A 118,812-nucleotide genomic window follows, 5' to 3' on the forward strand; every position below is an offset into this window, starting at 1 on the left:
AGATAACAACCAGGGGCTTATCACGTCACAGGAATTCTTTTTTGGTCACCCAACCCTCCCCCTTTCTCTGGTAGAAAAAAAGAGAGAGAGAGAGAGAGAGAGAGAGAGAGAGAGAGAGAAAGTTAGAAGTTCTGCCCAAGAGAGGGGGGAGAATGGGGAATATCAGCGTTTTTCAGAAGCACATTAGCTCTGGCATGGGCTAAAATAACCTATGGTCTTCATGGGTTTAAATATAAGTTTTGATTAAGTGAAAGCTGAGCATGATATAAATGGGAGCAAATGAAACTGTTATCTAAAGGTTTTTAAGTCTTCACCCTATGAGAACTCTTTTAGACTGAAATCTTTTAATGTAATGCTTTTTAAATAAATGCTTAAAACAGGGACTTTATTTGTATAAGCCTCCATCTTCCTCTGACATTTTAAACTGGACATTACCCTGTTGTGAGAAAGTTGTGGGAAAATGGCAGAGGAAATTTGGAAATACCTGGAAAATGTCTAAATGCTGTTAAAATGATGATGGGTCTTGATATTGGTTGAAGGGTTTATAACTGAGTGATATTGGTTGAAGGGTTTATAAAGCTGGAAAACAGGCAGAGGGAAAATGGAATGAGGTTTGTGGGAGTAAAGATGTTAATATTGAGGGTTGGAGGCAATCCTGGACTGTGTAGATTTCTGGGAGAATGAAATAAATTGTACATTCTTGCTGATACCTGACTGTTCTTTGGTGCTGATTGGAAGAGATTTATTGAGTTAATTACATGCTTATGTATTTTTACTAAAGGGGGTAACTCTGAAAAGGATAGATGGGTTATTGTATGTAGATAAGAAAGTTTGAGAAGAAGTCAAGGAAGGCCAGGGAGAGAAAAGGAAAATGGTTAGAATTGTATGATATTGAAGAGAGGATTGGGCTTGTTACCGGGTATATAGGAGCTTGGGCTCATAACATTTGGATAGAAAAAGCCTCGTAATTTTATTTTATAATGTTCCAATATTGATCATTGTATAAAAGAAATACAGGTAATGTATAGACTGGTGTAGAATCTCAGAGCTAAGCTAATATTAATTTGTCAGATCCATATATTTTTCAAACCACCTGCCTGGAAACCAAAATTCCAGGAGGGCGTTTTTCTCACTCTCTCTTACACAATCTTGTTTCAAGAAACTGTTTGCTTTCAGATGGAAATACCTAATGAACAGGTATCAAGATTTACAACAGGTAGACCGTGTTGTCCCAAGGATTTGTTGATTTTCAATTTATTTTTGAGCAGATGTTTAGAGAAACAGGACCCATGGAAAAAGGTTTTGTCTACAAAATATGTGATTCCAGCATTCAAGCAACTGTAAGTTTGTTTAAAAAATTGTGAAACAAAAGAGATTTTGCGATTTTAAAGGAAAGGCCAGACTGCTTTATGTTAAGTGTGTTACAGAAACACAAGAAAACCTTGTGAGGAATCCAGAAGAAATCAAAACCTTAAAAAAACCGAAACAAGAGATTTATAACAAGCACCAACCCGGGGCCCGCCAGATTTTCTTATTGTTTGTCTATAAACATCAAAGCAAAGCTGCAGGACTCTGGACTCACCCATGGAAAGGTAAGGCGCAACCTATTGCTTGCTTTTCCAAGCAGATGGATGCACTAGACCTGCTGTTCCTCGTGGTGCAAGAGGTCAGGCTGGTGTGATGGGATTGCCTGGACCAGCTGGCAAACATTATGTTCACAGAGGCTGTGGTTTCCCTGGCTCAGATGTCATTGCTGGCCTCAAGGATCCCCCTGGTGAACATGGATCTCTTGGCCCTGCTGGATCCAAAGGATCTCCCGGTGAAGCTGGATGCCCAGGTGAACCTGGTCTCCCTGGAGCCAAGGATCTGGCTGGTAATCCTGGCAACCCTGGTCTGATGGTAAGACTGGACCTGCTAGTCAAGATAAACCTCATGGCTAGAGGATGGCCTCAAGATTCAAGGGCCATTGCAGTTACTTTGATGGAGAAGGCTCAGAAGTATCTTGGAACAGCCCCTCCATGTCTACTGTCCATATGGCAGTGATTAATCAATTCGAGACTGTTGGTGTATGAAAGTATCTTGCTGTAACAACTGGCTAAACCCAGCCACACTGTTTTCCTTGGAGACAGAACTGACCCCTGATTAAGATGATTGATGTGAACACCAAGGTCAGGCTGGATCTAAAGAAATGGAGAGTGGATCACAGACTATGATGTTGTCACAAGCAATGACATTCTGGAAGTCAGCCCTATCCCACCTGCATAATCAGCTGAGACCGCAGAGGTTTAGGCTCTCATATAAGCCTTAAACCTGAGAAAAAGGTAAGAAGAAAAATATTTATATAGACTCAAAGTATGGACATGGGTTAATAAGTTCAAATGAAAACTTATAGCAAAAGGGGTCCCTCACATCAAATGAGGCTGAATTAATGTATCAAGATTTTGTTAAAAGTTATTCCAGGCTATGGAACACCTTGAAGAAGTGGCCATGATCTGAGTAAGGGCCAACACCAGGCACCAGACCGAAAAAGGCCAAAAGAAACCAGAATGCAAGGCAACAAAATGATTTTTAAGTGCCTTAAATTAGGCATAAAGTGTACCTCACTAATTATAAAGAAAGATTAATAAAACAGGAGGAGAGAGAAAATGGATGGTGTTTGGATCTAGACACTGGCTGGTAAAAATTATACCTATAAGGTATGTGTTTGTTTTGTTTTATTCTGCTCTGAGTTCTTCAAGTCTATACATAAAAAGAAACAGTAATTTAGGATCTGGTTAGATATATTATATTGGAACAGAGGTGAGATAATAGATAAATAGTATAAAATGTTTTAGGTGTTAATAAATCTGCTGAAAGACCAACTCTGTTAAAAATGTAAACTTTAATAATTTCTTGACTTGTTTTGTCAATAGCTTCATTTCCCAGAAAGCAGAGTGGGCCGAACTATTCCTCAGTCATCTCTTGTGAGGGGATGTTTGGATTGAAGCTAAATGTTTGGATTGAAGTTAAATGTGGCAAAAACATTCTAACAAGGGAGTTGGACTGGATGATCCAGGAGGCCCCATCTAATTATGTGATTTTATGGTTTTATTGTTTTGTGATTTTATGATTCTATGTTAATAACTCAAAGGGAAAATGGGTAATATTTCCCTTAGAGAAAATAATACGAGCTTTCCATAGCTCTTGTCAGCTTAGGTGTGTGAGCATGAAAAACAATTGGAAATTACTAGGGGATTTTTCAAGAATTCTTTAAAGATCTAGGACACAGTTAATTATAAATTGACTTTTGCTCTATGACTTTCCAGTTTATTTCTTAACCAGGTAACCAAGTATGGATGAAGTCCTGAGAAACAAGATTACTAAAACTGATGATGAAGTGGAAATTCCTTTCCAAATATTGTTGACTGGTGATAATGAGTGTCAAAATAGATTCCAGAGACAATGGGTCCATTTTACTGTATGTGAGCTGCTGCAATATCTTTTGAGGCTGAAGAACAAATTGCTGCCTAATAAAAACTTTAACGCACGTGCAAGTGCAAACTTGGGATGGCAGGAATTATAAACAACAGAAACCACCCATCTCCAGAACTACCTTTCAGTCGAGTAACACAGAACTCATGAGAAGTCATCAAGGGGATGACCCAGAGACTCATTATGTTATCTTTGCAGGAGCTTTTAAAAATTGTTTATTATTTCTTTATGGGCTATAATTGATTTAGGAGGGTACCTTCTGTTCTTTCTATTTTGGGAAAATGTAGAAAGACTACAAGAGAGACCCAGCTATTTATGCTTATTGGGGAAGGGTTGTTTTTCTTTCTTTAAACACTAATCTTCACCAGAAGTGGAAGGTAAGATTTTATGTTTACAGGAACATACACAATGAAAGCAAACAAATTAGAAATTTGTTTTACCCTGAGTGGTACTTTTTGGGATATCTGATACTATTTTCCATAAGATTACAAGCGAATCAACCAGATCATTTTGTATATAACACTATCAGTGTACCTCCCCCTTTAGTGAATAATAGAACACTATATTCTAGATTCCAGGGAAATTTCCATATTTTCTGTTTACAACCCAGACATCAAGCCCCAAAAGGTATTGGCTTGAGAAATGCAAAACTCATCAATGGGGAACACTGATTAACAGAACTATAATTACCTGGATGCCCCTGTTTCTAACTTGAATGGAGGTGGATGAATATGTAAAGAATTAACACGGGAATTGACATACATACATAATGATAAATATATGGGAGATGCAAAAGGTTGGGTAAAACATACAAAGAGATATGTATATAAAAGCAATTATTTTGTACTTTCTTGGGATACACCTCTCTGGTGGGACAGATGATCTGGGGCCAAGGGACCAATTTATCAAAATCGCTTAGCTTTAAATTATTTGCTTGCTGCAAATAATGTGTGTGGTGGTGGTATGTGTAGAATAATCTCCAGACAAACAGAGGCCAAAATATTAGCCCTGTAAGAATACAAACCACTCTCTAACACAGATTCAACTGAAGGAGAAACCATGATAGAAGGAAAAAATGTTAATGTGTTCCACAAAGAAGAGTTAAAAAAAAATAAAAGGGGGGAATTGATATAGATTATATAGATTTGTGGAACACAATTGAGAACACAAATACAGATTTGTGGAACACACTTTAGACACAGTCTGTCTATGGTTTATTTTTAGGTCAGGCAGAATGTATCTTGAGTTCATTGTGGCACTATGTGTATAGTTATTTCTTTGTCTCTCAAAACCTTGAGTTTGTCAAAAGCAGATAGCTCCTGAATGTAGCATCCCTCCATATAAAGGAATGTATTATTTGAAACAAAGAGCGAGAAAATTGTAATAAGATATATAGCCATCCGTGATAGGTCAGATTGTACACCCTTCGTCGTCGACCTGATTGGTCAAAGGGACAGTGAGGGACTGAGCGTCAGGATACCTCATGATGACGTATCAAGGTCTTAAAAATGAGCTGCACTGATGCAGACTTCAGAGAATGCACCAATTAGCTTTCTCTCCATGCTTGCAAACATGTATCCTAAATAAATCCTCTTGCTGCTTAGCTGTCTTTGTTGTGGTCTTGTAAATTTTACACTGTATGATCCATAACATTCTTCTGATGGGCCTCTGCTCCAGGTGTTTGTCCAGCCCCCTCTCACACAGGGGACTAGGTGCATAGGTGCCACCACTACCTGTGGCAGGGAATGACACCTGCTAATTCTTCTTGGGGAGTGATTTGTCATCCCTTCTCTAAAGAAGCAGGAAAACTGCGTTTCCTGAGACTGCTGCAAATCCTGCTTTAGAGGCTGCCCCAAAACTACGGATCCCAGGATCCTCTAGGTCAGGGTGCCCACCCCAGCTGTGGAAATGCCTGGGGATTTGGGCAGGGCAGAAAGCCATAAAGCCCACTCTCCAGTGCCGCCATTTTCTCCAGGGGAAGTGATCTTGGGCATCCTGGAGATCAGTTACAATTCCGGGAGATCTCCAGACCACACCTGGAGTTGGCAAGCAAACCCCCTCATGCCCGTCTGTCGCTTTATATATGCACACACAGAGGTTGTAAGGCGTTGATTTATTTTGCAAGGGGAGGGAGAATCAAGGGAACTTTCCCTCCCTTTCCCCCGATGAACTGGGTGTTCTTTTGGACGCGCTTCCTCGGGAGTAAATCCCACTGAACAGAATGGAAAGAGGAACAGCGCTTGAAGTGCGCATGCGCAAGGGCGGCCGGTTGCGATTTTTTTCCCGCCAAAAATTCAGAGCCGGCTTGGGCGAAGGCGGGGAAGGAGCAGGGCGGGGCCTGCTGCTCTGATTTCCGGGAAAGAAGGCGGGGCCCTGCGAAGCTGAGAGAACCAACCGTTGCCTCAACCTCGTCGCCTTGGCAATAACTCCCGCCTCCACCGGTCTTCCAATGGCACTTCCTTTCGTCGGTTGTTTTTTTTAAAAACAACAATCCGGTGCGCAAGCGCAGTACGTGAAGCGAGCGCAAGGAGCCGGTTGGTGCTTGCCCCAGATCAAGGTACGCACGCGCGCGCATGCGCGCGGAGGGTTGTGGGTCCCGTGAGCAGCAGGTCAAGAGGAGGAGGATCAACACGTGTACCAAAGGTCGTGTGGACGCATCCAAGGGAAAGGAGAGACGGGAAGGGGCGGGCGCTCTCTGGCTGGCCCTTTGGGGGCCGAGGGAGGTAGGCTTGCCAACCTCCAGGTGGGCCCTGGAAATCCTACGGAATTGCCATTTTTCTCCAGGCTGCAGAAATCCGTTCCTCGGGAGAAAGGGGCCGCTGTGGAGGAGAGACCCTGTGCTCAAGCCCTGCTCCCAGCTCCGTGGGGAAGTGATGCGACAGACTCCAGCCCCCAGAGTGCAGGGTTTTCCCCAGGAGAGGGGATCTGTGCAGTCTGGAGTCTAGATGTTTTTCTGGGAGATTTCCAGGCCCTGCCTGGAGGTTGGCAGCCCCACAGCCTCACCTGCCATTCCAGGTGGTTGTAAGGATCAAATGGAGGCAGGCAGAACTGTATCTCTCTCCCCTGAAGGGTGGGCAGAACAAAAATAGGGTACATTTATTTATGTATTTATTTTATTACTTGAATTTATTCCCCACCACTCTCGGCAAAGCCAGCTCATGGTGGGTTACAAGGCAAAAAGATAAAAATACAAATTCCCCTAAAAAACGGCTAAAACACAGCAATTACCAAAAATAACAGAAACTAACAACAGCTTGGTGGCAAACCAGCCCCCCACCTACCCCTGCTGGGGACTAGGGGAGAACTGCTGACCACCACTGTTAAACTGTGGTGGGATACCTTCCTTTGGGGGCCCCACGGATCTTTCTCACTGTCCCGGCCTCAACCATAGACCTGGCGGAAGAGCTCCGTCTTACAGGCCCTGCAAGTGCCCCTTAGGGTCCCTAACTCCTGGAGGTGTTGGGTACTGCCTGTGGAGGGGGGGATTTGAGGAAGAATGTTGCTTAAGGCCTGGGATCACCTTGGCATTTCCCGTCTGAAGCTGATGTTTTCTCCAAGGGAACTCTGTTCTGGGAGACCTGCTAGAATTCTGGGAGAGCCACAGACTCCACCTGGCGGGCTGGCAACCCTAGATCCCAAAATCCCTTCTGTTGGGGAGGGGTTATGTCTCTCCCTAGGTGGGTGTGAGTCTAAATCCATTTGCACGGCAGCTGTAGGCAGAAGTAGCAGGCTGCATGGATCAGCAGGCTGCCTGGGCCGTTTCACATGGACCCATCCTGTCCCTATGAAGGTCAATCAAGATGTGTAGCTGCAGTAGTCTGTCTATAGCAGGGGTAGTCAAACTGCGGCCCTCCAGATGTCCATGGACTACAATTCCTGGGAATTGTAGTCCATGGACATCTGGAGGGCCGCAGTTTGACTACCCCTGGTCTATAGCATTGGTAGATTCAAATGAGTAGCTGTGTTGGTCTGAAGTAGCACAATAAAATCAGAGTCCAGTAGCGCCATTAAGACCAACAAAGATTTATTCAAGGTGTGAGCTTTCGAGTGTCTGACAAAGACTCGAAAGCTCACGCCTTGAATAAATCTTTGCTGGTCTTAAAGGTGCCACTGGACCCTGATTTTATTGTAGCATTGGTAGAGAAGAGGTAAGAGGCCAGAGACACCTTCAAGACTCCCAGCATTTGTGACGCAGGAGGAGCTTCTGTGAGTCGCTGCTCACGTCCTCAGGTACCCTGGATTCTTGCTCTTTTCTAAGACCCCCCATTAGACAGGTGAGGCAGAGAGGTAGCCAGAGTCAAGGCCTGTTGCTGTTTAGAGATAAACAAGATTTTTTGGGGGGGGGGTGAGCTTTCAAGAGTCAAAACCAGGGGTAGTCACTGTGGCCCTCCAGATGTCCATGGACAACAATTCCCAGGAGCCTGGGAATTGTAGTCCACGGACATCTGGAGGGCCGCAGTTTGACAACCCCTGGTCAAAACTCTCTTATCAAATATGGAGGTTTGTCAGGTATGGCTGCCATGTCACCCTGGGGCTCAGACACTGAATGGGAATTTAGGTGCCCGTGCCCGCCTCTTCGTCGCGACCCTGGAATTTTTTAGCCATTCCCATCCCACGTTCTGACCAGGGCTGGCCTTCCTGAGGTCTGACACAATCCGGCTAGCCTGGCCTACCCAAGTGTTGTTGTTAGGTGCGAAGTCGTGTCCGACCCATCGCGACCCCCTGGACAATGATCCTCCAGGCCTTCCTGTCCTCTACCATTCCCCGGAGTCCATTTAAGTTTGCAGGCCTACCCAAGTAAGAACTCATTTTTTTAGCATCTATAACCAAACAACCCAGGAGGCGAATGGTTGTAACTTCCATTGTTTTGCATGCTGCATTGCTTTCCTTGCAGTGAGTCCTACTGAATAATGTGTGACTTGCTGCTGAGTAGACCCCTCGAGGAATGCTTAAAAGTACGGTTGCAACTCTTACTGAGAAAGGAAGCATCGGGATGAAGCTTGATGTTTGATCTAGCGATAGAAGATTGAAAGGGGGCGGGAGTTTCTGAACATAAAAGGAATTATATCATCCTCCCCTCCCGTTTTGTTCTCTTCCCAGACCATGCAGGGGGAACAAAGCCCGGCCGCTACGCTCATCGACCGGACCATCAAGATGAGAAAGGAAAGCGAAGCTAAGAAAGTGGTCTTGGCGTGGGGTCTCCTCAACCTGTCAGTGGCTGGCATGATTTACACGGAAATGTAAGACTACCAAATTCTCCCCCCCCCCGGGTGTGAGCCTTCAATGAAGCTGGGGAAGTGCAGAGGATAAATGGGTGATTTGGAAAGGGTCCCGTTCAAAACTCATCTGCACCCAGGTGCTCTTTGGACCCCAACCCCCCTCTGCACTCCTGATCTGCAACACAGATGGTAGGAATTCTGACCTGCCTTAACGGAGCATTGTGCAAGCTATTGCATGCACTGGCTTCTTTCGAACACGTGTGCTATTAAAGGTAAAGGTATCCCCTGTGCAAGCACTGGGTCATGTCTGACCCTTGAGGTGACGCCCTCCAGCGTTTTCATGGCAGACTCAATACGGGGTGGTTTGCCAGTGCCTTCCCCAGTCATTACCATTTACCCCCCAGCAAGCAAGCTGGGTCCTCATTTTACCGACGGAAGGATGGAAGGCTGAGTCAACCTTGAGCCGGCTGCTGGGATTGAACTCCCAGCGTCATGGGCAAAGCTTTCAGATGGCTGCCTTACCACTCTGCACCACAAGAGGCTATTAATTATTATGAATAAAGGGGCTAAGCGTTCGCTTAGAGCAGGGATTCCCAACTAGGCTTCCCTGGAAGCTCCCCAGGGGCTCCCCGGCCTTTCCCCCATATTCTATCTTAATGGACTTCTCCCATTGACCTGGGGATGTTTTTGTCACATGGTTACTGTGCCTGGGAAAGGGGGCAGAGCTTGGATGCCTACATCTGCCTCATTGCCTCCTTTCTCCGTCACCTCCTCCCTCTGTAGGTGTTGAAGGGAGACTCGTGGCCCTGTTTCATGTTTTTTTAAAGTTTGAAAAACTTTTTAGGGGATCTTTGACTGTCGAAAGGTTGAAAAAGCCTGGCTTAGAAGGTTGCGGTTAGGAGAGGAGGGAGCCGAATGGGAGGTGGATTGTGCAGGGGAGGTGTGAGGAGAGGACTTGGACACCACAAATATAGGAGACCGGGATTCAAAATCTGCTCTGCTGCAGTGCAAAGTTCATCTTGGGGAAATCGGTTATATCTCAAGAGAACCTAAGACACAGGGCAGTGTGGAGTGCAGAAGAACTGTAAAACGCTGAGAAAAGGTTTTCCATTTGCTTAGCATTGTCCCAGATTATGGTGAGGCTGCAGATGTCTTTGGCTTCCTCCTTTCTTTCTTTCTAGGTCTGGGAAGCTGATCAGTTCGTATTATAACGTTTCGTGCTGGTTGCTGTGGTATATTGGTAAGTGCTACAGATACCAACAAGCTGGCGATATTGAAGCTCCATCTCAACAAATGGAAGTTGACGGAATGGGTTGGGGAGAGAGGGTGACCTTGGCCGCAGTACGAATGGTCACGTGGTGGCTGGCGAGGGTGAACGCTGAGTCTGGGTGGCCATCACTGCTGCCATTTGTACTGTCATGCTCCCTGGGGCGGGACGTCTATGGACGTTTCCATCCCAGGCAGCGCACCAGTGGACGTTCCCACATCAAAAAAGGAAGCAGAAGAAGATGTTGACAAAGAACAAGGTGGATGGATGGAATGAAGGACATAAGGGCTTACAAAAACGTGAAAGACATTACTGCAGGCTCTTGAGCGGCTTGGCACGTCATCCTCTTTGCATATCTAAGCTCTGCCCACAGAAGAATGGCCTAGCCTGGGCTATCCCGGTGAGGGCATGTTGATCTCTAGATTGTTTGATATCTCAGCCTGTCTTTTACTGGCCTGTCTTGTACGGCCAGTAGAATCTCAGAGTTGCCGTGCATGTAATTTGCCTGGGGTATGGAATCATGACGAGGTTTTCTATTCTTGCCCATTGCTCCAGAGCTGGCCTTGGCATCGCTGTTCAGCCTCAACGCCTTGTTCGATTTCTGGCAGTACTTCAAGTACACGGTGGCCCCAACCAGCCTGGTCGTAAGTCCCGGGCAGCAGTCCCTGCTCGGGCTGAGGAACGCAGGTAAGCACGCTTCGACGGCATGCCTAATGCATCCAGTTGTTTGGGGCAGCCGCGTATATCCTGATTAAGGGATGGCAACGAGGTGGGAGCACCCGTGACTCTGCGGATACTTTCCAGGGCACGGTGTTGGCGGCAGAGAGCCAAAGGGAAGGGCCCCACAAGGAATTAGCTTCGGATGTCTTAATGTACGCCAGCCTTTCTCAACTTTTTGACCATTGAGAAACCGCTGAAATACTTTTCAGGCGTCGAGAAACCCTATAAGTGGCACAATTGTGCAGAATGTGGTTGGGAAGCAGAACTGTGGACACGCCCCTCCCCTCCCCACCCCCTCCAGGCCCCTCATTGGCCATTTGGGGAGGGGGGAGGCAGGTTGACTTGACCATATATGATCTTATCACCCGATAAACGTTCAATACATTTTTAAAAACATAAAAAGTTGATCATGTCCTGCCCGTATGGGAAACCCTCCCAGGGCCATCAAGAAACTCCAGGCTTTCACAAAACCCTGGTGCCGGAATGTCTGCCTCAAATGCTCAGCGGCAGCCAAGGGGAGTCAGTGCTTTACATGTAACAGATGTCTGTAGGCTGCCAGAACTCACGCTCGGTATCCGAGGAAGTGAGCCATGAGCCTCCAAAGCAGGGGTAGTCAAACTGCGGCCCTCCAGATGTCCATGGACTACAATTCCCAGGAGCCCCTGCCAGCGAATGCTGGCAGGGGCTCCTGGGAATTGTAGTCCATGGACATCTGGAGGGCCGCAGTTTGACTACCCCTGCTCCAAAGCCTCCTCCTAACCACCATTTTTGTTAGTCTTCAAGGTGCTTCTGGATTCTTGCTCTTGTTCTGCTCACTTGGCCACCATCTTGATCCCTCTCCGAGGGAGGGACTGCATTCAGCCGTACAGAATGGAAACCCATCAGCCTTCTGGTGTAAGGAGCGATGGACTCAGGTTCATTACCTGAAGGAGTCCCTGAGTAGCTTACAAACACCTGTCCCTGCTTCGCCCCACAGCAGACACCCTGCAAGACAGGTGGGGCCAGGAGAGCTCTGAAAGAATGGCTCTGCGAGAACAGCCCTAAGAGAACTGGGGCTGGCCCAAGATCACCTGGGGGGGGGAGAGTGGAGAATCAAGCCCAGATGAGAGACTGTTGATCTTTAACCACTGCACTGTGCTGACTCCCAAAAACTTGCACCCTGCTACCAACTCAGTTATTCTTGAATGGGCTCCTGGATGCTGGTTCTTTTCTGTGTCTACCAAGACCGCCTAACGCAGCTACCTGGCTTGGTCTATCTCCCGTTGAAAGGATTTGTAGATTGTGTGAGCAGGCATGGTGTAGAGGTTAAGAAGAAGGGGCCTCTAATCTGGAGAACCAGGTTTGATTCCCCTCTCCTCCCTCCACAGGCAGGCAGCTGGGAGACCTTGGGCCAGTCACAGTTCTCTCAGAGCTTCCTCAGCCCCACCTACCTCACAGGGTGTCTGTTGAGGACAGATAGATTGTAAGCCGCTTTGAGACTCCTTCGGGTAGTGAAAAGCAGGGTATAAAGCCCAACTCTTCTTTGGAGACCCTGGATAGGCAGCCTAAGATGACGGTCTCCTTGGTAGCCTGGTGCAGTCAAAGAAGGCTTCATATGTTTCGAAGCAACCAACTGGCATGGAAGTCACTGGGCATGTCAGGGCTTTTGCCTCCCAGCCAACATCTGCCGATGTCCCCTGCTGGACGAATCCCCCCAGGTCTTTTCAGCTGCCGTGTGCCCGTGCTTTCATTTCAGAGGTCCAAGCGACTCCGCCGCACGACCTGGCGCCGAAGAAGACACCCCCTTCCACGGCCTCGTCTCCCATCCAGGGCCAGAGTGTACTGAGCTACAGCCCCTCCCGCTCCCCCGGCACCAGCCCCAAGTTCCCCGCCAGCTGCCTGTCCAGCTACAGCCCCCAGCTCCAGGGCCTGTCCGGCGGGGGCACCTCCTTCGGCCCCTCCGTGTCCTACTCGCCGGGCAGCGGCTACAGTAAGGTAAGGCGTTTTCCTCGGCTTGCGGTTTCTTAGAAGAAGAGGAAGAATTGGTTTTGTGTACCCACTTTTTACCATAGAGTTGGAAGGGACCTCTGGCGTCATCTATTCCAACCCCTTGCAGAATTTTGGAAACTCATAACTACCTCCCCACCCAGGGGTTGTCAACCTGTGGTCCTCCAGATGTCCATGGACTACAATTCCCATGAGCTGCCAGCGTTTGCTGGTAGGGGCTCATGGGAATTGTAGTCCGTGAACATCTGGAGGACCACAGGTTGGCTACCCCTGTGCCCACCCGTAGTGACCCCAATTCCGTGTCCAGATGATGCCTCTCCCAAAGGACCCTGGAGGTCCCTTTCAGCTGTACGATTCTATGAAAACCAGAATCCCTGGCCAATCTGTTTCTTCCTGTGGCCATCACTACAGCCTCCGGTAGCAGATTCCACATTGTAATCGCTTTCTGTGTAAAGTAGTGCTTCCTTTCGTCCCTTCTGAAACTACTGCCCGTCATCTTCAAGACCTAGTCTTTTGAGAGAGGGAGAAAAATGTCTCCTTGTCCGCTCTCTCCACCCCATGCATCATTTTTAAACCCCCCATCACATTCCCTCCCCCCAGTCGTCTCTTTTCTGTCAGAATGCAAGAAAACCCAGCGTTTTGCAGCTGCTATTCTTTCTGTCCTTCCCAAGGGGCCGCCTTTCAGCCCGTCTCCAGGTTCGTCTCCGTATCCCACCAGCATTGGCCCGATGGATACCAGCGCCATAAGGTCTCGCTACCGCGCCTCCCCGACTGTGTACAACTCACCGACGGGCAAGGAAGACTACATGACGGACCTCAAGTCGCTCGAGAGCTTCCTTCGAAGTGAGGAAGAGAAACAGCACAGAGTTCAACTGGGTAAGCAGCCGCACTCTGCATAACACTGCCTGCTCAGTGGTAGACATGCAGAAGGTCACAGGTGCAATCCCCGGCAGCTCCAGTCAAAACAACCGGGAAGTAGGTGATATAAATCTGCTCCATCTTCTCCAGGACAGCCCTTCAAATACTTGAAGATGGTTCTCAGATCCCCTCTCAGTCGTCTCCTCTCCAGGCTAAACAGACCAAGCTCCCCCAACCTTTCCTCCTACGTCTTGGTCTCCAAACCCCTCACCAGCTTTGTTGCCCTCCTCTGGACACGCTCCAGTTTGTCTACATCTCTCTTCAACTGGGGTGCCCTAAACTGAACACAGGACTCCAAGGGAGGCCGAACCAGAGCAGAGTAAAGCGGTACCATCACCTCCCGTGATCTGGACACGATACTCCGTTTGATACAGCCCAAAATCCCATTTCCCTTTTTAGCCATTGAGTCACCCTGCTGGCTCATGTTCCGTGTCTGGTCTGCTAAGACCCCCAAATCCTTTTCACACGTCCTACTGCCAAGGCAAATCTCCCCCATCCTATAGTGATGCGATTGATTTTCCTACAGTGATCCTAGGCCACAGCTCCTCTCCCTCATCACATAAAATGATTTTGCCACTTTGAGTACAATTCCTCTCGTAAGAGAAGACTGAAGAGAAGTAGGAATTGAGCAGTTCAGCCTTCTCTTCATCACTTGTTACAATGTCACTTTCTGGTCCCTGCCATGTCCCTCTTCTTTTTCTTACTTTGAATATAGCTAAAGAACCCTTTTCTGTTGTTTTAGCATTTCTTGCTAGCCTAAGCCCATACTGAGCTTTAGTTTTTCTAACACTACCCCTCCTTGCATTGCTAGCATCTATGGCTATATTGTTGGCCTCACGTACATAGTAGAATTTTGTTTTGGCTTGGGCGTTGCAGGCAGCTCGGATTCCAGTTCCCCCTCCAGCAGCCCCACCTTCTGGAGCTACAGCCGGTCCATGGCAGACTATGCCCAGATGCTGCGGAAGTTCCAGTACCAGCCTGCCTGCCGCTCCCAGGCGCCCTCGGCCCACAAAGACGAAGCCGACCTCAGTTCCAAGCAGGCCGCTGAAGAGGTGAGCGGAACGCCAAGCAGGGAGAGACGCTGCTTTTGGGGGGGCTGTCCTTTATGAGCCAACACAGCTTAGTGGTGCAGTCTTGGGTGAGCAGAGGAGGAAGGTGGGGGCTTACTCTGGAGTAAGTATGAAGGCTGCGCCTTCCTTCCTCCCTCCCTCCCTCCCTCCCTCTAGTCCAGCCTTCTGCACAATGCAGGAAATGCACAGCTACCACCACCATTTGCCCAATGACCTCTGCTGTACGCCCAGCCGAAGGTCAGAAACCTCCAGCACTCCAAGGCCAATTTGGCTTGGAGGCAAATTCCCTCCTGACTTCAAAGTATTGGTCAGCATTACCCAAAACATATAAGAAAGAAGAAGAAAAGGAGCTGGCTTTCTCTACCCCACTTTTTACCACTCGAGGTACTCCCGAAGTGACTTAGATTCGTCTTCCTCTCCCTCCAAGAGACTTAACCTGTGAAGTAGATGGGGCTGAGAGAGCCAGTTTGGTGTAGTGGTTAGGAGTGCGGACTTCTAATCTGGCATGCCGGGTTCGATTCTGTGCTCCCCCACATGCATCCAGCTGGGTGACCTTGGGCTCGCCACGGCACTGATAAAATTGTTCTGACCGAGCAGTGATATCAGGGCTCTCTCAGCCTCACCCACCCCACAGGGTGTCTGTTGTGGGGAGAGGAATGTGAAGGCGACTGTAAGCCGCTTTGAGCCTCCTTCGGGTAGGGAAAAGTGGCATATAAGAACCAACTCTTCTTCTTCTTCTTCTTCTTTGAGAGAACTGCTATGTGAGAACTGTGACTAGCCCAGGGTCCCCCAGCTGGCTGCGTGTGGAGGAGGAGTGGGGAACCAAACCTGGCTCTCCAGATTAGAGGCTGCAGCTCTTAACCACAACTTGAAGCTGGCTGCCAAGGGCTATGAGAGCAAATGATGGCTCCCCCCTCCGTGCCCCCCCTTCCCTCCCACCCTGTGCCTAATTTAAAAGTCAAACCAGGCTGATTGACGAGCCCTGAGCGAGAGGAAGCAGCCTTGACTTAAACCAGTCCCAGGACTCTCTGTCCTGCTAAACCGCAGTTCTAGTAAATGGGGGGGGGGGGGTTGGAGATTTGTAAAAGAAAAAGAAGAGTTGGTTCTTATGTGCCGCTTTTCCCTACCCGAAGGAGGCTCAAAGCGGCTTACAGTCGCCTTCCCTTCCTCTCCCCGCAAGAGACACCCTGTGAGGTGGGTGAGGCTGAGAGAACGCTGATATCACTGCTCAGTCAGAACAGTTTTATCAGTGCCGTGGCGAGCCCAAGGTCACCCAGCTGGTTGCATGTGGGGGAGTGCAGAATTGAACCTGGCATGCCAGATTAGAAGTCCACACTCCTCACCACTACACCAAACTGGAGGTAGGATGGAGGATGCGCCATGCGTCCACCAACCACTGCATTCATCTGCATTGCAGCATTCTGTCCTTTTCCATTTTCTCCTCACAGCAGCCCTGTTAGGTCAGGCTGAGAGCATGGGACTGGCCCAAGTTTCCATGGGAGTCACACCTGGGTCTGCCCGACACTAACCAGCAACTGTCCCTCTAACAAGCCACCTGGGATCCACACATTGTGAAGGTGGCCTGGCGGGATGTGACCTCCCCCCCCTCCCTGACTCCCGCTTTGACCCCTCTTGTTTTTCACACAGGTTTGGGCAAGAATGTCCATGAGCCGGCAGCTGCTGGATCACATGGACTCCTGGACGGCCAAGTTCCGAAACGTGAGTTCTTTCCCTTTCCCTTCGTCCCCGGCCTGCAGGGATGGACCAGGAGGCCCAATTGGGTCTTGGAAAGAGCCCTGTTTCTGGGCTGCGGGGTGGGTCGGAAAGGAGGGAGAGCGGGATCTTGGCAGCGTATCTAGGACCATCGATTCTAATGGTCAACGGAGGATCCCAAGAAGCAACAGTCTCTGTGTTTTGTGGAAAGACACATGGTGCATACTAATGTGGAAGGATGCATTATCAGCCATAAATGTATTGATTAGAAATAAGTGTGGGGAGCTACTGAGGAAAGTGGTGCCCCCCCACCCCGGGCAGCCCACCCCCCTTCCCCAAAAAGGCCTGTCATGGCGTCTCCAAGTCTTGGTGGGCGTTTGGAGGCCAGGGAATTCCCTTCTTCCCCCAGTCCCACCAACCTCTCCCAGTGGCGGTCTCACCGGGTTCGTAGGGGTCCAGTCCGGCCTCTGCTTCTGGTCCACGGGCTAATCAGTGTCCCGATTGGCCTGTGGACCGGAAACAGAGACTGGATCCGCCCAGGAGGCCACTGCTCAAATATTATAAGAGCAGCTAAGATTTATTGTATTTATATACCGCCCTCCCCTGAGGCTCAGGGTGGCTTACATAAAATTTAGCAGAACAGGGAACAGTGCAGATAACTCCATAGTTATAAACAGTAATAACAATACAGTGGTGACCAATAGAACAGTAGGATCATGGTGAGAACATCAATTCAACTACAGTGCTGGGATAGTAATTTCGAGTCCAGGTCTGCCCACTCTGACTTCTTGTGGTTTTCCTTCTCCTTTTCTCCACCCCCGACCACTCCTGCCTGGCCACAGTGGATCAATGAGACCATTTTAGTGCCTCTCGTTCAGGAAATTGAGGGCGTGAGCACTCAGCTGAGGAGAATGGGCTGTCCAGAGCTGCAAATCGGAGGTAGGTCTCTTGTTCTGGGTTGAGTTTGCGCATTAAGTGCTGTCAACTGGCTTTCGAGTTATGGCGACCTTCTGGATCAGCAGCATCCTCCGAAATGTCCTCTTGTGAACAGCCTTGCTCAGGTCTGGCAGTGGCTTCCTAGATGGAGCCCTCTATCTCTTGTTGGACCTCTTTTCCTGTTGCCTCCAACTTTTCCTAGCATTATTGTCTTTGCCGATGAACTAATATCCTCCAAAGGTCCTGTGATCATTAACGGCCTTGCTCTGGTCTTGTAAAGAGGGGTTCATGGCTTCCTTAATGGAGCCCCTCCATCTCCTGTCCATCCATATTTTTTTTCTATTCATTCATTCAATTTTTCTGCCGCCTTCAGCTTTCCCTGGTATTATTGGCTTTCCCAGTGACCCTTGCCTTCTCATGAGGTGGCCAGAGCACAACTGTTGAGTCATTTTAGCTTTGAGGGAACATTCAGGCTTCCTTTGATCGAGACCCTGCTCAATTCCAGGTTTGGTACTCAGAGTTCAACCAGTGGTGTTTTGAGATGATTTTAGAAGAAGAGTCCAGGGAACTGATCTCTTATTCCTACCCGGTGGGGATATATTCCGGAGTGCCAAGTTCTTCGTGGCCGTCTCACCTTGATAGAATGCTCCATCTCCTCCCCTGCAGCCCACCTTCTCTTTATGATTGGCCAATGGCTTCTGATCCCATGGTGCCTTGGGCCCAGTTCCCTTGAGGATTCTGTTGAATCCTGCTGGTACTAAAAAGATGCTTTGCATTTGGAGTTTACTGGTGATTTCCTGTATGGTTTTCAAGCAGTAAAGCATCATTATGGTTGGCTGATTTGGGTCTCTGTCCTTTGGAGTCTGTTCGAAGAGATCCAGGGTGATGCAGTGTGGATTAAATTTATGTAATGAATAGCCAAAGGCTTTCTTAGCCAGAGTCAACTGTTTATGGAGAGCCAGTAAAAAGGAAGTGCTTTTTGTGTGTCTGGGTGTTCATTAGAAAGTCTATTAGGAAGTGTGTTTTTTTCTTGTGTCTGAGTGTTCACTAGAAAGTTCATTGGGAAGTGCTTTTCCTGTGTCTTTCTCACTTCAATGCTAGAGTTTTGAAACCCCAGGGAATGGAGGCACCTTTAGTAGGTTTTCTTCTCATTTTTTTTCCTTTAATGCCCATGGGAAGGGGTTCTTTCCTTCTCCCTGCAGACGCCAGCATCAGCAGTCTGAAGCAAGCGGCCCTGGTGAAGGCCCCGCTCATCCCCACCCTGAACACCATCGTGCAGTACCTGGACCTGACGCCAAACCAGGAGTACCTGGTTGAAAGGATCAAAGGTTAAAGGATTTTTTCCTCCGGCAAAGGCCCCTGCGGGGCCACATTGACTTCTACTGCATGGAGCTCTGCTCATGGGGCTCATTTGGCCCCTGCTCATGGGGGAAAGCTTCAAACAGCGGAGCACAGACAGATCGTGTTTGAAAGTTGCTGGCATATTTGTCTCTGCTGTTGACAGCTTGCCAGAGAATAGTCCCTGTCCCTGAAATGAGATAATGTGCTCTCACATCCAGGGAGAGAATCTGGACCACTGAACTCCTTGAGAAATCCTTCAGTCATTTAGCCCCAGATCTATCAGATTATCATCTCAAACTGTCTTTCTGAATTTCCCTTTAAGCCCAAGACACACACGCACATAACCCCAAATCTCACCCAATACTTTTAGTGAGCTCCATGGAGAGGAGATCTGATTCCCTCGCCCTCTCGGGATTTTGATAGAGGAGAACGGCCAATCTTACCTTCTGCTAGCTCTTCCTGACTCAGACGTGGGCTGGCCGCCTAGATAAACGGGTCAGTTGTTGGCCAACGGTGAGGTCACCGAACAGCTGCCTCGAAGAGGACATCTGATAAGGAGTCATCGTCCTTTTTCGAGCCAGAGCAGAAGACCCAGCGTGGCGAAAGACCCAACATGTGAAAAGGCAATCATTTTCCATAAGCGTTTTCATCAGTGCCAAAAATAAAAGGAAATCTTTGTGCGGTTTGATTGACCCACAGAGGAGCCTGAGCTGAGCTCACGATGATGCCCAAGTTCACCCAGGCCTCAAAAAATGGGTGATGCCGTCCAAATCCCTCCCCATTGATCAGATTTTTATCCTGCCTTCCAAGAAGGTATGCTTCGTATAGGAAAGGGGCCTCTGCTTCTTGGTAGGGCCTCTAGAACAGAACAGTCCAGGAGCACCTTAAAGACTAACCAGATTTGTGCCAGAATATGAGCTCTCTCAGTTCTTCAGATATGTACACTCCTTCCTGGCCACATTTTGTTAGTCCTTTAAGGCAGGGGTAGTCAACCTGTGGTCCTCCAGATGTCCATGGACTACAATTCCCATGAGCCCCTGCCAGCAAACGCTGGCAGGGGCTCATGGGAATTGTAGTCCATGGACATCTGGAGGACCACAGGTTGACTACCCCTGCTTTAAGGTGCTGCCGGACTGATCTTTCATGCTGTTGCAGACAGGCTAACACAGCCCCCCCCATTTCGTAGAGCCTCTGCTTGGCCTGCAGAAGGTCCCCGGTTCAATCCCCGGCCTCTCCAGTTTAAAGGACCAGGAGGAAGGCGATTATTATTATTTTATTATTATTTAATTTCTTACCCGCCACTCCCAGCATGCTGGCTCGTGGCGGGTTGCAGCATAAAGCCCCCAATAAAATCTCATTAACCTCCCCCCCCCCATTAAAAATACAAAACAATAAGAACAACCTGGCAGGGGAAAAAAAAACCCTGAAAAAATAATAGAGCCTCTGCTTGGCCTGCAGAAGGTCCCCGGTTCAATCTGGCTCCTTTATGTTTTGCTCGTGGGTCTTTCCTCCGGGCGAAGCACCGTCGACAGGGCGCCCTGTTGGAGAGAACGGCTCCCTTCTGGCCACAAAACTAATAGGCTGTCCTGTTCTGGCGACCCCTCAGAGCTGTCCCAAGGCGGCTGCATGAGCTCCTTCACGTGGAACCGAGGCGGAGACTTCAAGGCGCGCAAATGGGACACCGACTTGCCCACCGATTCCGCGGTAAGTTCTGCGTTTTGGCGTGTTTTTTCCTGGAGGCCTCGGGGCAGGCAAAGAAGTTTGTGGCACTCAGAAGCTGTGGTCGCCCCGATCCCTTTGAGCCTGAATTAGGCTCTGTTCTCTCTGGTGGGGCTGATGCAGCTGCTCTGCTGACATCTGAATTGATTGTCAAGTTGGCTGTTCCAGCCTTCTTGTTTGTTTAAGTTGTTCTTTTGCTGAATTACTTGGAAGAAGCTTAATTCCAAGTGATGCAAATGTGTTTTGGGTATTTGCAAACATTATGAAGAGTCGTCTTAAAAAGTCATCCTTTTTATCTATCCATCTATCCCCCCATCTCTCCCTCCCTCCCTCTCCCCCCCACTTCCGAGGCTGGCTCGTGGCGGGTTACATGTCTCATAGAAACCCCGTTAGACCCCCATTATTAAAAAACATAAAGACCCCAAATGGCGGAAGAATCCCCACCCATCCCCCACTAACCAGAGGAGCAAGGAAGGAGGTCAGAAATCGATACACTGCTCATATACGGGGGGAGGGGGGGGCGCCTAAGCCAGCCTAGGGTCCCCAACATGGGGGCCCTGGGCACGGAGGGGAGGGCTTTTGCTCAGCAGGGCTTCTGATTGGCCACTGGAGATCTGATTGGCAGATTTTTTTTAAGGTGGCTTTGACAGGCCGAACAAGCACCGTCCCCTTGTGGCTGAAGTCATGCTGTGACAGCTGTTTTGCGGCTGGCTCTTTCCCCTGGAGTAGCCATTTTGTGGCAGCACCCACAATTCCCAAGGTGACCACAGGCAAACCCTGAGCCAAACCCAAGAAGACGACACGTGATGATGAAAGAGAGTCAGTCTTATAATTCTGGCTCTTTCCAAATGGCTATTTTTTGCTAAGGGGGGGGGGAAGGTGGACAGGTCGAGTCCTTGCACCAAACCATTCCAAGGGCAGGGATGGCATCTTCAGAACCAGGCGGGGCTAGGGAAATTGGGGCTCTCGTTCCAGGGTGGCGTCCCTCCCCCCAAAACCTGCCAGTTACGGTATTCAGCATTCTCATCTGAGTCAACAATCAAAACCCATCCCCGGATTCAAGAAGGGAACTCGGAGGCAGGCAGAATTGTCCCAGATCCTTAATTTTTATATAAATATATCTGCTCCCTCCCAAGAGGTCCATCTCAACAGAGATAGCAGTCCATGGAGTGAAGGGGAGACTACCTCTCCGGATTTCCCTCCCCAGTGCAGGCCTCGATTGGCCCATATCCATTCCGCAAACAACTGCGTTGATGAGATTTCTGTTCCGGAAGGCATGTGGGTTTGGGGGCAGGTGTTATTTAGGGCAGCTGTCTCTCCGGCTTCTCCAACTAACGCTCAGCTGCCTCGTCGGTCTGTTCCTTCAGATAGTCATGCACGTCTTCTGCACTTACCTGGACTCTCGGCTGCCCCCACATCCCAAATACCCCGATGGGAAGACTTTCACCTCCCAGCATTTCATTCAAACACCCGACAAGCCAGGTAATGATGTTTTTGTTAGCAAGGGGCAGTGTTTTCCCCCTGTTCAAGGGCTCCGGGGCACGCTGTGGTTTGAACTAGTGTATAAGAACAGAAGTCATGTTGGATCATGCCCATGACCCCTCCAGTCCAATAATCTGTGGCCAAAGCCCAGGGGTCACCAAGAGGTCCACCAGCAGGGGCAGAACTCCAGAAGCCCTCCCACTGTGGCTCCCCAGGCACCAAGAAGAGAGAGCGTCATTGCCACAGACATGAGAACATCAGAGAAGCCACGTTGGATCAGGCCAGTGGCCCCTCCAGTCCAGCATTCTATCACGCAGTGGCCAAAGCCCTGGGGCTACCCAGAGGTCCACCAGTGGGGCTAGAATCTCCCCAAGCACCAAGAAGAGATAGCTTCACTGCCCCAGACTTAAGAACAGAAGAGAAGCCATGCTGGATCAAGTCAACGGCTACTCAAGTCTTAACACTCTGTGTCACACTGGCCCATACCCAGGTGTCCTCAGGAGGTCTACTGGTGGGGCCAGAACTCCAGAAGCCCCTGTGGCCCCCCAAGCATCAAGGACATAGAGCATCACCGCCCCAGACAGAGCATTCTATCTCTACCTTGTGCCTAATAGCCATCGATGGACCTCTGGAGCAGTGAGCCAAGCATCACCCTACCCTTAGAATCCTAGAGTTGGAAGGGACCTCCTGGGCCATCTAGTCCAACCCCCTGCACTGTGCAGGACACTCACAACCCTCTCGCTCATCCACTGTCACCTGCCACCCCCTTGAGCCTTCACAGAATCAGCCTCTCCATCAGATGGCTCTCCAGCCTCTGCTTAAAAATCTCCAAAGATGGAGAACCCACCACCTCCCGAGGAAGCCTGTTCCACTGAGAAACCGCCCTAACTGTCAGGAACTTCTTCCGGAGGTTTAGATGGAATTTCTTTTGAATTAGAATCCTAGAATCCTAGAGTTGGAAGGGACCTCCTGGGTCATCCAGTCCAACCCCCTGCACTGTGCAGGACACTCACAAACCTATTATTCTGATTCTAACTTGGACCTTTGTCGTTTTCAGATGTTTCCAATGAGAACTTGTTTTGCATCTATCAGAGCAGCATCAATCCGCCCCACTACGAACTCATTTACCAAAGACACGTCTACAGCCTGCCCAAGGTAGGAATGCGGTACAGATCTCTCCCGGCCGCCCCCTCCCTCACATGCTTGAACATTTCTTTCTTTTATTAGTTTGGTGTGTACACCGCCCCTCTCAGAGCAGCAAAGAGCAAAAAATGTATAACGTTTGAACAATGAAATAAAGGCAACTGATAATTAATTTTAAAGTTACGAGTTTTGCCTGCAGCCGATCTTCGAGAACACAATTAAACAACCCTGAACCAGGCTGGAGGGGTCAGGAAGGGGGAGGGACAGGACAAGAGGAGGGTGGTCCAGTAAATGCGGTCAGCCTCAACCAAAGGCCTGGCGGAAGATCTCCGTCTTGCAGGCCCTGCGGGATTTGCACCAGGGGGAGGATCTACCCACAATCTCCCCATGCAGGCTTCCCTCCCCCTTCCCTTTTTCCAACCACGCTGCCTAGCGTTGCAACACAGCTTGGTGCTTCTCTTCCTCCCCCCTCTCCCGCCACTCCACAGCTTCCCTTTTAAATCAAAGCAAGTGAGTTTTGCGTTTTTGCTGTAGTCAAGGCCAAGGTTTGGTGTAGTGGTTAGGAGTGCGGACTTCTAATCTGGCATGCCGGGTTCGATTCTGCGCTCCCCCACATGCAGCCAGCTGGGTGACCTTGGGCTAGTCACAGCACTGATAAAACTGTTCTGACCGAGCAGTGATATCAGGGCTCTCTCAGCCTCACCCACCCCACAGGGTGTCTGTTGTGGGGAGAGGAAAGGGAAGGCGACTGTAAGCCCCATTGAGCCTTCTTCGGGTAGGAAAAAGCGGCATATAAGAACCAACTCTTCTTCTTCTTCTTCCGTAATCTCAGGGCTCTCTCAGCCTCCCCTCCCTCACAGGGTGTCTGTTGTGGGGAGAGGAAGGAAAGGCGATTGGAAGCCGCTTTGAGCTTCCTCCGGGTAGAGAAAAGCGGCATAGAAGAACCAACTCTTCTCCTTCTCCTCCCCTGTGGGGAAGCGACCTTTATAACCTCAGTTCCTTAATGCAGATTTACTTTTGAGTCCTTCTCTGAGGCTTTTTTCCTAATTGTCGGGGAGCTCACCCACGATCTGCTGCAAAGCTTGGAATCTCCACTCAGATCTGCACATCCACACACACTGAATTGTGCGCTTCCGATCCACTTTTGATGCTCTAGGCAGCTGGGTTTTTACTGGCAAACGGCAAACCCCACCAGCACACAGGGATGCAGGACTCTAGGTGTTGCCTGGGGATCCCCTGGAGTTATGACTCCTCTCTGCTGCATCCGACCCAAAGCCCATTGAGTCCAGTATTCTGTCTTCACAGCCGTCTCCTAGCTGCTTGTAGGAAGGAGAGGGGAAAGCCGCCAGCTGGGGAGAAGGGTTGGGGTGGGGCACATGAAACCAAATGAAACCCACATCTCCTGGGGCGCAGAAGCAGGAGTAGCCGGGAAGAGAGGAGTTTGGTGCGGTAGAGTTTGTCCATCTGTATTCCTGCCATGAGGCTCCTGGTCTCACAGAATCTCATGTCTCCTCTCCACACCCAGGGCAGGAACAACATGTTCCATACCTTGCTGATGTTCCTGTACGTCATCAAGACGAAAGAGTCCGGGATGCTCGGGTAGGTGCGAAGCGATGCGTTGCTGGATCCGGTCCACGTCAGCAGCTGTCTGCTTGGGGTGCGAGGAGGAACCGGGGCGGGACGATCGTGGCATCTCCCTGCATCCAGGCGATGTCTGGTCCCTAGCTCCTCCTTGGGCAGGTCGTCTCTGCTTCCTGGTTCTTGGTTTTGGCACTGCCACGTGGGGGCTAAGTGCCGTCAGCTTGGCCTTGTGGTTAAGAGCGGCAGCTTCTCATCTGGCAAGTCGGGTGTGATTCCCCGCTCCTCCACATGCAGCCAGCTGGGGGACCTTGGGCCAGGCCAAGCCCCAAATGGAGGGTTGGTTTGTAAAAAGGTAGATTTCTAAGGAGGTTTTACAGTCTTAACTGGGTGGAACATTTCTGGATCCAGAACACCTGGCCACAGCGATCCAGGTGACGGTCACCTCTAGGTTGGATTTCTGCAACTTGCTCTAGTGCAGGGGTAGTCAACCTGTGTTCCTCCAGATGTCCATGGACTACAATTCCCATGAACCCCTGCCAGCAAATGCCAGCAGGGGCTCATGGGAATTGTAGTCCATGGACATCTGGAGGACCACAGGTTGACTACCCCTGCTCTAATGGGCCTACCCGTATCCCTGACCCAGAAGTTACAGCAGCCAGGGTTCTCACGAGAACACCTTGGAGGGCTCACATCCGGCCTACACTCCGACAGCTACACTGGCTACCAGTTGAATACCGGATCTGGCTTAAGGTTCTGGTAATCACCTTCAAGGCCATACGCGGTCTGGGCCCTGACTACTTGAGGGACTGCCTCCTATGCTCCCAAAGAGCACCACGCACTACAGGTACCAGCAAGCTGGCAGTTCCTGGCCCCACGGAGGCTCGTCTGGCCTCAACCAGGGCCAGGTTTTTCTCCATCCTGGCCCCCACCTGGTGGAATGAGCTCCTAGAAGAGATCAGGGCCCTGCCGGAACTAAAACAGTTCTGCCTGCAAAATGGAGCTCTTCCGCCAGGCTTTCGGTCAGGCCAATGAAGCAGTCCCACCTATCAGAGCCCCAGTCACATCTCAAAGATAGCTGTGATATCTGAAACATCAGGTAGCGAATCTGTGAAATCAGAGTACCAGAGCTAGTTGAATAGGATATCGAATGCTGAATGCTTTGGTTATGGACTCTACCACTACAGGTTTTACGTGCTCTCAGTTGGTTGTATGTTCAGAAGCGTTATACGTTTCCAACTAGTATATGCTCAAAAATTATGACGCTCTTTGTGCCATACCGCAAGTTGTCATGTAAACCACCCTGAGCCACAGGGGAAGGTGGTATATAAATAAATTAAATTGTAGAAGGAAGGAAGGGGAGACAAAGAGAAGGATGGAGGGAGGGAGGAAGAAAGAGAAGTAGGAAGGAAAGAAGGGGACAAGGAAGGGACAGAGGGATGAGGGGTGAGAAGGAGGGAGGGAGGGAGGAAGGAAGAAAGAAAGGAATAAAAATAACGTTCGTTCCACTCTTTGCAGACGTGTTAACCTGGGCTTATCTGGCATGAACGTTCTGTGGATCTTTGGTGACTAAGGTACCTGTCAGCTGGCAGGAGAGAAATCTTGGCAAGCACCAACTGCCTGATGGAGAAGAAGACTTGGCAGCCCTTAAAACGCGGCTCGGATGTTGCAAGAGATTCCCCCAACAGCGTTTGGACTCCCGTGAAATATTTTTAGCAACCCAGAGACGCTGTTTCCACACACTCCTCCTGGCTGACGCTCAGGGGCCCTCAGACTTTGAGAAGACGAGCTTCCCTTTTGGAGTCTCGCTTCCGACGGGCAGAACTTCCTCTTCCAGCTGGCAGAGCAAAATCTGAATTTATTTGACACTTTGCCACAGCCCAGATCCTCCCTGCTGCCCGGTGCTCCATCTCAGAAGAGGCACTGCTGGGCACCAAAATTCCCTTCGAAGCAGACACATCAGCAGTAACGTTTTAAAGTGACCTGTTCACTGGAGAAGACACAGGTTATGTTTTTAAGCAAAAGTTATACATTTTAGCATCCTTTTTTTGCCTTTAGAAAGTGGTTTCTCTTCTGGCTTGGTCTCTGGAGATTTCAAAGTCATATTTCTGTTTTCAAATTCTGCGCTCTTTGGGACTTCAGGACAGGAACAGCGACTGGGTCCCATCTCTGCATCTTCGGGTGCTGCGCATCACCCTGCTTGGAGGGTGTGACCCGATCCCTTCCCCTTCTGGCAAACCTGGCAGGGAGAGCTATGAGGACTGGACTTGATATCTAGAACTGCGCATCATGCTGTTACTTCAGCAGGGCTGCCTCAAAGAGTCCTGCTCCCAGTCAGCCGGTTTCTTTTTTCCGTTCCGGTAAAATCGTGAGAGAAGCCAAAGTCACGGGGGGAGAAGGGCGATTTCTCAGCAAACTCCAGCCTTTCTTTCTTTCACCCGAGCAGGAGATCCCTCCAAGAACTCCCCATTGAGGCAACGGGCTCTGCTCCCATTCATACCAAGGGTACCCCAAGACGGCCTTCCCCCCCACGGTTGCAAGCCCTTTGAGTTACTGCCGGGCATTAATTTTGTTGGGGACGCCTTGCTGTGTCAAGATCACGAGTACCTCCTTGGTGTTTCCGTCGATGGGGTCACTCACTCTTTCTAAGGCAGGGGTAGTCAAACTGCGGCCCTCCAGATGTCCATGGACTACAATTCCCAGAAGCCCCAGAAGGGGCTTCTGGGAATTGTAGTCCATGGACATCTGGAGGGCCGCAGTTTGACTACCCCTGTTCTAAGGTGTTGGCGACCCCTCGCTACCAAATACGCTCCAATAGGCCAAAGAGCATTTATTTTTTAAAGGGCAGCTTCCCTAACCCCGGGAATCCAGAGACAAGTTATCCGCCTGCAGTTCTGTTGTTGGTGGGTCTCAGTGAGTTTCGGCACAGTTTGCTGAGCCCAGAAACATTTCTTAACCTCTTTTTGGCACCGTTCCTCCCCCCAAGGCCCGGATCCAGTTCTTGGACGTCCTTGCCTAAAGTTTCCCCCCACTGTTCAGGCCGTGATCCAACCTGCAGTTTTTTCCCAACCCCATTTTTGGCTTGACACTCTTGTCTTTGGACTGTATTTTATAGGAACAAGGAGGGTGGAAGGGACGGGGGGGGGGGGTTAGGTAGCTGCAAGTCATATCTGGGAGCCCAGTGACAGAAGGCTATTTGTCATCCCTGCACTTTGTCCCGAGGGGGGTGGGAGGGTTTTGTGACTCCCCTGGTGCTCTCATTAAACAGGTTTAGCCCGATGAGTGTCCGGTGTGGACGTGCTTGCCTTTCTTCGGGGGGTGGGTCCCAAATGTGCCCCTCGCCTTTGCCGCCTGATAACAGCACGAATCAGAGAGTCTGCATATCAAGGCAGGCAATTGTTCCGTGGCCTTCAGGCAGCCACAAAGAAATCCGCTGGTGTGCAAGAGCCAAGGCAGATTGGACGTCTGCTGATAACTGGCCGGGAAGGAGTCGTCCAACGAGGGGCCTGTTGGGGCGTGATCCGGGGCCTGCTTGTGGCGGTTGAGAGCAGCGGCTTCTAATCTCGCCAGCCGGATTTGATTCCCCACTCCTCCCCGTGCAGCCAGCTTGGAGACCCTGGGCTACTCACAGCCCTGATAGGGCAATCGCCTTCCCTTTCCTCTCCCCACAAACAGACACCCTGTGAGGGAGCTGAGGCTGAGATAGCCCTGAGATCACTGAAGAAGAAGAAGAGTTGGATCTTATATGCCACTTTTCTCTACCTGAAGGAGTCTCAAAGGGGCTTCCAGTCGCCTTCCCTTTCCTCTCCCCACAACAGACACCCTGTGAGGGAGGAGAGGCTAAGAGAGCCCTGAGATTACTGAAGAAGAAGAAGAGCTGGTTCTTATATGCCACTTTTCTGTACCCAAAGGAGTCTCAAAGCGGCTTCCAGTCGCCTTCCCTTTCCTCTCCCCACAACAGACACCCTGTGAGGGAGGGGAGGCTGAGAAGAAGAGTTGGTCCTTATATGCCACTTTTACTTGGAGTCTCAAAGCAGCTCACAATCACCTTCCCTTTCCTCTCCCTGAGAGGTAGGTGAGGCTGAGAGCCCTGAGATTACTTAAGGAGTTAGTTCTTATATGCCGCTTTTGTCTACCTGAAAGAGGTTCAAAGTGGCTTCCAATCGTCTTCCCTTTCCTCTCCCCTCAACAGACACTCTGTGAGGTGGGTGAGGCTGAGAGCCCTGATATTACTGCTGGGTCAGAACAGCTCTATCAGGGCTGTGACTAGCCCAAGGCCACCCAGCTGGCCACAGGTGGAGGAGGAGTGGGGAATCAAACCCAGCTTGCCAACGAGTACACCAGAAAGCCTGGCCGACCGAGGAGGGCGAGAGGACTCTTGAAAATGGCTTCAAATGCCAGCTAGAAAGATACTGACTGGATATCTGGGGGGGGGGGGAGGATTTCAGGAAGAATAGTTTTAACAGTGGGGTCTGCTTCCTATCGAGGTGGGGGGGGGCTCCTTCTCCCTGGTGGTCTCCAAGCAGTGGCTGGACTGCTGGACTCCTGGATGCTTCAGGCCAGGGCTGGCCACAATGGATGTCCGAGGACTACAATTCCCATGATCCCCTGCCGTCGCTGGGACGGCAGTTCAGGCACCCCGGGAGAGCCCTGTTTTCAAGGGGGGCTCGGACGGTAGCTGCCCGTGAGGGCTGTGCCACGGGGGGGGGGAGGAGAGGAGAGGGGGCGCCGGAGCCTTCGGGAAGGACTCCTGTGCCTCTGGGCATGGGCAGAGCGCCAGGCCCGGCTCGCGCCCTCCGCGCTGCTCCTCCTTGGCGCGCGCCTGGCCAGGGCACCCCGGGGGCGACTCGACACGCGTCTTCTGGCGGGGCGGAAAGGCAGAGGCCGCCTCGGGAGTGCAAAGTCCCGTCACGTGTGAAGGGCGCCAAGCCGAGCCAAGGGCGGGGGGGGGGGCGAAGGCGGCGCCGGGGGGCGTCTCCGGGCGGGGACCCCCTGCCTCCTCCTCCTCCTCCTCCTCCCTGCGCGGGGCTCGCCCTTTAAGGCGGCCGGCCCCGGCCCGAGTGGGGCTGGCTGGCTCTCTTGCTCGCTCTCTCGCTCGCCGCGGGTCTCGCAGCTGCTGCTGCTGCTCCTCCTCCTCGCAGGCGGCCGGCGCCGGGGATGGCGCAGGAGTGGGATCAGGGCCGGCGACGGCGGACCACGCACGACAGCCTCGGTGAGCTCGCCCGGGAGACTCGGCTCCGGCCGCCGGGAGGCACAGGGCAGGGAGGGAGGGCGGCCTGGAGGGCGCTTTTCGGGCATGGGGCTCCGGCATGGGGCCCGCAGGGGGTGGACTAGATGGCCCCGGGGTGCCCCTTCCTGCCCCGTGCTTCTGCGTGCACCGCCTGCACAAGGGGGGTTGCTTCCCGGGAGGGGGCGCCGGAGGGGGCCGCCTTTGTCAGTTCTCTCCCCCATCCCCTTTGAAAACGTCTTTGGCCCCTCGTCATCTGCTTGGCGGGTCCGGGAAGCAGGGTTGTCATCTCCAGACGGGGGAATTCTGTTGTTGTTGTTTTGGGTTTTTTTTGGGTGGGGGTACCGCCATTGGGAAGGGTGGGATTTGGGGAGGAGAGCCGCCCCAGGGGTGAGGATGGCATGCGAAGTTGATTTCACGGGCGGACAGCAGTTGTCACTCAGGGAGACCTCCAGACCCCAGCAGAGGTGTGGGCGAGGGAGGGAAGAAAAAAGTTTTGACCCCGAGGCACTCATGTTGGTCCCCGAGGCGATGCTGGAAACCCACCCTTCGAAGGAGACCCTTCAGCAAACAACCTTCTGGACTGGCCATGCCCAAACCAGGACCTGTGGGGTGGGCCAGGGCTGGCCTCGGAGGGCAGGGAGGGGGCAAAACCCAGCTGGGAATCAGGATCCAGCCCCACCACTCTTGGGCCCATGCACTCTGTACTTACTTGAGTTCTCCCGCTGTTTGGAATGACAGCCAGAAATGTCAGCATGGGGAACACATGAATGCTTCGTTTGCCTGTGCCTCTTGGCGTGCCAGGACTTGAGCCTCCATGCTCAGAGACAGTGTATCTGCAAAGATTCTGTGCTGGGGGGTGGGGCATCTTGGGGAGGGCCATTTCTTTCTCAGCCTCCCCATAGCATAAAGGTGGTGAAGGCTGGCCCCACATCTCACCCTAACAGTAAAATCTCCCCCCCCCCCTCACCACCATGCTTAAAGTTGCAAAGAAAATCATTGCTTTTACTTGAAAGCAAATCCCATCTGTATCTTGTGCTGTACTGGGAAATTTGGGGGGGGGCATGGACTAACCTAATCTCAGAAGCTGAGCAGGGTGGGTACTTGGAGGAGAGCCCACCAAGAAAGGCTCTTCAGGGGAAGGCCATGGGCAACCATCTCTGCTTCCTTCTTGCCCTGAGAGCCCCTCCCTGGGGGTCCCTATAAGCCAGCTTTGATTTGACAGCAAATTTGGTGGAGGTTCACGTGCTCATGTTCAGACTTACTTTGCCGTGCAGAAAAGACCACGAGGGGCTTGGGCGTGACCGGGTAAGGTCCATATTTTGGCCAAGCCTGGCGCTTGGGATGTAAACACATCCTGGGCCTGCAAGCAAATTTTGTTCTGCTGGAGGGCTCCCCCTCCCCCCCCCCCCGTCCTCCCAGCTCTGTCCAGTGTCGCTCCGAATTGGTGTGGAACACCATAAAGAGTCAGGTGACCCGAGCTTATATGGCCTGAGAAAGTCTTTGTCAGATGCATGGAAGAGTTCTGCCAGGGGAGGGGCTGTGGGTCAGTGGTGGGGGTCTTTGCTTGGCATGTAGAAGACCCAAGATTCAATCCCCAGCAGCTCCAGTTAGCAGGACCAGGCAGGAGGGGAGGGGAAAGGCCTTGGCCTGAGACCCTGGCTCAGTGGCAGAGCCTCTGCTTGGCAGGCAGAAGGTCCCAGGTTCAATCCCCAGCAGCTCCAGTTAGAAGGACCAGGCAGGAGGGGATGGGAGAGACCTTGACATGAGACCCTGGCTCAGTCGCAGAGCCTCTGCTTGGCAGGCAGAAGGTCTCAGGTTCAATCCCTGGCTTCTCCAGTTAGAAGGACCAGGCAGGAGGGGAGGGGAAAGGCCTTGGCCTGAGACCCTGGCTAAGTGGCAGAGCCCCTGCTTGGCAGGCAGAAGGTCCCCGGTTCAATCCCCGGCATCTCCAGTTAGAAGGACCAGGCAGGAGGGGATGGAAAGGCCTTGGCCTGAGACCCTGGCTCAGGGGCAGAGCCTCTGCTTGACCGTTTATGCACTGGAGGTTTCATGGCGGGCTGCAGGCTGGAGTTTTAGTCATGGCAGGTTGCCCCACCTCTTCCTGCACTCACATGGGGAAGCATTTGGCCTGGTGTACCTCATCCACCCCCAATTTGTGTTCCTGCATGGAAGCTGGGGAAATGAAGTTCCCAGTGCATAAACGGTCCTTGGCAGGCAGAAGATCCCAGGTTCAATCCTGGCATCCCCAGTGAAAAGGGACCAGGTAGGAGGGGATGGGAAAGATCTCTCTGCCTGAGACTGTGGAGAGACCCTGCCAGTCGAGTTAAAAACACCAACCGCTATGCAATTATGGTGTCTTAAGCTGGTCCTGCGTTGAGCAGGGGGTTGGACTAGATGGCCTGCACAGCCCCTTCCAACTCTATGATTCTATGGCCCATTCTGCACGCATTGGATAAGTCACTTTCAATGCATTTTTGCCGCTGAATTTTCCTGCGTGTGAAATTCTGCTTCTAAAGTGCAATGAAAGTGAATTATCTGACGTATGCCGGATGGGCCTTGGTTTAGAAGTGGTGAGCGATCGGACTAGGGTTCCTACTTTGCAGGGTGGTTGTGAAAATACTACAAGGAAGGGAGAACCGAGTGCAACACCCTGACCTCTGGGGTGGGGGGGGAGGGAGGGAGGGAGATAAAAAATGTGACACTTTGGCTCCAATGTTGATTCCTAAGAGGTGTTTGCCTTCCTCACGGCCATGGGAAAACCCCAGGGGCCGGTATGCGGAGACACACTGGAATTTGAGTTTTTCTCCACTGGGGAAGAGACGATTCATAACCATTATAAGCTACAGCTGAGGGACCGGAGACCTCTTTGCTCATCCTGGCTGGAGGCATCTCTTATCTCCCAGCAGGGCAGCTCTGGTTTTGTTTTTATGTATTTCATTGATATCCCTAACCTGCCTGGCCCCGGCTACTTGGATCTCAGAAGGAGGGTCAGCCCTGCTCACTGCTTGGCTGGGAAGCCACCAGGGAAGCCCAGCGTCCCTACCCGGAGGCAGGTCAATGGCCTTGGGATAACCGTCATTCATTCATTCATTCATTCATTCATTCATTCATTCATTCATTCATTCATTCATTCATTCATTCATTCATTCATTCATTCATTCATTCATTCATTCATTCATTTATATACCACTCTCACAGGGCAGTTCACATGAAACAGAAACGATACAGTTTAACAATAATGAAGGGGTGACAACAAGCAACATAGAACAGCAGAAAAATATGGAGAAGATTAAATTAACGCTTACCGATAGCCCAGTGGGTTGGGCGGAATTGTAGGAGGGGGGCTCAGGGGGAGGGCCCTTAGGAAGAGATGGTTCCGGTCGACCTCAACCAAGTGCCTGGTGGAGGAGCTCCCTTTTGCAGGCCCTGCAGAACTGTTCAAGTTCTGCCAGGGCCCTGATCTCCTCTGGGAGCTCGTTCCACCAGGTGGGGGCCAAGATGGAGAAAGCTCTGGCCCTAGTTGAGGTCAAGCGGGCTTCTTTGGGGCCAGGGACCACCAGGAGATTGGAAGTGGTGGCACGCAAGGCTCTTAGAGGGGTGTAGACAGAGAGGCGATCCCCCAGGTACACTGGGCATATGGCCTTGAAGGTGATAACCAGAACCTTAAGTCTGATCCGCAATTTGCCTTGACTTGGGGGTCCAGGCTCCGAAGTTAAGCAGGGTCAGCCCTGGTGAGTTCTTGGATGGGAGACCCCCGAGGAAGACCTCTTGCTCTGCAGAGGGAGGCAAGGGCAGACCACCTGTTTATCTCTGCTCTGACCTGGGCAGCTGAGACTGAGGCTGAGCTGACCCCATTGGACCGCAGAAGCAGGCTCTGAGCAGGTTAGTGCTTGGATGGGAGACCATCAATGATGGCCTGACCTCATGAGATCTGTGAAGCTGAGCTGGGTCAGCCCTGATCAGAACTTGGATGGGGGGGGATGTCCATTGTTCACAACTTCTGGATTCAAGTTCAGGGCTCTTGCGTTGTAATTTCCCTTTGAAATTTCCTCATTTGAGGACTACCATTCTAAGAAAATGAAGCCTGGAAAATGAAGGAATACAGAACTACAGATGCCAGGAGGTTTGACCCTCAAACGCTCATAGCCCCAGTAAACTGGTTGGTCTTTAAGGTGCTACTGGATTCAAATCCAGCTCTTTGGCTGCAAATCAACATGGGCGTCTTCTAAAGCTATCTAGAATTGCTCCTTTTATTGGTTACTCCTCAGGCTACAGTGGCCTATTGATGAATCCCTCCCCACTTGTAAAGAGATGGACTATCAGTTTAAGGACCTATCTAGACTGGGACTTGTTCAGTTGGTTTATCTCCTCTTCTCTTCTTCCCACTCCCCGACCGAGCAGGCTCTTATCAGTCCTAACGAGTAAATCAAAAAGACAAAAAGAAATAGGTAGACCCCAAAGCCTGTCTGTGAATCGCTGAGAATGCATTTGGTTGCCCAAGTTTCAGTGGGCATTGGCTAGCATCTGTGCCCTTGTTCAGACTAACCTGTTTTCATAGGGTTTAATATTCTACCGGGTTTGATTCCCCGCTCCCCCACATGCAGCCAGCTGGGTGACCTTGGGCTCACCAGAGCACTGATAAAGCTGTTCTGACCAAGCAGGAATATCAGCCTCACCCACCTCACAGGGTGTCTGTTGTGGGGAGAGGAAGGGAAGGGGATTGGAAGCCACTTTGAGACTCCCTCGGGTAGAGAAAAGCGGCATATAAGAACCAACTCTTCTTCTTCTTCAGTAATCTCAGGGCTCTCTCAGCCTCCCCTCCCTCACAGGGTGTCTGTTGTGGGGAGAGGAAAGGGAAGGCGACTGTAAGCCGCTTTGAGCCTCCTTCGGGTAGGGAAAAGCAGCATATAAGAACCAACTCTTCTTCTCCTTCAGTAATCTCAGGGCTCTCTCAGCCTCCCCTCCCTCACAGGGTGTCTGTTGTGGGGAGAGGAAAGGGAAGGCGACTGTAAGCCACTTCGAGACTCCTTCTGCCCAACAAAAATAGAGTCCAGTAGCACCTTTAAGACCAACCAAGATTCAAACCCTGCTTTGCACTGTTCAGTGACGAGAGAGCCAGGTCTGGCCCAACTGTGACTCTCCTGACGTCCACGGACTACAATTCCCATGAGCCCCTGCCAGGCATGGCCATTTGGAGAGCCATTGTTTGGCCACTGTTCCTTCTTGGCTTTCAAGGAAATGTGCAGAGATGTCAAGACCATTGGAAGCAGCGATGTTAAGGTCCTCCTAATCCTGGATTTTGGGGAGGGGGGCTTCTGCTGCTGGGGGGGGGGGGAGAGGGCAAGTTTCCAGCAGTTGAACAGCCCAGAGTCCAGCAGTGCCTCAGTCTAATTGACGGAGACATGGTGGTTTCATAGTGCATCACTGGATTATCTTGGTTTGTCTCATGTGAGCAGTGCATGTTTGGACCTCTTTGGGTTCATTTTCCCTTTCTGATTCACTTCATTCCTCCCCCACCTTTCACCCAGTGGGGACCCAAAGGGGCTTCGGTCATTTGCAAGCCACCCCATTCATTTGTAGGACAGCATTCCTGTCTTCTCTGTTGCAGCCTCACAACGACCCTTCGGGGTAGTTTAGGCTGAGAGGGTGAATGGCCCAAGGTCGACCAACAACTTCCCATGGCAGGACGGGGATTTGAACCCAGGACTCTCAGGCCATAATCCAACACTCTGTGCCAAGCTGCTCTCTGGTCCCACTGGGTTGGACCAAAATTCCTTTGGCTTTTGAGGGACTGCATTTAATGTGGTGGGAGGGAGAGCCAAAGTTCCCTGTGCAGAGAGATGAACTTTGACTTGGCTGGGTCTTTTTAAAAAATAGAATAAGAAAGATGCAGGTGGGGAAATGGTTATGTATGGCAAATCATATCTTTCAAAAATGACCATGCCTGGTAAAATATATTTATTTATTTAGATTTTTATGCCACCCTTCCATACGGCTCTGGGCAGTTTACATAGAACATCATGGGGTAATTACACAGGACGCTGCAACAAATATAACATAAAACAATCATAACACAATACGTCAACTAGAACAATATTTAAAGAGGGACAGGAATATTGATACAGCTTTGGGTAGGTCAGATCCTTTAGCCATCTGGGGGGTGGGCAGGGGGTGTTTTTGGGCTGGTCGGCCTCAACCAAATGCCTGGCGGAAGAGCTCCCTTCTGCAGGCCCTGCAGAATTGTGGAAATTCAGACAAGGCTCTGATCTCTTCCGAGGGCTCGTTCCACCAGGTGGGGGCCAGGACGGAGAAAGCCCTGGCCCTTGTTGAGGTCCAACGTGCCTCTTTAGGGCCAGGGATCCGTAGCCAGTTGGAGGTGGTGGAGCATAGGGCTCTTTTGGGGGTATAGGCAGGGAAGCGGTCTCTCAGATACAACGGGCCCAGGCCGTGTATGGTCTTGAAGGTGATTACCAGAACCTTAAGCTTAATCCGGAATTCTCCAAAGACTGGGACGAGAAGCCACCAAAGAAGTTCACGGTTGCTACGCAGAGGCAAGCAGTGGAGAAACCACTCCTGTTTGCCTTTCGCCCTGCCCTGGGAGGCCCAGGCTAGCTGATTCCACTGGATCTCGGAAGCTAAGCAGAGTCGTTGGTCCGCAGAGGGGAGACGGCCAAGGCAGGCCAGGGTTGCTCTGCAGAGGCAGCCAAGGGCCAACCCCCTCTGAATGTCTCTTCGCTTGACCTGGATGGTTTGGGCTAGTCTGATTTCATCAGACCTCAGAGGACTGGAATGTGGAGGACATCAGCAGTAACGTGACCTTGGAAACATGAGCTATAAAATCTCAAAGCCTAAGTAAGCATTTCGGGGCAAATCGGCTGTCATGTCCTCTCTTGCTGTGGGATTCCTTGCCCCGATGTTCTGTGACTCGTTCGGGATACTTTCCTCTTCCGGACTGACAATGGATCTCCAAACCACAGAGGTAATTTCCCCTGGAGAAAAGTCCCTCCCTTCCTCTGGAGAGGGGGACTCTGGCATTAGACCTTGCTGAGGTCCCTTCCTTCTGCAGCACTCTGCCCCCCACCCCAAGCTCCAGGAAATTCCCGACCTGGAGTTGGCAACCTTATGGCTGCCTGAGGAGCCCTGTGAGAAGGCAGGCACTGTGCGCATCTGCGCAGTTTGTTTATGCAGTGCTCAATGGATCTATTCTGCTCTCTGTTGGCAGCGATCCATTGAGCCTTTGGTGTCTCTGAAGATGACTCTTCCGGGCTTTTATCGTTCATAACCACAAGTGGTTGTTTCTTCTGCCTAAATTTGTCGTGTTAGTTGCATACTTAAAAAAAAAAAAAACTAACGCCCCCCCCCCCATTAAAGTGGAGAGACGGGATGTAATCTAGAACAGGGGTCACCAACCTGGCCCCCTCCGAGGCACCCACCAACATCTTTTCTGGCACCCGCTGAGTGTTCTTGATGTGGAACACATCTTATGGCGTGCCCCCAGAAACGGATGTGATTACGGAGGCCCAAGGGAACGTGCCAGAAGAGGCGGGGGGTGGGAGACTGGTGGAGGAGGCCAACGCTGTGGTCGAGGCTGTGGCCATGAAGCCACCGGGGGCCAGGAAGGTGGCCATGGAGTCACTGGGGGTTGGGGTGGCGTCCACGCAGCCTCTATGGGCCAGGGCAGCTCTGTGATGCTGCCAGGGGTTGGGTCGCTAATGTGAGGTTCTTCATTAGCCCAAGAAAGCTATGCAAACACACTCGTTGCAGGCATGGATAGAACTAACTTGCAATCTACAGAGCAAAGTGTATGTTCCCCTTGGCCGTGCCCTCCCACGGGAACCCTCACCAAATGGTGGATTGTTACAAACATAACATCTGATAAGAACCCAAAGTGAGCCCCAGGGAAACTTAGAGGAACAACAAAAGGCAGAGGAAGGATGGAAAGGCCTGGGGTGTGGAGGAATAGGAGACGGCAATAAAGTAGACCTCCACAGGTCGGGCGAAGCACGGGGGAGGGGGTGCTGCCCACACAGCCTGTCTAAGGGTTCCTCCTGCCTTGAAGTTAGGGAGAAGGGGGGGGAAGGAGTCTGAGTTTGTGTGTGTGTGTCTGAGAGAGAGGGAGGGACCAGGGGGGGAGGTCAGGGAAGCAAGAGGGGTGGAGGAAGAAGGGCGGGGGGAGTGGGGGAGAAGTGGGCCAGTAGATCTGGCCACCCTGGAAGGGAGGGATATCAGGACGGAAGGGATACCATCTTCCGAAGGAGCTCTTTTCTCCTGTTGTCCGGAGAGGAGCTGCAATTCCAGGGGATCTCCCCTCCCCTCCCCTCCCAGCGGCTGGGAGCCCTAAACTTGGATGCCACAGCGGGCGTGGGCTGGCCCAGTAACAGCCGTCCTTGGTTAGCTCTGAGGACAACAGAAGCAACCTAATAACGTTTCCCAACCATCCCGGGAGTCCCCAGCCTTCCCGGTCCCTCACGCTCTACCTTGCCTTGCAGACTTCCTGCGGGATTTGGAGCACCGTTCAGAACATTACCGGAGAGGGTCTCTCTGCGACCGGCACTGCTCAGCCCTGAACAACGCCCAGGGGGACGTGGGGGACTTCCACTCCTTGTCCCACCAGCATGGCATCCTCACTCCCAGGATCCCGCCAGGTAAGGGGCAGGCGAAAGAGGCTTGTGTCCGGGCCTGGGCAGTGCAAAAAAGGCCCTGGCCGAGGCCAGCTGGATATCCCGGAGGCCTGGCAGATTCCTATCCACAGAGCAAAGAGCCCTGCGGGGGCATAAGGAGATACTCGGTCCCTCAGATAGGCAGCACCCAAGCCATATATAGCCTTAGAGCAGGGGTAGTCAAACTGCGGCCCTCCAGATGTCCATGGACTACAATTCCCAGAAGCCCCTGCCAGCGAATGCTGGCAGGGGCTTCTGGGAATTGTAGTCCATGGACATCTGGAGGGCCGCAGTTTGACTACCCTTGCCTTAGAGTAAGGTGACCAGATTTTAACATTGGTAAAGCATGACCCCGTTGACCGGGGGGGGGAGTTCTTGATTAAAATTGAGTCTATATGGAGCAACAAAAAATTTCATAGAACGCATAGAACGCAAAAATAGTATTGTAACTTGCAACATAAGTACAGTTTGCCAGGTGCCCTCAGATGTCCCTCCAAAAGTGGGACAATCTGGTCACCGTACCTTAGAGGTCAAAACCAAGATCATGAACTTGATCCGGAAGCAGACATTTAACCAGTGACAATATACCCTACTGAAGCCCCACCCCCTCACCAAACCCTTCCCTCTGCAGGCTCCACCCCCCAAAACCTCCATGTTTTTCCCAAGTGGGAGTGGTCAGCAGCCCTCCCAGCAGGGCGGGGCGGCCTGGGGCCCAGTGCTGGAGTGCCTGGATTTGACCCAGAATGTCCCTGTTGGGTCTCCCTTTTGAAAGGTCGCCGTGTTGGTTGGAAGCAGCACAATAAAACCAGAGTCCAGTCGGGCACTTTTAAGACCAACCAAGATTTATTCAAGGGGGGGAGCCTTTGAGTGCAATCCCTCTTCCTCAGAACTCGAAAGCTCCCACCTTGAATAAATCTTTGTTGGTCTTAAAGGTGCCCGACTGGACTCTGATTTTATTGAACTCTGGGTTGGGAATTTTTTGGGAGATTTGGGAGTAGAACCTGGGGAGGGCAGGGCTTGGGAAGAGGTGAGGGCAGCAGGTCATGGATTCTGCCTTCCAGAGCAGCTGTTTCCTCTGGGGAAATGGATCTCTGGAGTCCGAAGAGCAGTTGATCTTCCAGGAGATCTCCAGGCAGGCAGAAGGGGGCAGCCCCCGATGCCGTCCTCACTGCCGGTTCCTTCCTTCCTCCCCCTGCCTCTGCAGTGATCTCCAGCCCTTCCTTCTGCCCCTTGCACTCCGAGGAAGTGCACGCGTGCGACACCTGCCGGAGGAGATCCACCATCACGGCCGAAAACGAAGTGGAGGCCCACAAGCTCTCCAACAACTACAAGGTAGGAAGGAGCCCCCTGGTTGGCAGGCCAAGACTTCCAGCTGGCAAACCAAGAGAGATTTTTCCTCTTCCTTCAAGCGTGAACCAGGGGCCCCCAACGCGGTGCCCGTGGGCGCTCAGGTGCCTCCCACAGCTACCCTGGTGCCTGCCAGGTCTTTTTTGAAAGTGGGTGTGGCCAGAAAGAGGGTGTGGCCAGAGGGAAAGCATCTCGGTCCCCCACCAACTCCTTGGTGGGAGTGAGCAGGGGGGGGGGTCTTTCCTGCCCCCACTCCTGGGGCCCTTCTGCAGCTGTGGCTTCCTTCTTGGGCAGTTTGCTGCGAAATGCCCAGCAGCCCGGCATCCCAGGCACGGATCTTGTGGCTGACGTTGCTCCCATTCTGCTGCCAAGACCCTCATCATGCTTTTGGGGGGGTGCCAGGCTCACCAATCCGGGTGGCAACCCCTGCTGTTGGCTCCAAAGCTCCAACGCATGGGGCTGGTTCTCCGCCCGACCCGCTGGCCACCCCCATTCGTTCAGGACGATGCGAGAAATGGTTTGGGAAGCAAGAAAGGTTTTTGGGGGGGGCGGGGGCATTTTATAAAACAAGCTGCTGAAGTTTTAAAAAGAGGCGAGGAAAATTGCAAAGGGTTTTAGACGAGATGAAGAGAAAAGTGGAGAATTTAAGACATCCGCCTGAAAAATTCTAATATCTCTTGCCAAATACTTTCTTTGCTCCAACAACCCTCTTTCGTGTCTCTCTGCACAGTTTGGGTTCAAGAAATGGAAGAGTCACGTGACCGCCAGGCCCTGGGCCAACCGCTCCGAAATCGTGAAGGAGCTCTACTCGGATCTGACCGTCATTAAGAGCTCTGCGGGTGAGAAGCCGTTCTTTTTGGGCAAGCCGGGAGGGCTCAGCTTTGCGCTGAACGGACCTTCTTTGGCCTCTGGCCGGAGATGCACAACTGGAAGACTTTGGGCTCCTCTGGGCCTCTTCGGGAAGTGTGCTCCCTCCTGGCCACTGGCAGGGGTTGGGGTTACCACCTCCAGGTTGGGGAGCTTCTGGAGATTTGGGGGCGTGAAGCTTGGGGATGTGAGAGACCCATGGTGTGTGTGTCTGTGCGTGTGTGCGATAATGCTAGAGTCCTCCCTCCGAAGCAGGGGTAGGCAAACTGTGGCCCTCCAGATGTCCATGGACTACAATTCCCATGAGCCCCCGCCAGCATTCGCTGGCAGGGGCTCATGGGAATTGTAGTCCATGGACATCTGGAGGGCCACAGTTTGCCTACCTGTGCTCCAAAGCATTTGTTTGCTCCAGAGAAATTGTTTGCCAGAGATATTGAGGGTGGAGCTGCAGGAGGGTGGAGTTGGGAGCACAGTGCTATAGAGTCCCCCTTCCCTGGGCAATCGGTTGTAATGGCAGGAAGTCTCCAGCCGCCACCTGGAGGTCGGCAACCCAATGGGGAACGAATCTTCATAGAGCTGTAATTTCTAGGGGGATCACCAGGTCCTGTCTGTAAGGCTAGGCCCCCGAGCCCAGAGTTCCACTGCAGAACAAAATAATCCCAATACATTATACCAATGTTTTCCTAACTTGCGAAGCCTTGTGTCCTGTGTGCGAATGCTGGCCCCGTTTACATGCGAGAAGGAGTGGGGGGTAGGATGGAGTGGAGGAGTCTTGTTCTGCCCATGACGCTAGGGGTGGGACTGGGATTGCACTGGGGTAGGGCCTTTACAGCGTGGCACCGTGTGGGCCATGAGCCGCTTGAGGCCTCTGCTGTAGCTGCCGTTGGTCTGAGGGGGGCGTCCTGGCTGAGGCCGGCTTTCTCTTTCCCCCCAGGACACACCGTGTCATTCAGCAACCTTTGCTACGTGCTGTTCTTCGGGTGGTGGCTCTCCTTGGTCTACGTCCTGGTCGCTCTCCTGATGTTCCTCACTGTGGTGGGTGCGCCGTACGGTAAGCAGAGCAAACAGCTCTCTCGGTCGTCTTTGTGTCCTGGTGCCTGGACAGAAAACATTGCAACAAGACTCCAAATATTGGTTATTTCGTGCCCACCAAGAAGATCGGAAACAGCTTTAGAATATGAAAGCATCTGTGCAGAATGGCCCGTACCATCTTAATGTGGTTGCACATGGCATGATCGTAGAGCAAGCGCATTTCATCAGGGGTCAAATAAATTATAGCATAGGCACACCTATAATATTATAATATTACAAGAAGACATGGTGGGCGGCGTGAGAATCCTGAAATAAATAAAAATATTCGATGAGGTTTTTCAGATTAAAAAAAATGTTTTCTATTGTTAATCGTTTACACTTGTTAAATCGGTTTTAAATGGTCGGGAAACGTTGGTTCTGTACCCAAAATGTGAAATTCCCAGTAATATATAATAGCGATTCACGATAAAGAATCAAAATTGTAAAAAAAACCCCCCAAAACCCCACTCTTTCCGAGGCCCTGATTCAGTCCTGTGTGAGGATCCTCATGTGTCAACCAAAGTTTGGGTTGGGTTTTTGTTCCTTTTTTGTTTTACATTTTGTGTCTTGGCGGGCCCTTTTTTTAGCAAAATTATAGGGTGGGGGGACTCTGGCTCTTTTAAACTGAAGCTGTCATACTTTGGTCCCCTTATTGAGAAGACGAGAGTCACTAGAAAGGACAATAATGCTAGGAAAAGCGGAAGGCGGCAGGAGAAGGGGAAGAAACTGTGCACTCAAGCGGCAACTCATGAACCCAGGAAGTCCTGCTCAGCAGCTGCCGCCTTGTGCTGCCTTTGTGCTGCTCCTGGCTCGTTGGAAGATGACAGCAGTTACATATTCTGCTCATATTCTGGGAGAGATGATGCCCTTGCGGGAGGAGCCAATAGCCTGGGGTTTCTACTTCCCCACTCCAGCTCCTGAGGACACCCTGCAGCTCTTATGCCAGCCTCTCAGGAACTGCTGACGGGTCCACAAAGCTGCTCGCATGCCCCCTGCCCTGCTCAGTAGAAGGGGAAATTTGAAGGGAAATGTGCACCCGACAGGAGACAGATGGACTCCCTCAAGGGAGCTGCAGCCCTCCAGCTGCAAGACCTGAGCAAACCTGTTCGGGAGAAGATGTTTTGGAGGACTATGATTCTTAGGGTCACCCCAAGTCAGAATCAACCTGACAACGCTTAAAACACACCTGTGCAACTGAAAGCCCCTGGCACTCAAGATGTTTGCGAGACGGTTTTTAGCCTCATGGCAGCAATTTTGTTGCCGAGACGAAGAGTTTGATTTTGGACAACAGCTAAGAAAAGGAACCAGCAGAGACGACCCGTCAGCCGAAGATCAATAAACAGAAAGAAATTTCCAAGCTGGCGATGGCAAAAAGCTTTATTCAGAACGAGTTCCTAGGTATGAAACCTCGTTTTCGTATTTTACTTCCTCAGTAAACTTATTTCTGAATTTTTTTTTTCCAGGGATACAAACAAAGTATACACACTTTTCTTGGATGCTTTAGGATGCTTAGGGCTGATCCTGCGTAGAGCAGGGGGTTGGACTAGATGGCCTCTATGGCCCCTTCCAACTCTATGATTCTAGGATTCTATGAAACCCTGATCCAGGCAGAAAGGCGGCTTAATGATGTCTTAAGGTCAATCAATCAGTCCTGCCCTTCGGGACTTTTCTCAGAAAATGTTTGATTCTTACACCTGTGTAGACAATAATAGTGTCTATCTTTACCATTATTATTCCATTTATTGCCCATCACTCCAGGATCAGGCTCATGGCAGATTACAAATGTCCAGTAAAACCCCAATAAAACCTCATTAAAACGAACAGCAAAAATGACAATAAAAACAGAACAACGTGACAGTAAAACTTCCCCAACCTCCTCCCCCATCTTGCCTGCTCTTTAATGCGTCGTTCTTTTCTCTTCCTCCAGGAAAGCTATGTTGGAAACTAGCGGGTTACTTCCTCTGGCCTTTTGGGATAGCAATTCAGAAGGTAGGGAGGGCCAGAGAGGGGTGGGATCCTGGCAAGGGGGAGGGCTGGCCGTTGTGAGCGGTCTTTTCCCCGCCTCTGTTTCCCGCAGGCCAGAGAGCCCAATCAGAACTGCCACGTGCGGTTCAGCAAGTACGACACCATCCCCGAAGTGAACGAGAGCAAGGAAGCAGCGCCCCTCCTCATCCGGCAGGAGCCGGCCCACAAGGACTACTCCAGCTCTCACTGGGTAAGGAGCAGCTGGATTGGGGCCGTGTTTTTTGACCCCTCTGTGGGCCACGTTCAGAGCCTAGGAGGTCCCTCCGGAGGTGGGTTTTTCGTAGTTTCCTTCCAAGGTGGCATTTCTTTCCTCATCTGAGTTCCTAGCCATGGAGGTGAAATCAGGAGTCCTGAGTTCAGATCTCTCCTCACTCCAAATGCTTAGCTGGTCTGAAAAGGTTTCTCTATACCAGTGGTCCCCAACCTTTTTATCACCGGGGACCACTCAACGCTTGACAATTTTACTGAGGCCCGGTGGGGGGGGGGTAGTATACTTCTCTACTCTCAACCACTGCCCTAGCGCTCTCTGATCGCTATGGTAATGTTTAAACATCCCTTCAGAATAAGATACAGACACACCACAACAATGAACATAAGGAACATTTTATTTTCTTGGAAATTTTAACTCATGACAATGACAAATCAGTGGGAACCCTGAGCTTGTTTCTCTGCAACGAGATGGTCCCATCTGGGAGTGATGGGAGACAAGGACACCCAAAGTGTGTTGTAAAGGGCCGGGGGGGATGAAGTAAAGGGCCGGGGGGGGGGAGAAGGCATCCTTCAGGGCCCACCTCCAATTAGTCGAAGGACCACATGTCATGCGCGGCCCACAGATTGGGGATCGCTACTCTATACTACAGGGGTCTCCAGTTAGGTAAGTGCATTCCGTGAACTGAACCAGAAAAAAATATCGAAAAAGTTCCCTAATGGACCACTGCTCTGCTGGGGCAGAGCCTCTGCTAGACGGGCAGAAGGTCTCTGGTTCAATCCCCAGCATTTCCTGCTAAAGGGATCAGGAAACAGGTGATGTGAAAGACTCATGATCACTTGGAAGCTGCTGTCTACTGAATGAGACCACTGGTCCATTGAAATCAGTATTGTCGACTCAGACTGGTAGTTGCTCTCCAAGGTCTTAGATGGAGATCTATTTAAAAGACAAATGGGATTTTGGGCCGTATCAAATGGAGTTTCATGTCCGGATCATGGGAGGTGATGGTACCGCTTTACTCTGCTCTGGTTCGGCCTCACTTGGAGTCCTGTGTTCAGTTTTGGACACCCCAGTTGAAGAGGGATGTAGACAAACTGGAGCGTGTCCAGAGGAGGGCAACAAAGATGGTGAGGGGTTTGGAGACCAAGACGTATGAAGAAAGGTTGGGGGAGCTTGGTCTGTTTAGCTCAAAGAGGAGACGACTGAGAGGGGATCTGATAACCATCTTCAAGTATTTAAAAGGGTGCTATATAGAGGATGGAGCAGAGTTGTTCTCTCTTGCCCCGGAGGGACGGACCAGAACCAATGGGATGAAATTAATGCAAAAGAAATTCCGTCTCAACATCCGGAAGAAGTCCCTGACAGTCAGAGCGGTTCCTCAGTGGAACAGGCTTCCTCGGGAGGTGGTGGGTTCTCCATCTTTGGAGATTTTCAAACAGAGGCTGGAGAGCCATCTGACGGAGAGGCTGATTCTGGGAAGGTTCAAGGGGGTGGCAGGTGACAGTGGAGGAGCGTTTGGTTGTGAGTGTCCTGCATAGTTCAGGGGGTTGGACTAGATGACCCAGAAGGTCACTTCCAACTGTATAATTCTAACTGGAGATGCCGGGGTCTGAACCTGGGTCCTTCTGCTTGCCGTATAAGGACGTGTACATGTATACATCATGCTGCCTAATAATGAGCCAGACTTTTGATCCATCCAGGTCAGTCTTGTCTACTTGGTCTGGTAGCCGCTCTCCAGGGGCAAGGTCTCTCCCATCCCCTCCTGCCTGGTCCTCCTAACTGGGGATGCTGCCGGGGATTGAACCTGGGACCTTCTGCAGGCCAAGCAGAGGCTCTGCCACTGGGCCAGGGTCTCAGGCCAAGGTCTTTTCCATCCCCTCCTGCCTGGTCCTTTCAACTGGAGATGCTGCCGGGGATTGAACCTGGGACCTTCTGCATGCCCAGCAGAGGCTGTGCCACTGAGCCAGGGTCTCAGGCCAAGGTCTTTCCCATCCCCTCCTGCCTGATCTTTTCTAACTGGAGATGCTGCCAGGGATTGAACCTGGGACCTTCTGCCTGCCAAGCAGAGGCTCTGCCACTGAGCCAGGGTCTCAGGCCAAGGTCTTTCCCATCCCCTCCTGCCTGGTCCTTCTAACTGTAGATGCCGGGTATTGAACCTGGGACCTTCTGCCTGCCAAGCAGAGGCTCTGCCACTGAGCCAGGGTCTCAGGCCAAGGTCTTTCCCATCCCCTCCTTCTGGTCCTTCTAACTGGAGATGCTCCTGGGGATTGAACCTGGGGCCTTGGACTGGGGACCTTGGGCATGGCAGGCAGAGGCTCTCTTACCAAGCGATGTGGCTGCTGGGTCAGCTGCTGCCTGCCTGAGTAGACATCACTGACCTGGGTGGGCTGATGGCCGGAATCAGTAGAAGGCAATTTCACGTCTGCCCCCTGCTGCCCTCTCCCTGCAGTGCCGCCTGAGCACCTACCTCTGGCTCCTCCTGGGCTACCCCTTCCTCTGCGTGGCCCACGGGCTCATCTGCTGCATCTCCTGGGCTTTGATCTTCACCATCCCGCTGTCCAGGATGAACGCCCGCATGATCACCAAGGTCTTGCTGCTGCCCCCGGAGCGGGTCCTTGTGCAGCACCTGCGGAAGGTAAGGGAGGTCTCCTCACCCCCAGGGAAGGGCACTGCGTGGGCTGTGGTTTAGGCAAAGTGTGGCTCAGTCTGTGCAGAACTGCATCTGCCACTGCAAAGCCACTTTATAAATCTATCCATGGGGTGGAGAAAGTGGACTGGGAGACCTTTCCCTCTCTCTGCTAGAATTTGGCAGCATCCGGTGAAGCTGATAGGCAGGAAGTTCAGGATGGGCAGAACGGAGAACTACTTTACACAGAGAGCGATTGATATTGTAATTTGCTCCAGAGGAGGAGACAGATTCATGGGGGAGAGGACGATGGTAACAAAAGGAACCTCCACATTCATAAAGAGTCAACCTCTAAAATACAGAGTCAAAAGGCAACATCAGGGGAAGGCCTCAGCCTCTCTGCCCAGTGGCTGGCCCTGCAGAGGAACTGGCTGGCCCCTGGGTGAGACGGGAGGCTGGACTGGAGGGACCCTCCCTGGCCTGACCCAGCAGGGCTCTTCTGAGGCTCTTCTCAGGGGAAGGCCTCGGCCTCTCTGCCCTGTGGCTGGCCCTGCAGAGGAACTGGCTGGCCCCTGGGTGAGACGGGAGGCTGGACTGGAGGGACCCTCCCTGGCCTGACCCAGCAGGGCTCTTCTGAGGGTCTTCTCAGGGGAAGGCCTCGGCCTCCCTGCCCTGTGGCTGGCCCTGCAGAGGAACTGGCTGGCCCCTGGGTGAGACGGGAGGCTGGACTGGAGGGACCCTCCCTGGCCTGACCCAGCAGGGCTCTTCTGAGGGTCTTCTCAGGGGACGGCCTTGGCCTCTCTGCCCTGTGGCTGGCCCTGCAGAGGAACCGGCTGGCCCCTGGGTGAGACGGGAGGCTGGACTGGAGGGACCCTCCCTGGCTTGACCCAGCAGGGCTCTTCTGAGGGTCTTCTCAGGGGAAGGCCTCGGCCTCTCTGCCCTGTGGCTGGCCCTGCAGAGGAACTGGCTGGCCCCTGGGTCAGACGGGAGGCTGGACTGGAGGGACCCTCCCTGGCCTGACCCAGCAGGGCTCTTCTGAGGGTCTTCTCAGGGGAAGGCCTCGGCCTCTCTGCCCTGTGGCTGGCCCTGCAGAGGAACTGGCTGGCCCCTGGGTGAGATGGAAGGCTGGACTGGAGGGACCCTCCCTGGCCTGACCCAGCAGGGCTCTTCTGAGGGTCTTCTCAGGGGAAGGCCTCAGCCTCTCTGCCCTGTGGCTGGCCCTGCAGAGGAACTGGCTGGCCCCTGGGTGAGACGGGAGGCTGGACTGGAGGGACCCTCCCTGGCCTGACCCAGCAGGGCTCTTCTGAGGGTCTTCTCAGGGGAAGGCCTCGGCCTCCCTGCCCTGTGGCTGGCCCTGCAGAGGAACTGGTTGGCCCCTGGGTGAGATGGAAGGCTGGACTGGAGGGACCCTCCCTGGCCTGACCCAGCAGGGCTCTTCTGAGGGTCTTCTCAGGGGAAGGCCTCGGCCTCCCTGCCCTGTTGCTGGCCCTGCAGAGGAGCTGGCTGGCCCCTGGGTGAGACGGGAGGCTGGACTGGAGGGACCCTCCCTGGTCTGACCCAGCAGGGCTCTTCTGAGGGTCTTCTCAGGGGAAGGCCTCGGCCTCTCTGCCCTGTGGCTGGCCCTGCAGAGGAGCTGGCTGGCCCCTGGGTGAGACGGGAGGCTGGACTGGAGGGACCCTCCCTGGTCTGACCCAGCAGGGCTCTTCTGAGGGTCTTCTCAGGGGAAGGCCTCGGCCTCTCTGCCCTGTGGCTGGCCCTGCAGAGGAACTGGCTGGCCCCTGGGTGAGACGGGAGGCTGGACTGGAGGGACCCTCCCTGGCCTGACCCAGCAGGGCTCTTCTGAGGGTCTTCTCAGGGAAAGGCCTCGGCCTCTCTGCCCTGTGGCTGGCCCTGCAGAGGAACTGGCTGGCCCCTGGGTGAGACGGGAGGCTGGACTGGAGGGACCCTCCCTGGCCTGACCCAGCAGGGCTCTTCTGAGGGTCTTCTCAGGGGAAGGCCTCGGCCTCTCTGCCCTGTGGCTGGCCCTGCAGAGGAGCTGGCTGGCCCCTGGGTGAGACGGGAGGCTGGACTGGAGGGACCCTCCCTGGTCTGACCCAGCAGGGCTCTTCTGAGGGTCTTCTCAGGGGAAGGCCTCGGCCTCTCTGCCCTGTGGCTGGCCCTGCAGAGGAACTGGCTGGCCCCTGGGTGAGGCGGGAGGCTGGACTGGAGGGACCCTCCCTGGCCTGACCCAGCAGGGCTCTTCTGAGGGTCTTCTCAGGGAAAGGCCTCGGCCTCTCTGCCCTGTGGCTGGCCCTGCAGAGGAACTGGCTGGCCCCTGGGTGAGACGGGAGGCTGGACTGGAGGGACCCTCCCTGGCCTGACCCAGCAGGGCTCTTCTGAGGGTCTTCTCAGGGGAAGGCCTCAGCCTCTCTGCCCTGTGGCTGGCCCTGCAGAGGAACTGGCTGGCCCCTGGGGGAGACGGGAGGCTGGACTGGAGGGACCCTCCCTGGCCTCTTCTGGTGTTCTCGAGCAGACCTGAGGAGTGCAGGATGTTTCTTGCAAAATCATCCCCTTTAAGTGCTCCCTTTGGAAGGCGTATCTCGAGGCCGGTTTCAGATCCATTGGCAGGGAAGCGTAGCTCTTGGCCGTGGAGTCCGGTGGGCGTTGGGGGCCTTCTGAGAGTTGGTTTTCTTCTCTCCCCCGGCAGACACAGGTTCCCCTGGAGGGCGACGTGGTGCTCTGCTGTTACCGTTCGTTTAACCCGTACTATTACAAATACGCTGTCGGGGGAATCAACGTCTTTGCCCTCAGTATCCTTTCAGATTACAGCTGGTCTCCAGACCTTGGGGGAAATGGCCATCCGGGACTCTGTTCTGCCCCACTGCGGTCCCTCCCTCCCCTCATCTCCCCCTTCCGGCGTCTCCCTGGTCTTGAGTTCCCTTTCTGGGCTCTTTTGGGATGGGTTCCCTGGTCTCCCTCCAGGGCCATGCTCACGGGTGGAGCTTTGCCAAGAATAACAGACCGAGGAGTTAGGGTTGCCAAGCTACAGGTGGCACCTGGAGACCTCCTGGAATTGCAATGGCTCTCCTGGCCATCAAAACCAGTCCCCCAGGAGGACATGGCTGCTTTGGAGGGGCGGACTCCGTCCACTGCATTGAGCTCGCATCCTTCCAAAAATCTTGTCCTCCTGTCAAATCTCCTGGAATTTCCCAGCTCAGAGTTGGCCACTTGGCTCCGGATGTTGTGTGGTGGCTAAAAGTGTCAATCTAGGATCTGGGAGAGCCGGGTTCGAATCGTGCCATGGAAGTTTGCTGGGTGCTCTTGGGCCAGTCATGTTCTCTCAACTTAGCCTACCTCGCAGGGTGGTTGTAAGGAGAAGAAAGGACGCGAGGAGAATGATGGAAGTTATTTTGCGTCCTGCACTTGGGTGCAGACGGTTGAGTGGATGTAATAAATGGGAAGTAGCTTCTTTGGTTAGGTACGAGGCAGTGACTTCGTTCATTGCTAGGTGGAAAACCCCTTGTTGACTTCTGGCATGGAAAGGAGGGGAAAAAAAGATTTGATGATTTGTGGCTTTGAGGACTAAGGGACAGTAAAAGAAAGAAAATATTCTCTTAGGTTGGATTGGAAGATGGATTGTTGGAGGTTTAAAAAGAAATATTTGTTTTGTTCCAGCCTTCTGGTATAACTGCGATCATTTTAGAAGCATTAAGTGTTAGAAGTTAATTCATTTGGACAGGTATTTGTTGCTGAGAAACTCAAAAGTGTAACGGATGCCTTTCCCCTTTATTTTTTTAATTCCTTTTTCTTCCGGGTCTTTTTTCCCCTGAACCTTTATTTTTTTTAAATTCAACCCAAAATCAGTGCAATAAACAAATGATTTGCCATCCTGCTACTCGTGCAGATTTCCTAGCAGCAGCCGGAAAGGGGGGGGGGGCAAGATCATGACCCTCTGTAGACCTCAAGGCAAGAAGCAGCCACAGCACTCATAGGTCCCCCCCTTGAGTCCTTTTACATGTCTGGACTGCAGAGGGGGAAAGGTTGGTTTGGTTTAGAAAACAGATGTGGGTATCAAATTTTATCCCCCCCCCCCATTGTCTGCTGCTTTCTGTGCTGGCGGACAAAAAGCAGGGCTCGTCCGGGATTTGAACCCGGGACCTCTCGCACCCTAAGCGAGAATCATACCCCTAGACCAACGAGCCAGCTGTGACAGATGCCTTCCAGATGTGCTCTTCCTGCTCGCCTGATGCCTTCTGCTTCTGGCAGGCCAAGGGGAGGCGGGGTGTCCCTCCGGCCGGGGGCTCTGCCGGGCCCACAGCCAAGCGCTTAACCCTCTCTTGGCTTGTCCTGCCACGTCCGAGGAAGAGCTCTGGGGTTCGGGAGCCAGTTCGACCAGCCGCTCACGGGGTGGAGCCCGGAGAACGTTCAGCCTGCCTCTCCTCCGTGGACACGGCTGGGAACAAATTGTACACTGAATTGAATCATAGAATCACAGAATCCTAGAGTTGGAAGGGGCCATCCAGGCCATCTAGTCCAACCCCCTGCTCAACGCAGGATCAGCCCAGAGCATCCTAAAGCAGGATGCTTGCTGCATTGCCCTGCAGCCCACTTACTTGGGAGTAGGGCCCCTGAACTCCAAGACAGATTTGTTTTTAGTAAGTAAAAATGCAGGAGATTGCACAGTGACTAGCAATTTAGGGTCGCCAACTTCCATCATTCTTTTCTGCTGCTGTGCAACTCCTAAGATTTCTTTATCAAGGAGAAGAAGAGAGAGAAGAACTCGAACTCATGCCCCCCCCCCCGGCTATTTTCTCACTGGACCATAGATTTTCCCGAGGGGTGTGCGTTTCTTGCGAGAAGCTAACATTAGATTTTCCCTTTTCCCACCAGAACAGTGGTCGCCAAACTCTGGCTCTCCAGATGTCCATGGACTACAATTCCCATGAGCCCCTGCCGGTGCTGGCAGGGGCTCATGGGCATTGTAGTCCACGGACATGTGGAGAGCTACAGTTTGGCCACCCCTGCACTGCACCATCCTACTCTTGGATAAAAAGCAAACTGGGCCGCAAAATTTGAAAGAAAAAGCTTTGAAAGGAACACGAAGGAAACCTTGAGCCCCGACAGAACTCAGTGGGTCTCGCGTCTAACCAAGCAATAGTTCATATCAGACTGCTGCAGGGTTGCCACCTTCCAGCTGAGGTCTGGAGGTCTCCCTGAATTGCATCCGATCTGTAGACTACAGAGATCGGTTCTCCTGGAGAGATGGGTGATGCCAGACCCACTGAAGAAGTCCTTCTGCTCCGCAAACCCCACCTTCCTCAGGCCCCCCTCCCCCCAAAAGAACTTCAGGAATTTCTCATCCTGGACTTGGCAACCCTAATTCTGGGCCGCTGGTCATCCGTAGCTGGGTGACTCTTAGAGGCACCAGAGCTGTTATCCCCTCCTCCTTTGGTAGCCTGGATCCACGCCACAGATGCTTGCCAGCTTAAAATTCAGATCGATAATAATTATTTTGATTCACTCCATGCAGCAGTGGGGTGGGGTGGGGTGGGGGGCCAAGGCGAGGTGCTCAGAATGAAGTCCTCCTTCTCAGTTCCTGGGCTGTGTCTTCCAGAGGCCCATTCCTCTGTGGAAGCCGTATATCCCCTCGTCCCTGGAATACAGGGGGAGGCATAGATGGGTCTTGATTTATCGCGTGGCCTGTGTTGTGTAGCCGGGAGATCTGAGCCACCAAGCAAGAGACGGTGGGAGTTGGTTTGCTGTTTCCGTCCTCCTTGGAGGAACGACTGGTATCTGATGAAGGAAATGTATTGATTCCCTTCGTTTCTACCCCAGTGGGGAAATCCTTGGAGGTCTCCCACCCAAATACTAGTCAGGGGGGTCCCTGCTTAGCTTCTGAGATTTTGCAGGATCGGGCCATCCAGGAACCATTCCGCACACATTAGAGCAGGGGTAGTCAAACTGCGGCCCTCCAGATGTCCATGAACTACAATTCCCAGGAGCCCCCTGCCAGCATTCGCTGGCAGGGGGCTGCTGGGAATTGTAGTCCATGGACATCTGGAGGGCCGCAGTTTGACTGCCCCTGCATTAGAGAATGCACTTTCAATACACTTTAGAAGCAGATTTCCCTGTTCTGCACAGGAAAGTCCCGCTGCAAAAGGACACTGAAAGTGCATTATCCTACACATGCGGAATGGGCCACGGCCAGGGTGGCATTAATTGGTGAGAGGGAGACACTCTGCCGATGCTCAGAGGACGCTTCCGCCAAATGAAACGGGCTGTCAAATGAGATTTCCCCAGGGAACTTTGGCTCAGATTAAGCCACGAGTACTGAAAGTTCTCTGGGCACGTCTTCCAGGCTAGTTTCCTGCTTCGGTCAGCCTGGATTGCTTGAGCCGCCCGACACTGAATCCGGCTGTCGGTCCATCTTGATATGTCTGGTCCTCTCAGGCTGGCAGCCGCTGTCCGGGGTCCCCAGCCAAGGTCTGTCCCATCGCTGCAGGCCTGGTCCTTTGAACCGGAGAGGCCGGGGATCAAACCGGGGACCTTCTGCGTGCCTAACAGGGGCTCTGACACAGAGCCGATGCCCCTCCCCAAAGCAGCGGGGGAGCAGGGGGAGGGGCAACCCCTCGTTGTGCTGCAGCCCCCCTCCCACCGGTTCAGCTTAGCTTGTCTGAAGGGGGAAGAGCAGAACCAGGAGGGATTGGACTGGCAATTTCCTTAATCCGCTCGCCTGCAGACCTGTTTGGCCTCGTGGTCGTGACGCTGGTCCTGGGCTACGCCGACAAGCACAACCATTACACCAGCTCTATGACGAAGTTCACCTTAGCGCTGGTCTCCATCATGCCCCTCTCCTACTACATCGGCATGGCTATTGCGAGGTAAGGGGGACCAGGAGCATGGCTCTTCAGCCTGGCCTGCAGTCCGTCCCCTTCCCTATTTATTTACCTTTTTTATACCCGTCTTTTCCCGCTGTGGACCCGAGGGGCCCAACGTCACTCCTCTCTCCTGTTTGAGCCCCACAACAGCCCTGTGAGGTAGGTTAGGTGGAAAGGGAGTGACTGGCTATGATGGTTGTCTTGGAACTTGATTCTAAACATTGGGCAGTTTTAGACTTTGGTTAGAGAAAAGACAATAAATTCATTTATTGCTGATTGGAAACCTCTTACTGGCATTTAGCATGAAAGGGGGAAATACTTTGATTATTTAGAATCATAGAATCAGAGTTGGAAGGGACCGCTCTGACTGTCAGGAACTTCTTCCGGATGTTTAGATGGAATTTCTTTTGAATTAATTTCATCCCTTTGGTTCTGGTCCATCCCTCCCTCTGGGGCAAGAGAGAACAACTCTGCTCCATCTTCCATAAGGCACCCTTTTAAATACTTGAAGATTGTTATCAGATCCCCTCTCAGTCATTTTATCTCCAGACTAAAAGCTGATTTGATTTGGACTAAAGAAAATAAAAGGGAGAGGAAGAAATTTTTCATCCTCGCCTGGATAAAACCGGCCTTTACAGAAGCAATTACTTCTGGGTATCCCACGTGGCTTCAGTAACAATTCGAATCCAGTACTACCCTACACCTCTGATTCCCCCAAAGCAAAAGCTCAAAGGGAAGATGAGTAACTTTCTCAAAACGTGAAATGCAGTTCTGTCAGGCAGCAAAGACGGCCAGTGAGCAATGCAGGAGGACAGAATTGGGGAATGTCGAGCAGGAGAAATGGGAGCGATCGGAATGGGGCGTATTTTCAGGCTTCAGCCAGGCCGAGGTTCGGCCTGTTGGTGGTGGGTATGTGGGGTGGGCCCACGCCGGACCTGCAAGGCGGTGTAAATGGTACAAATGGAATGGCATCATGTGCTCTGAAAGCCCGCCATGTGGACTTTGCACAGACAGAAAGGAACACCATGGGAGTCCCTTGGCACCTTTGAGACCGGCAAGATTTTTCGGGGGGGGGGGGGGGGAAAGCTTTTGCAAGTCAAAGTTCCTTTCGTCGGGTGTGAGCAGAAACGGAGATCTGCAAGTTCTTCCATCCCAACCAAAGTGGGAGAGGGTAGCTCTCTAGCCTGACTTTTTGCAACGCCTGTCCCACCTTCAGATTGGGATAGAAGGGCTCTGGGATCTCCCTTCCAACTAGTATCTGACAAAGAGAGCTTTGACTCTCAGAATCTTACACCCCAAATAACTTGTTGGTCTCTGAGGTGTTGATGAAGGAAGCTTCGACTTTCAGAATCTAACATGTACAGCTTGGGAAGAGGTTTAGGATGGACAAATAGAGAGATCCTTCTGGCAGTTTTTTAAAATCCTGCTTTTCCTCTGAGGCGGTGAGGATCTCTCATTTCCCATTTCACCCTCACACCAACCCTGCGAGGTAGGTGCAGTTGGGCTTGCTCCATGGCTGAGGAGTGATTCGAACTCAGGTTTGCCCCTTTTCCAGTTCGCCTCTTAAAAGCCTCCGCTGCTTCCTCTTCCAGCATCTCCGCCCAGAGTAACTTTGCCGTGGGAGCCGTGGTGAACGCCACGTTCGGCTCCATCACCGAGTTAACGTTCTACATCTCGGCGCTCATCAAAGGCACCCGCGAGAAGAACAAGTGCTACGAGGAAATCGTCAAGTCTGCTCTGACAGGGACCCTCCTGGGCTGCGTCCTTTTCATCCCGGTGAGCCTCCCCTTCGCTCTCGCCTCTCTCTGGGCCTGGCTCCGATCAGGATTCACTCACTCACTTCATTCATTCGTTCATTCACTCCATTCATTCACTCATTCATTCACTCATTCATTCATTCAATCACACTCACTCCATTCATTCACTCAGTCATTCATTTGATCACTCACTCATTCATTCGCTCCATTCATTCACTCATTCATTCATTCGATCACTCACTTCATTCATTCATTCATTCATTCATTCATTCATTCATTCATTCATTCATTCAGCAGGGAGGCCAGCATAGTTCAGTGATATTCTTAGGCCTCAACCTTTGGAAGCAGATTCAAATGAGTAGCTGTGTTCGTCTGAAGTAGCACAACAAAATCAGAGTCCAGAAGCACCTTTAAGACCAACAAAGATTGATTCAAGGCGGGAGTTTTCCAGTGCAAGAACTCTTCGTCAGACCCCCGAAAGCAGGCACTCGAAAGCTCACGCCTTGAATCAATCTTTGTTGGTCTTAAAGGTGCCACTGGATTTTACTTTGGAAGCAGAGAAAGTGAATGGGTGTCCTAAATTAGCTTGCAGACATTTTTAGGCGGCCGAACCCCTAAACTGAAACAGGGAGCACAACCTGGGGCACTTTGGTGGGAAAATTCGGTTCATGCCCCAGTTTGCGCCCATCCCTTCTTCTGAATGCTTGTCTTGCCTTGAAAACCCTACGGCAGGGGTGGCCAAAGGCAGCTCTCCCCTGGGGGCTTGTGGGAATTGTAGTCCAGGGACATCTGGAGAGCCACCGTTGGGCCACCCCTACCCTATGGGGTTGCTTTGGGTCAGCTGCGATTAGACAGCACACATGAACATGTGCAACCTCAAATCATGCAAAACAGCATGCATGAAACAAGGATACACCCCCGGGAGTGCAGAGGAGCCAGTGAGAAGAAAAAAAACCCACCCTGCAGGATCTGCACCTCCCTTGCTGGGGGGCCGGTCTTATCTGCCGTCCTGCCTCTTCCCTTCCAGGGCCTGTGCATGGTCATTGGCGGCACCCGGCACCAAGAGCAGACATTCAACAGCCGCTCTGCCGGGGTCAGCTCTGCCCTTCTCTTCCTGTCGGTGGGAGGTAAGTGGGCTGTGCGTGTGGGTGGGTGCGGGGGGGGGGAGCACGAGTGGGCGACCCCTGGGCACCCTAGCCTACGTCTCACCTTCTGCAACCACCAACCTTGGTCCAGTTCTCCCCTGTGGCTGCATCCAGTGCACTACAGCTAACTGTAACGTGGTGAAGCATGCTGGGTGACTTACTATTTTTTTTAATTTCAGTTTTAGTTTACTTCACTTAATTCCCCTCCTGCTTGGATCTGGCTGGCCCCTGTGGGAGACGGGAGGCTGGACTGGAGGGACCCTCCCTGGTCTGGCCCAGCTGGACTCTTCTGAGATTTTTCTTAGAGGAAGGTCTCTTCCCCCTCTAGAGAAACTGGTTGGCCACTAAGAGAGACAGGATTTCATTGTGTTTTTCTTATGTATTTTTTATATATCATTATATATTATAGTTTTATATGTTATTGTAAGCTGCCTCTGATTCCGCAAGAGAACGGCGGCTGGTAAATGTTTTTAAATACAAGACGTCCCCGTACCTGTGGCGTATCAGGCAGCCCTGCTGGTTTCTCGGCCGGTGACTCTTCTGTGCTCTCCTTGGCCAGGGGTCTTCGCGCCCACCCTCTTCTCCAAAGTCTACGGCCTGCTGGTCTGTGCGGATTGCCAGAATGTTACCCACGAGTCAGCGGGGCACTACCTCTGCCAGAACTGCCACTATGATTCGGTGAGCAGAAGCGTGGCCATGGCAAGGGGTGGGGAAGAGCATTTTTGCTGGCCTGAGGGCTGTTGAACTTGGAGTACACAGAATTTGGCAGAGTTTGATTGTGCAGAGAGAACTGAGCACCAGGCTGCATAAAGCAATTAAGTAATTTTATTTAAGAGAGAAGAGAACTAACTGTCAGCTGTTGTCTGCAGTCATAGAATCATCGAATCATAGAGTTGGAGGGGTACCTTTGGGGGTCATCTAGTCCAGCCCCCTGCAGAATGCAGGAAATTCATAACTACCTGCCCACCACAGTGACCCTAATTCCATGCCCAGATGATGCCCCCCCCCAAGCCAGAATCACTGGCTAGTCTGGCCTGGAAGAAATTTGCAGTCATTCTTCCGTGGTTCAGCTGCTGTTCTGGGGGCAAGCAGGGAGAAAGTGGGCTCCAAAAATCAAGAAGTCCCCTATTGAGCCAGCCAGGACTATTGAGCCAGCCAGGACACTCTGCCCTTAACCACAACACCATACTGGCAGAAGATCTGCCAGTTCAATCCCCAGGCTCTCCAGTTAAAACAGGACCATAGAATTATAGAGTTGGGACCTCCTGGGTCATCTAGTCCAACCCCCTGCACTATGCAGGACACTCACAACCCTCTCGCTCCTCCACTGTCACCTGCCAGTCCCTTGAACCCTCACAGAATCAGCCTCTCCCTCAGCTAGCTACCCAGCCTCTGTTTAAAAATCTCCAAAGATGGAGAATCCACCACCTCCTGAGGAAGCCTTTTCCACTGAGGAACCAATCTAACTGTCAGGAACGTCTTCCGGATGTTTAGGCGGAATTTCTTTTGAATTAATTGCATCCCCTTGGTTCTGGTCCGTCCCTCCGGGGCAAGAGAGAACAAGGTAGTAAGTGCTGTGAAAGATCTACACCTTGACACCCTGGAGAGCTGCTGCCAGTCTGGTTAAACAGAACTCACTTTGATAGACCCATAATCTGACTCAGTATAAACTGCTTCATGGGCCTCTGCTTGGCCTGCAGAAGGTCCCAGGTTCAATCCCCAACATCTCCAGTTAAAAAGGACCAGGCAGGAGATGATGGGAAAGACCTTGACCTGAGACCCTGGAGAGTAGCTGCCAGTCTGAGCAGACAATACTGACCTGTGAAAAAAAATTTCACAGTCAGAGTAGTTCAGCAGTGGAATAGGCTGCCTAAGGAGGTGGGGAGCTCCCCCTCACTGGAAGTCTTCAAGCAAAGGTTGGATACACACTGTTCTTGGATGCTTTAGGATGCTTAGGGCTGATCCTGTGTTGAGCAGGGGGTTGGACTAGATGGCCTCTATGGCCCCTTCCAACTCTTATGATTCTGTGATTCTATGAGCTTGAGGGACAGATTCGGATTCGGTCCCAGGCAGCTTCTTGTGTTCATATCTTGAGATGGGTGGATTTCCCAAGTCCAACTGAAAAGCCCTGGACTGCCCGGATGTTTTCCTCTTACCGTGGCTGTTCCTGTGCTCTGTGTTCAAATCCTGCCCCGGACACCTCTCTCTGACGACAGCTGAGGCAGGCCCCCCTTGGCAGAAGGTTCAGCACTGACTCCCAGCAGGCGTCTTGGGCACAGGGCTTGCAACTCCAGGCCCAGCAGGATCTGACCCTGAACTTGTTTCTTGGCAGATGGAGAACAACGGCACCCTGTACTACAGTCACGTCCAGTAAGTTCCTCTTGGCTGTGGCTTTGGGGGGGGGGATGTAGCCCCACATTTCTTGGGAGGGGCTGCTCTTCGATCTCCTTCTCTCCATTTTTTTGGGGATCATGGGAAGCTTCCGGCAGTGAGAAGGGCCAAAGGTCTCTTTGGGTGCCTTTGAGGCTCCGGCTGGGGGCCTTCCACGTGGAACGGGCTGTCGGTCAGTTCAGGATCGAAAAGGGAGTGCTGATAAACACAGCAGCGAGGTCCACACGGCCCCGGCTGGCTTGATCTCATCAGAACTCAGGAGTTAAGCAAGAGACTACTCGGAAGGGGGGCAGCCAAGGGGTCCAGGGGAAAACCACCTGTACTTTTCTCTTGCCTCGGCCTTGGGTGTGTATCCTGACCTCACCAGAGCTTGGAAGCTAAGCAGGGTCTGCCCTGGTTAGGACTTGGATGGGAGACCCCCAAGGAAGTTCCCAGGCTGCTACGCAGAGGTGATGACCCCCTTTATGAGGGACTTGTACGTTTGCACCCGTTGCAGGATGGAGATCTCTATGATCTTCACACCAGGCCAGAGAATTCGTCCAAGATATAATTTTAATGGGTGCAGTAATTAACCAGCGACACTGGGGCTCTGCTCAAATCCGGTGGGTCCAGAGCTGACCCTGGGCACAGATTTTGGTACAGTTAGCAGAACACCCCCCAAATTGGGCCCCTCTTGCACAATCACTGACAAGCAGTCAGCTTGCTGGCCGGGAGCCAGACCTGGTGTGATGGCACCCCCTTGCTTCATGTCTCCCGTGTCAAGAACGTGCCACCCCCTTTCCCCTCTACGATGCTACGGAAGGCTCCCAAGACCCCGGCAGGCCTCTCCCTCGGGGCAGACCACCTCTCTGGGTCTCTTGCCTGGAAAATCCGATGGGATTTCCAGAAGTCGGCTGCACCTTGACGGCACTATCTGCCATCACAGAATCAAAGAGTGGGAAGGGGCCATAGAGGCCATCTAGTCCAACCCCCTGCTCAACGCAGGATCAGCCCTAAGCATCCTAAAGCATCCAAGAAAAGTGTGCATCCAGCCTTTGCTTGAAGTCTGCCAGTGAGGGGGAGCTCACCACCTCCTTAGGCAGCCTATTCACGTCACACCGTTAACCCTTGGAACTCTCCGCCCCAAGGTGGGGGCCGGATTAGACTGCTGGGAGGGCTGCCGGCTCTGATGAATCGAAAAGGGGGCTGGAGAGAGTGACGGGGGAGAGGCCGGTTGCCGGCTGGGGGTCACGATAGACGGACTTGGAGGCAAGAACCCGTCTGATTAGCAGGCGCTTGGGGAGGGTCCTGCCAGGATGGGGCAGCTGTGGTCTTCAGGTTCTTATCGTGGGCTGTCCCGTGGCATCCAACCGGCAGGCCGTTTGTCTTGTCCAGCATGCCGTGGATGGACACGCGTGTCATTTTTTCCCTGTGCACGGCAGGCCCCTGGTGTACACAGTGTCGATCCTGCTCCCCGTGGCGTATTTCATCGGTCTGATGTTCACCCTCAAAACGCACTGCCACATCTATGACATCCTCATCAGCGACTGCCACAGTAAGGCCCTGGGCAGGGTGGGCAGGGGAGGGGAGGGGACGGAGTGGGGATTCGGGCGAAGTCCACGGACGGCTGGAGGGCCACGGTTTGGCCACCCCTGTCCTAGACTCTGCAATTACACTGCCGGGAGTAGGGATGGGCTTCCGGGTGGCCACATGCTCTCCTTGCCTGGCAACGGTGCCTCCCTGCTCTCCGCAGTGCCCAGCCGTGGCCACGGCCACCACCCCGTGGTCCACTGGTCCCGCTTCAGAGCCCTGGTCATTCTCCTGGTCTCCACCGTGTGTATGTCAGCCTGCGCTGACCTGGCCACGGAGCACATCAGCCCCATCCTGAGCAGCTCGACCGTGTCCCAGGTGAGCAGAGAGTGGATTTGGGGGGGGGGGTGATGATGTGGGCCCCAGGAGGGGAGAGAACAGTGCTGCTCTCTGCATAGGAATGCCAGATATACCCCCCCTCAATTAGCTGGGCAGCAGGGAGGACTTGCCCAGAAGGAGAGCAAGGCCCAGGGGACGGTGCAGGGACTTATCCATGTCAGACCCAGATGTGACGTCATCATTCTGGTGACGCCAAATTTAGAAGAAGACAAAGAGTTGGTTTTTATCCCCCCACCACTTTTGACTGGCCGAAGGAGTCCCAGAATGGCTTCCAATCACCTTCCCTTCCTCACCCTGAGAGCGAGGTGGGGGTGAGAGAGCTCTGAGAGAACTGGGACTGGCCCAAGGTCACCCAGCTGGCTGTACATGGAGGAGAAGTGGGGAATTGAACCCGGCACGCCAGATTAGAGGCCACCCCTCTTCACCATATCACCACGCTGGCTCTCGATTGTCCATAATTTCGTTGCCCAAATAACAGTGCCACTGGACAACGGCAGCGTGATGACATCACGTCCAGGTTATATCGGAAATGATGTCGCTATGTCATCCACAACATGAATTGGCCAACCCTCTTGCTCCCGGGAAGCCCTCCCCCCTTCAGCCGCCAGAGGGGACCCGGGGACCCTCTCTCTGCATGACCCGGCTAGTCCTGTCCGGCCACAAGGGACCCAGCTCACCAGCAGAGGGTGCTGTCTGCTTGCAGAGGGTCAAGGGCCCCCCAGCATCTCCACGCAAGAGCCGTGGGGTGCAGAGCTGGGAGCCAGTTGTGGACCAGGGCAGAGCGGGGTCCCTGACTGTTGGGCACCTTTGGAATCTGACACAGAGTGGCGTTTCCAGCCACAAAACGGCTGCCTCAGTTTCCCTTGCGTGACACAGTGTGCTGTGGGGGCAGCTGTTGGCAAAGCAACATTAACAAAAAAGAAAGAAATCTGAACAGCTTTGTTTGGCAAAAGCCCTGCCCACTTTCTAGAAACCCTTGGTGGGCAACAGGGAATGCCATGAAACCCACAGGGCCCATGCTGGGAGTCCCTGGGCCAGAGGGAACAGGACCTGACGCAGGCTAAGATGGCCTCCCGTGAGTCCCCATGTCAGGTAGTGCTTAGGATTTCACCCTGAGGTGTGGGAGGTAGCCTAGGGGTGATTGTACCTTCCACCCAGCTGTGGGGGGTGGGCGAGTCTTGGTGTGGGGGGTGGGCAGTGGCCAGCCGTGAGCTCAGTCGCCCTCCTTCCTCTTTCCTCAGTATTTCATTGGGGTGACGGTGCTCGCCATGGTGCCGGAGATTCCCGAGATCGTCAATGGGATCCAGTTTGCCTTGCAGAACAATATCAGCTTGAGGTGGGTGTCCTGCCCCCTTCCCCCCCATACACACACTTCCCTGCTGGGGAGACGTAAACGCTGCCCTCTCCCAGGCGTTCTCGCCGGCCCTCCTGCGTAAGGAACAAAGAAAAGGAGGAGGAAACGCTTAATCCCAAGAAGTGAATTAAGAACTGGAAGGTTAAATAATTCCAAATCGAAGTTCCTAGTAATGCTGTGTCTTTATTTAACAAATGTTCTATCAAGTACAGGAAAAGAGGAAGAAGAGTTGGTTTTTATACCCTGCTTTTCACTGCCCGAAGGAGTCTCCAAGCGGCTTACAATCACCTTCCCTCCCTCTCTCCACAACAGACACCCTGTGAGGGAGGTGAGGCTGAGAGAGCTCTGACAGAACTGCTCTGCAAGAACAGCTCTAACAGGACTGTGACTGGCCCAGGGTTACCAAGTTGGCTTCATGGGGAGGAACAAGGAATCATATCCAGTTCTCCAGATTAGAGGCCGCTGCTGTTGACCATGATCCCAAGCTGGCTCTAAATAAAAGGATCTGCAGGCACTGGGGCATGCATGGGGCCCCTGTGGCGCTGGGCGTGCTCAGGCCAGATGCTGGGCCTTTATTCACTGCTTTGAGTCCTGCAAGAACAAGCCAGTCTCACCACGCCCTGAAGAAGTCAGGAGCATTCCCATGTTGCAGACGAGGTGGGGATGAGGGTGGAGTTTGGGCTGTGTGCAGAGTTTGTGGGAGGCGCGAGATTTGAACTGGGGGTCTCCTGACCTGTAGTCTCGTGGCCACTAAGGCTGTACCACCAGCTCTCTAGAATTCACGTGGTCCCCTTAACTGCTGCTCCTTTCTTTGAAAAACGTGGGCAGCAAATTACTCGTTTGTTCTCGCAGAGCTGTTCTCACAGAGCAGTTCTGTTTGAGCTCTCATTTTCCAAATGCCCCTTTTTATTTTCCAGCATTGAAATCGGGAGCTGCATTGCGGTCCAGGTGTGCATGTTGCAGATACCCATCGTGGTGCTTTTTACAGTCTTCTACGTAAGTCCTGAGAGTTGGGCCAGAGACGACTCTCTCTGCAAAGGATCACTCCTTTCCCCTAATCCTCACTGGTGTCCTTTGTTATGTTAAGAGCATTAGAAAAGCCCTGCTGGATCAGACTGGGTGGTCCACCATGTCCAGCCTCCCATCTCACACTCAGTCCCTTTAAGTGCCTGAATTGTGGCTCTCTGGTGGTCCTGAAAAATCCAGCATATTTTGGGGATTTTTCAAACTTAGGTTTCCCCCCAATTCTGCTCTGACAAGTTTAACCACACCCTGCTGGGTGCTTTTAAATTCTCATTTCCTCCTTTACAGCCAACGGATTTCATCCTAGTCTTCAGCGACCTCCACGTCTATGCCAGCATATTCAGCGTCATCCTGATGAACTACATCTTCATGGACGGGAAGTGTGACTACTTCCAAGGTAAAAGATGCATCCTGGAAGGGTTTCTGCAACGCACAGCAGATGGGGCATGGAAGAACCTGGCTGGTCTGACCCTGCAGGGCTCGTCTGGGGTTCTTCTGAGGGCCGCGGCCTCCCTGCCCTGCTGTTGGCCCTCAAGAGGAACTGGTTGGCCAGTCTGTGGGATGGGACACTGGACTAGAGGGACCCCTGGTCTGACCCAGCAGGGCTCTTCTGAGGGTCTTACATTTTTAAGGGCCAGGGGAAATGTGAGCTGGTTTCTGTTTAGGAACCCTGCATCGGGGAGGGAAAGGAGGAAGTTAATTGAGGATGTGATGCCACTCTAGGACATCCAGTTGCTCATGTTCTTTATGTCAGGGGTAGTCAACCTGTGGTCCTCCAGATGCCCATGGACTACAATTCCCATGAGCCCCTGCCAGCGTTTGCTGGCAGGGGCTCATGGGAATTGTAGTCCATGGGCATCTGGAGGACCACAGGTTGACTACCCCTGCTTTATGGTACACCCCAGCCTGCCATCCTAGGCTGGTTTACCCTTCAGGGGGAACTGCTCTCTGTAGTCAGGAAATGAGCTGCAATTGGAGGTGGGATCCAGGCCCCACCTTTCGTGCCTCACCATTTCCCGTATTCCTAACCCACTTCCCACCGTAAGGGAACGAGGCTCAGCCCCACAGCGGCCCTCCTGACGCCTGCATGTTCTCTGTTCTCTCCGGGCAGGGACGGTGCTGGTCATGGTCTACTTCATCCTTCTGGCCGTGTACTTCTTCTCTCCTTCGCCTACGGGATGCTGACCTGGAGCTCAGTGGGCCTTCGGGAACACGCACACACACACACCTGTCTGAGAAGGTAGCTGCTCCCACCGTAAGTGGCTTTCCTTCCAAGAAGGATCTCTCTCAGGGACTTGGCTCAGGCCTGCCTTTTTCAAAAGCATGGAGTGGAGTGGAAGTCCCCCACCCACATCACCATCCGGCACCCTCCAGCTCTGTCCTCCATTCCTGTGTTTCTCGGGGTTTTAAGCGCAAAGGGACCGGGGAAAAAACCCTGTGCAGGCAAATTTCTCTGGCCCCAAGAAGGCACCAGAACAAAGGGAAAGCCAAGCTCTTCGGCTGCACGCCAGAGGGTCCCGGGGCCCAGAAATCTCCCAGGTTGGCTCAGAACATGGCCATGCGTCAACAACGGCTACCTCGTGTCCCTGGAACAGCAGCTCCTCAGGGAAAACCTTCCCCTTTTCAGCACAGGGAAGGATGCTGTTTTGATGTGGTTTCTGCAGTCTGCCATTAAAAACCTTTTGTAGTGACCGTGGAATTGGCCAGTGGTATGCAATGAGGGCAGAAGAGGGGCAAAATCCCAGCTGGCTTGCTGTGCCGTGCCTCCTCCTGCAGGATAGTTCGCAGGATTTGTATACAGGATGATCACGGTGTGCTTTGCTTCTTGCCAAATTACCCTGAATGCTTTTTTTAAGGGTGGTCGGAGGGTGCAGCTGCTGGGTTTTCCTCAAGTTGCAGCTCACATTTGCAAAACGGGAGGGGGGATCCCCTTTGTTTGAGATTCCATGTTTTCACAGAGTAGGGTGCCGCAGAGTGAGGGCTCCGACCGCCCCTTCACTGTGCAGCTGTTTTAAGTTTTTTGGGTTTTTTAAGTACCTGGTGGTAGGAGTTGAAATATCTGAAAGGTGAACTTAGGACTGAACTGACATTCATTGACGTAGATAGCTGTTTGCCAAGCAACGTTTGGAGTGTTAAGAGTCAGCGTGGCGTGGCTAAATGTGGCGGCCTCCGATCCAAAGAGCCCTACTCCTTCCCAGAGGTGACCTTGGGCCAGTCACAGTTCTCTCAGAGCTCACTCAGCCTCCCCCAGAGTTTGTTTTGGGGAGCAGAAGGGACACAGTGGTAAGCTGCTCCGAGACTCCTCCGGGTAGTTAAAAGTGGGGCACAAAAACCAGCTCTAAACTTGTTGGTCTTTAGCATTTCTAGTAGGATTTATATTTCAGGACTATCCTAACTTTCCTCCACAGGGGAGTAACACAGAAATTGTTGAGCATCCTGAAATGAGGGGTCCAAGTGGAGACGCCAGGAGCAGGGGTAGCCTATCTGGTTTCTCCTTCCTCCACCACACTGTAAGACAGAATGACAACGCTGAGGTCATTGGTCTAGGCCAGGGGTAGTCAAACTGCGGCCCTCCAGATGTCCATGGACTACAATTCCCATGAGCCCCTGCCAGCAAATGCTGGCAGGGGCTCATGGGAATTGTAGTCCATGGACATCTGGAGGGCCGCAGTTTGACTACCCCTCCACATGAGGCCCTGGCTTGCAGCATTTAAAAAAGCAGCAGACTTTGCATGTATCCTGGAGGTTATGCAAGGAACAACCTCTAGGGCAGTGATTTCGACAAAGATCCCAAGTTGTTGAGGCTTCTCCTTGGGGCTGCTGATCCCCTTGGATCTTTTGTGCTTTCTCCTGTAAGGAGACACTCGGGTGTTAGTCACAAAACATATAATTCAGACCCCCTCCTTTTAACTGGCAAAGCTGGTACAGTTCTGCTCAGCAGCTCTGCTCCTGGGTGAAGATTTTACAAGGTAACCTCGTGCGTGTGAGTGTGTGTGTGTGTGTGGGGGGGGGGGGCGTAGATCCTGGTTCATTGTCAATTTGGCCAACTTGGAAAACCAGCACAGTCTATGGAACCCAGAAATTGTTTAGAATTAAGAAGATGGGTCCAGGAGCACCTTGAAGACTAACATAATTTTTGGCAGGACAGGAGTTTTTGTGAGTCATGGCTCACTTCGTCAAATACAGCTGGAGGGGGAGTCCTTTCGTCCTTATATCACAACATTGATGGATTTCCGTTCTGTATGGTCTTCCGTGGAGATAGATCAATGGGGGTGGCTGTGCTAGTCTGACCATAGAAGAGAGCGAGAGTCCAGGAGTATCTCAAAGACTAACATTTGTAGCAGCGAGTCACGGTCCTTTTCCTCAGTTCTCGCTTGAATGCGAGCCCGTCTGTCCTTCTGCCTTGGAGAGAGGAGTGCTACTGTCACAGCATTCGAAATCACCCGGCTCACCAAGACAGAAGGGCAGGCAGACTCGCGTTCTAGCTGCACCTGAAGAAGTGAGCCGTGGCTCCCAGAAGCGCATGCCCTGCCGCAAATTTTGTCAAAATCGAGAAGTGACGTTTCTGTACAGCTGCCGGCCTGTTCACTTAGCTCCTCTGCTTCTGTCGAACTCTTTGGCTTTCTGGATAAGCGAGCCCTTTTCCAGCTGCGTTTCGTAAGCGTTTTCGGGAATCGTCTTCTTCTGAAAGGCTCTGATGTTGGTCTTTGCTGTTGTCTGTTCGAGGGCAGGTCTCCCCCCTCCCAAGAACTGTCACTGTCCCAGAATAAACGCAGAGATGTCCTCCCTGAAACAGGATGCTCGGGGGAAAGCTCCACCTGTTTGCTTCTGCTTGGGGTACAGGCTGGGCCTGCCACGGGGCTTTGGTGAAAGGCCAACGTGTCTTAGGGCGGGGGGAGGAAACGTGGCCCACCCAAAGAGCGGGACCCCTGCCCTGAGCTCCACGCGAGGCTCGCAGCATTTTGCCCAAGCCAGTTAACAGACACTCAGCCCCCAAGCAGCAGAATTTTGCGTACAGTTTTAAATCACAAACACACACAGACACACAGAAGAAAATCAAACTCCTGTTTTCTCTGGCAAGAAGTGAATGCGGAATTGGATGGTACTCGATACATTCTACAGAAACTTCCATTTGGAACACAACAGTTAAGACAAACACGGTTTCTTTCCTAGCACTTGAGAAAAGGCAAATACTGTCCTCAGCCCCAGGGCAAGACGGCTTGTCGTCCCCCCCCCCCCTCACCTCTGCCCCTGAGAAGGGCTGGGGTCCCCCTGCAGAGCCATGCTGCTGGAGGAGGGGCTGCCTGCCTCGGAGGGAGCCCCCTCTGCCTACCCACGGAGACCCCCCCCCCAACTGTGGCACTTCCTGGGAAGGAACAATCCGGTTCATAATGTAGCTTTTTCTTGGAAAAAAAATTGACAGCCCACTGTGATGGGATTGTTGTAAACCAAACAAAACAAGGAAGGGCTCAGAGAGCAAAAGCACAGGCAATGCCACCAACCACCTACGGCAGGACTAAGCAAAACGCTTCAAATTCACTCTTACACGTAACTTGCAAAAGCCAACAAAAATTTAAAAAGGGGGCAACATTCACCACTGATGACTCCCATGTCCCGTTAGCTCCTTTGAGGTCGGGCACGAGCAGGAACAGCCAGGCCTGGGGACTCCGAAGGCCTCCCTGCCCCACGAGGAACAGGACTGTGGCTCCCTCCCCAACAGGCTCTGGGCCCGCCAGCCCCGGCCTGGGCATTTCGGCTTCAGAAGGCAAGAAGCTGGCGACATTTTTGCACACGAGAGTCTAGCTGCCAGCTCTGGACGTGAACAGATTCCCCCGCTGGCCTTTCAGCACTTGTCGGAGGCCAAGCGGGCGGAGTCGGGTGGATTCTGGCACATGGTGCTCTCAGAGAGGTCGCCAGAGCTGCCGCCCTTGTGAGAAGTCAGTGCTGGTCAGGGCATCGGACGCAGCAACGGCCAGGAGAAGTGAGGCTGGCCCAGGACAGCCCCCTCCCTCCCCATCTTAGCACGAGGAGCATGCAGCCAAAGCAGGAGAAATGAATTCAGCGGCGGCATCTTTCGCGCATGATGTATTTATAGGTATCTGTGAGGTTTTTCCTTTTAAAAAAAGACGACTTTCATAAACTTAAAAATTCTCCGGGAGGCATCGGATGGGTTCTGCCAAGGGAGGTTTCGGAACGGGGCCTTCCGTCTCCTTGGCAGCATCTTATGCGGTGTTCATAAATAGGGGGGCGGGGCAGAGAGGAAGAGAAAGCCGGGAAGAGAGGATGGAAAAGTCACTCTTAAATTAGTGTTTCGGGGCTGGGCGGCTCTCTCATTTCAAGCGTTCGATGAGTCCCTCTGTGAGTCCCAAGTGCAGCAGCTGGGAGCTGGAGAGCTTTGCCAGGTGAGGGAAGAACCCCAGCAACTTCTCCCAGGATAATTCCAGCAGGCTGGGCACCACCAGCCACATCTTAAAGAGAGACCCAGTCCGTCGGTTTTGACCGATGTCCACCACGCCGCCGTGGACGTACATGCAGCCAGCCTAGAACAAGAAAGGAAGTCGGCCTGTGGGTGGAGGGAGGGGCTCAAAGCATCCAGCGGCCGCTCAAAGAGTCCTGCTGCCTTCTGGTTAGAGAGAGGAAGGCTCAAAGGGGAGGTGGGGGGGGAGAGAGACTTCTTCTGATAATGCAGGCACGGTGGGTGCCTGTCCAGAGTCTCCTCTCAACTGGGCATGGCTACGTCTCATGGCGGCTCTGCCAGGGCCCAGCCTGATCAGGAGACGGGGAATGACAGGACTCCACTAGGTTGAATTCAGCTCTTTGCAGTGCAGTGATATTTGCAGAAAGGGGAATGGGGGGGGGGGGGGGAGCCAGCATCCACTTACCGGAGTCACCGCAGCGCAGTGGAAGTAAACCGGCTCTGGCATGGTGGCCGGGAGCTTCACCCACTGGAAGGTCTGCAGGTTCAGCTTCCACACGTCTCCGAGGATCACTTCTCCGTTGTAACCTCCGCACACGAAGACGTCTGCATTTGCAGCCGAGACACAACCGAAGGGGACATGGGTCGGTGGGGCCATGGACAAGACCCCCTGGGGCTACGTTCTAGCTAGGCAGGAGAGCACTACGGGCTTTCTCAGCTCCCTCCCTTGCCGGTGAATTCTTTTCAAGGGTCGGTTTTGATTCCCAAGCTTGCCTAGGTGTTAGTGCCCAAGCACTGAAGCCCTGCCACTTAAGCCCCTGATGCGTGGCCTGACTGGGGCTGGGGGAGGAAACAGCCATGGGGAAGAGCCACACCTGTCCATATCCTAGGTACACCTGGAGAAAAGTTCTCATCCGAGCCCATTCAGCCAGCAGTTTCTCTCCTGGCCTGGATAGCTGGCAAACCCAGTCAGAACTCAAAAACCAAGCAGAGCCAACCCTGGCTGGTATTTGGATGGGAGACCTCCAAGGATTTGAGTAGCAGTTCCTCCAAGGAACACCAGGGGTCAGGACATGGGGAGAGGCAATGGCAGGCTACCTCTGAATACCCCTTGCCTGCCTGCCGGACAGTCCTCAGGTCTCCTAGATATACTACGCACGTCCCATAGGATAAATACATACATTCTCTCCCAGCAGCCCTTGCAATCTCTCCAGCATACTGACTCTTCCCCCTCGGAAGTTAAGGTGTTTGTGAACGCTCCAAGATGCTCAAGGCCGGGGGTGGGGAAAGCTGCAACTGGGCAGCTGCCGTCGTAGCCCAGTTACGGTTCCACTCCACCCTGCATGAGAAATCTTGCTGGGCCCGTAAGCGCAGGACGGGTGGGCCAGCTGGGCTTACCGTTCTTTATCTGCACGCAGCTGTGACATCTCCTGGCGGCAGGGAACTCTGCGGGACAAAAGAGCAAAAGAGCGGGTGAAGGAAAGACAAGCAGCCCAGTGAGGCAAACCCCCCCCCCCCGCTTTGTTGGAGTAAGAATTAAAGCCAAAGGAAGGAGGGTGCAGAATGCCCGGCTCCTCTCGAGCAGGTCTTCCGTGTCCCCCAAGGAGGTGTATACCTTTTGGATGAAGCTCTCTGCGACTTCTCCCCAAGAGCCAGTTGGACTCTCAGTTACGCACACATGTCCCTCCCGCACTCCCTCTGCGAAAGCCCTGTTTTGATTAGCCCACCTTTTTTCTTGTAAGGCTTGGTTGTGATCTCCTCCCAGGTGTTTGTTTCGAGGTTGTAGGCGTGGATCTGGAGAGACAGAAGGGATCCAGTGACGCTGGGAAGGATCCTGGGACAGCCCTGGGCAAGGACGGAAGCCCAGACCCTCCCAAGACCCCTCTCCACTCACGAGGGACGGCCAGCATCACCACGGACAGGCCTGGGCAGGAGGGGGCAACGCTGTCTTTCAGCATCTGGCTGCCCCCAGGAGCATTCCAGGCAGGACACGGGGGGGGGGGCTCTTAAAGACGGGCACAGTGGGGCAGGGCGGGAGCACAGCTCGCTTTTGCTTTTGCCCTCACAGCCCACCTAAGGGATGGTGTGGTGGTGAAGAGGGGCCTCTAATCTGGGAGGTGGGGGGGGGGAGATTTTGTTCCCTGTTCCTCCTCCACATGCAGCCAGCTGGGTGACCTTGGGCCAGTCCCAGTTCTCCACCTCACTTACCTCACAGGGTGTCTGTTGTGGGAAGAGGAAGGGAAGATAATTGGAAGCCGCTTTGAGCAGTGAAAAACGGGATAAGCAACAACTCTTTTTCTTCTGTTTGTGCAAAATGGGGGGGGGGCATCAGAATAGCCCTGCTGGGTCAGACCACGGAGGGTCCCTCCAGTCCAGCCTCCCGTCTCACCCAGGGGCCAGCCAGTTCCTCTGGAGGGCCAGCCACAGGGCAGAGAGGCCCAGACATTATCCTGATATTGCCTCCTGGCTCTGGGATTCAGAGTCCGACTACCTCTGAACATGAACATCAGAGTAGTTCAGCCGTGGAATCGGCTGCCTAAGGAGGTGGGGAGCTCCCCCTCACTGGCAGTCTTCAAGCAAAGGTTGGATACACACTTTTCTTGGATGTTTTAGGATGCTTAGGGCTGATCCTGCATTGAGCAGGGGGTTGGACTAGATGGCCTGTATGGCCCCTTCCAACTCTATGATTCTATGAACGTTCACTTCATTCACCTGGGCTAGTAGAAACCTGTCCTCCTTTTAATGCTGTCTGTGCCTCTGGCCATCACTATGTCATCTGGCAGAGGATTCCCCATTGGGCACTGTTCCTGGGGCCCCGCCCTCCCAAATCAAAGCCCAATGCCCTTCCCTCAGCTGTCTGCTCAAGCCCCCCCAATTCCCAGTCTCTCCCACCGTTCGGCACTGACTCTTTCTGCAGCATGAGCTCTGCTGCCTCTCGCTTTTCTCCCCCGGACAGCAGCGAGCGGTCACCGTGGCAGAAGACCTCTGCTGCTCGGCCGGTCACCTTGTCCAAGGAGTAGGCTGTCCAGGAAGTACCACCTCCCAAGATGTAAATCCTCTGCCCGTCGTGTGCAATTTCATGCCTGTACCTGACAAGGCAATGAGAGAAAGGCTGTATTTCTAGACTCCAGACCACACTATAAACACAAGCACACAGTCAAGTTCCTAGTCCCTAGGATATGCTCTAGGAAAGAAAGGCAGCATGGTATAGTTAGGTCTCATCAGATCTCAGAAGTTCAGCAGGGCTGATTCTTGGAGGAGAGACCACCAAGGAAGACTCTACAGAGGCAGGCGATGGCAAACCACCCCTGAGTCTCACTTGTCTTCAAAGCCCCTTGCTGGGGTAGCCATAAATTGAGGGGAGACCAAAGGAGACCCTGCGGAGCCAGGCAGTGGCAAACTACCTCTGCTTCTTGCTTGCCTTGAAAACCCCTCACTGGGGTAGCCATAAGTTGGTACTTGGAAGGGAGACCACCAAGGGAGACTCTGCAGAGGCAGCCAAGAGCAACTCCCCTCTGCTTCTCCCAGGCCCGCCCTAAAGGACCACCCCCATACCATGGCCAGCAGCAGTGCCACGAGGTGCCCTTCTGAAGCCGGGTGCCCCCCCCCCCTCTGGGCTCACCTCTCCTCCGGCATATCACAGTGCAAGTTGTTTGGCTTCAGCTGGATCCATTCGCGGGTGTTGAGGTCCAGCTTGTGCAGGTCTGTGCTGTAGATGTAGCCGGTGGTTCCTCCAAACACATACAGCGAGCCATTAATGATGGCCATCGCCTGGCGAGGAAGAGAGGGGGGGATGAGGAGAGGCAAAGCGAGGGGGGGGGGTCCAGGCTAGGTCTCCCATGGGTCAGATGTTTGGCTCACTCTTTAGTGAACGGGGCAAGACCACCATTCTTCTCCCAAACCACCAGTTGGTCCTGGCCTTGCACGCTTTCAGCAGCTGGGCCTAAGACAAGACAGGGACCACCTCCTCTCTCCTCCTGAGAGCTTCTCTGTTATCCTGTTGACACTTTACTTGCGGTCTACCAACAAGTAAAAACGGCCCTGCTTAGGAGGGCATGAGTGCCCCAGAATCTTGGCTTGTGCAGTTAGATTTAGCCACGGCTGGAATGCCACATTAGTGCCTGTCTCGATTCCTAACACTGCATATATTTCTCAGTCCCCCCCCCCCCCAAGGATCCCTACAAGATAGAAAGGCAGAACGACAAGTTGATTTTTTAAAACAAGACTTGGATATAATTTTTATGATATGGTGGCTTTTTAAAGAACTTTGTAAAAAAGGTTTAAATTTTTAAAAATCACTTTTAAAAGATACCCCACTGACCGGCATGGGAGGGACTGCCTGCTGAACGTCTCCCGGTGAATGAGGATTTTTAGAAGTTGAACCACAAGGGTATAGGGCGGCCCACCCACCCGTGTGATTTTTCCCAACAAAGCAAAGAGCTGAATTTTGACGCCCTCCAGGATTCCCAAAAGGGTTCCCTGAAGGGGTTAATGTCTCCAGAGAGCTTGTTCTTTTCCGGCGCCTACCATCAAGAGGAAGGGCCTTCTCGGGTGTAACAGCACGCCTTGGGACAGTGCTCATGGGGAGGGCAACATGCGGAATAATCTTAAATCCACCAGTAAGATTCCTGGGCACCCAATCAAGCCGATGGGCAGTAGGTTCAGGGTGGGCAGGGATTGAAATAATAATTCACTGCCAAAAGATGTCCTGATGGCCACAGGCATAGTCAGCTTTAAAAAGGGGATGAGGGCCGTTCACGGAGGATATGTTTCTCAGTGGCTACAGGGCATGGAGACTGAGAAGAACCTCCACACTGAGGGGCACTAATCCTCTGGATCCCAAAGCCAAGAGGCGGCATCAGGGGGAGGCCGTCTGTCTGGAGAAGGATGCTGGACAAGATGGACCCCTGGTCCGATCCAGCAGGGCTCTTCTGGTGTTCAGGTGCAGGCAGTGAGAAGGCACTCTGTGAGTGCTCTGAGGCTGCTGCTGTTATTCCCCAGGGGGTTCGGTACCTGTCCATAGATGCGGTTCGGCTTCTTCCCTCGGCAGGTGAACAGGGCCCAGCGCTTGTACTTCACGTTGCAGACGTGCACGTCGTTGCCGTTGCTCTCGCCAAAAGGGATCCCGGTGCCCCCAAAGACCAGGAGGTTGTTCCCGTGCAACACAACTGGCCAAACAAACAAACAAAATACATACATGCTGAGAAGCCAACTTGGCCCTTGCAGTTCGACTGTGGCAAGCCTGCTCCAGGAGTGTCTCTTCTCAATGGCCTGGCACGGCCGGAGTGATGCAGCAGCACAGAAACGGAGCAGCCATCTAGGACAAAGCTCCCAAGCCAGGGGTAGTCAAACTGAGGCCCTCCAGATGCCCATGGACTACAATTCCCAGGAGCCCCTGCCAGCGAATGCTGGCAGGGGCTCCTGGGAATTGTAGTCCATGGACATCTGGAGGGCCGCAGTTTGACTACCCCTGTCCCAAGACTTTCTGAGCCTGCAGGTGCCGCTGAGATTCTGGCATGCCGTGGTGGGCGCATCCGCTAAACGGCTGCCACAAAATGGCTGCCACTGGAGGCGGGGCCAGTGAGAAAATGGCTGCTGCGGTTTACCGTCAGCAACTCAGTGAAGATTCTCGTGATGTGTCGGCAGCGGCTCCCAAAGCAACGTCTTTTAAAACTCTACGTGGCCCGTCTAATCTCCGATAGCCAATCAGAAGCCCTGCTGGCCAGAAGCCCCACCCACTTTCTAGATACTTGGGGGGCATCAGGGCATCCACGGTCCCTGTACTGGGGCCCTTCGACTAAGATGGGTGGCCAAACCATGGCTTTCCAGCATGATGCTAGCTGGGGCTCATGGGATGTCCATCACAGTCCATGGACATCTCGAAGGCCAGAGTTTGACCACCTGCTGGAGGGATTTCAAAGCAAAGGATGTTTGGAGGCAGTTTGCCCTGACCTGCCTCTGCACAGCAGCCCTGGACTTCCTTGGGGGTCTCCCATCCAAGTACTAAGCAAGGCCAACCCTGCTTAGCTTCCGGGATGTGGAAAGGTCAGGCTAGTTTGAGCCATTCAGGCCAGGGTGATGCCCCATAAGCGTGAATACAGCCATTCCGTCCCACCCACACTCACGGGACATGGACGCCAGCTCTCGAGGCATGTAGCCTTCCGTGCCCATCTGATGCCAGGTGCTTGTAGCAAAGTTGTATCGCCAGAGCTCCCTGAAGAGCGGGTAGTTTTCATTCTCCGGCCCTTCGGACTCGGCAGGGTTGTACCCTCCAAACACGTACAGATTGGCATTGTCCGCTACGCAGCGGTGGCCGCTCCTGGCCGGCGGGACTCGTTGGCCTACAGCGGAGAAAGATGCCGGGTCTTCCATCAATATGCAAAATGGGTAACTACAGTCGGCAGCAAAAGGCAATTAGAGACACCAGCACGAGGGAACTGCACAGTGATGTGGGGTGGAAATTCTTTTTCTGAAACAAGAAGTTTGCTGACGTATTTTTCTGTGGAAAAATTTCCACCCCGCATAGAACACTGATTTTGAGTCCCATGGTACCTTTAAGACCAATAAGGTTTTAGTCAAGAGATAAACTTTTGTGTGCAAACACACTTATTAACCCCATGTACGTAAATGTATATCGTCTGTAGGGCAGTGAAAAGACATCTTAAATGGGCTAAATGTGGAACATGGAGAATGATATCGGCTAGACATCAGGAAAACAATTATTTCAGTCAGAGTAGTTCAGCAGTGGAAGGGGCTGCCTAAGGAGGTGGGGAGCTCCCCCTCACTGGCAGTCTTCAAGTAAAGGTTGAAGTGATATACACTTTTCTTGGATGCTTTAGGATGCTTAGGGCTGATCCTGCGTTGATCAGGGGGTTGGACTAGATGGCCTGCATGGCTCCTTCCCACTCTAGGATTCTTGGAGTCTAGTTCAGCAGTGGGATGGGCTGCCTAAGGAGGAGGGGGCTCACCCTCACTGGTGGTCTTCAAGCAGCGGCTGGACAGATCCTTCTCCTGGATGCTGATCCTGCACTGGGCAGGGGGTGGGACTAGATGGCCTGCATGGCCCCTTCCCACTTTAGGATTCTAGGAGTCTAGTTCAGCAGTGGAAGGGGCTGCCTAAGGAGGTTGGGAGCTGTTTGGCCTGTTTGGTCCCTTCTAACTCTATTCTTCTAAGTCAGTGGCAGTACCCAGAATCCCTCAAGTGATCCAGCCTTCTTACTGAAACAGCCCTGCTGACCCCCCCCCACTCCCCCACTTAAGGAGGGTGCAATCGTTTTAATAAAAACAGAGAGCTGCCCATCCACAAACCATAGCTGATGGGGGCCTCTCCAGATTAAGGTCCAGACACCCGGCAATAAGATCTGCCCAAATCCTGCAAGCACAAAATTTTTTTCTAGGGATTGAATGATTGCAAACTCACATGAAATCAGTTCCACCTGATATCTGTAACCTGATAAACGCCAAAGAGAGGCTTGCAGGATTTGATTGGCCATCTAAAGTATGGAAGACGGGTAAAAGGCTTTGGCAATAGTGCAGGGCAAAATATAAGGTCCCAAATGCGATTGTGGTGCAGCCCATGAATAGAAGTCACAAACACAGAAACCTGGCCTAATTCAGAATCAGGCCATCAGTCCACCAGGTCAGTCTTCCCCGCTCAGATTGGCAATGGTTCTCCAGAGTTTCCCTTGAGGTCTTTCCCATCACCTCCTGCCTGAGCTGCCAGGGGGTCTGTGGCTCAGTGGGGGTCCAATCCCTGGCATCTCCAATAAAAAAGGACCAGGCAATAAGCAATGGAAACGCACCCCCCCCCCCACACACACACACCCTGTGACACCCAGGAGAGCTGCAGCCAGTCCAAATAGACAATTCTGGGCAGACCGAGAGTCTCATTCAGCAAAAGTCCCCTTCGTGTGTTCATCATAGCCGATCTTAATTAAGAATGCCGAAACTGTAGTTGTTGTTTTAATGGATTTTAATGGGGTTTAAGATGTTCTAACCCGCCACGAGCCGCAAGGGAGTGGCAGGGAATAAATGGAATACTAATACTAATACTAATAATAATAATGATGTTGATAATGATGATAATGATAATAATCAGCCCCAGGGCATCTGCCCGGCATGCAGAAAGCCCCAGGTTCGCTCCCTGGAAGCATCTCCGGTTAAAAGGACCAGGCAATAGGTGGGGTGAATGCCCTGGGCCGGAGACCCTGCAGAGCTGCTGCCGGTCAGAATGGGCAGAACTGACTTCAGTGCTGGAGCCTCTGCTGAGCTTGCAGGAGGGGTCGTGTCCAGAGGGCCAGGCAGCTGGAGCTAGCCAGGAGGGACACGAAGCCAACCTCTGTCACCAGAGTCCGTGTTTGCTGCTGACTGGGCCTTCCCAGGGCAAACCCGCAGAGCCCAGGAGAGGTGGTACCCCCAGAGGCCATCTAGCCTGACCTGCCTGCCTGCCCCCTCCCACCTAGGGACGCCCACCCAAGGGCGAGCGCTCCTCCCCCCCCCGCGGGATAGACTGCCCCTGGACGCTGAGGCTCTGCGCGGAGGAGGCCCCGCCCCCCACTCACCGCCCCTTCCCGGGCCCGGCGGGAGCCTGACGAAGCGGTTGAGGAGGCCGCCGTGCGAGGCCTGCGCCGCCGGTCCGTCTCCGCTGCCGCCCCCGCGCTGCCTGTTGCCGTCCCAGGCCTCGCCGTCGGCCGCCGACATCCTTCCGCCGCCCTCAGCCAGCAGCCCCCGACCAGCTCGGCCCGCACGGAACGGCGGGGAGGGTCCTCCCGCGTAGCCAATAGGCAGCCGCCGTGCGCGGCCCCAGCCAATGGGAACGAAGGTTCCTGGGAGAGGGCGAGGGGGATAGACTGCCCAGGCAGCCAATCGGCGACCGCCGTGCACGGCCCTAGCCAATGGGGACGCAGCTTCTTGGGCCGGTTTAAAGGAGAGGGCGGACGTCACCCCTACCCCGAGAGAAGGTAAAAAGCAGGCTGGAGCAATCGAGAGCCGACTTCGCCCGTAAGCTTTTCCCCCTACCGGAGAAATACGGGAGCCATCGAAGCACACGCGAATGTACGTTCCTCGAGGCATCTTGGGAATTGTAGTTCTCGGAAATAAGAGCGCGGAGTAGGAAAAGATTTTCTATTTCCCCCAGAGAACTACATTTCCCAGGATTCCCCGGTGTAAAGGCCGGGTCAGCAGCGGGGGAAATACCCAGTCGGATAGATTCAAATGGGACGCCCCAGCACAATCCAATCAGAGTCCAGTGGCACCTTTAAGACCAACAAAGATTTATTCAAGGCGTGAGCTTTCAAGTGCATGTTTTCGGGGGACTGAGGAAGAGTGCATGCTCTCGAAACCTCCCACCTTGAATAAATCTTTGTTGGTCTTGAAGGTGCCACTGGACACTGATTTTATTGTTCCCAGTCACATAGTCAGCCTTTCTTTTGGGATACAAGGGGGGGGGGGGGAGGTCAATTGAACCGCTTCCAATGTAACTGACTTCCAAAAGCAATCACGTCTCTGAGTGTCAGACGCACAGGAAACTCACAACAAAACTTATTCAAAAGAAAAGAGTTTTATTGATTAGCACTATACGCATTGGACTGAAAGTCAAATCTGACCAGAGGCCAGATTTGCCCCAGCTTATCAATACATTTCTCCCGCCCAAAACTTGACAGTTCCCAAGGAGGGGGGTAGGAGAGAAAAGACATGTGTGTTAAAACAACAGGATTCCATTCTCCCAGCCTTGAGAGAGGTGACAACAACCCTGTGAGCCCACAACAAGATAAAGGTTAACATAACATCACTACTCTACTTTATAGCTTACAAACTACAAGGCCAGGACAAGCAGGCGCCAGGCCAATCAAGCAATATAACTGACATGGAGGAACTCAGGCTAATTTATGACAGAGATTCTACAATCCTGACACTGAGGGTAGTGACCGAAGAGTTGCTAACCTCCCAGTGGGCCCTGAAAACCTCCCATATTTAGAAAATCTAGGTGGCCCCTCATCTCTCAGACGAGTCAACCAGTTCCTCTGGACAACCAATATTGGAGCATAGCGGTCAAGGCCTTCTCCTTGGAAGTACCCTGCCAAATCAGACAAATGACAGTCCATCTTTTCAGCATCCCGTCTCACGCAGGGGCCAGCCACAGGGCAGAGAGGCTGAGGCCTAAAGACATCATGAGAGCCCTGCTGGGTCAGGCCAGGGAGGGTCCCTCCAGTCCAGCCTCCCGTCTCACCCAGGGGCCAGCCAGTTCCTCTGCAGGGCCAGCTACAGGGCAGAGAGGCCGAGGCCTTCCCCTGAGAAGACCCTCAGAAGAGCCCTGCTGGGTCAGGCCAGGGAGGGTCCCTCCAGTCCAGCCTCCCGTCTCACCCAGGGGCCAGCCAGTTCCTCTGCAGGGCCAGCCACAGGGCAGAGAGGCCGAGGCCTTCCCCTGAGAAGACCCTCAGGAGAGCCCTGCTGGGTCAGACCAGGGAGGGTCCCTCCAGTCCAGCCTCCCGTCTCACCCAGGAGCCAGTCAGTTCCTCTGCAGGGCCAGCCACAGGGCAGAGAGGCCGAGGCCTTCCCCTGAGAAGACCCTCAGCAGAGCCCTGCTGGGTCAGACCAGGGAGGGTCCCTCCAGTCCAGCCTCCCATCTCACCCAGGGGCCAGCCACAGGGCAGGGAGGCCGAGGCCTTCCCCTGAGAAGAACCTCAGAAGAGCCCTGCTGGGTCAGACCAGGGAGGGTCCCTCCAGTCCAGCCTCCCGTCTCACCCAGGGGCCAGCCACAGGGCAGAGAGGCCGAGGCCTTCCCCTGAGAAGACCCTCAGGAGAGCCCTGCTGGGTCAGACCAGGGAGGGTCCCTCCAGTCCAGCCTCCCGTCTCACCCAGGAGCCAGCCAGTTCCTCTGCAGGTCCAGCCACAGGGCAGAGAGGCCGAGGCCTTCCCCTGAGAAGACCCTCAGGAGAGCCCTGCTGGGTCAGGCCAGGGAGGGTCCCTCCAGTCCAGCCTCCCGTCTCACCCAGGAGCCAGCCAGTTCCTCTGCAGGGCCAGCCACAGGGCAGAGAGGCCGAGGCCTTCCCCTGAGAAGACCCTCAGCAGAGCCCTGCTGGGTCAGACCAGGGAGGGTCCCTCCAGTCCAGCCTCCCGTCTCACCCAGGAGCCAGTCAGTTCCTCTGCAGGGCTAGCCACAGGGCAGAGAAGCCGAGGCCTTCCCCTGAGAAGACCCTCAGCAGAGCCCTGCTGGGTCAGACCAGGGAGGGTCCCTCCAGTCCAGCCTCCCATCTCACCCAGGGGCCAGCCACAGGGCAGGGAGGCTGAGGCCTTCCCCTGAGAAGAACCTCAGAAGAGCCCTGCTGGGTCAGACCAGGGAGGGTCCCTCCAGTCCAGCCTCCCGTCTCACCCAGGGGCCAGCCAGTTCCTCTGCAGGGCCAGCCACAGGGCAGAGAGGCCGAGGCCTTCCCCTGAGAAGACCCTCAGAAGAGCCCTGGTGGGTCAGACCAGGGAGGGTCCCTCCAGTCCAGCCTCCCGTCTCACCCAGGGGCCAGCCAGTTCCTCTGCAGGGCCAGCCACAGGGCAGAGAGGCCGAGGCCTTCCCCTGAGAAGACCCTCAGAAGAGCCCTGCTGGGTCAGGCCAGGGAGGGTCCCTCCAGTCCAGCCTCCCGTCTCACCCAGGGGCCAGCCAGTTCCTCTGCAGGGCCAGCCACAGGGCAGAGAGGCCGAGGCCTTCCCCTGAGAAGACCCTCAGCAGAGCCCTGCTGGATTGGACCAGTGAAGGTCCATCTAGTCCAGCCTCCTGTCTTCCACAGGGGCCAACCAGTTCCACTGGGCAGCCAACAGCAGGGCAGAGAGGCTGAGGCCTTCATTAGAAACTCAGAAGGGCCCTGCAGGGTGAGATCAGTGGCTGGAGATCTCCAATACCCCCTTAGGAGGTGTCCTCTGGCATCATTGCCCATCAACGTCCCTCCCTGCAAATCTCCAGGCCTTCCCCAAGTGGGAGCTGGCAACCCTTCAGGGGCCAGGCGAGGCAGCACCGTCCCTTTCCTAAACGAATCGGGCCCTTAGGAGGTGTCCTGCCCTCTTGAGCCGGCTGACCACGCAGAAGGCCCGTTCGCCCGCGCAGCACATGCAGGGGGCTGCCGGAACGGAAGTGACCCGGAACGGAAGTTCGTGGCCTGCGGGGCTGCGGGGGCGGATTAAGGAGACGGACCAAGATGGCGGCGCCCAGCTCGGCGGCTGCAGCGCCCGCACCGGAGAGCGAGGAGGGCGATTCGGGGGGCAAAGCCAAGTCCCCGGCCGTCACCCCGCAGAAGATCCGGGAGCTGATCGACGAGGGCATCGCGCCGGAGGAGGCCGGCCCGGAAGGGTGAGCGAAGGAGCCGCCAAAGCACGGCTGATCCCCCGGTCCAGCGCCGCTGCCAAACGGCCTTCCTCCGCGGCCCCGGGAAGGGGAAATGCAAAAAAGGGGGCTGCCAACTCCCGGCCGGGACGGTCCTGGGGATTGGGAGCCGCATCTTGGGCAGGGGCTTCGAGGAGCAATCGTGCCCAGTGGCCCCCTGCCCCCGGGGCCGTGTCCTTTGCCGGCTGGAGGTCGCTTGAAATAGCAGGAGACCTCCCGCCGTCACCTGGAGGTTGTAGGGAACCGTGAGAGGCCAAAAAAAAAGGGGGGGGGACAAAGCAACAGCTCTATATATTCTTTGAAATATTCAGTGACCTCCTTTCAAAATGGGTGAAAAGGAGAGTTGCAGAATCAAAGTAAATCGCCAGAAGGCCTCAGTGGGAGAGAGAGCCATTGTGTTCCAAAAATGAACAGAACTGAGTTGTAAACAGAAATAATCGAGTTGATCCATAACTTTATTATCCAAAGAAATTCAAATTGGTTTTTATCAGGAGTTAAGCAGCATCCGCTGTAAGGTGCTTGCAGATTTGGTTCTTACTCAGACCCTAATTATGTGTCATCCATGACTTTATTGGCAAATATACTTCTTCCATGGGTGCTCAGACCTTGCTGCTTCATGGACAATTTACATCTCTTTACATCTCTTTGAGTGGCAGCATTAGACAAATGCTCTTTGGATCCAATATTTAGATAAATGCTCTTTCATCAGTTTTGGAAAGAAGGTTCTTTATTTATTAGCCCAGTGCCTCTTGATCCAGTCTTGGGGTTGGTTACAAAATGTAATACAATAATAGTAACGAATAAAACCAGACAAATACTAATATTAAATGTGTGGAAGAATGTATTCAGCAGTGTGACCTTGGTAAAAAGGCAAATGGGATTTCAGTCTGTATCAAACAGAGTATCGTGTCCAGATCCCAGGAGGTGATGGTACCGCTGTACTCTGCTCTGGTTCGGCCTCACTTGGAGTACTGTGTTCAGTTTTGGGCATCCCAGTTGAAGAAGGATGTAGACTAACTGGAATGTATCCAGAGGAGGGCAACAAAGATGGTGAGGGGTTTGGAGACCAAGACGCATGAGGAAAGGTTGGGGGAGCTTGGTCTGTTTAGCCTAGAGAGAAGTTGACTGAGAGGGGATCTGAGAACCATCTTCAAGTATTTAAAAGGCTGCCATATAGAGGATGGAGCAGAGTTGTTCTCTCTTGCCCTGGAGGGATGGACCAGAACCAATGGGATGAAATTAATTCAAAAGAAATTCCATCTAAACATCCGAAAAAGTTCCTGACAGTTAGAGTGGTTACTCGGAACAGGCTTCCTCGGGAGGTGGTGGGTTCTCCATCTTTGGAGATTTCTAAACAGAGGCTGGAGAGCCATCTGACGGAGAGGCTGATTCTGTGAAGGCTCAAGGGGGTGGCAGGTGACAGTAGATGAGCAATTGGGATGTGAGTGTCCTGCATAGTGCAGGGGGTTGGACTAAATGACCCAGGAGGTCCCTTCCAACTCTATGATTCTAGGTTATTTTTGTCTCTCATGGTTTTCTAACACTTTCTGCTCACACTGTGTGGCCCATTCCTTTCGTATCACCTGGAGGTCGGCTGTCAGCCCTCCTTACCAAGCTGCCATTTTCATCTGTCTGGAGACCTGCTCTAATTCAGGGAGCTCTGCAGGCCCCCCTTTGAAGTTGGCAGCACTGGATTATCCCTAATGCCCCTGTGGACTAGGAGGGGAAGGACTTGGGGCAAGCCAGGAAGAGCTGGCCGAGGGAGTTCCAAATATAGTGTGTAGTGTTTTTAAGAATTACTGCATAATTTTCCATGAAGAAGGATATAATTAAAAAATGACTATGGAAGGGTTATTTTTAAGTATGATTTATTTTAGTATTTACAATGATGAATCATGGAATTCAGAAAATAATCTTAGTATCACAACACAGTGATGTTGCCAACAGGCAACACATGTATATTTTTGCAGCCTTGTAAGAGCTTCTAAACTCTAGCTGCTGGTTTAAATAACTTGCATTTTAAGCATCTTATTGGTTTCCTTTTGCAATGCATTGTTTAAAAAAAATCCCGCACTGCATGCTATGTAAAAGCTACTCTTTAAGAATAGAGTTGCCAGGTCAAGGTTCTGAAATTCCTGGAGATTTGTAGGAATATCCGGGGCAGGATAGTGACCTTAAGCAAGGTCTCCTATCCACTAGGAAGTTCTGCAGATCCTCTGAACCTGGCACATTTTGTTCTATAGGATGCATGAAGTGTTGTGTGCTGGTAGCCAATGACATGTATGCTATCATTGTATACTGCTTGAGCAGATATGGGTGTATGGGAGGGAGACAACATGAACAAGGTGCCTCCACAGAAAAGGCACCAGAAAAGTTGTTTTTTTGGGGGGTGGACGTGGTGCCCACGGGCACCATATTGGGGATCCCTGGGTTATGTGCTGCTTTTCTGATGAGCTGTCCAACCCCAATCAGAACAGTCAGGCTAGAGGTACTGATTTGAGCCAAAGATAGTCCTTTAAGTTGCAGGTGTACCTAGATAAAGGCGCTTGATAGTTTGAATTGCACAGCTGATTATGTACCACATTTCTTTATTGCATTAGTTCTCCACTTCTCAGTCAAATATGGGCTATACATATGTGAAAGAAGAAGCAGTTGGAAAAACAGTGAGGCTTGGGCCCAGGTAGGATGGGAAGCCTTCTTGCAGGCTCCCTCAGTCCTTGTTCATAGTCATTGGCTGCTGGGAGGAGCTGGTTCTCGGCTGTAGGCAAACACCTGTAGGGTTGACTGGCTGCTTCTCCTTCACCCTTTGGCCACAGGAATGAGAGCTGATAAAGAGACTAGGCCTCTTTACCTTGGAGAAACAATGACTGAGGGGTGATAGGATAGAGGCTTACTAAAGTCTGCACGGGATAAAGAAGGTAGAGAAAGTATTTTACTCCCTTTCTAACAAGACAAGAAGTTGTGAAATTCATGAGCAGGCTTGGAACAGATCAAAGGAACCCAAATTCACATGTGGAATTCCCTGCTGCAGGAATTGGCATAGACAGCATCTAGATGGGACTGGATAAGGTTATGGGGCAAAGCCAAAGGTGTAGAGGGGACATTCTATGAAGTGACTGGAAACCTGTCCCTGGTGCCATCAAAGACGGGAAAGTATGAAAATGTTATGGGTTTTGTTTCAGGAAGGACACTTCTGCCTTATCTGACACTGCCAATGGACCCTCCCTGACTGCCGAGGTGCCTTGTGAGACCACCAGCAAAGAAGCCTTCTTCAGCAGAGTGGAAACATTCACCATATCCTTTCTTCTGTTTCTGACATGTCTGTGTTGGTGGTGAGGAACTGAGACCAAGGACCTCTCCAATAACGAGGACCTAGGTCCATATGGGGCATTGGGGAGGGGGGATCCCTTTGTGTGTCTTGGGGCTGTCATGGCCTCCAAAATGTCAGAAGCTGGCAGACGGGCAGAGCTTTTACCAAGTGACAGAGACAAATTTGGGTTCACCCAAAGGGGTTCGAAGGAGGCAAATAACAGCAGATTCCTTCTTGGAGCTCAGGGCTTTATTTGGTTGATCGTGATAAGGGAAAAGCATCCATCTCCACGGGAGTTCAAAACACTGCTCCTTGAACAAAGCCAAAGTTACATCTGATACGGGCAGAATGGCATCACTACAGAAAAGTAAACCCGATCCAATTACTGATGAATAAAACAGGGTTTCTACTTGCCTGTAAGTGATGTTCATCTTCGTGGCTTCTGTGCAGTCCCACATGGGATCTGCGATGTAGCCGGCCTGCCATGGCCATGGCAGGCCGGCTACATCGCAGATCCCATGTGGGACTGCACTGAAGCAAACAAAGATGAACTCAATACTTCACCAAATGAGAACCAATCAGGTAACGCTACTGACTTTCTCTTTCCAACTGCCTAAGATTTTTTTCTCCAAACTTTTTGAGGCTCCTGCTAGTTTACTTTTCTCATACTAAACTGTCTTTCTTGCATAAATATTTGTTAGCTAAGTGTTAATACTACCGATGATCTCACTTTAACTTCTTAGCTAAGGAGGGTACGGGTAAAATATTCATTCATTCATTCATTCATTCATTCATTCATTCATTCATTCATTCATTCATTCATTCATTCATTCATTCATTCATTCATTCATTCATTCAATTTCTAGCCCGCCATTCCCAAGAGGCTCTTGGTGGATTACAAAAGGTGCATAAAATCCCCAATAAAATTACCCCCTAAAAGCAAAGCAACTAGCTTATAAAATGCACAGCAATCCATGCAAAACTCCAAGATATAACAGCAAAAATCACAACCAACCCCCCTCTCCCCCAATATCATCCCCAGTGGGTAGACGGGGGTTTGCGATCTCAGTCTGCCAATACAGTAACTCAAGGGGGGGGGGGTCTAGATCTTCCTCAACGCGCTGGCCTTGACCAAATGCCTGGCGGAAGAGCTCCATCTTGCAAGCCCTGTGGAATGCCAAAAGCTCCCGCAGGGCCCATAAATATATATTCCTTCCCTAATTCAGCAACCCACTTGGTACTTATAGGTACTAAAAGTGCATGCATAGCTAGGATAATCCCATTACTGCTTCTTTCAGCATTCTCTCCTGGCCTTTTCTCCTTGGCCTTTTCTCCTTCACAAGTTTCCACAAGAGTAGGTATGTTCCATAGATGGGAGGAGGAGAAGACCCACCAGATCTCTTATTACACTACTGGTGTAGAGAACCTGTCCCAGTTCCCTTAGGGCTGTTCTTGCTGAACAGTTCTTCTAGATCTCTCTCAGCCTTGCCTACCTCACAGGCTGCCCGTTGTGGGGAGAGGAAAGGCATTTTTAAGGTGCTTGGAGACTCCTTTGGGTACTGAAATGTGGCGTTTTGATTCAGCAACTAACCTGGTACTTGTATAGATACTAAAACAGCACATATATTTATGTTACTGCTTGCTTCACCATGATAAAATGGCTGGGACTTTTTACTTTGACGTTTCACAAGAGCGAGGATGCTCCACAGTGCAAGTTCAGGTGAGAAATTCAGGAACGAGGCCAGACTGGACTAGATGATGTTGGGGGGGGGGGGTGACAGGAAAGAGTCGGCAGTGGAAAGGTGAAATAGCTCCTTGGAAGGCCAAGCTAGGAGACGGTTGAGGCCTTGGAGAAAACAGCAGGAGAATCCTGGGCAGATTCAGAACGTGGTGCCAGCAGTGGGCAAGTAGCTGGGGAGATCACACTGTAGCCCAAGCCCCACAAGCTTTCTTTCCCTCTGGCGTCCTTAACACGAGCACTCTCTCAAATGGGCTGGGAAGCCCCACGAGCTGTCTCCCCTCATCTGCGCCCGGTACGGATGGACCAACATTGAGTGCGACATGCTGAAGTGCGCCAGCTGCCAGGCGTACCTCTGTGCCAGTCTGCAGCTGGCTTTCGACTTCCAGAAGTGTACGTATCGCAGGAGCCGGCGACTGGAGTTCAGTGCTGTAGGAAACTTGCGTTTGTGACTCCTTACCTTCTGCTTCTACTGTACCTGAAATGCCAGTGACTAATGAAAATGCCCACGTATGCCTTTCTCTCTTCTACATAAACAATTTAATTTCTTTAGGGCTGGTACTGTGTTCTGTCACTAGGGGCTGCCCTTGGCTACGCTGAGAAGCCAAATGACTCAATATTGACACCTTGTGTCGGAATTCATCACTGCAACCATCAAAATGTGCACGGCTTCTTTCAGGGAGGATAGACGCTTGATTGTTCTTAACCCAGATGTCTGTGTTCCCCACGCACACACACAATTCACTGATCTCCCCCTTAATGATCAGAGGTACCTTTTTAATCTGCTGATTATTAAATAAACTATTTTTGCAGATTGCTTGAAATATTTGTTTGGGGCCCATTCCATTTCTGCTTTTGGATTTAGCTGCTCAGCAGTGTCTTGCAAATCCTTTCTGGTTGCTCAGGAAGTCTGTTTTGCTTTCCAGACAAGGAGAGATGTTCAGAACTGAGAAAAGCTTTGTCAACTGCGCATGAGAAGTTCTGCTTTTGGCCAGACAGTCCCTGCCCAGGTAAGCAGAGGGGGGTCTTGAGGGAAGTGACAGAGGGAAGACGGTCCGTAGCAGCAGAGGCACCAGGTGGGGCAACAGAGGCACCGGCATACCAGAATCCTTTTTGGAAAGGTCAGGATCTATTACCCGCCAGACAGGGGTAGTGGTTAGAGTGCTGGACTAGGATCCTGGAAACCCAGGTTCGAGTCCCTACTCTGCCAGGGAAGGTTGTTGGGTGAGTTTTGGCCAATTCATATATGCTCTGCCTAACCCAACTCACAGGGTGGGTGTGAGGATAACACAGAGGACAGGAGAATGGCACAAGCCGCTTTGGGCCCCGCTGGGGAGAAACGCAGGGTGTAAATCAAGTAAGAAATAAATGGCATAGACACTTAGACCGGATTTTTCCTCACTTCCTGCTCTACGGTTCCCAAATTATTTATTTACACTTGTATTTATTATCCGCCCCCTCTCCGGAGATTCAGGCTGGATGGCAGTAAAAGTGAAATTACGCAAAATAAAATACAAAAATGGAAGTTTCAAATCAAATAAGTTTTAAAATGTCGATTAAATTAGAATTAAATACTACATTTCCCCCCGTTTCCTCTATTATATGGGAAAGAGGTGGAAGGGGGTCACCCGAACTCTTCAGCCAGAGTCTAATGGGGTGGATTCTGGCAGGGGGGCTGGTGGATTTCAGGTGTTATTTCAGGCCTGGTGGGAAAGGTTTGGTTGTGAACATCCTGTGGAACCATTTAAGGCCCCACTCCAGGGGTGGTCAAACTGTGGCCCTCCAGATGTCCATGGACTGCAATTCCCATAAGCCCCCTGCCAGCATTCGCTGGCAGGGGGCTCATGGGAATTGTAGTCCATGGACATCTGGAGGGCCGCAGTACCCCTGCCCCACTCTGATAGCATTCAGTAGTGTGAGATCCAGCTTGGTGTCACGGTTGAGAGCGGGGGCCTCTAATCTGGAGAGCCAGGTTTGGCTTCCCACTCCTCTTGTGTATGCAGCCAGCTGGGTGAACTTGGGCCAGTCACAGTTCTCTCTGAGCTGTTCTCACAGAGCTCTCTCAGGCCCACCTACCCGACAGGGTGTCTGTTGTGGGGTGAGGGAGGGAAAGGTGTGTGTAAGCTGTTTGGAGACTCCTTCAGGTAGTGGGAAACGGAGTATAAAAACCAACTCTTCTTCTTTTTGGCTAGATTTCTTGACCCGGGGTGGCCTCAAAGACCAGCTCTTTATAGGTGGGATCTGGTCACGCTGGGCTTTGGAGGCTTGTGGAAGCAGCCGGTGGGGTCAGAAGAGTCCTCCCTGGCCCACCTTCTGGCCTTAGGCCGGGGCAGGCTGCGAGAGGGTCAAGCCAAGGCCAAAGCGGGTGAGATCCCGTCTCCTGGAACTGCAGGAAGGAGCCCAGAAATACTGCTGCAGTGCAGCACAGCTGAGAGCGGTTGCCAAGGCAACTCTAGCACGGACCCACGTGTTTCAGTGGGCCCCGGTTGCTGGGGCAACCGGGACATGCTCATTTGCTCCCAAGTTTGATCTCGAGAGAAGTGCACATGGCTTGGTGAGGCTGGAAAGGGAGAGGGGGTCTGACCACGGAGGTCTTCTCTGCAGCTTCCAGCCATGGCTGGAAAGGGAATGGTGGAGGGCAGCAAGCGGTGGTGACCTCTTCCCTGCCCAGTCGGAAGCCCCTTGGGGCAGTCTTGGCGTGCTCTTTCCTTGAGCACAGGCAGCGGCAGAATGGAAAGATTTGACTGCTTGTGGTGAAGGAAACAAACCAAGCTGCCCTCTACTGACTCTGCCTACAGGTCTGCCCAGGGTGGCCTTGACCGCTCAGGCTGGCAGCAGCTCTCCAGGGTCTGAGATCAAGGCCTTCCTGGTTCTTTCTTCTTCTTTTTTTTAACTGGGCCTGTTTGCCTGTCGCCTAGAACGCTTTGCCGTCTTGCGGGTCGACGAACCCCTGGCTCTTCTCAGTGACTTCCTGGAGCACTTTCAGAGCCTGTGCCAGTTGGAGCTGCAGCTGCCCTCCCTGAAGCCCGAAGATCTGAAGAACATGGTGAGTCAGCGTGGCACAGAAGGTAGAGCAGACGTATCAGATTAGGCACAGTTCTCTCAGAGCTCTCAGCCCCACCTACCCTCACAGGTGCCCGTAGTGGTGAGAGGAAGGCAATTGACAGCCGCTTTGAGACACACGAGGCCTGTTGAGCCATTCACAGTTCTCTCAGAGTGCTCTCAGTCTCACATACTTCATTGGTCTCTGTAGAAAAGAGAGAACCAGCTTGGTGTAGTGATTTAGAGTGCTGGCCTCTAATCTGGAAAACCAGGTTCAGTTCCCCAGTGCTCCACACGCAGCCAGCTGGGTGACTGTGAGTTCGTCACAGTCCTGTTAGAGCTGTTCTAACAGAGCAGTTCTGTCAGAGCTCTCTCAGGCTCACCAACTTTGCAGGGTGTTTGTTGTGGGGAGAGAAAGAAGGAGATTGTAGGCCACTTTGAGACTCCTTTAGGTAGTAAAAAGCAGGGTATAAAAACAAGCTCTTAATCTTCCATCTCACGGGGTGTCTGTTGTAATGAGCGGAAGAGAAGGCAGTGGTCAGCTGCTTTGAGGTTCTTTAGGGGAGTAAGAAGCAGGGCACAAACCCTCAGCTCTCCTTCTTAACTGCTGCAAAGGCTGGATTGGATGCCTGCATAGCTTTGTTGGGCCAGGCCAGGTGTGTCCTTAAAGGTCCCGCCAGGTACTGGAGAGAGAAGGCCAACCCCATTAATGATATTATTTTTTACTCCAAATGCAAACATTTGTCAAACAGGAACGCTCTTATAATCCTTCCTTACAGTGTTTCCCTGATGCCCACCCTCCCATTGCCCACCAGGTATGAACTCTGGGACAGAATAAGGGACGTAATGCCCACGGGGCAATAAAAGCTGGGCCGGCCAGTCCCAGCCCACGAGCCATAGGCCTGACACCTCTGGGTTAAAACGCCGGAGCAGGGGGAGCCTGAGTTCAGATCCCCACCTGTCCATGAAGGGGTGGTCGAAAGGGCTGTTCCATTTCAACGGTGGTTCTCAACCTTCCTAAAGCCGCGGCCCTAATACAGTTCCTCGTGTTGTGGTGACGTTGCCTGCCTCCGTGTAGCCTGGACTCCCGTGGCAGTCTCCCATCCGACCCCTGAATAGGGCCGGCCCTGCTTAGCTTTGGAGATCTGACGTGAGCAAGCTAGCCTGGGCCATGTGAGTCAAGCCAAGAGACATTCAGGTGGTTGGCCCTTGCCGGCCTCTACACAGCAGCCCTGGACTTCTTCCTCGGTTGTCTCCCATCCAGGGCCGATCCTGCTGAGTTTACGAGGGTTGGCAAGATCAGGTTAGCCTGGGCCATCCAGTGAGGTCATTTTCTGCCTCCTGGGAATTTATTAACGTAGGGGAACTTGGTGAAATGTAACAACACATTTGTCGTCTCTAAGAGAGCATTCCACTCTGCCGCCTCCCACTGCTCTGATACATCCACCAGGCTGTGTGCTCCTGGCCGGCAATAGTTGGGGGGGGGTGGCAGTTTTCAGCTGCTTTCTGTCCATGGGCAGAAGCCCATGAGCCCGTCTGGTGGGTGGAATGGAGGGCAGCAGGCACCCTCGCCATACAGGCCAACTCACAATCTGTCTGCTTCCCTCCCCCCAGGCCTTGTCCGAGGAGAAGATCAGCCTCCTGCTGCACCTGATGGAGGAGGAGCTGGACTGCAAGGCAGAGGTGGGCGAGAAGCCCACCCCCAAGCGCCCTTCGGACCTCCTCCAGGTCCACGTGCCTGCCTGCGTCTTGGCTCTCTGCGGCTGGACTAGCAGGTACGTGGGGGGCCGGAATCCCCGGAGGGCTTTTAAAGTTCACACTAGCCTGCCTGGGCTGGGTCCGGGAGGGCCTTTCTCGGGACTCTTTTCGGACGTGCAAGTTGGAGCTGGCGTTGTGTCGTGGCTGAGAACTGGAACTCAGCCTGGAGAGCCCCAAGTTCAAATTCCACGTTAGCGACCCTCCCTAGGGGTGAGCAACGCAAGGAATCAGAACAACGGAAGAATCTTTTCCACCGTCTTCTCCCTCCCTTTGTTGCTGTTCTCTGCATGCATAAGAGCGGCAGAAGGAGTGGGCGGCTCATTCCCCACTCAAGGGCTTGGCCAGCAGGACCGTCCACAGGGCTGCCCAAAAGTGGTATCTCAGGGAGCCCAGCTGAGAGTCCCAACCCAAGGGACTGAAGACCCCTGACTGAGCATGGTTCATAGTCTGGCTGGCAGCAGTTCTTGAAGCAGAGATGGCTTTCCCAGCATCATCCTTTGCCTGGAGATGACAGGGATTGAACCTGGAATCCTTTAAGTAATTAATTAATTAGTATTTATATGCCGCCCTCCCTTGAGGCTCAGGGCGGTTTGCATAAAACGTAGGAACGGTACATAGAACTTAGTTTACACAACAACTTCCATGCAACAGTAATAATATTAACATTAAACTGTAAACTGCAAAATGTATCAATGCAAAGAGGTCCAGAGCAGAACACATGGGTAGATTTTTTAGGAAGGAGGGAGCAGGGGCCCTTCAGTCGCTGTTGGTTGTGCCTGGTCTCAACCAAATGCCTGGTGGAAGAGCTCCCTTTTACAGGCCCTGCGGAACTGTTTAGGTTCTGTCAGGGCCCTGATCTCTCCCGGGAGCTCGTTCCACCAGGTAGGGGCCAGGATGGAGAAAGCTCTGGCCCTGGTTGAGGCCAGGTGGGGTTCTTTAGGGCCAAGGATCATTAGCCGGTTGGTGGTGGCAGGGTGCAAAGTTCTTTGAGGGGCATAGGCAGGGAGACAGTCCCTCAAGTACACTGGGCCCTGACCACGTATGGCCTTCAAAGTAATTACCAGAACCTTTAGCTTGATCCGGAATTCAGCTGGCAACCACTGTAGTTGGTAGAGAACGGGCCAAATGTGAGCCCTCCATTGTGTTGCTGTGAGGACCCTGGCCACTGCGTTTTGGACCAGCTGTAGCAGGTGCTCATATGAACAACAGAAGAGCCCTGCTGGGTCAGGCCAGTCTAGTCCAGCTCCCCATCTCACCCAGCAGCCAAGAGGTTTCTCTGGAGGGCTTAGAGGCCGTGGCCTTCCCCGATGTAGCGCTGGGATTCTAGCAGGGACATCTCTGCGTTCATGAGATGCTGTTGCTTTGGCCCTTGACTGTCTCCCTTGGATTTCCCTGCCCAGCCCTTCCTCTGGATCCATCCCCCTCCCCTTGATCTCCTGCTGCCGCTGCATGAGGAAGGTGGGGCTGTGGGGCTTCCACCAAGTGGAGTCCGCTGCATCCGAGATGGACCCCCCCGCCAGCCTGATGGCCACCCCCCCAAATCCCACCGATGGGCGATCAGACAAGGTCCCGTCAGTCCCCACCTCTCCACGCCGGATGATCACCCGAAGCCAGGATACAACCTTCCCTCTGGGCTGTGAACAGGTAAGCCTCAGCCGCTGCCTCCCTCCTTGGGAAGACGAAAAATCCGTCAGCTGGCTAGGCTGAGCGTCAGCCAAACAGAGAGCGCAAAGGGAAGGGCCGCAGAAATTGGACATAGCCCTCTCCTAAAGGTTTAGGGAAATGAAACTTGAGGAACTGCCCTTGCTAGATGAGATGGAAGGTCCATCTAGTCCAGAATCCTCCTTCCAATGGTGCCTAGGTTCTGGGGAACCCGCAAGGGGTTCATCAATAAGCTGTGTACTTATTTATTACTAGGGGCCAAGCCCGTTGCATTCAGGGTTACAAGGGGCGCTAGACTGGGCTGTGTGGGGTGGAAGAACTCCGTGGATGGCCTCTCCCTCTCCCCAGGACCTGGGAAGGCTGCAGGCTGGAGGCCCCTGGGAAGGGAACTCACCAGCAGGGGCAGCTCTCATGCAGCAGGAATCTGCAGCCTCTGAGCCAAGGGTAGTCAAACTGCGGCCCTCCAGATGTCCATGGACTACAATTCCCAGGAGCCCCCTGCCAGCATTCGCTGGCGGGGAGCTCCTGGGAATTGTAGTCCATGGACATCTGGAGGGCCGCAGTAAGTGGAAGGAAGAGGGGATGGTCAGGGGAGGGGGACGGAAGGCGATTGGCTGGCCGCTGGACAGACAGGCAAGATGGTTGGAGGAGGAGGCATTCAGGGGTGGGACAGCCACCCTGAGTGGGTGTTAAGCGCTGAGTGGCACTTAAGCCATGAGACAGGCTCCTCCTCCAAGCCGTTACCAGAAATACATTATGTGGAACAGATATCATTTATACCTTGGCTTTCCTTGTGGTTCAAGGTTTGCTCGTAGCATCTGGTTTTCGGCAGTACAGAAGCTCTGAACATCACAGTTTCATTAAATTAGTGCCACATTCATGGAAGGTGGGTCAAAATCCTGTTGGTGTCGGTTTTAGTCACCTAAGCCAGGGGTAGTCAACCTGTGGTCCTCCAGATGTCCATGGACTACAATTCCCATCAAATGCTGGCAGGGGCTCATGGGAATTGTAGTCCATGGACATCTGGAGGACCACAGGTTGACTACCACTGATCTAGGCTACTGGTGAATTCTAAAATTAAATTATGGAACTGCACGTGCGAGGCATTCCAGGCAGGGTCCTAGATGGTATCTCTGAGCATCCAAGGGAAAAAACTCCTTAAATCCGCTAGGCATTGCTTGGTGGCTGGAGGGGGTGGGTGATCAGTGTGTCACACAACCGCATTCATCACTTGATGACTACATCGTCAGGGGTTGGCTTGCATCTGTGAATGGCCTTTTGTGGTTTGTACACGGGCTGAGCTTCCATGCTGCTTTGCTTCAAGGGTGGTGTGTTTCCAGGGAGGCTCTGAAGGCTCAGATAATATTCCTGAAAAGCCTCCGCACTCTTGCTATGGTGTGACCCAGAGCACAAAATCCTTTTTCGACTGCCCTTGATCGACTTGAGCATGCAGGTCTCCCAAGTGTATGTTGGCAGCGGAGAGAATAAATTTTGCCCCTCGTCTTCGTGGGATCCCTGCTCCTCTCTGGGTGGTCTCAGCTGGAATTCCCACCAGGGTGTGTCGCAGCCGGCTCACTCACGCTGTCCTTCCTGCTCCCAGCAGCGCGAGAAGAGCCCATCCCCCAGCATCAGCCGCATGCGGAGCTGGGACAGCTCGAGCTCCAGCGAACGCCTGGACGGAGAAGCGGCCAGCCCCACCACCCGGACCCGCCCCGTGACCCGCAGCATGGGGCAAGGAGAGATGAGCGGCCTGGGCACGGAGGTGTCATCCAGCCCCCATCGGAAGGCCAAGAGGGCTCGCCTGTGCTCTTCCAGCAGCTCGGTGAGTGCACAGGGGAGCAAACGGGCAAGGATGTCTCTCCCGCACATGCACACCTGCAGCAAGGGGAACCGTGGCTCAGTGGTGGAGCGTAGTTAGCTGAAGCACTTTAATAAGGAGAAGTGTGGAGTTCTACATCTGGGTCACAAAAATGAGAGGCATGCATGCTGGATGGGAGAGACACTTCTGGGTAGCACCATGTCTGGACGAGATCTTGGGGTAGTTGTGGACTAAGCTAAATATGAGCACACAGTGTGATGTGGATGTAAAGAAGGCAAATGCCGTCTTGGGCTGTATCAACAGAGGCATCACATTGAAATCACAAGATGTTCTAGTCCCTCTGTATGCTGCATTGGCCAGTCCCCACCTGGGGTCCTGTGTGCAGTTCTGGAGGCCTCACTTCAAGAAGGACGTGGACAAGATTGAGAGGGGTCAGAGGAGAGCGACGAGGAGTATGCAGGGCCTGGGGAGCAAGTCCTAGGAGGAAAGGCTGAGGGACTTGGGAATGTTCAGCCCAGAGAACAGGAGGCTGAGAAGGGACAGGATGGCTCTCTGGAAGGGTTTGAAAAGTTAGAATCATAGAATCATAGAGTTGGAAGGGGCCATACAGGCCATCTAGTCCAACCCCCTGCTCAACGCAGGATCAGCCCTAAGCATCCTAAAGCATCCAACCTTTGCTTGAAGACTGCCAGTGAGTTGTCAGAGGATGGCAGAGAGCAGTTCCTGCTGGCAGCAGAGGGTAGGACCCGCAGTAATGGGTTTAAACTATGTGGAGAACCATATCGACTCGATATGAGAGAAAAAATGTTCACATTCAGAGTAGTTCAGCAGTGGAAGGGGCTGCTTAAGGAGGTGGGGAGCTCCCCCTCACTGGCCATCTTCAAGCAGCGGCTGAACAGATCCTTCTCCTGGATGCTTGAGGCTGATCCTGCATTGAGCAGGAGGTGGGACTAGATGGTCTGGATGGCCCCTTCCCTCTAGGATTCTATGGGTCCAGTTCAGCAGTGGAATGGGCTGCCTAAGGAGGTGGGGAGCTCCCCCTCACTGGCCGTCTTCAAGCAGCAGCTGGACAGATCCTTCTCCTGGATGCTGGAGGCTGATCCTGCACTGAGCAGGGGGTGGGCTAGATGGCCTGCATGGCCCCTTCCCACTCTAGGATTCTGGGAGTCTAGTTCAGCAGTGGAATGGGCTGCCTAAGGAGGTGGGGAGCTCCCCCTCACTGGTGGTCTTCAAGCAGTGGCCGGAGAGATATTTATCCTGGATCCTTGAGGCTGATCCTGCACTGAGCAGGGGGTGGGACTAGATGGCCTGTAAGACCTCTTCCAACTCTGTGATTGTCTGGAAGGCACTACATTTAGCAAGACAGAATGGAAATTGATCCACCTTGTGATATAAGGACAAAAGGACATTCTAGCTCACATCTAGTTGCTGTTTCTGCTCTAGAGGGTTAGGTTCTAGATGATGTTTCTGTTTTAGATCAGGGGTAGTCAACCTGTGGTCCTCCGGATGTCCATGGACTACAATTCCCATGAGCCCCTGCCAGCAAATGCTGGCAGGGACTCATGGGAATTGTAGTCCATGGACATCTGGAGGACCACAGGTTGACTACCCCTGTTCTAGATGATGACTGGCCACTGAGAGGGTGAGAGGCAATCCTGACTGCCTGGCAGGGCCTACAGGTGTCACCTTAATTTGACTCAGTTTTTCAGAACACAAGGGCCCGTGGCCCACACTTTCCACAATGCAGCACAGATGCAGAGAGTTCAGTTAATGCCTCTGCCTGGCTGTGAGATGGGGAGCTCCTGACATGGCAACCGTTGAGCTATGAGATGCTGCCCAGGATTGAACCTGAAGCCATCTGCCGCTGAACCACAGCCTTTATCCCCCTTTGGGGTGGCCATGAAAGAAGCACTGGGGTGGGGGAGACCGTCCTTCCTCCCTTGGAAGCTGCTCCTGCTTCTCTTTCTTTATTTACTTGATGTATACCCTGCTTTTCTCCCCCATGGGGACCCAAAGCTGCTTACACCGTTCTCCTCTCCTTCATTCCCGCCCCACAACAACCCTGTACGTTAGGTAAAGCTTGATTGTGCATGCGTGGCCCAAGGTCACCCGGATCCCTTGGAGACTATGCAGCACTTTTAACCGCCATACCGCCTTGGGTCCCTCAGGATTCATCTGCACGGAGCTTCTTCAACCCTGTCTCCCAGCACCGTGACTGGTGTCCCTGGGTCAACGAGATGGAAACCTCTGGGAACAGTGAAGACCAAGCGGACGGGACGGGCAGGAAGGCGGATCTCGGCTGGCAAGTGGTCCTGAAGGTCCTTCTCTCTTCCAAGCAGACCGACCGGCTGGTGGATATGGAGTCTGAGGTGAGAACTCCTCCTTTGGGGCCCAGGGCACGAGGGGTGCTGCACAGCAGGGGTCTCCACCCTCTTCGTGCCTTTTGGAATTCTCACACGACACAGTGAGCACAGCCACAAAATGGTAGCCCCAGGAGGCGGAGCCAGCCACAAAATGGCTGCCATCAGTTTACTTTCAGTCACACAGGGCGATCCTGGTGCTGCTGCCCAAGCAACAGTTAAAAAATTGGCACAGCCAGTGAAATATCCAGTTTTTGGAGAAACCCCTACCTGGCCCCACCTGCTTCCTAAACAATTTAGTGGGTGCCAGAAAAGGGGTCAGCGGGTGCCATGATACCCATGGGTGGCCATCATGTTCTTATAACCCACCCTTCCTCTGCTCAATGTGGGTCACGAAAATTAAGAGACAAGAAACGCTTATAATCAGTATAGATGCAATAAAAAACATTCTGCTTATGCAGCCCCCCAAGTGATTCGGGTTTGTTTGGGGGAGTCCAGCCTTTCGCAATCCCGTCTCAGTTCACGGCAGTGAGGCCAGCACTTCTCGGAGGTCTGGCACGGTCCTGACTGCAGGCCTGGTGGAGAAGCTCCTTTGTGCCGGGATTGGTTACGGTCCCGCCTGGCCCTGATCTCTCCTGACAGGCTGGGGCCCAGGCTGAAAAGGCCCCTGGCCCTGGCCAAAGCCAATTTCACCTCCTTTGAGCTGGGGACCCTCAGCAGGTTTTGGACCAATGTTCTTAATCACCTTTGGGGGCATAGTGAAAAAAAGCAGTCCTGTAGCTATGCTGGTCTCAGGCCATTTAAGGCTTTTATTTATTTTATATTTATTTATATATTTCAATTTAACCTTTGAGGGTTAATGCCGAAACCTTGAGCTTGATCCGGTCTCCAGTCTAGAACCAGTGCGGCTGGGAGAGCACCGGTGCCATGTGCGCCCTCCACTGGGTCCCCGTGCGGAGCCTTGCTGCTGCCTTCCAAACCTGTTGGGAGTTTCCGGAGCAGTGTCAAGGGAAGCCTTCCGTAGGGTGAATTGCAGCAGTGTAGTTTAGGAGCAACCGTCACGTGGATCGCCCTGCCTAGCTCTGGTGCTGACAGGTAGGGGGCAAGCTGTTGTACCTGGCATGGTTGGAATTACATATGATCTGGGCCTCCGTTGACAGGGAGGCATCCAGAATAACGCCCAGGCTCTTGATGGAAGACACCCGTGTTAGTTTGGCCCCACCGTCAGCTGGGAGCTGTGCCATCTCCTTCTCTACATACTGACCCGGCCAGAGGACCCCCATCTTGGCTGGATTCCGCTTCAGCTGACTCCGCTTGAGGCAGTCCCCACAGCCCCCCAGGCAGCTGGCCGGGTTGTCCTGGAGTGTGGACAGATGGCCGTCCATTAGCAGAAATAGCTGGATGCCATCCACGGATTGGTGACATCCCAGCCCAAATCTCCGGATCAGCTGGGCAAAGGGGCACCTGTAGATGTTAAATAACATCAGAAAGAGTATTGCTCACCACGAGACTCCACAAGAGAGGGCCTGAGGCTGGGAGGTGCTCTCCCTTGCCACCCTCTGACCTCGACCTTGGAGAAAAGTCTGCGGCCACTTAAGAGCAGTGCCTTGAATCCCCACGTGGGCTAAGCAGTGGGTCAAGAGCTCACGGCTGACCGTGCGGAATGCCACTGTCAGATCTAATAAGAAAAGCATCGCCGACCCGTGTAGATCCAGTTTTCTCCAGAGGTCACCTCTCAAGGCAACCAGAGCCAGCTCTACCCCAGGCTGGAGGCCAGACTGAAAATGGATCAAGCTCTGTCCTGCAACCACCTGTTCATTCACCTTGCCCAGGAACGCTAAGTGTGAATCTGGGCAGTAACTGGCCAGGTCGGAAGGATCTAGCTCTTTTTTTTTTTCAAAAGTGGCCTAACCACTGCCTCTTTTAGCCTCTCTGGGAATATCCTTTTGAGCAGGGACAAGGTGTCCACTTACCCGAGAGGGGGCTGACTCTCCTGGGTGCAAGGGCCTTGCCCGCTTTGGCCAAGGAGAGCATGCTGAAGTGGGCCAAGGGTCAGTTCCTGGCGGAGGCAACAGGATTTTCTCTGCAAAAAAGCTTGCAAAAGCCTCACGGCTAATGTCCAGTTGGGAAATCTGGGACGGTCCTTTAGATGAGGACAGCAGCCATCAAATTTTTTTAAGCATGTTAGTGACCCCTGCTCTACAGAATGGATGTGTCCCTTGCCCCTGCGCACTTGTCTCCATGGCTAGCGGCTCCCGAATGCCCCCAAAGCAACTGGCCGCTTGCAGCACAAAGATGCCGCAGCCTCAGCTGTTCTTCTCTTTGTCTCTCTCTCTCTCCATTACACTCTAGAGCCTCGTGGTGAAATCCCGCAAGGTGTTCCGGATCTTCCGACAGTGGGAAGCGGCCTCTTCCTCCAGCCTTTGATGGCGCATGCGGGGGAATGCGCATGCTGGGTGGGACTTCTGTTTGCATTGTTTTAATAGGAGAAGACTGTGCTCTGTATCGGAGCCCAGGCTGTCCCGGAGAAGAACCTGCCTTGTAGCCCAGGACAATTCCCAGCTGACGGCTGAAGGAGGGTCGTGTGGATTCTTCAACCATCAGCTGCCACGTTCCATCCTCCTTCCATTTCCCATGGCTGTTTCCAGAAGTCTTTGCAGCTGGCTGGCCCCTCACGTGTGGGAGAATCCCATGGGGCACTTTTGTCCAAACAGAGCCTTGATCCATTAGTGCAGGAAGGAATGAAGAAAGAGCAGCATTTCTACACTGTCGATTCCTTTCACCATCCTACTCTGCTTGCGAGATATTCTGGGACCCACAGACGGGGGCTTTGGGGGTATCAGGCAGATTATTCTCTGCACCCATACCAAGTGACATCGGGGGATTTAAAACGCAGACCCCCCTCTTCAGCAGGCACGTCTGTGTGCTGTAGTCAAGCTGCGTGTTGCTGAAATGATCAGAAGCTTGTGTAATTTGGCCCGTAGAAGCAGCCAGTGGGGATGAGGGAGGTCACAATAGACATCCCAGTTTACATCCGTTTGGACCGTTCTGCCCCTCCTGTGTGGAACGGCCTTGTCCAGAGCGTCAGTCCATTTATGCAGGACAAAATTAAGGCGGGCAGTTTCTCGGGGCATTTCTGCACTGGCGATTCCTTTCACCCTCCTGCCCCGCCATAATACGCATCAGGGATGTGATAGGGGAAAGGGGAGAGGGCAAACAGCATGAGGTGAAAGATACCTCAGACCAGTCTCACTTTGACCACCTCCATGGTAACTGTTTGTTTGATATTTACTGCCAATAAAACATTTCACTGCCTTTTTATTTTTCTAACCTCTCGGTGTTGTTCTTGAGCACCAAATTAGAGGGAATTCTCGTATTCCCTTCCGGGAAACTTTCATATCTTGGATGTTATTAAATAGGTCTGCATTTTGCAGGTGGAAAGTCCCACAGAAAACAGAATTTCCGCTGGCTATCTTTCTGAGGTGTCGGCCCAGGGATCCTGGAGGTTTTTTTTTTTACTTCTTTTGGAGAAGATAATAATGCTCGGAAAAGTTGAAGGCAGCAGGAAAAGAAGAGCCAACAGTTTGTAAGATCTGAGCAAGATTGTCAAAGGCAGGATGTTAATCCATAAGGTCATCGTAAGTTGGAGGTGAGCTCATGGCACTTAACGCTGTTGAATCAGACCAGTAGTCCAGCCTCCTGCCTCTCATAGAGGCCAACCAGTTTCTTTGTAGAGCCAACAACAGGGCAGAGAGGCTTTCATAAGGACATCAGAAGAGCCCAGCTGGGTGATGTTGTTGTTGTTGTTAGTTGCAAAGTTGTCTCCGACCTATCGTGACCCTATTGACAATGATCCTCCAGGCCTTCCTGTCCTCTACCATTCCTCGGAGTCCATTTAAGTTTGCACCGACTGCTTCAGTGACTCCATCCAGTCACCTCATTCTCTGTCGTCCCCTTCTTCTTTAGCCCTCAATCGCTCCCAGCATTAGGCTCTTCTCCAGGGAGTCCTTCCTTCTCATGAGGTGGCCAAAGTATTTGAGTATTTGAGCTGGGTGATACCAGATATCAGATCCATCTAGTCCAGCATCCTGTCCCAAACAAAGGCCAACTCAGGGCAGCCAAGAACAGGTCAGAGAGGCCGAGGCCTCCCCCTGACGTTGCCTCCTGGTTCTGGGATTCAGAGGATTAGTGCCTCTGAATGTGGAGGTTCCCCTCAGCCACCATGGCTAGTAGCCACTGGCAGACTGGATCTATCTAATGCCCTTTGAAAGTTGTTTATTCAGGTGGCCATCACTACATCCTTGGGCAACAAATTCCACATTTTCATCACTCTGTGCAAAGTATTTCTTTTTGTTCATCCTGAACCTCCTGCCCATCTGCTTCATGGGATGCCCTTGAGCTCTAGCCTTTTGGGAGAGAGTCAAATTTTTCTTGGTCAGCTCCCTCCGCCCCATGCGTCATTTTACAAATCTCTCTCCTGTCCCGTCCCCCTCCAGCCATCCCTCTTTTCAGTTGAAAAGCCCCTGACTCATCCGCCTTTCCTCATGGAGGAGGATCCCCTCCAGCTACACCTTTCTACTTGTGTGGCTTCAGGTGCTGTGCTCTGAGGATAAAACAGAAGCCAAATTTTATCATTTACAAAATTTTGGGGTATTTTTTTCTGTCTTTCATAGCTACATAGCTTTAAACTGAAGAAGACACGTTGAAGATTGACCTCTAAACCAGAAAAATGTGTATTTATTTATCCTTATCCATCCATGGTTCTTCTATATATTTGTGAAACAGCCTGGGGGTGGAACATGTCCGGCTGTCCAAGTTGGAATAGGGCCAATCAGGGTGCAGCCAGCAAAGCTGGCTGCACCCTGATTGGCCCTGGCCCTGAAGCTCCCGCCCTGTCCCTGGACTCTAGCCTCTTTGCTCTCAGGCCCACCTCAGTGCCCGGAGCCAGCAGCAGGTAAGGGGAGAGGTCCTGGACAAAGGGTCGTGGTGGAGGGCCTGCTAATGAGGGCCTCCCAGCCTGCTGACTGCCTGCTAAGGAGCTCTGTCCCAGCCTTGTTAATGAGCTGGCCCAAAGCCACCTTAAACTGCCTGGCCGGGGGCTGGGACTCTTTCAAGGCCCATTCTTAGGAACGGACTTTGAACCTAGTGTTATTTATAATCCACCCTTCTTGCTTGGACTCAAGGCAGGTTATAGAGTGTGAATCGATACAATCAGTGGGATGGGACATAAACTAAAAACTGCAACAGGGTTGCAGAACCAATCAGAAACCTGAAAACAGAACTGTGGCAAAGTCTGAATATTAACATGACACATTGAACGATGTAAAATTACATAGCAGTATCCTACTTACAGCACGTTGTATGCCCGTAATAGAAACTGCAGTCCCAAATAATTAATTCAAGCAATTTTGTGAATCATTGTACTGTAACAAGGTTTGAGTCCTTTAAGACCAATAACGTTTTAGTCAAGATATGGGCTTCTGTGTGCAGGCATACATGTTCAGATTTCGTACTCTGCAATCCTCAAAAAGTAGATCCCTTGCTGGGAGTAATAGGGGAAGGGCTTTGAACAGCCATCTTGGTGTAGTGGTTAGGAGTGCCAACTTCTAATCTGGTGAGCTGGGTTGAATTCCTCGCTTCTCCCCCACATGCAGCCAGCTGGGAGACCTTGGGCTTGCCACGGCGCTGATAAAGCTGTTCTGACCGAGCAAGAATATCAGGGCTCTCTCAGCCTCACCCACCCCACAGGGAGAGGAAAGGGAAGGCGATTGTAAGCCACTTCAAGACTCCTTCAGGTAGAGAAAAGCGGCATATAAGAACCAACTCTTCTTCAATATTGTAATGTTCTTTCTCATAATACAAGGACTTGTGAGCACCTCTCACCCAAAGAGTCACTGACCCGTAGAATTCTATATTGTAGGACGTGGTGGAGGCTATAAGCATAGACCATATCAAGAGGGGACTGGATAAACATAGGGAGCAGAGAACCATCAGTGGCTCTTAGCCCCAAAGTATAGGTGGAACACTCTGAGGCAGCAATGCACTATATTCTTGGTGCTTGGAGGGCAGTAGCGGGAAGGCGTTTCCTATCTGGTGGATCTCCTGGGTTTTGACCACTGCCGCCCTTGGACTGGAGAGGCCATTGGCCTGATCCAAGATGGCTCCTCTTAGGTTCTGGTTCTGTTATAAAGCTCCGGTGCAAGCCCTCTGGGAGTGCTGCGTGCAACTTTAACCACTCTATATCCCCCCCCCCAAACTAATGTCTGTGTGGCCCCAATCTGCAGGTTAAGCTATTTGCAGATGGGGGTCAGGCATGGTAAATAGTCTATAGATGGAGTAGACATACATGGAGGTGTCTTATACTGGATCAGGACGTTGGTCCATTAAGGTCAGTACTGGCTACTCAGACCAGCATTGGCTCTCCAGGGTCTTGGGTGGAGGTCTTTCACATCACCTCCTGCCCTCGTTTTAACTGGAGACAGCGGGGATTGAACCTGGGAACTTCTGTTAGTAAATCAGAGGTTCTGCTATTGAGCCACAGCCATTCCCTCCAGACAGATTTGCAGGGGAATTGTTGATTCAGTCGATTTTAGTCAGTGTAGATAAGTGGAGCCTCCAGGTTCAGTGGCACTGTATCTCTGAATTAGAGAGGTAACAGCAAGGGAAACACGGTGTGTGGCCTTTACTTCCTGTTTGTGGCGTTCTTGGGGGCAGCTGGGTGGCTGCTGTGAGGACTAGAAGGCCTTCTAGATGGCCTTTGGCCTCATCCAGCAGCCCTGCTCTTTGCTCTGACTGGGGTGGTCAGATCCAGGCTGGGAAACTCCTGGAGAACTGGACATGGAGCCTGGGGAGGACAGGGACCTCTGGGGAGGATAGTGCCATGGAGCCCACTCTCCGAAGCAGCTATTTTCTCCAGAGGAACAGGTCTCTGTTGCCTGGAGATGAGGTTGTACTTCCAGGGGATCCCCATGTCCTATCTGGCGCGTGATCCCAAAGAGGCAGTCTTACCATACCAGTGAATGGCTGAGTCCCCTGGTTTAGGTACCTTGTTGGGAGAAGGACATTCGGCCCCCTCTGTGCCATGGGAATGGCTTGTCTTCTCCCTCTTCTCTGCTTCTCCCTCTTCAGCCTACGCTTGGGTGGCACTCGGAGACCCGAGTATCTCATGCCTGCAGCAAGGGGGACCCTTCCTCGACCCCCGCTTAAAAGATAAAGGCTCTTGCAACGGCAGCGGCATCTTAGGAGGTTTCCGACGCCAAACAGCTGTTTGGCTTGACAACCCCCAGTGTTTATCAAGCAGAAGGCAGAAAGCCCAGCTGGGCGACTGGCTGCAGAGATAGCCGACTTCATCAAGGTCACCCTTGCCTTGTGGCAGGAAGGGGCCGGCCCCCTCCTCCTGGCCCAAGCACTGCTTCTGCCCCAGGAGTCGAATCGGACCCCCCCCCCCCAAGAGGAACAGCGGCACAGCTTCTTCCCAGTCTCCCTGGCCTCAGAAGCCTAGAAAGCAGAGGCCTCCCTAAAGGATGCATTTGTGGCAAGATCCGCCCAAGGCTGCCATGGTGCCGGCCGACCTCCAGCTTTGTGAGCATGCCATTGTACTTCTACGAGTTTCTCTTCTTAGGGGCTCTAATTGTACACTAGCTGGCCTCTGCCGCTCACCGCCAAGGCAAGAGCCTGCCTATCTTGGGAACCCTGAGCTTGCTGGGGGTCAGCTCCCCTGGAGGAAACAGCTGCTTTGGAAGGGGCACTCTGTGGCATCGTACCCCTCCCTGCCCCTCCTCTGGCTGCCCCTCCTCTGGCTCTGCCCCCAATCTCCAGGTACTTCTCAATCCAGAGTTTAGGGATACCAGCCTCCAGTTGGGACTGGGGATCTCCTGGAATTACAGCTCCTCTCCAGACTACAGAGCTCCCAGAGAAAATGGATTCTTTGGAGGGTGGATTCTTATCAGCCACTGAGGTCCCTGTACTCCCCAGGCTGAATCCCCAATTCTCCGGGGGGGGGGGGCTTGGCAGCCCTAGTTGCGCATGCTGTATGAAGTGGCGTACTCAGGAGCACCCCCCAAAACCCAGAGAGACTCTTTTGTGTTCACGGTGTGGCCTTGAGCACCAGACCTGTTTCCCGTTCCTGACCAGGAGCCATGCGTCAAGAAGAAAGGCCATTGATTTGTCGGAAGGAGTCTGATGCAAGCAGCCCTCCCAGCGGCATATAAGAACCGACTCTTCTTCAGTATTGTCATGTTCTTTCTCATAAGTCGGGGAGTAAATGCCAAGGGATGAGGGAGCAGAAGTGCTTAGGATCGCTTCCTGCACCCATCTCGGGGAAGCCATTCCAGTGCTAATTCTGCCCTGGATCAGGGAAACATTCTGGGAATCCAAAATATACGCTAAGAGTTATCAGCTCTGATTTGGGACATATCTGGAGATTTGGGAGGTGGAGCCTGGAGAGGTGGGGACTGGGGAGGGGAGGGGCTTTTGACATTGACATTTTGATATAATGACATTGTGCCCCCCCCCCTACTCCTCCTGCACAGCAGCCAGGGGAACTGATCTGGCCTGTCTGGAAATCAGCTTGGTGTAGTGACTAAGAGTGGTGGTTTCTCATCTGGTGAGCTGGATTTGATTCTCCGCTCTTCCACATGCAGCCAGCTGGGTGACCTTGGGCTCATCACAGCCCTGATAGTGCTGTTCTTGCAGAGAACATATCTCTCTCAGTCCCACCTGCCTTACAGGGTGTCTGTTGTGGGGAGAGGAAGGGAAGGCGATTGTAAGCCGCTTTGAGACTCCTTCGGGCAGTGAAAAACAACTATTGCTGTAATAGCAGGAGATCTCCAGGTACTCCCTGGAGGCTGGCAACACTAATAGGTGTTGAGGTCTCTCATGGAGGGAAGGCCAGAGACAGAGAGAGAGAGAGACACTGATTGACAATGGGAGCAGACTGTGAAGTTGAAGAGGGATGTAGACAAATTGGAGTGTGTCCAGAGGAGGGCAACAAAGATGGTGAGGGGTTTGGAGACCAAGACATATGAAGAAAGGTTGGAGGAGCTTGGTCTGTTAGCCTGGGGAGGAGGCGACTGAGAGGGGATCTGATAACTATCTTCAAGTATTTAAAATATAGAGGATGGAGCAGAGTTGTTCTCTCTTGCCCCCAAGGGACAGACCAGAACTAATGGGATGAAAGTAATGCAAAAGAAATTCTGTCTAAACATCCGGAAGAAATTCCTGACAGAGCAGTTACTCAGTGGAACAGGCTTCCTCGGAAGGTGGTGGGCTCTCCATCTTTGGACATTTCTAAACAGAGGCTGGAGAGCCATCTGACGGAGAGGCTGATTCTGTGAAGGTTCAAGGGGGTGGCCTAGATGACCCAGGAGGTCCCTTCCGACTATGATTCTATGTGGGGTGCAAATCTCACCTCGTCTGCCAATGCACTGGGCGCGCCGTCGGTGAGCCATTCTCTTTCTGTTCTTTGGGGCCGCAAATGACTCACGGAAGGCATTGTGGCGAAGGGTGCTAACAAAAAAAAAAAAAGGAAAATGGTGTGGACTAGTAACTTGAGTGAACGTCACTCACAAGGCCGGCTGAGGAAACTCATCCTGCCCAGGAACAGGATGTCATTATGCTAAGCAGCCGCCGATCCCAAAGCTCGCTGGCCGTGTCAATCACACGAGGAAACAAAGGCACGCAGGCCTCTTTTGAAGAGGGTGACGCAGAGAGGGACGAAGCCGGAGACACATGCTAGACCGGAACAGCCACGAAAACAACCTTTTTCTGCTGCTGCCTCACCTGCTGCTGTTTGGCCAGAGGGCTTTTTCCTGTCATCTGTTGTTGCCACACCTTCGGAGGGGGGGGGTGACTCAACCAGATTCCAGGTCATTGAACACGTGGAGGAGGAGACCGGCCTTCGTACCATGGATTCCGACGGGTGGAAACCTCAACGGTCAATAGCGCTTGGGGCTAGCCCAGGGTGTTTGGCAGCCAGTTATGCTCACCCCATTTTGGGCCTGGCTGCCGTTGAGTGGATCCTCTGGAGCATGGAGGGCGTTAGAGGAGGGATCCCCGACCTTTTTTAGGTTGTGGGCACTGGGTGATGGGCACATCTAGTCAGCACATACAGCACCTGTCCTATGGCAGCTGAAGCTGCCCCCATGCCACTTCAGAGGGTTGGTACTTACCTTTAGAGCCCTCAATGGCCTGGGACCCTCATCCCTTTGGGACCGCCTCTCCCGGCCTGATCCTCCCCGTCTTCTCTGGTCTTCATCTCGGAATTTATTGACGGTTCCCAGTCCGTGAACTGTTGTCCTTGTGTCCACAAGGGCGATGGCCCTCTCCGCAGTGGCCCCCATCTGGTGGCACCAGCTGCCCAAAGAGGCATATGCCTTGTGGGGACCTCCCTTGGTTCTGTAGGTATCCAAGGCTGCTCTTTTTGGGGTGGCCTTCGGGTGATTGTCATCCATCAGGGAGCTGTGTCTTCACCACCCACACACCTGATAGTGCTTGATCGTGGAAAGGTTTCCATGAGGATAGATTTTAAATCGTTTTATATTTTAAAGATCACTTGTTGTACTTCTGCATTGTTTTTCTTAGTTGCGTTTTATATGCTGTTAGCCGTTCCGTGTCCTGTTCGGGGAGAGCGAGTAGGCTATACATCTGATCAATGAATGAGTGAATAAGTCCCTCCCCAATATGAGGAGGAGGCAGAGCCAGCCCCCAAATGATTGCTGACCCTTACCCTCAGTGAAGGTAGTGGCTACAGCTGCCATCGCAACACTATGAACCTGTACAGGCAAATTGTCAATGGTCAGTCAGAAGCTTTGCTGGGCATAAGCTACCTAAAGACACTGGGTGATCGCTAGAAAAGGTGACCGCAGGTGGCATGGTGCCCTCGGGCACCGTGTTGGCTACCCCTACCTTACAGTGGCAGACTAGCATCTGGGAGACCTAGATCTTAACCTGGGCTCTGCCATGGAAGCTCGCCGGGCAGCCTTAGGCCAGTCACAAACTCTCAGCCTAGCCTACCTCCCTGGGATGTTGTGAGGATAGAAGAGAGGAGGCAAAAACCATGTAAGCCCCTTTGGGTCCCTGCTGGGGTATAAATAACGTAAATATACATAAGGGTCCAGCCCAGAGTTTGAATCGTACACAGGCACAAATGGGAGCTGAATAACCCCCCAGGCAGTGAGCAAGCTCATTTGGCGCTGCTCAGACAGGAGATGGCAAGAGTTGCGTGAAAAGTTGGGGCACCAACGGGGCAGAGTTGTGTGAAAAGTTGGGCACCAAGAAGAAAGGAAGGAGCAGCCCAGGAAGAAGTGGGCGTGAGGAGCTTCCTGACTATCCGACAGGAGGAGAGAGGGCCAGGGTGGTGCCCGTCACGAGGCTGCCCTTCCTCCCTGGGCTGAGGAAGACACACAAACACATGAAGCTGCCTCATGCTGAATCAGTCCCATCCAAGGCAGACTGGTGGCATTTCACGCTGAGGTCTTTAAATGGAGAGGCACGGGATTGAACCTGGCACGTTTTGCATGCCAAGCAGAGGCTCTGCCACTGAGCCACAGCCCCACTTCATGGCTCTTTAGAGTCTCAGGTGGAGGTCTTGCCCATCACCTACCACCTGGACTTTTGAACTGGAGATGCTGGGGGCCGAACATGAGCCCTTGCCCCTCCCCAAAAATATACACTTTAGAATGAGCGTTCTGCCTGCTTGACCTTACACTGTAGCCATAAATAACATACTGGCTAGTACTTACGCCGCTCTGTCATTCTTCAGTTAATTTGAAAAACATCTCATTAATACATACAATACACCTGTAACGTATGGTGAGACCTGCGTAGGCAGGGGGGGGGATTTATGCCCAGCCATGGAGACTTACGGATCCAGCTGAATTCCTGAATGCCAGACTTGATGCCTCCTAGCAACTTGTCAGAGGATTTAGCCGACAATGGGCAAAAGTGGATGTTGGCTGCCCTTAATAAGATCCCCCACACCCCAAGCCGTCTCAACTCCCATCCTAAACAGGCTCCATGGTATATTAGGGATCTCCATGAAAGGAAGCAGGAGCTGAGATGACTAGAATGAGTTTGGAGGGATGAAGCATCAAGAATATCTTATCGAACGCTTAATGAAAGTCTACGAGATGGAGAGACCACTGTGTGACTTCCATTGGATCAGCTAGATCACGCCTGGCACAATTGTTTAGGGCAATCCGATCTCTCACAGCCCTCGAAGAAGGGTAACAAAAAAAAAAATTGGGTCCTTACTAGGAGATCATGGAGGGTCTGTATATGACCTGCCCTCCAGCAGGCGCATTGGTTGCTAGATGATTTCTGGATCAAGTATACAATTATTTTTTTTAACCTTCAAGGCCACACACGGCCTGGGTCCCGTGTATCTAAGGGACCACCTTTCCCAGTATGGCTCTTGTTGTTGTTATGTGCGAAGTCGTGTCCGACCAATCGCGACCCCATGGACAATGATCCTCCAGGCCTTCCTGTCCTCTACCATTCCCCGGAGTCCATTTAAGTTTGCACCTACTGCTTCAGTGACTCCATCCAGCCACCTCATTCTCTGTCGTCCCCTTCTTCTTTTGCCCTCGATCGCTCCCAGCATTAGGCTCTTCTCCAGGGAGTCCTTCCTTCTCATGAGGTGGCCAAAATATTTGAGTTTCATCTTCAGGATCTGGCCTTCTAAAGAGCAGTCAGGGCTGATCTCCTCTAGGACTGACCGGTTTGTTCGCCTTGCAGTCCAAGGGACTCGCAAGAGTCTTCTCCAGCACCAGAGTTCAAAAGCCTCAATTCTTTGACGCTCGGCCTTCCTTATGGTCCAACTTTCGCAGCCATACATTGCAACTGGGAATACCATAGCCTTGACTAAACGCACTTTTGTTGTTCTGCTTTTTAGGATGCTGTCTAGATTTGCCATAGCTTTTCTCCCCAGGAGCAAGCGTCTTTTAATTTCTTTGCTGCAGTCCCCATCTGCAGTGATCTTGGAGCCCAGGAAAATAAAATCTGTCACTATCTCCATTTCTTCCCCATCTATTTGCCAGGAATTGAGCGGGCCGGATGCCATGATCTTTGTTTTCTTGATGTTGAGTTTCAAGCCAACTTTTGCACTCTCCTCCTTCACCTGCATCAACAGGCTCTTTAGTTCCTCTTCACTTTCTGCCATTAGAAGTATGGCTCTAGAAGAACGTTAAGATCTTGAAATACCAACATGCTGGCAGTCCCCAAGCTGAAAGAAGTTTGTCTGGCCACAAACAGGACTAGGGCCTTTTCGGACATGGCCCCAGCCTGGTGGAATGAACTGAGTTCTGAGCCCTGACAGAACTACTTAAGTTCCACGGGGCCTGTAAGATAGCGCTCTGCCGCCAGGCTTATGGTTAAGCACGGAGCCAGCTAATATAGCCAACAAAATCTACACGGCTCCTTCCATTCACCCCCAGGATTCCCACAACCAAACCGAAAGGCGAACTCAAAGGGAAAATTATAAGACTAGAATTTAGAGGCAAGAAAACGGAGCCCTGAAAGGTTTTATTGTTTTAACTGTCATTTTAATGATGGATGGTATGGATGGTGTGAACTGCCCCTAGCCTGCTTGTGGACAGGAGCAGTCGAATGAATGAATGAATGAATGAATGAATGAATGAATGAATGAATGAATGAATGAATGAGGGGTTTGGGAAGGGGAGAATCCACTTTCCAAAGCAGTCATTTTCTCCAGGGGGATTGTTGCCTGGATCAGTTGTGATTGTGGGGCATTTCCAGGCCCCTGTTTGAGAATGGTCGCCCGAGATGTCATCTGATTAAAGAAACCTTAGCTGATGTTTTAACTGACTGGATGCATTCACTGATCATGCATCAATTTGCAAGGGGCCAAGAATACTACTTAAGGGGAGAAAACTCCACTTTGATTCTAGAAGATGTGCAGATACATCATAGCTTGGGGGAGCTACCCCATTCCTCCCCACGGGAGAGAGAAGGACTAACAGCCCTTCTAAGACAGCATCTTCCACCTGCAATTTTTGGAAGTTACCAAATTCAAACTAGTTAGCAACCAATACGTTTTTCAGGGTATGAGCTTTCAAGGGATTTCTCGAAATCTCATACCCCGAAACTCTTGTTGGTCTCTAAAGTGCAACTGGACACAAATCTAACTGTTCTGCCGCATCCCCACACAGTTACTCTCAGGAACATATTCAAATTATTTGCGAGCTGCTTTGCGATCCATCAAGAACATGTTTTAAACAACTGGGATTTAAACTGATTAGCCGATTAAACTTTGCATCCCTGTGCGGCACAAATGAAGCTCTGCTACTACGTCTCTATGTCATGGATGGCCTGCTTGATCTGTGGACACACCAGGAAAAAAAAAAAACCTTTTATGGTTGCCAGCTTCCTGGTGGAGACTGGAGATCTCTCAGAATTACAACTGATCTCCAAACTACATAAATCACTTAGATGTTTATTGTTTTATTTGTTTAAAACTGGAGAAAATGGCTGCTTTGGAAGGTGAACTGCATATATCATTATAACTGCCCTTTCCCGAAACCCCACTCTCTCAGGTGTGTCAGATCTCCAGGTATTTCTGAAACCAGTGTTGGCAACCCTCTTGTTCTCCTTTAGTACATATTCGGAAAGGGTCAATTCAAGTGGGTAGCCATGTTGGCCTGAAGCAGCACAACAAAAGAAAATCAGAGTCCAGTGGCACCTTTAAGACCAACAAAGGAAGAGCGCTTGCACTCAAAAGCTCACACCTTGAATCAATCTTTGTTGGTCTTAAAGGTGCCTCTAGACTCTGGTTTTGTTTTGGAAAGGGTCAGGGAGAGAAATCCTTTAAATGAGGGGTCCCTGATTTTTTGGCGCCTATGGGCTTCTGACAGGGCGTGGCTGCGGCCGCATGCCCTGAGGATCCTTTTTGTGGTGGTGCTATCAAAACAACGTTTTTAACTATGCGCACGATCAATCAAATCTCCAACGGCTAAGAGCCCCACCTGACCCTGTCCACTTTCTAAAAACCACTCGGCAGGCCCCAGGAACAGTGTCGGCTGGCACCGTGGCGCCTACAGGCAGCACATCGGGGACCCTTGCTTTACATAAATAAATGGCAAGCCGGAGAGAGAAAAGGCAGCTGAGCATTTGTGCGTTTTTCCTGCAGTCTGAGAGATAATTATGCAGAGATCGGAAAACCTGAACATTACTGAACTTTGGGGGAGGGGGCAGGATGAGGCGGTGTCTGCGTTTCTTCGACAGGAGGTCAGGTTTTGGCTGGTTCTCGTTCACCCATAGATAGATTTAAAACACATGGAGATGCCTTGCAGCCCTTGAGGCCTGTTGTGGGTCAGCCGCCGTTCCCAAGGCCTGGATTTCCCTTTGTGGCAAGACTGGGGGATGCTTGGTGCTTTTGACCAACACAAGACAAAAAGAACGGTCGGGGGTCTCTGTGCGATTCCCTCTCCCTAGGCTGTGCCGATGTTCCTAATTGGAAGGAGGGATTCATTAGCCCCTGTTTATACAGATGAGCCTCGGCAAGAATTTCTCTTCTCTCTCCAAGCAGCTGACATTTTCTGGCTACCTTCTCTTTGCATCTTGACGGGGAACCTTCGTTTTCTCTTCCATCTTGCAGAGCTTTTTCTGTGCTCTCCTCTAACAGCTGCAGGTTGGCAAACTCTTGGAGATTTGAGTTGGCATCTGTGGAGAGCAGGGAACTCAGTAGGGAATAATAACATAGAGTCCAGCCTCCAAGGCATCTGTTTTCTCCAGGGGATCTGATCTCTGAAGTCTGGAGATGAGCTGTAGACCCAGGGGATCTCCAGGTGCCACCTTGAGGCTGGCATCCCTAGCCACTCCCACGGTATTCAGCTCCGAGGAAGTAAACAGTAACCTTGATCCAGAAGCTACAGCTGGTCCAAAACGCAGTGGCCAGAGTCCTCACAGCAACATCATGGAGGTCCCACATCTGGCCCATCCTCCCAACAACTGCAGTGGCTACCAGTCGAATTCCGGATCAAGCTGAAGGTTCTAGTAATCACCTTCAAGGCCATATGCGGTCAGGCCCCGGGTACCAGAGGGGTCAGGCCCCTGTGTGCCTTTCTGCCTACGACACTCAAAGACCTTTGTGCTCTGCCACCTCCTACTGGCTAGTGATCCCTGGCCCAAAGGAAGCCTGCTTCACCTCAACCAGGGCCGGAGCCGTCTCTGTCCTTGCCCCTACCTGATGGAATGAGCTCCTGGAGGAGATCAGAGCCCAAACCGAACTAAAACCGTTCCACAGGGCCTGCAAAAAGGAGCTCTTCCACCAGGCATTTGGTTGAGGCTGACTGGAACCAGCAACACCCGCTGGACCCCAGAACCTCCCTCCCAGGAATCCATGGACCTGAATCTATACCATGGGCCTGTTTGATTGTTATCCTGTTAAATTGTTATTCTCTGTTGTTGTTGTTGTTATCATTATTACCATTGCTGTATTTCTATTAGACACAAAAAACGAGTTCGATATACTGTTCTCTTACATTCCATGTGAACTGCCCTGTACCTCAGGGGAGGGCGGTGTACAAATATAATAAAATAATAATTAATAGAGACATTTTTTAGAGACTGGATCCCCCTAGCTTTTCATCTGATAGCATTAGCACAGGGGACCTGGAGAAAATAGCTTCTTTGGAAGGTGGGAGAGAAGCTGGTTTTCTTATACCCCACTTTTCACTACCCAAAGGAGTCCCTAAGCAGCTTACAAACACCTTTCCCTTCCTCTCCCCTCAACAGACACCCTGCGAGGTGGGTGTGGCTGAGCGAGCTCTAAAAAAACTGCAAGAACAGCTCTGTGACTAGCCCAAGATCACCCCGCTGGCTACAAGTGAGGAAGCGGGGAATCAAACCCTGTTCTCTAGATCAGGGGTAGTCAACCTGTGGTCCTCCAGATGTCCATGGACTACAATTCCCATGAGCCCCTGCCAGCGTTCGCTGGCAGGGGCTCATGGGAATTGTAGTCCATGGACATCTGGAGGACCACAGGTTGACTACCCCTGGCCTAGTCCATCAAGGCTGGAGCATTTGCTGGCAGGGGCTCATGGGAATTGTAGTCCATGGACATCTGGAGGACCACAGGTTGACTACCCCTGCTCTAGATTAGATTCCGCCACTCTTAAACCAGTACACCACGCTGGCTCTCCGTTTTACCCCATTCAGTCCCTTCCTTCCCCAACCTCCCCTCCCCAGGCTATGCCCCTAAAATCTCCAGGTATTTCCCAACCTGGATCGGGCAACCCTACATGTAGGATCCGGGGACACTGGCCCTCTGCTAACTGCACTTTGAAGACCCTTAAGAAAACACTTTCCTATGGATGCAGCAGCAGAAAGATTTAAGCAAGAAAACAGGGACACCTATGTGAAGAGGCGACCAGATTAATTAACAAAAAACTCTCAAAACTTTTTGTCTTCCTTGGAGTCCAGCCAGAATAACTGCCAATTATGTTTTCAAGGACCTTTCCTCAGTGGCTAGGACTGACACATCTAGTAGACAAAGAAAAACCTCCTGCCTCTCGCTGAGGACCCAGCTTCCAAATCAAATCTACAAGGATGCTTCTGTGTTTGGATTTAAGATATAAGGCCAAACAGGCCTGGGCTTGTGGTAACTAGTCCGGGCTTATCCTGGTCCATGAACTCTTAGGACATGTATGGAATTCTCCTCCCCCGGCCCCAAACTGTTTGCAGTCCTGATCACAAGGGATGACACACGTGTGTTGACATGTCATGGTCAGAACCCCAGGGTGTTAATTTGATGCCATCATAAAGGACAGACCTGCAGGACAGAATCATGAAAGCCACAGTTCGGATGGAATTTCGGCCTGTGAACGTCTCATGGCCCCTTCGCTAATTGACAATGAATCACCCTTGGATCGGGGAAGAGGCATTCTGTCCGCAGCCAGCAATGCACATTTATGCTTGAAAAATGCAAACAATGTATAGACACACTCGTGTTTGCTGTACGCACGCTTGAAAAGCTTGTTTCTTAAATGCAGGTAACCACCACAAGCCTTTGAGGGGGTTGGGTGAGTAGAACAAAAAGATCAAGTAAACGTGGCCAAGTTGTTCCTAAGCTGATTGGGACAGTGATGTGTTCAGCACATGACGACTTCTTTGAAAACAGAGCTGGGGAAGGTAGGAGTTTAATTTCCCAGCATGCAATTCTGTAAAGTCAGCCAAGGTCGCACACCTGTTTCACCTGTACACAGAGACCTCTCTGTCTGGGGTGGGTCACAAGAGAAAAGGCTGGTCTCTTTCCTGTGCCCTTTTGTTTTTGTTTGTTTGTTTCTGAGCAGATACTTTTAGAGGATCTGTCATTTTGAAAAATACTTTTAAAATTTTGTGGTGGATGGGTGGGAAGGCCCTGGGTGGGTGGCCCTGGGTGGGCATGTACACAACTATCCTTCCCAATCATATTCTGCATGATCTGGGGTTTCTTGAAGAATATTTCAGGAGTTTTTCAGCTGTAAAAAAGTTTAGAAAGGCAGGCCTAGAAGGAAGAGAAGCATTGTTTCTAGTTAACTCTTCCGGTGTGATGAAATGTTTTCTGCAGAAAGGGATATTTCCTGAAAATAGTTTTGATCGGTAGCTATTCAAAGCTTATCTGGAAAAGACTTACCAGTCTGAACACATTTGAAGTGTTTCTGTAAAGACTCTTGGGTCAGAATAAGCGACGGTACAATCTACAATCTTTCCTGTTCTTTGCCTCTCACAGAATTCCCTCAAGCTTCAAGGCCATGTGGTCAGTCTATTTCCCCTCACCTGGAGGTTGGCAACCCTGTGCTGGGGAAGAGATGCAGGCTCAGTTTGAAGGAAATACAGGAAGGATGTAATCCATGTTGCCCAGATTATCCTCTTGCCTTCCAGTGTCACATTTAAACCACACCTGCCTGAGGTTGCTGTGCAGAAGTAAATATGCACAATTATCACCTGAGTTATGTAAACTGGAGCCTGCCTTTCCACCCTCACCTGCTCAATAGAGCAGTACCTTCTACAGCGTGTATTGTTGCCAATTATGGGTTAGGTAATCCTGGAGATCTGGGACGGAGCCTGGGGAGGACTGGTTTTGGAGCGAGGAAGGACCTCAGCAGATAAAATGACACAGAATCCAGCTTCCAAAGCAGCCATTTTCTTCTGGAGAAATAATCTCTGTCCTCTGGAGAGCTGCAGGAATTCCAGGCTGCACCTGGAGGCTGGCAACCCAAGTCTGACCCTAGGTTCCAGTCTGACTGTCTAACCATTGAATCAGCAGGCTGTTGTTTAGGAATAGGCCCATGTTGCATCACAACCCCAAGCAGTAATAGGTGATTGTTACCTGGCACAGGAACAGGCAGGCAGGGAGGAGGTTAGGATTGTCAGCTCCCTGTTGGGAAATACTTGGAGATTTTGGGAGGGAGATGGAGGAGGGAGGGGCTTGGGGAAGGGAGGGGATTCAATGGGATGCAGGGCCATAGCACCTACCTCTCAAACCAGCCATTTTCTCTAGGGGAACTGATCTCTGTCCATCAGTTGAAATAGTGGGAGCGCTCCAGGCCCCACCTGGAGGCTGGAAACCATAAAGTCAGTGTGTGTGTGTGTGTGTGTGTGTGTGTGTGTGTGTGTGTGTGTGTGTGTGTGTGTAGTGGGGCCGAGCAGGACTGGACACAGGGTTGCCTACTTTGGTTGGGAAATTCCTGAAGATTTCGGGGTGGAGTAAGGTTACCAAACTCCAGGTGGGGCCTGGAGAGCTCCTGGGATAACAACAGATCTTCAGATGACAAAGATGGAGAGCAGGCGGCTCAAGAGGGTGGCATCATACCCTCCTGAAGTCCCAAACCCTAGAAGAAGAAGAAGAGTTGGTTCTTATATGCTGCTTTTCTCTACCCAAAGGGGTCTCAATGTGGCTTACAGTCGCCTTCCCTTTCCTCTCCCCACAACAGACATCCTGTGGGGTGGGTGAGGCTGAGAGAGCCCTGAGATTACTGAGGAAGAAGAAGAGTTGGTTCTTATATGCCGCTTTTCCCTACCCAAAGGAGGCTCAAAGCGGCTTACATTTGCCTTCCGTTTCCTCTTCCCAAAACTGACACCCTGTGAGGTGGGTGAGGCTGAGAGAGCCCTGAGATTACTGAAGAAGAAGTAGAGTTGGTTCTTAGATGCCGCTTTTCTCTATCTGAAGGAGGCTCAAAGCGGCTTACAGTCGCCTTCCCTTTCCTCTCCTGTGGGGTGGGTGAGGCTGAGAGAGCCCTGATATTCCTGCTCGGTCAGAACAGTTTTATCAGCGCTGTGGCGAGCCCAAGGTCACCCAGCAGGCTGCATGTGGGGGTGTGCAGAATCAAACCCGGCATGCCAGATTAGAAGTCCACACTCCTAACCACACCAGACTGGCTCTCCCTATCCTCACCGGACTTTGCTCCCAACTCTTCAGGAATTTCTCAGAATAGTTGGCAACCGACTTTGGTTGACAGGTTCCGCCTGCCCTTAAGAAGGGGACAGGGGAGGAGGCTTGGCAGCTCCAGGATGGGAAACTCCTACAAACTGGGGGAAATGCAGGAACCTTAGGAGGTTACAGGGCCATAGAGTCTACCTCTCAAAGCAACCATTTTCTCCAGGGGAACTGATCTCTGTCGTCTGGAGGGCAGCTGTAATTTTAGGTGATTCCCAGGCCCCACCTGGAGGCTGGCACCCTTACAACCCTAAGGAGGAACTTGGGGAAAGCAGGGTTCAGGGAGAGGAAGGACCAGAGTTGCCAGGACACCCTGACCACTAGTAGGGGATGCAGGGGTCGGATTCCCAGATCCAGGTAAGGAAATTCCCGGAGATTTGGGGATGGAGCTTGCGATGTCAGAGACCTCAGTGGAGTGCAGGGTCATGGAGTCCACCCTCCAAAACATCCACGTTCTCCAGAATAGCTGATTTCTGTAGTCTGAAGATGAGGTGTGATTCCAGGGGATTCCCCAGGTCCCACCTGGAGGCTGGCAACCCTGGGAGGGACTTAAGTGGGGCAGAATGCTGCAGATTGAGTCCAGGTTCCAAAGCAGCCTTTTCGTCCAGGGATACAGACCTCGGTGATCTGGAGATGAGCTATAATTCTGGGAGATCTCTGGGCCCCACCAGGAGGACGCCGATAGGAACAAGAGGTGGGATGAACCTTTGACGGCATCAGTTTGAGCACAAGCCTTGCGACTGAGCCAGAACCGAGAAGTAGCACAACAGGACGTCCCAGCCCCACTTGCTTCACAAAGGACACATCCAGTGGTAGCAACTCACCATAATTACACGCCTCTGCAGGACTGGGCGCTGCCCACATGTCAAGGCCAGGCTTCTAGGTCGAGGCAAGAAGTAGAACATGGATGTGGAAGACCTGGGTCCACAACAGCGGTGTTTTCCTGCAGCTCCCATTCCAGTGAGGTTAAGAAGGAGAATCTCCCAGTGGGTCGGGCCTGAATTCAAATCTCCGCACAGCAGTGCACCTCCCAAGGTGACTTAGGGCAGTCGGTCGCTATCATCACTAGGCACGGCCTATCTCAGAGGGCTGTTGTGAGGATGTTGTTGTTGTTATGTGCGAAGTCGTGTCCGACCCATCGCGACCCCATGGACAATGATCCTCCAGGCCTTCCTGTCTTCTACCATTCCCCGGAGTCCATTTAAGTTCGCACCGACTGCTTCAGTGACTCCATCCAGCCGCCTCATTCTCTGTCGTCCCCTTCTTCTTTTGCCCTCGATCGCTCCCAGCATTAGGCTCTCCTCCAGGGAGTCCTTCCTTCTCATGAGGTGGCCAAAGTATTTGAGTTTCATCTTCAGGATCTGGCCTTCTAAGGAGCAGTCGGGGCTGATCTCCTCTAGGACTGACCGGTTTGTTCGCCTTGCAGTCCAAGGGACTCGCAAGAGTCTTCTCCAGCACCAGAGTTCAAAAGCCTCAATTCTTTGACGCTCGGCCTTCCTTACAGTCCGACTTTCACAGCCGTACATTGCAACTGGGAATACCATAGCCTTGACTAAATTGTTGTGAGGATAAGGGAGAGAAAAGAACATGGATGATGATGATGATGATGATGAAGAAACTATCGAAAAGTGTGCCAGTTGGCTGGATGGCAACTTTAATGCCATGATGGGCTTACCTTCTAATGATACATTTAAACGAATAATGTCACGCTTATTTATTATTTGCTTATTAAAAAAAATTTTATACTACCTTCAAGGGTAGTCAACCTGTGGTCTTCCAGATATTCATGGACTACAACTCCCATGAGCCCCTGCCAGCAAACACTGGCAGGGGCTCATGGGAATTGTAGTACATGGACATCTGGAGGACCACAG

General features: G+C 52.4%; 4 protein-coding genes and 1 non-coding gene across 13 annotated transcripts; 3 read left to right on the top strand and 2 right to left on the bottom strand.

Moving 5' to 3' along the window:
* The first annotated feature begins 5,960 nt into the window (after positions 1 to 5,960).
* TMEM209 (transmembrane protein 209) lies at positions 5,961 to 27,256 on the top strand. 5 transcript variants are annotated; one of them, XM_077340393.1, is made up of 15 exons: positions 5,961 to 6,028; positions 8,572 to 8,711; positions 9,872 to 9,930; positions 10,513 to 10,644; positions 12,413 to 12,651; positions 13,335 to 13,539; positions 14,458 to 14,633; positions 16,299 to 16,370; positions 17,207 to 17,303; positions 18,503 to 18,628; positions 20,248 to 20,345; positions 21,728 to 21,842; positions 22,900 to 22,997; positions 24,511 to 24,584; positions 26,082 to 27,256. In XM_077340393.1, the coding sequence occupies exons 2-15, from the start codon at positions 8,575 to 8,577 to the stop codon at positions 26,134 to 26,136; spliced, it is 1,683 nt and encodes a 560-aa protein (XP_077196508.1). In that variant the 5' UTR covers positions 5,961 to 6,028; positions 8,572 to 8,574; the 3' UTR covers positions 26,137 to 27,256. The 5 variants fall into 5 exon arrangements, with proteins under 5 accessions (XP_077196508.1, XP_077196505.1, XP_077196507.1 ...); XM_077340390.1 differs by having other exon boundaries at positions 5,984 to 6,114; XM_077340392.1 differs by lacking the exon at positions 5,961 to 6,028 and adding an exon at positions 6,064 to 6,194.
* A 2,324-nt stretch (positions 27,257 to 29,580) lies between these two features.
* On the top strand, positions 29,581 to 64,724 carry LOC143838670 (uncharacterized). The gene is made up of 20 exons (XM_077340395.1): positions 29,581 to 29,775; positions 38,283 to 38,438; positions 39,658 to 39,785; positions 40,531 to 40,639; positions 41,602 to 41,718; positions 43,666 to 43,727; positions 43,816 to 43,953; positions 46,421 to 46,606; positions 49,284 to 49,386; positions 53,316 to 53,457; positions 55,047 to 55,230; positions 56,239 to 56,338; positions 56,916 to 57,034; positions 58,689 to 58,726; positions 60,169 to 60,281; positions 60,480 to 60,634; positions 61,897 to 61,991; positions 62,927 to 63,005; positions 63,321 to 63,429; positions 64,144 to 64,724. The coding sequence occupies exons 1-20, from the start codon at positions 29,721 to 29,723 to the stop codon at positions 64,215 to 64,217; spliced, it is 2,262 nt and encodes a 753-aa protein (XP_077196510.1). The 5' UTR covers positions 29,581 to 29,720; the 3' UTR covers positions 64,218 to 64,724.
* On the bottom strand, positions 50,707 to 50,778 carry TRNAP-AGG (transfer RNA proline (anticodon AGG)). The gene has a single exon. It is a non-coding gene; the product is annotated as a tRNA-Pro (tRNA).
* A 2,359-nt stretch (positions 64,725 to 67,083) lies between the features above and the next one.
* On the bottom strand, positions 67,084 to 77,249 carry KLHDC10 (kelch domain containing 10). 2 transcript variants are annotated; one of them, XM_077340397.1, is made up of 9 exons: positions 77,010 to 77,249; positions 74,574 to 74,789; positions 73,462 to 73,616; positions 72,071 to 72,219; positions 71,419 to 71,537; positions 70,176 to 70,242; positions 69,847 to 69,894; positions 68,915 to 69,054; positions 67,084 to 68,572 (listed from the first exon to the last, which is right to left on the bottom strand). In XM_077340397.1, exons 1-9 carry the CDS (start codon positions 77,146 to 77,148, stop codon positions 68,502 to 68,504), a joined length of 1,104 nt encoding a protein of 367 aa, XP_077196512.1. In that variant the 5' UTR covers positions 77,149 to 77,249; the 3' UTR covers positions 67,084 to 68,501. The 2 variants fall into 2 exon arrangements, with proteins under 2 accessions (XP_077196512.1, XP_077196511.1); XM_077340396.1 differs by having other exon boundaries at positions 71,453 to 71,537; positions 77,010 to 77,246.
* A 3,315-nt stretch (positions 77,250 to 80,564) lies between these two features.
* On the top strand, positions 80,565 to 100,109 carry ZC3HC1 (zinc finger C3HC-type containing 1). 4 transcript variants are annotated; one of them, XM_077340399.1, is made up of 10 exons: positions 80,565 to 80,782; positions 83,998 to 84,108; positions 86,105 to 86,256; positions 86,790 to 86,873; positions 88,782 to 88,909; positions 90,520 to 90,680; positions 92,064 to 92,307; positions 93,929 to 94,147; positions 96,313 to 96,513; positions 99,939 to 100,109. In XM_077340399.1, exons 1-10 carry the CDS (start codon positions 80,631 to 80,633, stop codon positions 100,092 to 100,094), a joined length of 1,608 nt encoding a protein of 535 aa, XP_077196514.1. In that variant the 5' UTR covers positions 80,565 to 80,630; the 3' UTR covers positions 100,095 to 100,109. The 4 variants fall into 4 exon arrangements, with proteins under 4 accessions (XP_077196514.1, XP_077196513.1, XP_077196517.1 ...); XM_077340398.1 differs by having other exon boundaries at positions 80,568 to 80,782; positions 93,926 to 94,147; XM_077340402.1 differs by lacking the exon at positions 99,939 to 100,109 and adding an exon at positions 98,857 to 99,834 and having other exon boundaries at positions 80,576 to 80,782.
* Positions 100,110 to 118,812: the final 18,703 nt, after the last annotated feature.

The sequence above is a fragment of the Paroedura picta genome, chromosome 5, assembly GCF_049243985.1.
Source record: "Paroedura picta isolate Pp20150507F chromosome 5, Ppicta_v3.0, whole genome shotgun sequence".
Classification (NCBI taxonomy): domain Eukaryota; kingdom Metazoa; phylum Chordata; class Lepidosauria; order Squamata; family Gekkonidae; genus Paroedura; species Paroedura picta.

Coding starts and splice junctions, on each gene's coding strand:
- TMEM209 (XM_077340393.1), top strand. CDS start 8,575: ATGCAGGGGGAACAAAGCCCGGCCGCTACGCTCATCGACCGGACCATC. Junction 14,634..16,298: donor CCAAGCAGGCCGCTGAAGAG/GTGAGCGGAACG, acceptor TTTTTCACACAG/GTTTGGGCAAGAATGTCCAT. Junction 18,629..20,247: donor CCTGGTTGAAAGGATCAAAG/GTTAAAGGATTT, acceptor GCGACCCCTCAG/AGCTGTCCCAAGGCGGCTGC.
- ZC3HC1 (XM_077340398.1), top strand. CDS start 80,631: ATGGCGGCGCCCAGCTCGGCGGCTGCAGCGCCCGCACCGGAGAGCGAG. Junction 86,874..88,781: donor GCCAGACAGTCCCTGCCCAG/GTAAGCAGAGGG, acceptor CCTGTCGCCTAG/AACGCTTTGCCGTCTTGCGG. Junction 96,514..99,938: donor TGGTGGATATGGAGTCTGAG/GTGAGAACTCCT, acceptor TGCATTTTGCAG/GTGGAAAGTCCCACAGAAAA.
- LOC143838670 (XM_077340395.1), top strand. CDS start 29,721: ATGGCGCAGGAGTGGGATCAGGGCCGGCGACGGCGGACCACGCACGAC. Junction 41,719..43,665: donor TGTGGTGGGTGCGCCGTACG/GTAAGCAGAGCA, acceptor CTCTTCCTCCAG/GAAAGCTATGTTGGAAACTA. Junction 49,387..53,315: donor AATCAACGTCTTTGCCCTCA/GTATCCTTTCAG, acceptor GCTCGCCTGCAG/ACCTGTTTGGCCTCGTGGTC.
- KLHDC10 (XM_077340396.1), bottom strand. CDS start 77,148: ATGTCGGCGGCCGACGGCGAGGCCTGGGACGGCAACAGGCAGCGCGGG. Junction 72,220..73,461: donor CGAACCGCATCTATGGACAG/GTACCGAACCCC, acceptor CTTCCTCGCCAG/GCGATGGCCATCATTAATGG. Junction 70,243..71,452: donor CAGCCTACTCCTTGGACAAG/GTGACCGGCCGA, acceptor CTGTCTCTCCAG/ATCCACGCCTACAACCTCGA.